Source organism: Scomber japonicus, chromosome 19, assembly GCF_027409825.1.
Source record: "Scomber japonicus isolate fScoJap1 chromosome 19, fScoJap1.pri, whole genome shotgun sequence".
In the NCBI taxonomy this organism is placed as follows: domain Eukaryota; kingdom Metazoa; phylum Chordata; class Actinopteri; order Scombriformes; family Scombridae; genus Scomber; species Scomber japonicus.
The window spans coordinates 11,903,503-12,030,913 of NC_070596.1; the positions used below are offsets into that span (position 1 = coordinate 11,903,503).

General features: G+C 39.5%; 4 protein-coding genes across 4 annotated transcripts; 2 read left to right on the forward strand and 2 right to left on the reverse strand.

The window, feature by feature from the left end:
* Positions 1 to 4,107: 4,107 nt before the first annotated feature.
* Positions 4,108 to 5,777, forward strand: LOC128379814 (nodal homolog 2-A-like). The gene is made up of 3 exons (XM_053339457.1): positions 4,108 to 4,408; positions 4,716 to 5,494; positions 5,625 to 5,777. Exons 1-3 carry the CDS (start codon positions 4,108 to 4,110, stop codon positions 5,775 to 5,777), a joined length of 1,233 nt encoding a protein of 410 aa, XP_053195432.1.
* Positions 5,778 to 7,382: 1,605 nt separating this feature from the next.
* LOC128380209 (eukaryotic translation initiation factor 4E-binding protein 1-like) lies at positions 7,383 to 10,836 on the reverse strand. Its single transcript, XM_053339936.1, has 3 exons — positions 10,579 to 10,836; positions 7,591 to 7,788; positions 7,383 to 7,497 (listed from the first exon to the last, which is right to left on the reverse strand). The coding sequence occupies exons 1-3, from the start codon at positions 10,712 to 10,714 to the stop codon at positions 7,466 to 7,468; spliced, it is 366 nt and encodes a 121-aa protein (XP_053195911.1). The 5' UTR covers positions 10,715 to 10,836; the 3' UTR covers positions 7,383 to 7,465.
* Positions 10,837 to 16,391: 5,555 nt separating this feature from the next.
* On the reverse strand, positions 16,392 to 83,889 carry ank1b (ankyrin 1, erythrocytic b). The gene is made up of 42 exons (XM_053339917.1): positions 83,764 to 83,889; positions 49,735 to 49,836; positions 46,741 to 46,839; positions 46,146 to 46,244; positions 45,686 to 45,784; positions 45,255 to 45,440; positions 44,863 to 44,961; positions 44,544 to 44,642; positions 44,189 to 44,287; positions 43,472 to 43,669; positions 43,224 to 43,322; positions 42,732 to 42,830; positions 42,048 to 42,146; positions 41,699 to 41,896; positions 41,403 to 41,501; positions 41,051 to 41,149; positions 40,573 to 40,770; positions 40,354 to 40,452; positions 39,900 to 39,998; positions 39,549 to 39,647; positions 38,640 to 38,732; positions 38,348 to 38,420; positions 38,134 to 38,154; positions 35,344 to 35,467; positions 35,075 to 35,138; positions 34,593 to 34,705; positions 33,438 to 33,662; positions 32,741 to 32,895; positions 32,200 to 32,411; positions 30,481 to 30,685; positions 30,214 to 30,310; positions 29,858 to 30,086; positions 29,208 to 29,336; positions 27,667 to 27,786; positions 26,426 to 26,510; positions 25,186 to 25,260; positions 24,965 to 25,096; positions 24,546 to 24,704; positions 17,770 to 18,421; positions 17,391 to 17,661; positions 16,970 to 17,041; positions 16,392 to 16,460 (listed from the first exon to the last, which is right to left on the reverse strand). Exons 1-42 carry the CDS (start codon positions 83,887 to 83,889, stop codon positions 16,392 to 16,394), a joined length of 5,769 nt encoding a protein of 1,922 aa, XP_053195892.1.
* A 34,872-nt stretch (positions 83,890 to 118,761) lies between these two features.
* Positions 118,762 to 123,040, forward strand: nefma (neurofilament medium chain a). Its single transcript, XM_053339925.1, has 6 exons — positions 118,762 to 119,820; positions 120,720 to 120,844; positions 120,962 to 121,355; positions 121,389 to 121,805; positions 121,842 to 121,888; positions 122,309 to 123,040. Exons 1-6 carry the CDS (start codon positions 118,762 to 118,764, stop codon positions 122,922 to 122,924), a joined length of 2,658 nt encoding a protein of 885 aa, XP_053195900.1. The 3' UTR covers positions 122,925 to 123,040.
* Positions 123,041 to 127,411: the final 4,371 nt, after the last annotated feature.

Below are 127,411 nucleotides of genomic sequence, written 5' to 3' on the forward strand. Positions count from 1 at the left end.
ATGTATATATGTATGTAAGGCCTTATGCTTCTGTGGTGAGGTGTCACAGTTTGCGCCCACGTTTTCCATCATTGGAACTCAATTAATGTGTCCCAAGCTTACCGCAGGTTATGGGCTCATCGCTGCCATCTGAGCAATGAATTTCACTGTCACACTTCTGTTCAGCTGACAGACATGTCCCCTCAGGACACCGCATGCCGTCCTCACCACATTGGCCTGTAAAGAAAAGGGGAGATAAAAGGAGGAGAGAACCAGTATTTTACCTTTTTATTTCACATATTCCATCTCATTTCTCATATCTGTTCAAAGTGATATATTATGTTTTGTACCTTATAACAAATGATACATGGGTACTTGCACGTACACAAAGTTGCATATTCATATTGGGTTTATACATTAAAATATAGTTATTAGTTTTAACACCGTTATATCATCATGCAGTCAACATTAAAGTGTATATTCAGCCTAATGAGACACAGCATTAAGCCAGCCCATCTTTCTCACCACAGTCCTCTTCATCAGAGTTGTCCATGCAGTCGTTCTGTCCGTTGCAGCGCAGCTCTTTTGGGATACAGATGCGGTTTTGACAGGTCCAGTCAGAGTCCAAGCAGCCCTCTGTGGCTGGGCAGCCTTCCTCATCAGAGCCGGTGGGACACTGGTTTCGTCCATCACAGCGGGCCGATGTGTCGACGCAGCCGACGGAGTCCACACATGGAAACTGACCTGGCGGACATTGAGGAGAGCCTGGGGATCCTGGAGGGAATAAAACAAGACACCATGAAAGGAAATGCTCAAATGTGAAGACTGACTTACATCAAATGCAAACTGTTCTATGTATTGTAAAGCAAATAAAATGTTTAATACAATAATAAACTGTGATAACTTCTGCTGACTATTTGATAAGATTTGTATTAATGTCAAACATTTTTCTTTGTGAAGAACAGGAAGTAACCAACCACTGCAGTCCATCTCATCAGATCCATCTAAGCAGTCTCCATCTCCATCACATCTCCAGATATCAGGGATGCAGTTTCCATCATCACACTGCCATTGGCTTTGATGGCATCCTAAAATCTGGCCTAAAACATACAGAGACAGAGACAGAGAGAGACAGAGAGAAAGACAGACAGACAGACAGACAGAGACAGAGAGACACTGTAGGAGCACAAACTGGAATAGTCTGACTCACCAACTGGATGCACTGTTGTATTTGTCTAAAATGAGATATCTCCTTTTAAATCGAAGAAGTTGATTTCTTCATCCAAGCTGAATTGTACTGACATTTTACCCGCTGGCAGTTTGAATGATTTATGAACCTTTCAACAATTCAGAGACACCGGTAGAAGAATAAGATAGGAAATGCAACAGAGCAAAAAAAGGATACCAACACATCACATATTTTGGGTGCATTCACCATTTTCTTAGTGATTTTTTGCACTGTGTGCTGTAAGCTAGGGCCACATAGTATAGAAGCAATATTTCACAACAGTAAACGGACAAGTGATTGAATAAAGTTACCACAAGTCTGAGTCAGATGTTTCAACAAGTGTGGTAAGACCAGATTTCTTGATCATGGCTAGGTGAACCAGGTTCAAGATTTTCAGAAACCTACAGCTCTTACTGCATTCAATTAATCTCATTAGAAAAGATCACATTAAACCTCAAAGCAAGCAACAGAAACTGTGGTGCCTATGTTTTAAATGTTTCCCATGTATAATAATCTAGTACAAATAATCTACAAAACTGAATCATTAGAACAGAACATAGGCATATTCATAAACAGGTTTAATTTAGGTTGTTGAAACTCCATGGAAGGCTATTTTTTTAAATCGGCATTGGCTGACTGGCTTGCATTAAATTTTCAATAAAGTTTATACACCTGCAGCCACAAAATCCAAGAGGAAACGCCATATTACCTAATCATCGTTAGTTCTAAACAAACCATAGTCTGTAAACCACCCTGGATGGTATTTAAGTGAATATGTTTAAACATGAACACACAACTAGACTTTGGATGAAGTCCCACAAATGACTTAAAATGTGGTTACCTCTGGAACTTTTTAGACTTGCCAAAAATATCAACCAAATGAATTGGTATAAGTCCATGTCGGCCCGCGCGGCTTACTGGGACAAACAGACACAGCTGGGAGGAAACGCTTTATCAGCCTCCACTGCTGCACGTGCGATTATAGACGGCTTCCGGTCAAGTCAGAAAATACAAGAATCATAAAGATAATTAAGAAATGATAATGACAATGCCTATTATGATTTCTGATCATTTAAAAATTTCACAATTGTCTTTTGTTTACTCTGATTACGTTTATTTAGGCTTTCAATCACCTTTGAGTCATGCTCACTCTGCGTTTGTCTGAGGTGCAGCTCGTGCAGGGACGTTGTGCGCTTTTACGCACTAGACGTATTGGTTATCCTTGCAGAATTGATGTCGTTCCTAAAATAACCATGTCCAAAAGTTATAAAAACAAACAAACAAACAACAAAGTACACGACTAAGTAGTTCCTTCCAGGGACATGTGAAGGAACTTAACTCACCTCATATGTTAGCTCTTCTTCCTTTTTGTTTTACAGTTATGCGACTGTGGTCACATGATGACTTATTTTCAATACGTAGGCCTACATTATGCTACCGTTTAAAATATACGCTTATACGCTTATATAATGCTTATCATTATGTTTTATCATTTCACTATAAAGTGTTAAAATATATTTAAAAATCTGACCTGTGAATCCTGTCTGTTTGGTTGAAGTTGTTTCTTTTAAACTTTGGTTCATTTCACGACAAAGTCCCAAAGTTTGGACCAAATTATAGTTCAAAACCAAACGTTTATTTGATGTAGTCACAACAAAGAACTTTCAAAGAACCTAGACCAATTAAAAATCAATTGCACATTAAAAAAAGGAAAGTCATCAGAAAGGAATCAAAGCTTTGTAGTTTGCAATCAGCTGGTTCTGCCTTCTTTTGAGGTCAAGTGTGCAGTTTGTCTTATGAATGGGCATCGATTAGTCAGCGTTTCTACCCCCATGAATGTCCCTTTAATGCTGCTGCCAATTATCGTGACAGTGTTTAGACTTTGGTTGTCTTATTGTTTTAAGAACTCTTTTCATTCCAGGGTGTCCTAAATTATGAATTCATACAACTCACATCGATATTTAATTGTAGAGTTAACTATAGCTACATACGAATAAACCATGACTACATTACTGTCATTCAAAAATCATCATCATCAATTTAATCAAGAAATGTATGTCCAGTCTATCAAATGATTAAAATGTTGATTTTTTAAAGTTACATATCTTAAGTGGTCATTATTTACTTACGTATTCATTGAAGCTATTCTCTATTTATAATTGATAATTTACTTTATTTTCTTACAGGATTATTTTAAAGTTATTATTTTGAATCAGACAACTCCTATTAGCTATGATAACTATATTGTTACATGTTCACTACTTATAATAACTATTACTATTAACTATTGTGTTCATTAAATTAGCATTATCTATTTAACTAAGGATGCTTGATTAGACTGTCATCGTGTCACTATTGCAGCATCTATAACAACAACAACAACAAAACAAGAAATACGATATGGAGTCAATAATTAAACATGAAGTCAAATATTGACCTTAACTTGCCCTCATCGTATTATCTTTCCTCGTTATGTGTCCTAACAGACTCCACACAGGTCACAACCGGCGCTACAGAAAGTGATTTTCTGATTAACTCCTGTGTTTCTTTCCAATTAATCACTGCGCCGTTGTGCAGCTCGTAATCTCCTTAACTAATATTATTGTCATGCCTTATCAAAGCCATCTCTAATATACAAAACAACAACAATCAGAGTAGTGGGCTTTTACAGTTTTCACACCTCATCCACTACAAACACCAATTGGTTTCGATACATAATGACCTTATCACATTTGAGTCTTTGAGCGCCTCCCGTGGATCACACACGCCCTTCAGCCATCTGAAGATTGACAGATCTCTTCAAAGGACGTCAGAAGAGAGGGGTGTGACTATAAATGCCAGCCTCAGCATCTCACCAGCATCATTTGGAATCTACACCAGCAACAACACACTTGGGAATAATGAAGGGACACGCTATGGATTTGTCTTTTGCGCTTCTTCTCCTGGTGGATTTGCTTGTGGCTCTCGCCGCACAGCCCTTCCCTGGCATGCGTCCTGACGCACTGCTCAGTAGGATGAACGGCGGCTCCAGACGCACCGTGCAACGGCACAAGAGCAGCAGGCTGCCCCTTTACATGATGCAGCTGTACCGGACCATGCTGTCTGAGGATGGGCCCCGGATTCCTGCTGCCACCGTGAGCCAGTCCGAGGACAACCCCGGCCTGCATGACTCCGACTCCGTAATCAGCCTTGTCGCTAAAAGTAAGTATTCAACATTCAATTTAAAAACAAAAAGAAAAATGCAATTTGGTGGTGATGCTGTACATATGTTATTCTATTAATGACATAGCATTTCCCTTTAACAACCTGCAAAGCCTTATGTTCCTCAACCAAAATGTGGATGTGTGTTGATTTATTTCACCTTAATTTAATCATTTGTTTAATTAGGGGTTGCTTGATTAATGTATTTTAGCAGTTGTGCAACTCCTTAGTGTGTCTAGACAGTTCAGCTTCTCTAACACAAGCAGTGACAATGCTAACTGGTTTTTTGTATTCTCATTTTTTTCAGACTGCCAGCAGATTGGCAAGAGGTGGTCGGTCACCTTTGACATGTCTTCCATGTCTGCAAGTGACAATGTCCAACTGGCTGAACTTCGTATCCGCCTGCCTGCATTCACTGAGTCTTCTCAAGCTTCAGTGGACATCTACCACTCCCAGAGGAACCAGTGCTCAGGCATACACTGCCCAGACAGCAGGTTGTTCCTGGGCCGCCTGAGAGCTCATCCCAGTTCCATGGTCTCACCCTCTTCTTGGAAGGTGTTCAACATGACGGAGATGCTCAGTCGCTGGCTGCAGCAGGAACACTCCACACACAGGTCTGAGAAGGTTGAGCCTGAGGTGAGAGAGGAGGATGAGGAGGAGCAGCAGGAGGGAATCCAACATCCTACACCTAACCAGGTTATGATGGTGGTGTTCTCCAGGCAGAACCCCAACAGCCAGAGAATGCCGACACTCATCCGCACAGCAGAGCACTCCAAGTACGTCAGCCTGGATAGGGAGCGAGTGATGGGTGGTTCTGCCTCCAGGTCTAGGAGCCGCAGAGCCAAAAGACACCACCACAACCAGCAGCACAGCCAGCGGGTGGCAGGTACTGCTCCAGCCAGTATGTCCACAGAGGAGGAGAAGGGTCCTCTGTGTAGAAAGGTGGACATGTGGGTTGACTTTGAGAAGATCGGCTGGAGCGAGTGGATTGTCTATCCCAAAAGGTACAATGCCTATCGCTGTGAGGGGAGATGTCCTACACCAGTAGATGAGACCTTCACCCCGACCAACCATGCATACATGCAGGTAAGACTGAATTTAATCACCAAGACTTTTCTTGTACATGATTTTCTGCAAGAATATATACCTTTTAATACCTTCATGTCCTTTTTGAGCAAGTTTGTTCTAATCAATCATTTTCTCCTTCTCTCTCCAGAGCCTTCTGAAACTTCACCACCCACACAAGGTGCCATGTCTGTCCTGTGTGCCCACACGCCTAGCACCACTTTCCATGTTGTACTTTGAGAATGGGAAGATGGTCATGAGGCATCACCAGAACATGGTGGTGGAGGAGTGCGGCTGCCACTGAGCAAAACACCTAAAAATCATCTGGTTAAAAGTTCAAAAACTATTGCAAATTGGCGCAGAAGAATCTTACAACCACAAAATTGAGCTACTCAGAGGCACAAAGTGGATGCATGTCCACAGGCACTTTACAGAGACGTCCAGTTTGACACTGGGACAGAGGCTGTTGCTGTGATGCAGGACCAGAAAGAAGGGAACTACTATATATCCTGGACATCTCTCTCTAAACTATGGATTTTAAAAATTAAGTTATAAATTGTTGGTACTTTCTGCAGGAGATTAGGTGACCTAAATTGTGCCTTAGACAAATACTTTGCAAGGACTGAATAGATGAAAACAAACAACATCTAGATAAAAGCACAAGGTCACAGACTGAAGCACTATATCAGATTTAAAAAGGAACAGTTGTACATGAAAGGTAATAATGTGCAAACTTTTTTTTTCATGCTTGAAGGGTAAAATTTTGAATGCCATTGAAATGACAAATACAAATGTTAGAATGGTGTAAGCGCTTTGACATTATTGAAATGTTTGGGTCACATTGACCCATTTATATGTTTCCTATGTACAGTAAAACAATAAATTATGTTTTAATCTTGAACAAAGTCTCCAGTTGTATTTATTACAGTGCTCATGCATGTGTTTACATCAGTGGTCTCCAACCCTGCTCCTGGAGAGCTACTGTCCTGCATGTTTTAGGTATTGCCCCACTCTAATACATCTGATTCTGATTATTAACTCCTTATCAATCCCTTTGACAAGCTTCAGCTGCTTGATAACGAGTTAATTGGTAGAATCAGGTGGGTTTATATGCTTGGCCATTAAAACTGATTAAAAACAGAGTTGTAGCAATGACAGTAGACAGTACTTCAGATATGGATGTTGCTGCAAAGAAGCTACAAACACGAAAATGCTTCACACACGTCTTCAACCCAGCAGAACAGAAAATCTGTACAACCACCATAGTTTCAAGATGATGGTAAAGATTAGTGTCATCATTTCAATATCCGACTAAGTCACAATCTCTCCTTTTGTTCCTGAGTTACGGTGTTGAAGAATGGCCTGAAAAGATTTCTTTTTGCAGAACTTGTTAATATGAAGTTGACCTTTGACCTTTTGGGCATAAAGTATCATCACTTCATCAGTTTATGAAGCTGGACATTTGTGTAAAACTTTGGACAGACAACCCAAAAACAGAATTTAAAAAATCCAATATGTCACGGCGGTGATGACAGTCAGGAGTAGGAGAATATAAATAGAATATAAATAGAAACAAAGACATCTTATTTATTTGAATTTATGTATTGAACTGTACATCATACAATGTAGATTCACTATTTCAATATTTCATTTGAATAGTTTAAAAGCATGTTTTCAAACTCATTAAACATGTCAAAATCACATAAAATATTAATGTATTAACTTCAATAATGCTTTGACCTGCTTGTCAAATATGTTACAGATGATACAAAGTCAAGCGGCCATTAAGGCGAAGCAACAATTGCATTATTTTATAAGAGTACAACATTTTCACATAGTAATCATTACAAAAAATACAATTTTGTTTTCAGAACTGTAAGACATCTCATTGTAACTGAAATTTTTTTCATTTAATTTTTTTTAGCATTTTCTCAACAGTAAACAAAAACAATGAACATGTTGGAAATTATTTTCATCCTTATGACCGACTCTTCAAATGTCCATTTCAAACTGGGACTCATCTCCTAGACAAAAAAAAGAACAATGCAGTTGAAGGAGGTGAAATACACTGTTATAAAAACACACGATGGGCTGCAGCTCATCTCTGCTTTCCATACCTGTGCTCTCCTGTTTATGCAGGCTGTGCTTGGCGTTACTGCTGGCTGTCTTTTGTGGCTGGTTTGTGTCGGACGAGGACGAGTCAGGTTTGAGCGGCCTTGTGACTCCGGGGATGTCAGGCAAGCTGGGAGGCGTACGAGCTAGAGGAGACGTCCGACACTGCAGGAGGAACTTCCTGTCATAGATTATTCTTGTGCCTGTGGGTGATAACGGAAACTTGAATTCAGCAGGATTCAGATGTCAAATAAACATGTAAACAAAAAACAAACATTTGTCAAACTTTGAGAGCCTTGGTAGTTGAGTGGTAACCACACATGCCACATAATGGCAGCATCCCTGCTTCCATTCTGGCAAGGGACCTTTGCTGCAGGTCATTACCCTCTTCCTCTCCCTGTTTCTCTCTATGCCAAGTACTTTCAAATAAAGGCAAAAATAAAATATTTCATTTTTTATATTCTTATGTGACAGAGCAACATTATGGTCAAATTATCCAAACCAAACAAAAGCAAAAAAAAACTTGTTCAATGTGTACATAAAATAAAGTTTAAAAAGGGGTGAGACACAACATTCAACCCCACAAGATGTGACATTGGCCTCCAACTGACAGCTCACGAGGCTCAGTACAAACTGTCACACTAGTCATTACAACACACTCAGAGGGAGAGTGACTTCATTCTCTGCTCAGGACACCATACAGTAACTACATGCTGCCATCCAGTAGGGATGAATATCATATACAGCCCCTTTAAAAATGAGCATGTATACACCTGCCAGGCAACCAGAAGCCTCCACAAAGTTAGAGCCTATGTTCAAAATGATGAACGTGTTCATTCATGAACTTTTAGAGGTGCTGGTGGGCTGATTTTGTTACCCTTGTATAGAGCCAGAATAGCTGTTTCATTCATTCATTATGCTAAGCTAAGCTAACCCTCTGCTGTCTGGAGCTTTATATTTAGCAGACCAAAGAGCAATACCAATCTTCTCACCTAACTCTCTCTGCATAAGCTTATTTCCCAAATCATCAAATTATTCTTTTAAATTATCCACCTTTTACCTTCATCTTTTCACCTCAACATTTTTTTTTTTTATTTGAGAAAAAAATAAAACTCTAAGCTAACCTTGTAATTAAACACTTATAAACAGTTGAATTGAAAAAGCTAAATTAACAATATTAAATTAAATAACACAATAAAATAAATATACAGTATATACCACCTCAACAGTATAGAGACCTACTTTTTCTATAATGGGTACTCTGAGTGTGACTCGTATCTTAGCGTATGCCCATACATGTCTGAATGACCTATTTTCTGGCATTCATATCACTGACGCTGACACACTTCTTGTTGATCCAGCTCTGCTTTATCAGTGTAAGTCTGTCCCACCTGTTCATGTTGCAGAACTCTGTATCGGTTTAACGTACATGTGCTCTCTGCACCAACTTTCTCACAACTGTGGAGAGAAAACATTTTCTTTTTCACCTTTATCACCATGCTGGACATTATCCAAGGTCTCAAACTCTGCGATGTTTGAGTAAAAGGTTGAATAAGTGGGTCAAACTACTCGATGTGTTGTTGATGAGAGAGTGAGGCTGGCTTTCTAGAAACCTGTGGCTGTTCTGAGTGTTGATTCAATTTCCTGATTTCAAATTTCATGTTTTGTTTGTTTCATCAAAATAAATCTTTTGTCATATTTCTTGCAGAAAGCTTAAATGGTAATGAGTGTCATTTTTTTTTTTTTTTTAACTATTCGCATCCATCTACAGAAAACTGTGCTGAAGCTGTAATATGAGGTAACTATTAGCTCTCTTTCTCCATATTAAATATAACCAGTGTAACCAAGCGACAACCACACCTAGTAAACATGTTGCTGCAGCTCCACAGCAGCTAGCTGTCACTACTAGAACAAGTACACCTATAAATAGGATATGACTGGCTTGGGGCCTATATTTGACCATACATACATAGTCGTTGATTGTGAGGTTAATCTACTACATCTACACTTCTCTGGTTACTACATGCTGAATTTGTACATCTGATATTCATAACTGATGTATTGCAAAACAATTAAATGTCAATTCACACGGAATCTGCTGCAACAAAGTCAGAGTTCTGTAATGAACAGAAGGAAGTAAACACATCATTTGATACAGATAACATTATAGTAAAATAAAAATGAGTGATTTTGCACTAATTTAACTTTCTACCACATTTGTACAATAAAACTTCACTAGAACACATTAGAGATTAAATACTGAACTTAAATACTTGTATGAAACTGCAAACATTCCACTTAACCATCAGTCAGATAGTCAGACAGTGACATGCTTCAGTGTGTTTGTTAAAGGAAATAACATGCAAGCAAAACAGTCATTTTCTAAGAACCTACTGTGAAATGTGGGAAAACAAACTTATGTAAAGTAAAAGCACTGTGCAATGTACACACTGCATGGTTTTGGGTGTTGCAATAACTTTCTTTAACATTGTTAACTGGTAGCCTTCATGGAACACTAATGCTGTCAATCATTAACAGGACTGCAGGCAGGACTTATAGCTTTGCTCTCTAAAGAAGTTCATTTCAGGCTTCCACAACACACAACAACTGTTCATTATTGTGTTAGTTTTTATGAACAAAACCCAAAATCAAGATATAATCTTTAATTTTCCAATGCATCCATCTACATTTATAACCTTACAGATAGGAGAGAAACATTGTGCAATGAGGGGTCCTGCAGGGTGTGATATCAGTGATATAATAAGCTATTTCATGGCTTTCTAGGTGAGAATGACTTATCTTAACTACACAGCCTCTCTCCATGTCTCCAATCTAAAAAATCCGAGTTTTTTAATTTCCCCTTTAAGTGTCCCTTTAAATCTTCTTATTCTCATATTAAGGACGTTTATCTTGTTCTCATGCTGTCAACTCCAGATGAGATTAAAGTTTTTTTAAAATTATTATTATACTTTTCTTCCCACTGACATCATTACCTCCTGGCGTGGTGCTGAACAGTGTCCCCCCGGGAGTGCTGGAGTAATCCTGGGGCATGTGGGCAGCATCGTGAATGGCGACCCTTCTCACTGCGGGGATATCCCGGCTGCCGGTGGTCTGACCTCCCGCTGACATCTCTCACTGTCGGTTGTTTTTCGTACTTTCTGTGTCACCTGTAATGTAGAGGACTCTGTCTGTCTGCAGGAAAGTTAACCTGTGCCTCCACGTGCTCTACACCACTCCAAAACAACACGAGGACTTCCTCCCAAACAACACGTGGGAAGGAGAGTTGTGATTGGCTGAAAACAGGGGGCGTCACAAACAGCGGAAGTTGTAGTTTTTCCTGAGCTGCAGGTTGCTGTCTATAGGAGGCTATAACATAACATCGAAAAATAACTCAAATAAGACATACCTGAAGGAAACATATAATTGTGTAATCAGTTAAATAATTAAAATTATTATAATTATTGCAATATTGTACTAGCTACTTAAAAGGGAGAGAACTGCTACTGTAAGCCTGAGACCCTTACTCAGTACACATCACACAACCATATAATTCAAAATGAAGAATAATTTCTAATAATAATAATCCTAAAATGAATATTCGCTTGATGAGTCCATCATTTACAGCTCCATGCATTTTTAAATCCTTCTCAGTGTAAACATACTTATCACAGTATCATCCACTGTGGTCAATAACATTATAGTGTAGGCCTACCAGGAAAAGACATGAAAGCTGCAGAATGGGCCCTCGGCACTCCATGCAAGTCAGGCTGTGGCAGTCGGAGGGCTTGCGCAGTGGTTAGTACAAGATGTGTAGATTTGTTGGTGTGTGATCTAAAAAGTTTTATCTTAAGAATTACAAATGCCTGGCAATGTTTTGCACAATAAGTTGTAAACACAATAGTAATTTCTGATCATTTTCAGTTGCACATAATCAACATCTAATGTGTTAAAATAACACATTTGTGCTAAATTTACCTGACACAATTTGTGTGTTAAAATGGCTCACACATTGATTGTGTTACATTTAAAACATGTAGTCCCTGAGAACACTCGCCAAGTTACATTTCTACACGTGTCATTTGTCACATCTTTTTGTCATTGTCTAGTCATTCATTATCTGTTAATGCTCCAGACTCAACCAGTTGTTGAGAAACACAAGAATAAAGACTTACATCTGCTTACAACTACATCATTGTGTGTTATAAATGCTAAATAGGGGGACTTAAAGTACTAAAAGTAAATGTTCCCTTATTTTTGACACTGTACAGACCAAATTGTTTTCTAATCAATTAATTAAGGAAGTGCCTGGCAGGTTAGTTTAATACAAATAAAGTCTAAAACAATAATCAATGCATATTTAAGTTTACATGGAATCATTCTTTCCAGGTAATTCCTCTACAAATCAACACATGCTTGATAAAATAAATAGTCCATGTAGGAATATTATAGCAAACATAGAAACATGGCTGCACTCATTTCACTTTATGAAAACAAGACGCATTGTTTATGTCACATCTTTGTTTATTAATTCTTGTAAATGGTTTGAGCTGGTGTACAGGGTAAGATGATCTATACATATCTTCTTGTCAGAATGATTCTGACTGAAAGGCTTGTATACATATTCACGTTTGTTTATCCTCTCTCCAGGACAATACAAAAGAAAAGAAAACAAGTGGTCATAGCTACAAAGCCTCTACATTCCCCATGATGTGGGCATTGGCCTAGTCTAGATAATGCTTAAAGAACATCCATAACAACTCTATGAGGGTGCATAGCATTCTAATTAAATATATTTTGTCATATATTTATACATATATTTTCATAAAAACATCTCTTTTTTTGTGCATGTGCGCAGTTGCATTCCTTAGGATAGAGTAATATGATATTGCGTTTACATTGTCATGTATCCATTCTAAAGGAGTATAGGTGATCTCTATTCTTCGCGACAATTAAAATTTTACAATACTCTTTAAAATACATTGTTGTAGGTTACACGTCCTCTCAAGTCACATGCCTGGTAAAAACTTTCTCTCTTCTTCTTCTCCTCTAATCCAACTAGGTTTGGAACCAAGCATCATCACACATGCACACACACACACACACACACACAATTGGTGGAGTCAAGTTTCTCAAGTCAGACTGATGGCAAATTCAAATACTCATGGTTTAAAATATCAGTTTAACTGTAAGTTACACAAGGGTTAGGATAATTAAAACTTCTGTCTTACTTGATTTTAATTCATTTCAAAGCCTTCTGCTTCTACATTTTTAGTAGTAGCTATGCCCTGTCAGATACTCAATGAGACAGAAGAAGAGCTTCTTGTGTATCTGTTTTAAGCAAATCTAAACAAATTGTAGACTCAATATTCATTGTGAGGACTAAAGAAGACACAGAGTCATCTGACTCAATAAAACTGATCAAATGGTGTCTTCAGCATTATGTGAAATGAACAGATACACCAGCTTTTGTCTTCTGCGTCATGTCTATTACATACCTCTATCATTTTCTTCAAATCTATTCTGTTGTTTGTACAATTTAAATTTAGTGCTGAGAAGACACCAGTAACAACAAATATATATGACCATTACAGAATTATATTGAATGGTGTCTCTTGACTCAAAATGCCAAACAATATTAAGACTGGTGTTTGATGTACTTAAAATCCTAATTATAACTTTAACACAGGATTGAGTACATTTACGTTCTTTTAAATGATAAACATGACCAGCTGAGGTTCTCCACAAAGAGTTGCATATACAGGGCAAAGAGGTGCATGGTTATTGACCACACACTAAATATCCTGTATCTTTTTTGGTCTTATTTTAATCAAAGATCTCCCCAACACACCCACACACCCACACACACTCACACACACACTCACAGCACCCTGCTTCATACGTCCCTCCAAACACCCAGAGCATCCCGATCCCACCCCAAACTGCCCCAAACACCAAAGTCAAGTTCTGATGCACTCACTTTGTGTCCTGCATTCATCTTTAAGAGTAGGACTCTAAATAACAAAAAAACAAAAAAAAGAACATTTTGTTTCTGACAGAGCAGAACTGAAAACCTGAGTGGAGTAAACAGTGGAAAACATGTGATATGTAATAAACATGTGCTATATCCGATGATGCTCTCATTTGCACGGACCGGGAATGGAAAATATGTGCATTTGTGTGATGTGCAACTAATGTTCATTCATTTGTTCATTCATTCATTCAGTGTCTCACTCATTCAGGCTACAGTAGCATTTACAGTACTTATGGGATTAATATTGTGTTTTGATTTCCAGGAAATGTGTGCTACTATGATATGACCTCTTCATAGTGCTGCCGTCGGGTTTCTGCATAAAAATGTGTTTCAGAGATGAAGAGAACAACAAGAGGTTTACAGTGATGTCAGTGTGTTTCTGAAACGTGTGATACACTAAAACCATTAAAGATGTACATTATACTTAAATTACTCCGAAAAAAAGATCAAAAAAAGAAAATGGAGATGGTGTCCACCTTATGGCAGCAGCAGACTCCATATTAGGTATCAGTGTATTGACATATCCTGGTTTATATTTTGCTACGTTAAGTGCTGAGAAACAAACAGTCCCTCCCAGGCCTCCGCAGTCCCACATGGCTACAGCTGAGTCATCTGATGTTGCACCAGCGTGTCCTCTCTGACTCATTCTCTTCAAGGTCGCTGGAAGCAGTCAGAAAAAGCACAGCTGTTCATCCAGATGGAGTTCCTGTCTTCACTGAGGAGTTCAGTCTTTTACACCTTTCTGTATCAAATCCTTCCATCTTCTGCATTCTTGATGTTAGGTATTATTGCTGTGGCAAACTTAAAACCTATCTGACACTCTGACCAGGCGATAATTATTTAATCATGTGATGTATATGTTTTCTGGATATGTGTGTGTGTGTGTGTGTGTACTGTATAGGAGTGTGCGTGGGTGTGCTTTTGTCTGTTATATGTGTGTGTCTTCACAGTTCACGGGTCTGGGGTCAGTGAGAATAAGACAATCACAGTGCTACCTGTCTGTCCTTGCTGCACAGTTCCTTTCACAATCACATGTCGTAGTAGCGTAACGCTAATTTTCACATGCTAGATTAGAAATCTTCTAAATCGCTATATTCTCACATGAATCAGATCCTCCATTTTGTCCCCACTTAATTCACTTTGTTTCAAATGAATGAACCAAAATGCGACAGTGAGGCGCTACAGCCGTTGCAAACAGATTGAGGGAGCACACAAAGTTTTTTTTTTAACACTGGATGGAGGAGCTATAAATGCAGATGGAGAGGCCTGTGATTTTACTGCATATCGACTGAGGCTACTGAGAAAAACTGTGGGTTGAGATGATGCGCTACAGGGAGAAATGACGGAAGAAGGTTAGAAAAGGTGACGAGAAAGGGGACGGGGGGCGGAGTCAGTTCTTGTGTTGTAGAGCTGCTGCACAATGCGATCAAGCAACCGACCCATTTTTCCGAAGAAAACATTCCCAATGTCTGAAAAACATGTTTCCCCTGAAAACACGAGGGGGTAAAGATACTGAGTTCCCTACTGAAGTCAGAACGATGCTTAAAAACCAAGGTGGACACGTCCCAAAGAAACACACACAAGAAGCGAGCTTCATCCACAAAGGAAGAGACATCAGCGCACGCAGACAGGACACTCACGAGCGGGAGAACACAGCGAATTTCTCATTCCGGCACTGAGCGCGCCGTGACATCACAGGGGCTATTAGCCAATCATGGGGCAGGGCTCAGCACCAAGCCAGAAGCAAAGAACACATGCGGTAGCAGAATACACGCACACATACGCACACATACACACACACCGACACATGTCCACATAGCATAGAGTGCATATATCACATTGAGAGTAACAGGGCAAAGGGTCTGGTGAAAGAAGCGTCGGTGGGCTCAGCAGTACACAGAACCATCCATTGAGGGAAAAAGACTTTTTTTTTTTTTTTTGGCTGAAGTGTTATTGGACTCAACTCGCTGACATGAACCACTCCAGTTTGGGGGAATAAGGTCCTTGAAATGGCCTCTGACCCAAGCGTGGGCCAGCAACCCCCCACCCCCATCCCCCTCCCACCCTGTACCTTGTACCCCTTCAGTTTGTAGATAATGACAGTTCAAAAGGTCAAAGGGCATGCACCAGCAGTCATCATGCGATTACAGTTCACAGGAAGCACTTTTTGTTTGTTTTTTTTTTCTTGGTAGTTTTACTGACATATATGTTTGTTTTTGTTTTGTTTTTTGTAAAAAAAAAAAAAAAAAAAAAAGGGGGATCATCATGCCTTGGTTTAGTTGATATTTTTCTTTACAAATGTTATAAAACTACAAGTTGAGCTCTTTTTTTTTCTCATTCTCTTTTCTTCTGTGGATTGCTCCATGGTCACACGTTGAGGATGATTCTGTGTTTGTTACGTTGTAGTTTACACTTTGTAGTTTTTGTCTTCCTCTCCTCCCTTGCTCACTTTCCTCTGCGGTCTGGTTGTGTTTTTGTGGAGGATGATTTGGCAGTGGCTTTCCTGTCCTACAAAACAGAGAGAGATAATATTAACGTTCAAAACACAGCTAAATTACTTTGTCCCTCCAAAGAGAACAAAAACATCAAATTATTATCGTCGTGTACTGGATACCAAACCTAAGGGCTCTAATTTTGAACATAAATGGAACAGAACAGCATGTGAGGGATTATTAGGCTCTAACAGTATGTTGCCATAGCTGCATCTATCCAAGCACTGGGATGCACAAGTGCTTGTTGTGAGCCGTACCTTGAGCACTGGGTAGTATGTGTATTTCAGTGTTTTACTCTCCGCAGACTGGTGCGCTGCACTGACTGAGCGCCCCTTCTCACATCCACCCCCACCTGGAGCAAGGAGGGAGGGAGGAGGGAAGGAAACAACACTCTGACCAGTTAACTGCTGAAGCTTCTACATGTAACCAGAGCAGGAAACTAACTTGTCTCTCCACCAGCTGCAGCCCCAAAAAATCACCAGCTGTCACTGTGTTACCATGAGTGAGCCGTCAGCCAATCAGATCTCCCAAACACTTCACTACCTGAAGCACATTGTTCAACATATCACTTTATTAAGTGCAATCATTTTTCCATGGATGATAATGATGATGAAAGATGTTAATGGTAATGAAGTTTTTAATATTTGGGTGAATTCATTCATAACTAGAGTCAGAATTATCTCTGTATCATGGTTGGTTGCTGATGGGGACAATATGCTTCTAACCAACATTTGGCTGGTGGCTGCTGTTAATTTCCCACCCTTTGTGCCTGATTCACAGTAAAATGCTGTCGGCTTGTGCTGACAGTGTTTTGTGTGTGAATATGACTCAGTGGAAATTGTGAAAACACAACTGACTTACTTTTCTGGCCAGCACCTTTCCGTGATCATCGGCAAACTGCACCTCAGCAGCATAGTCCTCTCTCTCATCTCTCTGTATAAAGATAAGGCATTTAAATATAAATATCAATTCATGACATTTACTTTTGTAGAATAATAAATCATTTGCCTGTTAGAAATGTAAAAAATAAATAAAGTATCTGACATGGCAGATTTTTCCCATGTGTTGCACCACACAACACATTTTTCTGGTCAAACTCTGTGACATCATCAAAATGATCAATTTTGATGTTTATTGTTAAGTTGTTAAGTGAGACTTAACAAAAAATAAAACTGAATGACTGTTTTCCCATTGGATAATTCAAAAAAGATAAAAAGGCATGGACAAGATGTTTCCCCTCCAGGCGCAGGAAGCGTCGGGTGGTCGGCGTTAGCAACCTGACCTGGCCCCGCCTCTGCTCCTGTTCCCAAGCATGTGGCCCCGCCTCCTGGTGGGAGAAGCCCAGCCCCTTGTCAAAGGGCTGCGTGCCTTGCAGGAGGCACCCACGCAGCACATGAGAGTAACCCGTGTCACACACCGGAGTCAGCAGAGCTTCCTGGGCCACGCGCAGGCCTGGCACGCTGCCGTCCCGGCCTGATGATACTGAGCCCACCCAGCCATGCAGGGAATCCTTGTCAGGTAAGTAAGGTTGAAATGCTCCACCTCCCACCAACCTGGAAACCCAAATGCAAAAAGAGGAGAGAGAAATGGAAGTGGAAACCAGTGAAAACCAGAAAAAAACACACAATACAGTCAGATTGACTTAAGTAAAGCAGGTGTACCGGTTGTCTCCGTTGTGCTCCGCAGCTCGACTCAGTCCCGACATCTCACACCGCTGGGCGTACACCTGCTGGCCTGCAACAACAGAAATCCCTTCCACTGAACCCAGCCCTACACCTCCACCTCCTCCTTTTGCTCCTCCTGTTGCACCAGTCTCCCCTCTCCTGCCGTCCGACCTCTGACCTCCCAGCTGGCCGTTTAGGTTGACCTTGGGGACAGCGCCACTGGCTCTCACCCTGTCCCTTTCTGCCAGCACACTCGCTGGCTCCTGTGGCGCCTCCTCATCCTCAACCTCCCCTTCCTCCTCCTCCTCCTCCTCCTCCTCCAGCTCCATAATGGAGCCACTGGCCCCACTGGCACAGCTGCTGGGGCGACCCAAGCTGCAGGGAAGGGAGAGCGTGGCGCCCTCTGAATCATCAGCCCGACTGCTGCCCTCAAGTGATGAGTCCTCCACCGTTACCAGCGAGGGGCTTACCCCTGCTGGCCACACCTGAACGTCCGACATCTCCATTAATGTGTCTTCCTCGGTGGTAGCGATGGGGGCGCACTCGAGGCTTGAGACTTCCTGCCAGTAAGGCTCCGCCCCCAATGGAGAGGGCAAGCTGTACTGCATGGAGGCCGGGGACAGCAGCTCCTCCTGCACCAGCCCATAACCTGGAGGGAAGACAGGGCGACAAGAGAAAGACTAACACCACGCAGGCACAGCCAGGGGGAGAATGGGGAGGTGGTGGGTCAACTGTTTCTCCCACCTATAAGTGAAACAGTGGGGCTCAGCCCTGTCCCAATATACCAGGAAAGACTCTTTATCAAGGACTTAGAGTTTAGACCACTCATTTAGGATTCAAATATCCTTCAATTCATTTCATTCGTAATAAGAAAGACATGTTGATCCTGAACCAGCAATCTGACTCCAAGACCCAATAAATTCCAGTCAACATGTTTTACACTACTTTCAGTTTAAAAGGCAAAACACAAGAGCAGCACTGGAAGCAGTAAAACATTGTCTTTCTCTCTAAATTCAGCTTCCTTTATCAATCTTCTGTTGATTCGTCTAATTCACATATAAACATTTGGACTAATTTTCTGCCAGATTTGATCCAAAGGAAGCACTTCAGGTTACTGTCATTGGGACACAGCATCTTCAAGTGAGGTGAGGGATTAAGGGAGTTTGGTGTATCATCTGTTTTGTTTGAGGTGAGTGGTGCAAGGCTCTTAGCTAGCATGTAAGAAAGTGAATCTGCAGAACAGACAGTGTTACTTGCTAAGAGAGAAAAAGTCTAGAGTTAGATGTTTATTGTGGGGTTGGCACGATATTCACTCATCATAGAAGTGGTGCTGGGAGTTTTTGATATCTTTTCTTCTAATATCATCTCAGCAACAACATCTATGAGAAGAATTCCAGTTGGATTTTAGAGCCCTGATTGCAGGAGGAGATCTTGAAGAAATTTAAAGATTTAAAAAATGCCCATGATAGACAACCATTCCCCAAAAGACAGATTTGTTTAACATATACTTTGCTTTTTTTATGATTGATAATGTGATATTTAAAGGCCATACTGTAAATTTGTAACCAATTGGTCTACGTGCATGCCTGATGAGTGACAAGGCAGCAGTTGGGTGCTTTACAATGCATTTACATAAACTTTTTCTATGATGTCTCAGCAGCTATCAAACAATTTTTTTTGTCTTATTATCGTTCCAACCCTTGTAACATGTCCTGTGGTGGGAGTCAGCAGCATCTTGCACATTCTGCAGGGGAAAATGCAAGTTACTGTTGCTCTTGCATTCTCCTGTAGTTGCACCGTCATGCATTTATATGTCTGCATCCCAAGCATCCAAATACAGGTCAGTGTACACACGCACTCACACATATACATATGCGCACACACACACACACACACACACACACACACACACACACACATCAGACAAAACTATTATATTTTAAGATGATCTTATAATTGATTTATGCCTGTTAATGAAGGCAATTTACAGTACTACACATTGATTTTTATGTTAACTGACAGACTTTTAAAATTAAACATATAATGTATCACCTAATTGCAGCGTGGATTATTTTGTGCAATTCTGTTAAATGTCTTAACAAGATTCAGGATGCCGTAGTTGATAAATAGAATATAAATTCATAGATTATATTCTTGGAATTTCAAACATTATTGAATTTTTTTTTTTTAAACTGCTTTAATGCAGACTAACTCTTGAATTTAATAATGTATACACAAAACAGATTTTAGACATTGTTTGGTTCTATTACCAAGACATCATTCACTGCGACAACACTAGTAAAATACACAAGACACACAGACACTCATTACATTCACTGATCACTTTTTAAAAATTATTTGTTATATAATATTAATTTAAGGGTAAAACTAATTTTATTAATGATGTATTTTACATTCATATTATAACTATGTTTATATTATCTCATTGTCTATCTCTTTACACTGGCATTAAAAAGTGGCATTTTGAACAATTAAAAAACGATTTATTAATTTAATTTATTGGATATGAACATCACTTTCAACGTCCTATAAGAAATACAAATACATATTCCACATTTAAAATAATATACTTTGGAAATGTTATGTGACTTATAGTTTAAAGTGTATCTTAATGTTGTCTTTGATGATACTTCAAGACTGCAATACTGATAAATTGTTGCATCAATGAGGTCAGATGAATGGAATAAAGTGAAATTGAACAGTAAAGGAGTACTTCACCCAAAATCAAACTTAGCATCTGCTTTACACTGCTATGCTTCAGAGCTTCCACTTCGGGTACACTGCGGCCCTAAAAACTAATTCAGTATCAAGCTGACAGGTTACAACAACACAAATGTTTACAGAGCAGAGACTTTATAGTGACGTGGCTGGGATGAAGCTTTGAGAGAGCAACTCAAGATACAGTGTGAGCACAACTTTAAGCTTTTTATGAACTGATCGTGTCATAATCTTTCTCATAATATTGACAGTTTCCCTTTGCAATAAGCTATGCTAATTATAACATGTTTAGTATTTCCTGTCCTTATCCCTTTCAGATCCCTCTACTAGCATCTAACTTTACTGACTTTCAATGACTAATTTGTCTCTTTGAGGCAGTGCATCAACAACTATACTTGACAATCACATTCTTTTCAAAAATATTTTAAAAAACGTGATAATGAGCTTTAACACTCAATACATATTTAGGGTCCTCTAATAAGATACTGTCCATGATTAACATAAAAGTATTGCACAGATAACTAATTTCACTAAGTGTAGTTGGTGCAACGTTGTTTAAAAAAAAATAGCAAAGCTGACCCTTTTTCCAACTGTATTTTTTCCTTTACTATCTATTACATAAATATTCAGTAAGTGTTTACATAGGAAAGTGGCTATAATATAGCAAAGTCCACTTTGCTTGAGTGTAAAATATCTTAAATCTTAAAAACCTCCAGGTTAGAATATTCAGTGCAGATAATTTGAATTTTACCAAAAATACAATCACACTGCAACTTAGATTGAGTACTAAAAACTAAAACTTCTTCTGACTGAATCCATGGCGACTCTACAGCAGTAAAACATACTATGTATTATGGATGAAATACCTCTTGACTGTATAAGTAATTGTCTTTAAAAGTTTTAGTGCTAATGGACCATAGTGTAGCGTGAGTGAGTGAGTGAGTGAGTGTGTGTGTGTGTGTGTGTGTGTGTGTGTATTTCTGGGATGGTACAGGGCCGGGATGATGAGAGGTGGCTTCAGAATGAGGTGAACAGGGAGGAATGAGTCAGAATGAGAGTTAGAATGAGTTAGATGAATCTGGGTTAGCCTTTCCCTTCACTCCTGCTATTTAAACACAAACACACGCACACACAGGTGTCGAAGGCACAGGATGTGGTGAAGCACAAATTAACTCCACAAAGATTGTCATGGCACAAAAAAAAAACAACAAAAAACTACACAACACACTGCACTGCACAGCACACCACTCACTGACTTTACCACTGTATACACATACTGTACATACATACACACATTGAAACACACAGACACAAACACACAATACAAAAACAGATGAGGACACACTTCTGGCTCACAGGTGAGGCTTGAATATACAGAAGTCACACACACTAAAACCAATATACACCCAGCACTCACACTAATATCCCTGCTGGCAGATAACGTTCAGACAATGTTCACAGTGACTCTGTCATCAGACTTGGGCAAAACATAGTTTATTAAATATATATCCATATTATGTATGTTCATAATATGTAATATATATCTGTAGGTTGATGTTAAATTTGGTACTAATTTAACATTAACATTACTTTTATTAATTACAACAAATTTATGCAATAAAATGTTTTCTTCAAATTCCTTTAAAAGTTATGCATACTTGTGCTGATCATTTTTTAAACATACCGAGTCACACACACTCTTAACAGTAAGTATTTTTGCCCATGAATGAAAGACGTCATGTCAACACAACGATGCTGAACATTATGTGTTCCACAGCTGATCACTTCTTAAAGTGTAGAATTTAAAAGACACACCATTTATTTTACAGAAAAAGAAAAGAAAAACATTTGTTTGTTAATATAGCATTAAAAATAAGACTGAAATACATCCATTGAACAGATAAAACATTTTACACTGTGAAGAAAACTTCATACATTGAAAGCATGCCATGCATATAAAGACCAAATACAGCAAACTTTATTTCGATTAAGAAACTGCTCATTCAAACATCCCTATTACTGTACACATGGGCAAAAAAATGATTTTAAAATATTTTTTTATGTATCATAGGTATTAAACTGAGCATAGTTTATTTTGCAAAGCATTGCAATAAAAATATAACCTCCATCAAACAAATATTCATATTCACAAACAGAATTTCTTGAAAGCTGACCTAAATCAAGTCATTTTTTTACTTTTTTTAAATAAGAAATTCAGCTGTCATTCACTGAAGCTCAGGTCTGAAAACCACACTCACTCACACACACACACACACACACATACAAACACATACTGTAACAGCAAAGCATGCAGCATGCACATGCACAAACTGTAGTACACACACAGAGCTGGATTGAGAGAGGAGGAGAGGGTCCCCGCTCGACTGAACGAGGGAGGAGCGCGGGAAAATAAGATGACAAGAGAAGAGGAGGCCCAGAGGTCAACATGAGGTCATATGAGGTCAGAGGTCGGACAGGAAGAGCTGTGAGGAAGAAGAGCAGGAGAGGAGGGGAGGAGGAGGAAGGGGAGGAGGAGCGGGGCGGCTGGGCAGCAGATATGACATGTTTAGAGAAAAAGACTGAAAGCTGGACGGAGAGAAATCGTCCTGAGCAAAAGACGGGAATTTCATAACCTGTTAGAACGTCTGCTGTCAATCCAGCATAAAAGCACAGGTGAAATTCTGTCTTGTTCTCAGGGAGAAAGAAAGAAAGAAAGACAGACAGAAAGAAAGAGGGAGGAATAGAAACAAGGTATGACGGCCCAGAGCACACTATCTGTGTACTAGCGCCACTATTGACTAGTGTATTCATCCCAGACGCACACACACATGCATGAATGTATGCACACACATGTGTATGTGTGCACACACTCACACAGCCACATTCACACACATGTAATCTAAAGAAATCTCAAACATTCATATTTAAAAATCCGGAGTTAAAAATGTGTTAAGCTGGTTCGGGTTTAAAATTGTTTTAGCTACTCCCAAAATCCTGTCAGTAAAAGTGAGAGAGTTATCCTCGTTTCTCATATTAAGTAAGAAGAGGACGAACCATCATGTTCAGGGCTCAAGTATGAGGTGTGAAAAAACTGTAACTGAAAAAAAAATGATTTGTGCCCCAGTGAGGAATGCACAGAGACGGAGTTAGTGCATGCTGCAAAAGGCTGGGTTCATGGTGGGAGAATGACACCATTCCTCAGACCTCAAAAATGTCATTTGAGATTCATCATCATCATCATCATCATCATCATCATCATCATCATCATCATGTTCATGAGCAGCAAACCACCATGCAGCCCGTGTTCCCTTCAACTTACCCCTTCTGAAAAACGGGGGTCTAATAACTCGTGGCTTGTGCACTAGGCGCGATAGCCTTGTCTCCGTGACCTCTTGTGGAGCAACAAAGACAAGGTAAAACGGCTGTTACCCAGACTCAAGGGAGGCAGGTCAGAGGAGGAAGGTAAATAAGATCAGTAGCACGCCTTATTGTGCTGAAGAAATGTTTTAGTAGTGCTGACTACACTGGCTTTCTGAACAATACATTTATACATGAATCGAGGATTAATAGTGTTGCAATATGCATAGAATCATGGTGATTTTTACTAAAAACGTCATACTTTCATGTACAAATATTATACCTAGTATGTACCAGCATGTCCTGTAAATTATGTTCTGAATGTATATGCAAATGCTTGAGCAGAGTAAACTTTCTATATCTGATGTACAGATCATCAAACAAGGAGCTTCCACATGTATTGTAGTAGAGTATTCATTCCATTGTGTGTAGTCATCTGGTATTCACACTCAAAAACTTAATTAGTAATCAAAACTTTTGGGCTTTTTGCATCACATCTCTTAAATTTGGTAAAAACTCTTTACATATTGGCTGAAATAATTTTAAACAAATTTAAAAAAAAATCACAGCTTAGATCCAATCATTTATTAAAGAGATCATATTTTTGCTGTAATTCACATTGATTTAAATACGGCGTGTCTTTTGTGCGTGGTGTTTAATATGTTTGTGTGTCTTACCATTGATGACACTGGGGGACAATAGGGTTGAGTCGCGGTTGCTGAGTCGACAGGCCCCCTCTTCTAAAAAGCCGGGCACTGGCTGTGGAGCCTGACCCTCTAGAGAGCTCACAATGTCTGCACGGTCAATGTTCCTCAGAGCGATATACAGGCTTTCCACTGAGAGACACACAGATGGAGAGAGGGAGACCAACGGAGGAAGAATTGTATACAATGACACAAAAGAGGGATAAAGGAAAGGAAAAACATTTGGATAGTCAGGAAACGTGAGAAGTCAGAGTACACAGAGTAGATAAATCATTTTATTATGTGCACCGGATTCTACTTTTGTGCTTTGTTTGCAAGTGTAGCCACAATATGTTGTGCTATTTTTTGATATCAAGTAATATGTAAGAGGTATACAGTAGTAGTGGACGTACTCTTAGCCCGTTTGCCCTCTCTGCCAGCCCACAGGTTGAGCAGCGCAGAGCTCTGGTCCAGCAGAGAGTTGGGATTCTCCACACGAATCCTGTTGATGTCGTCCACACCAAACTGGAGCTCTCGTGCTAACTCTGAAAGGAGGACAGTCAAGTTAGATAAACATATGTACCAAAGAAGATACAGTAGAAAAAGAGATCTTAAGATATTTTAAATGACTGACCTGCCCAGCTCAAGCCCAGCTGCTCAGATATGATGTTGATCTTGATCTCTGTCCTCTCCATGGCGTTCACTGTGGCTGAAGAGAAGATAAAAACAGCCAGTTTAGAAACAAAAAAGACAATACAAAGGCAAATGGTGTATTCATGTTTGTTGAACTTTAGACCAATTTTTCCAAATATTTCTTTAAAATTGTAGAGGGAACTTCATTTGGACAGTCCAGCTGATATTCAAGTGACTATAATTTGCCAGTAAAATGTCAGATCAATGTTGGGAGGTAGATGATATCAGCTTTGGACTATCCAAATGTGTGTAACTGACTGTAAATACTACAGACAGTTACTATTTATTGTTTCCCCGTTTGGTTTATTTGATTAATCTTTCGTGTCCTAAGAGACGTGACGTTGGCTTGAGTTGCTATTAAAATTGTTAATAGCAATACTTACCTTGATAAAGCCATTACTCTGTTGAAGGAAATAAGCAAAACCCACAACATTGTTTTTGTCCAAATAATCCTCAGAGTTAGAACACCATATGGGCGGGAGAGGTTAGATTTTGGGGTTCATTCAGGTGCTAGTCCCACCAATCATAGTAGCATTCAGTAACCATTACAGAGGGACCAAAGTGCAACGTAGCAGCGCTGTGTACTTGATAGACAGAAAAGACCTTGCCCCTTCACCCTCTCCCCTCCTCCGACTCGTTTTAGCCAATAAGAACGGCCATCTTGTTCATTTACAACAGGCCAGTATAAGGGCTCCTCTGTCTAGCTCCACTGCGAGGTCCTGCCCATTCCCAGTGCTAAGCTACAGTGCTGATGCTAACATCATCTGCTGCCATGCCATTGGAAATCGCAGTGGAGACATCAGCGCCATGCAAACCAATCACAGAAGTCATTCCTCTGTTGTAATAGCTTCCAGGACACTCAGGAAAGAAATGGCTAATTTGCCCGGTGCCATGGAGCCATTGAGGGTCATATTGGGGACTGCTATTCATCTTTTGGCGCACATTCAATATAATTTCCTCTAACTGCACTGCAAAGAACCCTGGGGCATACTTTAGAGCAGTACATTGCATCCAAGGCTCGGTCTTTGTGCCATGCGTGCACGCGAGACAGATACAGGTAAATAGAGAGGGCGGAGTGGGAAGCAAAGGGTTGTGGGTAAAGGGGCAGTGCAACATTCAGTGCCCATCTCCACTATGAATATACCAGGAGAGGGCTGAAGGTCAGGCAGTGAAGGACTCACCCAAACCGGGCTCATTCAGAGCACTGTAGCGTTCTCTCAGGGCGAGAGGGGTTAATGTTCGCCTGCGCTCTTCGCTCCCAACAACCTAAAAACACATCAAAAGAGCAAAATCACATTATGATTACTGACTGAAATGTCCTGAATGTAACACTTTTTTTTTTACTTTTCAAGGCCCGCTGTTTTGCCCATGGACACTATGCATTATGTAGAGCTTTAAGATGTAATGGTGCTTTTAAAAAATAATGTCCAAGCAAAATTGTGCAGCTGAGTATACAAGTGAAGCCTTAAAAATATGGAGTCACCCTGCTTTTAAAGCAGCAGTTGAAGTCTGCTCCTCCCCATCCCTCTGCATTGCTCTCTGTATCCAGCCCATGCTCACTTCTTCCCAGGCTGTGTACTTTCATCCAACTCTCCAGACATGCCATCCTCAAGCTGTCCACCAGATGCCCTCGGACCTTTCCTCCTTTCCTCATATCTTCCATGTTCCCTCTTCTCATCCCCTGCAGTTAACTGCTCTCTACTATGCCCATTCTTTACCTGCAACTCATTCCCTCATCAGACACTCATGACATACAATGATCAATTTCCTTTGATTTTTAAATTGCAATGCCTCTTTTGGACATTTGATTTTTTCTCATTGTTGGTTTTTCTTTTTGCCTGTTTGGACTGCCTTCTCTGCTTTTGGCCCTCGCCTGCCTCACCATCTTGTAAGCCTTTGTTCCTCCATTTTGTACATTAAATCACTGAACTGAATCAGACTGCATTTGAGCCCTCCCCTGTATCCCTGTTACACTTCTTGCACAAAAAGAGTCAATATATTTTCACTTAGGTTGACCAAAGGCAAAAGAATGATGGGTGTTAAAGGACTTAAAAAGGTTTACTGATTTTTTACTATTGTGCCAGCAGAATTTGATTTACGTGCACCTGACTGTTTAACAGAAAATATATCTATGCAGAACGGGGGAAAAAGAGATGAATAGGTACCAGACTAATTTTCAGGCTGTGACAAATATTCCCTATTTCAAATATTGGAGCCACATTGTTAAATGAGGTTCTCCATAAAAAATGAGCGGAATATATAATCATTTCTGACAAAGTAATGAAAAACTAAATCCCACCTCACATATCAAACTCAGTCAATATTATACTTTGTAGAAAAACTGATTTCTTCTTCTTCCTATAAATGACAGAAAACAGAAAACAATGTGTGCTTGTGGGGGTGCTTGGAAGCAAGTCCTTACCTTGACACAGGGTGGCATGGTTATGTTGAGGTTACACAGTACATGCTGTGTGTCCTCATACTTGGTACATTTCCGCAGAAAGGACAAAAACCCAGTGGCATCCTTGTTACTATCTCTGACCTAACATACAGATAAGATAGACGGAAAACAAGAGGAGAAGAAATAGAATATGGAGAGAGAGAAAAAATAGTGGAAAAAGGAGATTCCAGACAAAGGATAGAAAGAGAAGAGTGAGTAATAGGAGTAAGTAAAGACAGAAAGCGGAAACAGAACGCGCAAGAAAAAAGAATGAGCAAGAGAGGAGGAGTAGGAGGAGGAAGGAAAAACAGATTGAAACTAGTATTAAATCCCTCCATAATGTCACAAGCATGTGGCGCAGTAACATGGGACGAGAAGCAGGGGGAAACAGGGATGAAAGCAGTCCACAGGCAGGCGAGAGGGAGAGATTTACCTTCACATTTTACCTGGACGTCTGTCAGACCAGACAGTTACAGAGTGACCGTGAGAGAGAGAAAGAGAGACAGTGAGACAGACACATACAGACAGGCAAGGCGGCAAGATAGGAAGGCAGGCAAAGAAAGTGTGGGAGTCACAGGACATGCAAACAATTACCCAGAAGAGTCGAAAGGTAAATAGGTAAGTTGTTTGTTGCTTGGCTACATCGTAATGAAAAGATATTTATCAAAGTTTTCATCTGGCTGATGGTTGTACAATAGCGTGTCATGCTGAGAGACACATATGAACTCAGACAGACGAATAGATTATAAAAATTAAATGAAATAAAAAATATAAAAGGACAAATATGATCACAAGATAGGCATGTACAGATAGTTGCGTAGAGTATGAAAACAGGTAAAAACAGCGACAGAGACATGTCATCTGTGTAAGAGAAGGACTTCTAACAACAAAAAATGCAAAAGGAAAAAAAAAAAGGACAAACAACTGACAATTATTGGCACAAGTTTACAGTGACGCATCTATACACAAAAATACCATTACATATTAGAGAGGTGTCTATTAATAAACATTCATATAAATACATTTGAGAGTAAAATAGAACAGTAAAAAAACAGTTTAGAAATAAGAATGATTTGACAACCATGAAGAAGAATGGACTGCAGAGATAAAGTAATGTATCAATATTTACTGACTTGGATTAATATTACGGTTTGAATGTAATAATGTTATCATTCTACAATTCAAATTGCACTATTTCTCAGCTGCAGGTTTAACTTTCTTGGTTTGCTGTTGCTGCGGTGCTGAATGAAGGAAACATGGTGCTGCACTACTATCTGAATTTTTACATGCTAATGGTGAACAAATTGACAGATATGACACTGAAAACCAAACAGACACACACACACACACACAAAAACACCATATGAACAGGTTGTTATGGTAGTCAGCTGGTGTACAGGACGGAGACTGACTAACTGGCGAGTGAACATACTGAACACCTGAACAAAAGAAACTCCGATACTGTATGAATATGTAGCTGGTGATAAAAAAGCAGGCATATAAACAGCTAGGTAGAGACACACCTTGACAGAGACAGGCAGTCTGTTATCTCTGAAGGCCTGGAAGCTGAAGCTACGAGGCTGCTGGGTGGCCTTCCTGATGGGCACCAGGTTCCCAGAACACTCCAGGTGCAGCGGCATGCCCTCCATCAGCTGTGGAAAATGCCATAAAATTTTAAAGGGCGACAAGATAAATCAGCGCACCAAGAGAATGTGAGAAGGATTTGACCCTTGTAAAAACAGCCAGAGTGCAGATCGATATCATAACATCTTTGACACAGTCTCCTACTCATCTGTGCTGCAGAAAACGCTGCACTCGCTCGACGCCTCCAGGATAAGGAGGCATTGGGAGCAATACCAACAATGCCAGCAGCGATGTTAGCCTTCTTACTTTTCATTACGAAGAGAAAAACGACAGGAATCGCATCTTTTCATGATGAAAAGAAAGACAACTAGCATTGCTACTATCAGCATTTAATATTTATTGTTATATAAATCATTCCCTACAAACAAGAGCCAATTGCATAAAATAGGCACTTTAAAATAATATCAGATGTTATGAAAATGATTTCCATTGTCTGGGAGTTACGTATGAGTGTCTCCCTATGTCTCCCCATAACAGCTTTACTTTTTGGTGACCTTGGCAACCATTTCCCTTTGCCCCCTGTGCTGACCTCAATGTCTCGACTCCGAGCCACTTCAGTGAAGTTTTCATGCAGCTCCAAAGTTTTGTCCATCTTGTCATCTGTCATGCAATAACAACGTAAGCGTCCCTCGCGCGCTTCATTCATCTTTGCAAATATAACAAACTTGGCCATATATGGAACGGCCATTAGCTCCCGGTACAGCAAATTGGCAAAAGTCACTGCCTCTGCTGTGCGTGGACAGTCCGCCAGCCAGAACCTTGATGAGGTAAAAGAACAACAAGGGCAAGGACAAAAGGGACAAAGAGACACTTAATTGCAGCTGTAGATTCTGGATGCATCACTGACAGGAAATACATTTAACTTCGTTATTGAAAGGAGCTCACCTTGCAGAAACATTGGTGGTAAAGTTGGCACAGTTGTGGGCGTACATCAGCTTAGTGGTTCCTGTTATGTCCTCCCACTGAGCTGGTGCTGTCCCGCCTGAGACACAACAACCCCCACTGTGTCATTCATGCCCCAATAAACAAGGTAACAGATGTCCATATTCTCACTTTTACAGAACATTTTATGTGATTTTTACATCCAAAAAATTCAAGTCAGTTGAAAAAGACCCAAACAATGCAATGTCACAAATTCCAACAGGATCCTACCAATGACACTGCAGAGCAGGCGTAAACTGGTGGTATCACCCTCCCCAGCATCCCGGGGACTCTCCCTCCAGGATGGTGGCAATGGGATGCGCAGTCCAATTGGACGGTGAAATTTGCGTCTGCGTGGTTCGATGGTAATCACTGGGCTGAAGGTCGCCTGGTTACCAAGCTGCCGAGTCAGTAGTTCATCAGGAATTGGCTGAGCCTGAGGTAGAAGTGGTAAGGGAAAATGTTATAGAGATACAACATGTTGAGAATAAAGGATATGGTGTTCAACAGAAGGGTGGGTGTATAGATACATGAAAGATAAAAAACTGTTAAAACGATGACATAAGTGAAAGTGATAATAGGGCAAAATAGGAAAGATATAGCGATAATACAAAACGGGGAGCAGAACAACACGTGCAATAGACTGAAAGGTCAAACTCACAGCCATACTCACGCATGCAATCAATTCATATTTCACACCTGACCCAACTCAGATCAGTGCATCAGCTCGGTCAGTGTGGCTCACAACTTAAATCAGGGAACTGAGGAGTGATGAATGGCTGGATAAAAGGAAAACATAAACAGAGCAGCATAAGGCAAAGCAAAACTCAGACCCATGCAGCTTCCGCAAACATCAGTGCTGTGACAGACAATGTAAATAATGTACAGTGAAGTGACCGAAACACAACAGAAATGTAGAACCCGTAATCTTCCTGTCATGGAAAAACAAGGCCAAGCGGAGGTGTTAGGCGAAAAGAGTGTCAGCACAAGTGTTTGCCAAAATCCCATATGTGTGTCTGTGGAGGTCTGGATGAGTGACAGTCAGCCACACACTTGCCAAAAGCTCATGTTTGGTAGGGCGGACACAAAATGCTAATTTTGAAACAGCAGAATGGCTGAGATGGTTTTCCTGTGTTAAGCCACCTAGTTGGCAACAGCATATGCAAGGTATACCATATAGTATTTTAATGAATGAGAAGCAAGAAATAATCAGTATGTTATAGGCAGAGGTTACAGTTTCATATTGTAAATGACCACATCAGAGTTTTTTCAAGCCTTTACTGCTGTCACAAATAAATATGAGCAAAATTATATCGCAATTAAATAAATGCAAATCAATGACTATTAGAAATGTAAGGCAGGAAAAAGATATATATGTAAAGTGTAAATAAAAGAGTACAGGTGTAAAAATAACGTACATAAAAGACAGTCAACTGAAAAAAACATGCATGAACTTTCTATAGTTCTCTAAAATACAGACTTATGCTGGATAGAAAATACTGAATCAAAAACGGATTTGCTTTTCATAAATGTCACAGGACAATTCATGAACTTCCTTAAATTAATCATCTGTCTACAGTCAACAGTGAAGTATACACATTCAGTCTGCCTGACTGATAGCATTAACAACGTTTACATATAGAGCCTTGTCAAATGGACAGAACATTTGTCAAATTTCATCTAAAAGACACTGAATGCAGCATAATTACTTATTCCACAGGTAACACGCTGGTATAGACAGTTGAGTCACAAACTGACGGTCAGCTGTGTCATAATTAAAAAATCTGCCTTTAGTCATTTATGATCACCAGATTGTATCAGTTGTACAAGGGAAATATTAAACACCCCGAGCAATTATGAAAGGTATGGATATGCTTAGAATCTATCTCATGTTTTATAAATATGTTCCCTTTGCTATATTTCTTCTCTAATTCCAAATCCTCATCTTACCTGTAGTCCCAGTCTCACTCTCTTGGTTACAGCTGTCTCAGGGAAGATGGCCTCAACGTGGGGTACAAGCTTACTGGTCAGCCGCCCACCCTCCGGGCCAATCAGATCGCTCTCCTGCTGAATGCGGGAGACCACAGCAAAGTAGAGGGGGAAGTCAGTGGAGATGATCCGACGGATTCTCTTCTTTTCCAGCTCCTCTTGACTCTCCAGCTCTGCAGACATGAAGATGTGAAGAGGGAGGAAAAGGAAAGAGAGGGCATGAGTGGTAACAAGAGACACAGAGAGAACTAGAACACAAGTGTAGTTAAATTAAACACAGTAACAATTTACAATTCACAAACCCCACTTTACAATTAAATGTGAAGTGAGAGAAAATGCGCTTGTGTGATGCTGCTGAAACAACTTTCCCATTAAAAAAACACTATCCCCTCCCTGTGCTCTTGTTCTCTAACTCCAGGGTCATACATCAAGATTAAGACAGGCTTATCTGCAACCGTGCAGGGTCTCATGGACGGTTACATCCACTACCTATCACACTGACCTTCATCCATGCCATTCAGGATAGTTTCCAGCACTTCGTCGCCATAACGATTGCGATGCTCCTTCCAGACCGAGCCATTTTCACTGCGGAGGACCACAAGTTCTCTGTCCCCTCGGCCCAGTGAGGCAAAGTGTGGGATTTCCACTATTACTGGCCTGTGAAAGAAACAAAAAGCTGCATAAAAATGTGGGTTGGGATCATTTTTTAGATTGAATTACTTTTTACAGAGGATCATGAATTCGTTATAAGTGAGAAATAATATGGATTGGGTACAAAAGATTGATTTTGCTGCCTTAAATTCAAACTGGCTCTGTTCTACTGCCAGTGCAGCTGAGATTACTCCAGAAATAACGTCCCTGAGCTGTCCAGACCTGCAGTATCAATAACCACTAGATGGCAGAATAATCAATTGTTTGTGATTTATTTGCACATTACACTAGATGCTGCAAACAAAACCAATCCAAAGTCAATTTTTTTCTCATTTTTGTTTGAAATTGGAAGACAGTTGAAAATGTGACCATTTTGTATTTGACAATAATATATTTGAATATGTTTCTTATTTTTATGCATGCACGCACACACACAGCATACACAGAAACCCTATAATCTGGGGCTTATTTCTTTAAATTACATGCTATATGTACTTAGAACGTATTACATTTATTGCTGGACAAATAAATTGATCTAACTGGCTCACCCAAGGAACTGCATACTGGAAGGCCCCAGTGAAATGATGCGGCTAGCAAGCCCCTCCCCCTCCACCAGTGGAGGAGGTGTGGTTAGTTTCTGAGGTTTGACCAGGCGGCAGGTGATGCGTGTTGGTGCGGCGCAGGTACGAGGAGGGATGATCACTCGTAGGCCGTGGTGTCTGCTCCCTCGCATGGAGCCTCCTCGAGCATCCACCATAAAACTAACCAGGAAGCTGAAAGTCAAACCAATATATGGATTAAATGGAGACATTCAGATCACTGCATTTCACTCATTTTCAACTATATCACTGTAATCAGTAATGACAAAGACCAGCAAATAGGTCAGAAACTCCACAACCTATTGGTGAGGGAAAAACTACCAATTTAATATAACAAAGATGGATGATTCTGTAGTGGGAACTGTCTGTTTATGTTTCATACTTTTCATTTCATTGTCCCAATATTGCAGGGTAGGACAGGCCATCTGGAGTGCAGCGAGAATAACACAGAAAATATTCAGAAAGAACCTCCTGCTGTTTGATGCTGAAATTAGACATGCAGCTCAGACAGGTGTGTGTGTGTGTGTCAGACAGGGTGACTCTTCTGATCTCAGGAGTTAATCTTTTCCTCCTACCACCCCCTCTTAGTACTCGGCTCTTCAAATCCTGACTCATTGTTCTGTGCATAAATTATGACTAGGCAGACTTCATAAATTAATATTATGCTGCATTAACTTTATGGAGCTTTGTTGGAAATAAATGCATTACATTATTTATGAATGAGCAATATGAACAAAGTGTAAACATAGAAACAGTCAAAGTAGTTTATGATCCTTAAGTAACAAACATGTATAATTTAATATATTATAACATCAGTGGTCATAAAAAATGAAGGAAGAGTCTGCAGCATTAACTGTGCAGCCATATTTTTGAATTACGGACATTATGAGTATGACTTCCTCGCTTATACATCTATAATTTTTTTACTAAATTACCATTTATGGAAATTGATAGTTGTGATACCCTTGTATGTGTACTTTTCAAACACCTTTGTAAATACTCCCATAAACTGGTAATCTCACTATATCTTCTTTATAATAAGACTGATAAGGAACATCACTGAAAATGAGAATTAACATGCAGCAAAATGTTTCATTATCTCACCCAGTGTGAATAGGACTCGCCACAGGGCTGACATTGTCTGAGGTTTCTGTAGCCGGACTGCTTGGGATAAGAGAGTCTTCATCATATTCCTTTGGCAGGGGGATGGGAGTGTGCTGAGGTCATACAGGGAGAAAAATGAAAGGCAGTGAATAACTGAGCGGCAGTAAAATAACCATGACAGAAGCGATTAAGACAGAGCATAGTAGGAGGGAAAGACAGACAATAGATAGCGAAAAAGGTGAAAAAGGAGAAGGCGATAAAACAAAAACAGCCCAATGAAAGGAATGAGAGTAAAAAGAGCAAATGACAGGTGGAAACAGGCAGAGAGTCAACCAGAAAACGCTAAGAAAATGTAAAAGAAAGGAAGAAATAAATGTCACATTAAGCATTACTAGTGTAGGTAAGCTCTGTCTTCAAATGGATAAAGAAACAAATGCTTGCAAATTGTAATGCATCCTCTAAACATTATCAGTTAAGCCTACCTGATCCAGCAGAATAGTCTCTGGGGACACACAAGGGATCCTGGGAATAGCAGGAGAATATGGCCTGTGGGAGAGGAGGTGAGAATAATGTCAGACAAGAGAAAATGGTAATGACATCCTAATAATAACCATTTAATCTCATGCTGTTGCTTCTCATAATTTAAGACAAAGATCTATAACGGTAACTCACCACATTTATTATGTGAGGTATTGAAAATAAATCCAAACCAGACAACACAAATGCAAAACATGAGAATACAATGACTTACGTGGTACCCATGCCACCCTCAAATTCTCTGAGGGTCTTCTTTGGGGAGAGGAAGTCATCGTCCTGATCCTTGAAGTCATCAAGCTTCAAATAGCGTGCCCCATCCATCCCGAGCAACTCGTCTCCTATTGGCAAAAACGGAGAAGTCAGGAATATGGAAAAGGAGCAAAGAGGACAAACATGAACACTGGCAAAGAACATGTTACAAAGAGCACATAAAGAATTAAGAGAGAAATGGACAAGAACAGGAGAGTACAGGGCAAAATGATGCTGATGTCTTCTTTTGAGTTCTTCCACTCAGTCTTAAGTTAAGCTTTCTTTAATCAAGGCAAAAATTTGGACTTGTTTTTATGATTTTTATGAGTGACAGTATCTTGAGCTGTGGTTGACCTATCCACTTGACTCTATATACTTATCACTTGATTCAATTGTTTGTGAGTAGTAATCGTTACACCACCATCCTTCCCGTCCCTTCACCTTCATGAAACCACAGAAAGAAATGTCCACAAAACAATCAGATATTTTAGTCCAAGCAATGGAAACCGACAACCAGAGCCAATGGAAACCAAAGGAGTAAAAGAAGAAGACTGGTAAGACAGTGAATATTAACACAGTTTAGGACACTGCATGGACGGCAGACTGCAAGGCACCTTGTGACTGCTTTTTTTAGTGAGCATGCCCATTAAAGATGAAATCACATGTGTGATGGTTGTTTCTGTGTAGGAGAAAATACCTCAATTATTAAGGAGGAATGATATTGAAATAATAATCAGAACAACAACAGTAAACAATGAACCACTTCAAAATTTAAAGACAATTAACCTGATCCTACCAACTAGGGTACCTGCAGACCCCAGAGGTATATCTTTTGTCATATCTCACAGAGCTTTATTCTATTATTCCAATTTTTCATGCCAGTCAATGCTCCTAATGACTTGATATAATTGTTTTCTGTTTTAATTAGTGCTTTTTTTTAAATATCAAAGTAATAATTTAAAGTATCACACACTTTTGGGAGAGTGGGGGAACTCTGTCAGCACTGTATTTAGAAAAAAGCTATGCTTTGTATTAACCTCTTCCACTCCCGCCCTTGTACCAATACTGTACACCCATTTTTTGGAGGTGCAGCTCAGGGCTGTGTGTCATGTTTTTGTAGTCATAAATCTGTAATAAACAATGTGTTTTGGTCCGGCACCTATTCATGGGTTTAAAATGTATAAGGGCTTAGAACATTATTATGGAAGTATTATAATGGCCATTCCCATGTTTAATTATGTCTCTTAACTTAATTTTTGGGTTGATACTATATGCTTGGTGCAACATTTAACCAATTCTGACCACTCAACATTTAATAAAAATTGTCTAAATCCATTCAAAATACCACATAAAGACACTACGACCTTGAGAAACACCATCGAAAGAGATCATGCTGTGATTTCAAACACTTTTGACATTTAGAAATTTCTGAAAGAATTGCATTTTTTGGCAATTGAATGGCAAGCATTTCTGTTTTGGAAATTGGTCAGACACACCCATATCGTCAACACACATAGGAACGCCATACATCCTCTGAATACCACAGATTTCTAGTTGGTGAATGTAAAGTTTCATGAGGTTGTGATTATCCTGGAGGTCACAATATGTCATTTAATAGAGTGGAGTCATGTTTCAAGAAATGGTCTCTACAATTAACTACAATTAAATAGGTTATACTGAATGCATCCATAGAACCCATTCCCATCCAGATGGTGAGAGATCATATGATCCCATGGCAGTTTTTCCCCTCACCAAAATTTAGTAGTAGTTTTAGAGTGTTATTTAACCCTCTTACTGACAAGCTAGGCTAACAATGAATGCCTTAAGTCTTCTAGTTTCATATGATATCAGTATATTTACTGTAGCTTTAAAAGTGAGGGAGTGGAAGAGGTTAAAGAGAGGTATAAACTTGTATTTTATAAATATATAAATAGTAATTAACTGTTTGTTATAATTGTTATAATAATATGTTGGGAAGAAATAAGTTAAAATTTTGCTATGTGGTTGTTAAAGTAGTTTGTTCTTGGGCCTCCCAGGGACCCCAGTTGGTGGTCCTAGTATATTAAATATGTTGGTAGGATGAGGGTTAAACACTCATTATTACAAGCTGTTCAGAAAAAAGAAAATTAAAGAAGAAAAAAGTAACACAATTACACACGTACAACATCAACACAATAGATTAAAAATGAAGCATGTGTGCAAACATGCACAAAATTTGTTGTAAAAAATTATTCTGAGATTATTCAAATCAAAGAGATGACTGCATAAACAGCAACTAAGTGTGTTGTCTGCAGGAGAGTGTCACAGCTGTGGAGCAGCGTGTGTCTAATGAGCATATTGATCAATTAGGCTGTAAAAGGCACGAGCACTCATCTTTAAAATGGTTGGAGTAACAGCAATGCTGAATTGGAGGGAGCTGTCTATTAAATGTAGAAATACTGTAGTTCTGTCAGTAGTGAGTCAACGGACAGATGTGCATTGAAGGCTGGTAAAAGGAAAAATGCTGTGACCACATGCTGATGAATACAGACACATTTTTTTCGAATAAATCTCTGTAGAAGAGATAAAGGAGGAGAGAATAAGGACAGATACGATAGAGATGGAGACTAACAAACAGGGCTGGAGTTGAGAGCAGAGTCACAGGAACTGATTAGAAAGACAATTAGTGATGCACATAGAAAATGAGACAATTGCAATGAAGGCACATGTTCACTAGTTACTGGGCCGGACAAGGCAGATATAGACACAATCCTACCTAACGTTAGCTGGGCAACCCCTACAAAACAAATGGAAAAGTGTGTTATAAACAGTCAAAAACAGTTTATATAAATCATGGTGGCAGCCTACTTCGATACGTCAGTGTACCTCCCATATAGTCTTCTTATACCAAAATAGCGCATCAGACCTGAAAATTAATAATCATAACTGTACAGTTGGTGCTTTTTCTATAATTATCACAGATGGCCTACCTTCATCCTCTGAGACATCCAAAATCTCATCCACTGTCTCAGGAAAACTCATCCGATGTTTCTCTGTAGTGATCTGTGAGGAGCAGAAAGAGATTATAAGAGCGAGATGTGGCAGAGATAGAGGAAGGAGCCAAATGGAAAGGAAAGAGGGGAAAATCGATTCATTATTTTGCAAGCAGATGAGGGAGCTGAATTTATCCAAGGCAATTATTTTATTGAACACCTGAGCCATGGTGTGTCAAGGCTACTTCTTTGATGTAACCATGTGAGCCATGTGTGATGTGTTGCTCACCGCAGAGACAGACTCCTCGGTGACCAGTTTCAGCACATCAATGACAGAGATGTAACCCAGCCGCTTAGCAATGCCCAGGGGAGATGTCCCATTCTATACAGAAAAATCGCAATCATGCACAACATGTCCAGATTTTTCATTTTGTATAAAAGTATACAATTAAAACATTTCATTGGTCTATAGAAAATAATCAATTTAAAATTATTTTCCCAGATAATTGTCAAGACATGCAATCATGACTGATAGCTTTCAATTTTCCTATGATCCAGCCCCCCCCACCCCCCCATGGACTAATAGACAAAGTAATTAAAGACCTAAATATTGCAATACAACAACAAAATTTAGTACATATTATTTTGTGTTCAGTGTAAAGTTATGGAAAGGTGATTCCTTTCCATGTGGAATTAGCAATATGTTGCTTTAATCAGAAAATAAATCTGTTACCAACAGGTCAACATGATTGTGAATGTATAATACGGTATCATCAGCATATGGGGGTGAATGGTGAATGGAGGCAAGGGGATGTTCTTAGCTGTTAGTTATCTTTACTATCACCACAGCTGGATGAATCTTAGTTCTCCAAGACCTTCCAAAGGGGATGATAATACAGTATTACAGTAATATTACAATGGAAAGTAGATTAACCGCCTTTAAAATTATGTCATAGAAAACATTTAAATGAACTGAAAACAACTTAAATTAAATGAATAAACTGAAATAGCACTCTATGCATCTGATATAATTGACAGTTAACCAGTAACTTTAATTGTGAATTCTGTCTTTTACTGATTTTAAAAAAAATATGCCCCTTAAACTATTTGAATAATTTCCTCAAACAGATGGAAAGCCAGAGAGTAGGAATCATCTAAAAGGTGATATCAGGATCAGATATTCTTCAGAGTGTCTCACCGATGTAATTTCATTGGGCTGGGCTCCGTGTTTCAACAACAGGGTGACAATATCAGTATGGCCCTGCTGAGCGGCCTGGTGCAGAGGGGTGTAGCCCATCTATATAAAACACAAAAGAGAGAGAATGGCTGAGACAGATGAATGGATAAACATAGAAAGCAGTGATTCCATCCAAGATTTTGGCAGCTCCAGCCAATCTGCACATACTGGTTAGCTAATTGCTGATGGTTAAAGTGTTTTGACAAAGCTTCATAATACTTAAAGCAAGCATCAAACAAGTAAACAAAAACAAGAAGTTAATCAAATCCATATGCAGTACATGTAATCTAAAGCCATATTGAGATAATTTACCCTCGTCTTGCTATTCACATGAGCCTGTTGCTGCAGAAGGAACTTCACCATCTTGATGTTGCCATAGTGACAGGCCACATGAAGGGGTGTGTAGCCCATCTGAGACATGGGGAGAGAGAGACAGATGGTTGTTGTTTAGTAGCTTCATGAATCCCACTTTACAGGCTGGGATCTTGTCTAAACATTCAAACTCTTACAAATATAAACATGCAAAATTGTAAAAAAGAAGCAAAAATAAGCATGCTATCAACTTCTTAATTCACTGTTTGACTCCTCTATCAAAGTGATTATGAAGACCACAAACTATGACAACATACTGTAGAACCCAAAGACTCATTTTTGACTGACCTGCAGTCAAAGCTTAAGATGTATATCTGCAATCAGTGTCATCTTTTAAACTCACCCAATAATACCTACTTTAACATTCTTGTACCAATGGAGGCAGAGGTCTTACCCGTGAAGCAGCATAAACAGAGGCTCCCTGTTTAACCAATGTGTCAGCAATGCCAACATGACCCTCCTGAGCCACAAGATGCAGAGGGGTCAATCCATTCTAAAAGACAAAAAGAATGTCAAACAATATATATATATTTTTAAAGTAGTTAACAAATAGTTTCATGTTAATTTAAATCAAATTTCACTCTGGAAATGATACAGTTTGATGTAATAATACCTTGTTTCCCAGATTTACATTGGCCTGTTTAGAGATGAGCAGAGCCACAATGTCAGGCCGTCCCTCCTGTGAAGCCAGGTGCAGGGGCGTGATGCCTTGGAGGGACTCAGAATTCGGAGATGCCCCACTCTGCAGCAGACAACTGGCCACCTCCATCTGGTTCTGCTTTGCCGCTATGTGCAGGGGAGTGTAACCATTCTGTGGAGGGAAACGAGAAAATACAGTACAGAAAGAGACATAGAGTGGGCTCAGATTTTCTTAACGCTGTTCAGGACTAATTTTAGATCAAAACTTAAATGCTTTTATGAGAGTTCTTCAGAAGACAAAGACTGTCATTTGAGTTACTGCGTGTGTAAGCATCACACACTCATTTGACATGTTTCGGTTTGTGTGTCATCAACGGGTTGGCATGCTGTGTTGGCCCTGTCTGTGTGAGTATGAGCACACACACATACACACACACACACGAGCATCTTACTCGAGCAGTGCTGTGTGCAGATCCTCCCTTGCTGACCAAGAGTCTAACAACATCCAGGTTGTTGTGATGGACGGCCACATGAAGGGGTGTCAGACCGTTCTGTTAAACACACACATACACATGTACACATATATAAACCCACAGAGAAATACATACACAAAAACACATAGAAACATGTATATATGAAACACATACCATGATAATCTGTTATATCTATATATCAATCTATCAATCAAGGTCAAGCTTTCAGGCTACTTTGCAGTTGCTTTGTTCTTCACAGCCTTGCAAAGAGTGCTTCACTGTTTTTGTATACTTCAAGGACCTAAACTACAGAGAGCACAGATTGTCTCACCTTCCCAGCTGCGTTAGGGTTTGCTCCTCGCTCCAGAAGGAGCTCAGCTACGTCCACCTTTCCATATTTAGAGGCCACATGGAGGGGAGTAAAGCCTTTCTGCTCAAAATAAACAAAATGAGCAGAACGCACACCAATTTAAGACAAAGTCAAAGTCAAAATGTGTGAAGGAACAAGGAGAAGGAGGAAAATGACCAAGTTAGGTCACAAACATAATATAACCCAAGTTTTCCTTTGCTAACATATCTGGAGTCTAATAATACATTTTTTTCCCTTTGCAATGGCTTCTACTCTACCTTTGTCATCTTGACTTGTTGTGCTCCAGCATCCAACAAGATTCTAATGGTGTGGATGTGTCCTTCCCGTGCAGCAATGTGTAAGGGTGTGTGGCCTGCAGTTGTAGATGAGTCGGGGTTAGCCTTGTGCTCAAGGAGCAGCTTGACAAGCTCCTTGTGGCCCATACGGGCCGCACAGTGTAGGGGTGTCTGGTCATCCTGAACAGAGAGAACAAGGAAAAAAAGGTTTAATTCGTGTCTTAAACACAGAATCAGTTACCATGAAGTAGTGAGAACTAAACTGACAGTACCTCCTTAACTATTACTGTTTAGGGTCCTGATGACTAAAGCAAGACTGCACAGCTCATACCTTCGCCTTGGCGTCCACTTGTGCTGCGTTCTGCAGCAGGAACTGAGCAACTTCACAGTGTCCTGCTCTGGAGGCCATGTGGAGGGGAGTCTCCACTTTCTGGTGTGGGTAAATACAGACAACCAGTCACTCAAATTACATAATAGTACACCACTTGTATCTATGTTTGTAAATTAGGTTTTCAAACCATTAATCAATTACGAAACATGTTATATTGGTAAAATAAGTATAACCAGGCATATTAGCTATAAAGAAACATGATTTGATATTTAAAAAAAAAAAGATTCACCTTGTATATGTCAGGGCCTATGATTCAGACCAGTCTTGTAATTTAGTAACACAATTCATTCTTATTTTGAAATATCACCCTTGACAGCACTGATTGTTTGCTGGTGGAATAGAAACCTAATTAGTGTATGGCAAATTACTGACTATGAATCTTGAAAAATGAAACTATTCAAGTAATGACTCTTATTATTGACCTCAGTGTGGAGCTAATACTTTCCAAAAAAAATAGAAAAGCACAGGTTTTTGTATCTAAACATCTATACATCTACACTCTGGTGACTTAAAACACTAACAATGTGTCATGTCACTCATCTAGTAATGCTGGAAAGTGATTTAAGATAATTAAATTAAGAATGGACTTGATTTGGTTTGAAGTGTAGAAAAATGAGTTCTCACCACATTGGAAGCATTAGGTGAAGCTCCTCTCTGGAGCAGATTCTTCACTATGTTCAGATGGCCCATGAATGATGCTACGTGAAGAGGAGTGAGACCAGACTGTATACACAAGCACAGATAAAGAAGGTCATCAGGGCTCAATGTCAGACATATGTGAATTAGTGTCAATGGCTCTAGTTGTTTGGACAGTGGTTATTCCCTAATGAAAGTTTTTTGAATTTTTAAGACAAATGCCACTGACATCAGACAGAATATAAATTAATTCAAAATTGTAGCACCTTTTTCATCATTTTAAAACTATAAATTCTACTCATTCTGCCATTACTTGACCTTAAATGTGGATGTAAATGAAGATTCAAAATGCAAACATATGCTTGTCACTAAAGCTAAAGAACACTTTATGAATGCCTCTTGTGTGAGAACTCTGCTTACACCGGAAAAGTGGAAAATGTGTTAACTTTTAGACTTTCCCTCGTGGTCACATTGTCTCACCTCTGTGACAGCTTCTAAGGAAGCAGAGTGCTTAAGCAGCAGGTCCATGGACCGCATGTGGTTCTTCTTGCAAGCAATATGGAGAGGTGTGAAGCCATTCTGGAGACAAAGTTCAGGATGAAAAGTTCAGGATGAGACAAAATGTGTGGTCCTGCCATTTGTAAGTAAGGTTGTAAAGTTGGCCAGCGTTTAAGTCCTGAAATCAATGATCTTAAACCCCATCAAAAAAATGTTAAAAAGTTACTCACCAAAGCACGTGCATTGGCTTTGGCCCCCTTGTCCAGTAGGACTTTGGCCATGCGATGGTGACCACAGTGGGCTGCTACATGAAGTGGGGTTAAATGGTCCAGCGTGATATCATCAATCTCGGCATTGTATTGCAGTAGCTGCCTGACACAGTCCATGTGATCCCCCTGGGCTGACATGTGGATGGGGGAGAGACCATTCTGCAAGAGACGTGAAGAAGGGGACATAGACAGATGAAGGAAACGAGGAGACAGAGGAGAGATGATGTTGCCAAAATGAAGTCATGTGTATGTATAATGCTATACGTAGCAGTCAGTCAATAAGATTCAGTTTCGGATGTTCGGGAAAGCAGAGTTCACAGAGGAGACATAACACGTTGTGGTTAAATTACTTGCAGATAATATAACTGGCAAGGAATCTTGTGGCTATAATATCCGCTAAGTATGCACTTGTATGAAGCTCAGATCTCAGATGCTCAATTAACAGAGCCATGAATCAGGTTTTGATTTTAGAGTAACTCATTTGCACAAGTTAGATGCAAGTGCCAACGTTTCAATGAAGCTGGACTAAATGCTGATTTTATGATGTCCTCGGGAGCATCATTAGTTATAGAGTCACAAAGTCTAAATTGATAGTTAATCTGATGATCAGCGATGATTACAGGTCATAATGGCTAAAAACAATCAATGTGACTGCAGTGTTTCATTAAATTCATCTACCTTGGTTTTAGCCTGGATGGGAGCACCGTGTTCCAGCAGGATCTCAATGATGCGGACATGACCATTCCTGGCCGCACAGTGGAGAGGAGTCAGCTCATCCTACAAAGACATGGGTGACGTAAGAGAAATCAGGAGAGTCATTAGAAATGTTTTGAACAGCATAACAGACAGAAATGAACGAATCAGCAGGGAAGAGAACAGATGGGCGAAGCAAATATTGGGATGGCACTAAGCATATATAAGTGACAAAACGCCAGGATGTCTTTGAGTGTAGACAGAACAATGCTCAGTACAAAACATACAAGAACACAGCAGCAAATAGCACACGTCAGAGCGGAGAAGAACAGTAGAGTACCTTAGTTTTGGCATCAATTTGTGCCCCTCTGTCCAGCAGTAGTCTGACCATCATCACATTGCCTCTCCTGGAGGCTATATGAAGAGGCGTGATGCCATTCTAGTGAAGGAGAGGCAAACTATAAGTCAGTTTTATCACACACAGTTTTTCTAATTGTTGCATGAAGTCTCCATGTTACTTATATGTGATAAGACAAAAGTATAATGTAAGCTGTTCTGTCCAAGACTTTTCAACATTCTTCCTCAGCACACAATGTTTGAACCACAATCATTATTCCTTGCAGGTACCATTTGTGACCTTGCAGCTGAGATACACTGACCTTGGGGGTGAAGTTTACATTGGCTCCTCTATTAAGCAGCAGCTGTGCAACACTCATGTTCTCATAGTGTGCTGCAATATGGAGGGGTGTGAAACCAGTCTGCAGAGAAAGTGTGAGAATAGAGTAAAAATTATGATAATAACTATCTATTTGTATAAAAATGGACAAGGTGCATGAAACAGATTAATCAACAGTTTGAGATATAGAGTTAAAAGACAAATGAGTAGCACAAAAGATTGTATTGTAGAGTGCTTTGAAGATTATTTTGTAATAAACAGCCTTTTTACTTTACTAATAGAGAATAGTGAAGTTGATTTTTCTTACATTTTAGTTGCTTGTATTGTTTTAGTACACTAACTAAACCATTACACACAATCTCAGTGAGTGTATACCTTGCTGAGAACATCAGCGTTTGGGTCATTCTGTAAAAGCACTGCGGCGGTGCGCGTGTCATCGTTTCGTGCAGCAATGTGCAGCGCAGGAAGGCGGACCTTTCCCTTGGTGCCATAGTTGATGAGCAGTGCCACAACGTTTTCATGGCCCTGCTGGAGGGCCACTGCCAGAGGAGTGAAGCCATCCTGAGGGGGAGGACAGTGAGTTAAAGAGATAGAGAGATGAAGGAGAGGAGGTAGAGAGTTCAGGGAGGGATTGAGCAGTGGTTAAAAATATGGTAAAGAAGGAGCAAAGGGCAAGAATGAGAAATGAATGGAAAAGAAGGAAGGAAAGGGGGGGGGGTGAATTTTAACATGAAACCTAGTTTCTCACAGTATCTTTCATGTAATTTGTGGTATATAGAGCATATAATGGATATATAGACACATACCTCAGTTGGGAGACTCTGATTGGCACCGTTCTCAAGTAGGAACTTGACCACTTCTAAATGATTCTCCTGTGCTGCCATGTAGAGAGGACTGAACCCTTTCTGTTTGGGTACAGATCATATACAGTTACATACATACAACACACAAACACACCCACCTGGGCCTCAAGCCGTTCTACAAGATGTGACATCATCAATTATCTGGATATATAAAAGACTTTAAGACTCTGCTAATCATGAATAATTACAATTATTACTGTAAATAATTAGCAGGTGTTGTTTTTTTTTACAAAGACACATATGTACACATAAATGTAAAGATGCTGTGGCTAAATAAAATAGGGGCCAGCAGGTGTGTCACATGTACATTACAAACAGACAAACACACAAATAAATACATACAAACAGAATTCGCACACTCACTCATACACTCTTCCCTTTTTCACAGCTAGTAGTGACTCACATGTGACTGGGCATTAACGTTGGCACCATAGTTGGCGAGCTCAGCCACCACTTTCTCCTGCCCCGCCAGCGCTGCAATATGGAGAGCAGTGTTCCCTTTCTGGAGGTCACACACACAAACAAACACACACACGAAAGCACACAGAAGGATAGAGATGCAAATGAGAGAAAAAAAATACATTTAATAAAATACATTCCTAAAGATTAAGCTTTATCATCAAGCTTGATTGAAAAGTCAGACCATCAAGGTCTGGTTCCCTAACTTCCTTTTGCAGAAAACTTGCAGATAGTTAAAGTTACTGTAAAGGCATGGATGCTTCTAATATTACATTATTATATTTAAAAGATTGTGCTATTGTTGCTGAGAGGTTTATTGGTAATCTTAGTTACCTGTTGAGGTTTCTGTGGATACAGCAATATCAATTTAACTTACAGCTGCTAGTTGCTGTAGTCTCTACAGCTGCAGTTCATCTGAACTACAACTAGCTTAGCCAAAGCTAGCAAAGGTATTAGGAAGGTATGACAGTTCAAGTGCTTTATTGATTTCATTATGAAATGATACTTGAGACAGCATGCATATAGAGAGAAGTACATACTTTAGTGGTAGCTTCCAGCTCAATGCCAGAGTGTAGTAGCTCCAGGACCATTTTGACGTGACCTTCTTTAGAGGCCAGGTGTAACCCGTTGAGACCATTCTTAGCGAGAAAACACAGGAATTTAGTCACACACTAGACACACATGAATACACATAAAGGAGTTGTCACCAACCCACATTAGAGATTTATTGTAAGAAACTGTTGAACCTTTGATTAAATGTAGGATTATCTGTATCTTAAAGCTACAGTAATTCTAGTATAATGATTAGGATTATTATAATCACAGTCCAAATTAACTGGAAAATAATACCACATCTCTCAGGGAAACTTAATGAATTAGACTGTCCTCTGACAAGTTAGTATAATAATACACACCCATGTAGAGCAATACATCATCCTAAAAGAATTTCCTGGATAGAATCGAGATTTATTTAATACATCTTAATACATTCATGCCAAGGCCATTATTGACCACCTTCGGCCTTGTCCTGTCCTTGGGCTTGACTCTTATGATCTTGGCTGTAACCGTTGACAAAATATCTCATGACCTTTCAGAACTGACAAACTTTACTATTGGTGCTGAGGTCTGAGGAACCAGAGTGTGTATGACCTCTTCTTTTGACCATCATCAAACTCCCAAATTCATACTCCATCTGTTTTAAATACACCCTCTTTACTGATGAAAATGGAGAAATGAAGAGCAAAGGAAACACACTTTGTGCTTCACTCTCGTGCCTTTCATGAGCTCTGCGACATATGCCCAATTTTCTCCAGCTGTGCAGGATATCACTCGTCTAGTTACTGTATCTCTAAAAATAACAGAAGAACCCACAGCGACAGCAGGGGGACTCAGTTCTGACGAAAAACAGCTGATTAGCTGATGAGTAAGCAGCATTGTGTTTCTGAGGTGTGGATGGCTGGCTATGCATTGTCTCTGAAAAGTCTGAGCTCAAAACCGGCCTGCTGTAACCAACATGGCCACTAGGAGTCTCAGTGATCCACACTGTTCTCGGGCGTGCTACCATACTGCAGTGTCACTCAATTCAAATGGGTAACACGCGCTATGTGAGCATGCGCACAGTGACGGGACACAGTGTATCAGTGGTAAATGCACTTGCTGTCATATGTAAAATGTAGTATGTGAAAATTAACTGTGGAACCAAAGCTGATACACAATGAGATTTAGTTTTTGTTTTAACACAAAATGATACATTTAATGCCAATTTACACTCATTCCACAAACAAAGTATGCACATTTATGCACAGAGAGTCACATGGATTATTGCAGGACTATAGTTGGTAGTTAGATACATTTAGATAAAGAGAAAGAGAGGGTGGTAGTGGTAGAGAGAGAGAGCATGAGAGCCTGCTGAGTTGCAGCTATAGCAAGGACGGTTATTGCTGCAGAATCACATAAATCACCTATAAAAATACCATCTCTGCCCTTGCCTCAGTCCTCAGTAAAAAGCCATCGATATCATGGTAAACAGAGCGGAGGATGAAAAAATGTAATCGTATAAAAACACAAAATTTAGTGTTCAGGGCATGTAATTAATGTAGATTTTATCAATGGTAATTATTTATTGATCACAATCTTAAAGTGTAGATATTAAAGACCCATGAAAATGTACATGTTCATGTTTTCTTCTTTCAATAGTCTATCTTCCCCTTTTCTTGCCCCATCTCTCTCTCTGGTTGGTGTGTGTGTGTATATGTGTGTGTGTGTGTGTGTGTGTGTATTCACTGAATGTGTCCAAACCCAACACATTCACATATGCACATCTAATGATATTGCCTGTATTTGCTATGTTATAATCATGATGCAACAAGGTGTAAGAGAGCAGGCAGCGGGACTTAAGATTGAGGGGACTATAATCTAATGTAGTTAATTATTGATGTACACCACTTTACACAAAGATAGAGAATCATAAGGTCTAGGAGTCATGCATTTTTAATTTTCTTTTTGGTTATTTTATTTTATAGCCTCTGCTGATACTGCAGAAAGGCAGTCCAATGATGATATGGTGAGGTTATGTGGTGCATTCAAATACTCCTCTTAGCATTTTAGCCAATACTTTGTGCTTATCATGGTCTTACAAAAGGTGTGGCTCACTAGTCTACCAAGATGTAGTCTCCACATGTACTATATTATCTCAAAGACTGTGGTTACTGCTAATGTTGTGATATTTTATGCTGTGAGCAAATGATAGCCAGAAGGCACTGAGCTAGGGGACTAGTGCAAACAGACAAAACTCTACTACTTTTTCCAATATGCTACTCCTGGCCATGTAATGACTGCATTTGAGGGTGGTTTCGAGGAAAAGTGGTGTCTAATGAATTTCATTCTCCTATAGTACATGAAAAATATGATCCAATGGAAATTTCTCCTGCGAAACATTAACTCAGGCAATAAAGTTCTCTAGCTTCGGTCTGCTGCCATTGTGTAAAAAATGCTTAGCTCTTTCATGATTCCCCACACACTGACGAGTCATTGCTTTGATGGATAACTTCATCTCAGACCTTGTATGATGTATAGTTATTAGACTAGCCCTATCTCATTACTATTAATGCAGAGTGATATTTATCTCTGTTAATATTCAAGACTATTACATCTACATTTCACTTTTTATTTCATTTTCACTTTTTTTGCTAAATTGATTTTTCCGTTTATCTAGTCTGATCTGTGTTTCCATGCAAGTTAAAATGCCAACACAAATATAGCAATGCAGCAACAAAAACTTTAATTTAGTTAAATTCTTAGAGAAGGTACTCCTTTGCATGCTACTATTGTTGTTAAGCACCGTGAACACTAACTGAATGTTGTAATTGATTTTCATATGGGCCATGATTTAATTTACTGTTTTGCTAATTGGAATCTGTGGGTGGTGGTTTTTCCCACTGACACACAATACATGCATACACACGCATACACACACACACACACACACAGCTTTTTAGACAGCTGTTCTCATAACTTCAGTGACACTGTCTTACTTGATTAGATGTGTTGATGTCAATTCCATTCTTCATGTGGTCCAGAGCTTTGTCCAGGTTCCCTGAACGAGCTGCACGCAGGAAGCTGGTGGCTGCATCGGCCTGCAACGAATAAAGAGGAGGACTGTTAAAAAAAGAGAAGAAGAAGAGATGAGAAGAGGAAAGGGGGAGAGCATGTAGGTAAATACAGATCAACACAAGTAATCCACCACCAAAAGTTACAAGCTAAAGAAAACAACACACACATCAGCGTACACAGGTAAGACATACACACAGATGCTATAAATACACACAGATAAATTGTCAGCATCAACTGTTCCTCCAGCGTCATCCACTAGTCCTTGATATCAGGATGCAGTTACACTAAAAGCCCCAGTCTGCTACATATCTGAATTCATTATAATAAGAAAACCATCACTTTAAGGCATGACACAAGGTTATATGAGGGAAAAGTGATACTACACTCATCAGCTCTCCTGCCCTTTATATGAGGCTAAAATGTCAGACTTCTTACTGTCGAGCTTCGCCCACACTGCGAGTTTGGCAGGCGTTCATAGCCCAGCACATGCAATCCGCCACGAGCTCTACCGACTGCCTGTCTGATCTTAGAGGAAGACTCCTGTGGTTTGTGTCTCGGAGCGTGCCAGTGTTTGTACGCCCACCTCTGAATTCATTCATCAGCCAATAGTGTAATACGGCTGACCTGGACAATGAGATGTTTCCAACACCCCGAAGAGGAAATACTGCCCAACGTGTCGCACTCTTGACCCTCCTCTCCACTCCTGTCAACGGCAAAATGATATATCTGTTTGAGCCGTTGTTCTCAAGTGGTTTAATTATACTGGACTGCTCTCTCTCTCTCGCTCTCTCTACTTGTATCTCTTATCTATGTCGACGCATCAGGAGCCAATGTTCTTTGTTTCTACGAACCATGCACTCCATTAGATTTTATCACCCAAACAAATACTATTATTTGCTCTTTTGACAGCCTCCCTCACCACTTTCCAGTCCAATTTCCCCTTTCCTTTGATTTTTGCTAAATCCACACCCTATTTAACCTCTCTGTTTATTCCCATTATATGCATAATTAAATGTCAATATTAGAATCTATTAAGTAATCATTTCCCTTACTTTTTATTTGATATATCAAATTGACCCTCTGCTTTCTTCTTTTTTGAAAAGAAATTAGGGTCAAGCATGTGATGAAGCACTTTTACACCAATTATCTTACTTTGAATATACTTTACAGTGAGCCATGTATACTAAGATATAATTTTTTAGTAGAAACTAAAGTAAGTCTATCTACTCTGAGTTTTTGTACTGTAGTCACTTAATACTCAACTATCACAAATAGCTGTCCTTCCACTAGTTTAGCCAGTTTAGATGTACATCTGTTGGAGTGAAACATAAAGCTTTGTGGCTGATATTTAAATTAAGTGATATTTGTAATAAACTGAACTACATTTAAATATATTGTAACCGCCATGCAGTGTGTGTAATAGTTTAGTGTGTTGGATGCAAGAGAGAGATGCTTTTTTTTTCTTTGTCTTGTATCTGAACACTAAGTGTCTGAACAACAATATGATCCATTCTCCATCTCTTCCTTTCAACCACATGAAAGTTAGCTAGCAGTTCGACATCACTCAGCCTGACTTCAAGGAGTAAATGTAACTGACAGGAGCTGGTGTGTTGCTACTCTGCTACTCTGTTTATTTTAGTTGTTTGTTGTATGCAGAGCTCCTTATGAATATTCTCTCATATAAAAACTGGCATATGAAAAGAAGAGTCAACCTGCAGTGGCTTGTTAGTTGTTTAAGTTTTTATACTGTACATTTAAGAACTTTGCTGAGATACTGATAGCTTTAGAAGATACCAGTCACTTGTTTTTTCCAGTACTTGGTGAACAACAGTTTTTTTCCAACTTCATATATAGCTGCTTTTGAAGCTGGTGTGACACTTCATTCGCCGAGTGTTCAGCTGCAAGTAGTTACGTTACGACTTTGGCACCCTGAAGCCATTTCAAAACTTCAAAAGAAGTTTACTCCTTTTATGTGTCTCGTCTCTTACGACATGTACTGTATTACTCATTACACCCTCCACCTGCATCCACCCTCCTCCTTGTGACTCTATGACTCTACCTCTTCATGAACCAGTGTGTTTTTAATGTTTGCTGGTCATTTTTGGTGTGTTTCTGTGTGTGTGCATGAAGCTGCATTACCCATGAACTAATCACGTTTTTGCAGAAAATGAACAATCTTGCAACACCTTCAAAAAAAAACCTCCTACGCCTGGTTTGTGCTCATGTTGCTGTCAGGCAGGAATCCATTTTCTTCCTCACTCCGCTACCATCTCTGTGGTTTCTTCTCTCCCTTTTTTGCCGTTCTCCTGGCAGTTCACCTCCACTTTATTTGTAATCGCTCTTCCATTTACACCTAATAATCAGATTACTGAAACCTCTCACTATGTATCACGCTGCTATACAAATGCTCTCTACCCAGCCTGAAAATAAATCAGATTATTTTCCTTCTTTCTACTTTATCACCGCAAATGCTTTATTCCATTAATATTAAGCTTTTTTCAGTTATTTCAATTGGTTAATGAACTAAGATGTTTGGTAGTATCTGTTATTAGTCACAAAAAAAATATTTTATTACTGTATGGTATTTCCTCTTTTTTTAAAGATTCTTTCCACTTAATTTGTTGATTGTTTCTTTACTGCTTTTCACAGCTTTTCCATATCAATTGTATCTTATTAATCTATGTAAAAAATAAAAGAAAGGATTGTGAAAAGTTTAGTTACATATCACTCTAATTCAGAAATATCAGTAATAATAACCCTATTTAGAGACTGCACACAGTTGAATCTTGATTTGCTCTTTCTAGCTATACTCAAACAGATCAATACTAAATCAATAACATAATTCAATAACACAAGATGTGTCTAGAGGGAATGCTTTGAACATTACATAAGTGGTATTGTGTGTATGTGGGTTCTTAGATGGACATGAAGGGTCCGGCACATTGTATTTCATGTAATGTAGCGCCTCAGGTGACAGTTAAGAATAATGTTTAGTTTGGTCCGACAGCAGATACACTGATTGATCATCATCATGCTCACAGCCATTGATCCAATATGAGCTGATAATGTGCTGATTTTACATTCTTATAAAGGACATATATGTGTCTTGAGGGACATTTTAATCTCAGCTTCAGACTTCATGTTTTTATTCAAGATGGACTTGACAGTTTTTCTAAAAGTTTGAGAATACAGGGGGTTGTACATCTTTTATTGCTTGGCTTTTCCATTTTTAAACAAAGCAGTCAAGCCTATCAACCAGAAGCAACAATTTATGGTTCTTCCATATGCAGTATTTTTAATGATCCTCTCATATGAAAAGTGGTCACGAAGAAAAACTAAGGTCAGACAAAGCCTAATCGTGACTCACAGCCGACAGCACATCCCACCAGTCTGAACTACAGGACAACACACAGACAAGAGGAAGTAGAAAGGAGACACACAACAGCACTGGAAAAGCACGAATGAGCGTGACTAGAAACTTGACACGACAACGACACAGCACTTTCCCCCAACAGGGTGACCACAGTTACAAGAAAAGAAGCAAAAGCAACACACAACTACCACCACCACCACAGTGCAAAAAAGGCATATTTAGTTCTATATTAAGTTTTTAAGTCAGACCTTTATCCAAAAAGGAGAAAATCTGCCAGTGGGGTCATTTTATTTTATCATTATCATGTGATTATTATTATTTAATTTGATCCTATCAAAATGAATTTTGAATGATTCATGAATGTATTTTTCACTTGTAGGAACATGGAATGATGAAATTGTGATTGTAGTTATTAAAATCCCACACAGCTAGCTAGTCAAAGCTGGATGTTAGATGTTGTAGCTGGAAGGTTTCCTAGCAAAGAGGGGTTGGATGTTGTTTGCAGCTAGGAAACCCCACTGCAGCTCGTGAAGGGGAGGAAATAAATGCAGTGTTCACAAGGAAACATCATATTTACTCTTTTATTTAAGAGCCATGTTTCTGAGGCTTCCACCAACCTCTCAGAAGCCACAATACTGACCTGATGGACAAGGCCGCGCTGAACCACATGAGCCTAGAAGACAACACACACCAGCCGAGACAACACCAAGACAAGACCAGACAGTTAATGGCAAACAAACAGAAATAAAACAAGAGCAACGCTGGTTAAAATGAACCAACATGCTGTCATTGTTGAAATTATTCACAGATTGTTCACAGATTTAACACTGAAATCAGAATTCATCCTGATTTTGATTCACAGGTCAGTACTCAAAGCTTATTCAGTACTGGAGCAACATTTTTTAAAGAAAAGCACGCACACACACACACACACACACACACACACTCTCTCTCTATCTCTCTCACACACACACACACAAACAGATTTACTAAAACATTAAAAGCTGCTATGTTATCAGTGATTACTTATCGCTTGTAGGTCATATTTTCAGTTGGTAAAAGTATATTTCCTTTTGACTCTGTTCCTTACTTCCATCTCTAATTCCATATTTTCTTTCTTTCCCCTTATTTCCTTATTTACTTACTTTCTTCATTCTTTCATTACCTACTTCCTGCTTAAATTCATTTTTTACTTCTTTCATTCCTTCTTTCCCTCCTCCCTTCTTTTATTCCCTGCTTTTCTTCCTTCCTTCCTTACTTAATGTTTCCTTACTTCCTTATTTTGTTACTTCCTGCTTTACTTCCGTGATTACTTCTTTACTTCCTTCTTTTGTTTCCTGATTTTCTTCCTTCCTTCCTTGTTCTTTACCTGTCCTTACTTTCTTCCTTATTTCATTACTTCCTTACTCCCTGCTTTACTTCCTTCTATAATTTCCTGCTTTTCTCCCTTACTTCCTCACTTCCTTCCTTCTTTACTTCCTTGCATGGCCAATTTGTGAATATGATAAATGTAATGAAAAAAAGACTCACTACATATTCCAGTCTGCATATGGCAGCTGTATTCACATCTGTAAGCCCACTCGCTGTCACATGAAGGGACTATATTGAATGTAGATGACATACCACAAGGTTGTGTACATCTATCACACTTAGAAGACCATCATTTGTATCATTTGTGTGTCTTAGACACACAAATGATACAAATGATCTGATTAAATATTCTCACAGTGAAACAAAGACTCATACTTTATGTTTTAAGCCTAAAATAGAATCCCTTTTGAACCTGTAGCTATGGCAAAAGAAAGAAGAGGCAGATATTGCAGATGATAATACTGCAGCAAAATTGTTTTAACCCCATACACATGCAGAAAAAAAAGATTTTCAATCCCTGAACACCACAAACTCTTTGTCCTGCAAGCATTTGGTGGTTTTCTGTACTCTTCTCTGACAGAAGTCATTGGCAGTACATTGGACACGTGTACTTATTGTAGTGACAGCCCCTGTCACTTCACATTTGGAAATGAGTCCTTGTGTCACTAAGTTGAGACTTTTGAGTTCAGCACGCATCTCATCTCCTCTGCACTCTTCCTCGGTAGGTGCTGGTAGAATACCTTCTACTAATATACTACACGTGCAGCATTACTACTAATGTTCACTAACATTTGCTTCTATTACACCTGAATAACTCCAGACAATGAGGATAATACACATTTAACATGATTTGTATCCCAAACCTGGAGTAAAAAAAACCCTTTTATTTACCTCATAATTAGTGCTGCATGATTGATCTAATCGCAATGGTGATATCAGCCTGTGCAATTTTATAATCACAAAAGACACATTTACATTTAATTCAATTTAAATGTGCATATGAAAACATTTGGTTGTCTATGCACCATGAGCGGAGATACTACACAGACTGCACTTGGCGTCTGTGAAGTGTGCAGTGCATGGTCACATGACTTGCCTATGTGCAGACCACAGACCAGGTGCTAATGGATGCTAACGAGCAGGACAACACTAAACTGGTGGCCAATAAAAAAAAAAAACAAAAAAAAAAAAGCACGTTTTGGATTCAAGCTCAGAGACATCGAGCAGAAAAAATGTACTCTGTAAAACATCTCAAATGAAAGTCTCTACATCACACGACAATACAACACATTTATATCAGCAGCTTAAACAGCACAAAGTAAAATATGAATGCATCGCAGTGAAACGCTAATAAACACACAACTTATGACCAACCTGTAAACTAAACAAAACACAAACCTACTCCTTAACGTACAGCTTGGCAAAAGACATGATGCCCCTGTACTCAGTTAGCAGTAGCAGATAGGGATTTAAGAAAATGATGCGGACCTGAGGATCACACCGGTGACAACGTAGCTTTGGGCTTGAAAGAGGCATTGGCTGCATGTGTGAGGAGTGTCAGGTCACTATCATAACAGATAACTGTATTAACATTGTGAAAGCGGTGGAGCTTAATCGAAGGACATAAAACTGCTTTCACTGTTTGACAGCATTAGGACAAACAGAAACAGAGGCAAGAAAAACAAATAAATTATATAGACATCTTGACATCTTTTTGTCAGGCACTAATCCTTTCCTTAAAACAGATGCAGCTAGTAGTTTAGATATTAATGAATAGAGAGCCCCGCAAAAGATTCAAACAGTGAAGACTGTCTCATGAAGAGTATGAAATCACACAGCATATTTTAAGTGTATGATCAATACTGGTGGACAAGCACAGATACATACAAGATGCCAAAATCATGGCAATTTGTCATTGTAAGCATAAACAGAGAAAAAAAACGTATTCATATAATAATAAAAAATGTATATGAAGACAAATTACCTATAAAACATACACATACACACACACACACACACACGGATGCATGCATGCAAAACCAGCACTATAAATAGCTGCATAGACGCCACAGTATGTTAGTACTGGCACCAACAGGGAGGGAGATGGATCACAGTAATGAACCCTCATGGGTTTAAACAAAGACCCATTTCTACCACAAAGGACGGCTATATTACCAAGTACACTAACACACACACACACACACACACACACACACACACACACACAAACAAATATAGGGGCAGACAGAAAATCTAACAATGCTGAGATCCACATAGGGCAGATTTACACACAAAGCTATGACACACATATTTTGCAGACTTTGACAGCAGGAGATAGAGTAGTGTCAAAATTCTCTCAATCAGAATTAAGTAGGCATAAAGAAATACAATGATGTGGGTTTTTTACAAAGCATCTTTCAGTACCAGGAGAGCTCATATTTTTATGGTAGGATGTTCTAGCCAAGCATCAACCCACAAACTCAAAATACACAGAGAACTTCAACACCTGGCACAGTCAGTCCCGAGAGCAGCACAATAAAACACCCTAATCGCCCAATTCATCACTTCTACTATTACTGCCACTGTTTCTCCTTTTTCACTTCCACTTTTTCAAGCCCATTCCCCAATTCTCTCAACTTGGCAGAAAGACCTGCCAGAGTTAATGAAAAACGCTATTGATCAGTGTAATCACAATGAAGTATGTGGACTAGACTAAAAGTGACATTCTGGAGTTTATTTCTCAGTTGCTTTGATATCACAACACATGACAGCATCTATCCTGAGACCCTCAATTCTGATGAGAACTGGAAGGGTGTTGTCCTCCACAAAATCAAACCCACTGCAGTCATTATGATAGAAGTCTGACCTGTGATTGCTAAACACTTGTATGACAAATCACTTTCATCAGAAGCACAGTAACATCTGGGAGATGAAATATGGTCAAATAAACAACATGCAGTAGTTTAAGTAGTTAAGTAGTACCCCGACCCTAAAAACTCAATCGTGTGATTTTCCATAGTTTCATTCAAATCTGATAATTGGTATGTAAAATGAAACACGTGACAGACATAATGATAAATAAATTAAAGCAGGAAGTATTTGACAGCTGAATCCAGTTAATAAATGATCTTGTTTGTTATGTATTGTTGTAACAACGTTTTCAATAATTGATGAAGGTTTGAGCTGTCATTTTAAGTGCCGGGCAAATTGTCATTGCTGCTATTGCATTAAATTTCCAGACTTATAACACTTTGAAGTGTCTAAACCAAGTGTTAAAGAGATGTGACACGCAAATTACATTAGCAGCATCAGTTCATGAATGAGGTGCCAAAATTGTACATTTCTACACAGCAAAGTGGTGATCAAGTCAAGAGCACGTCAGTGCCCGGCAAGATGAAGTCATAGCACTGGGAATGAAAAATCAATAGACTCCTGCAGGCTCTACAGAGTGGGAGTTGATCCAATATTGATGGATGGACGGCAGGAGTGTGTGAGAGTAAGATGATGTTCCAGTCCTACAAAAACAGTGAGTACACACTGTACACACTCATACAATAGACACGCATTCAACTGATGTGGAAATGCACTGAAATGCAGACACACACCCAAACATGCAGTGACAGCATCAAAAAGCAACACTGCATAAACCCGAGACAGCCATTTAAAAATCTTTAAAATGAACTGCTCAACTGTTTCTGTATTTAAGCCAACTGTCTTGGTGTCAAGGCTCTCCAGATGGCACAAATAAAGACTGTTTGTCTGTGACTTAGGTTTGACACATAATGAGATGTCAGATGAACTTGTATGCAAATTAATAAACTGCACACATCATTCTATTGATCTAGAGAGGACTAAAGCTGCAAAACCCTCATCATACAGAGACATACCTAGTATTCACAGGTATGAGTCAATCGTGCTAATTAAAAAACAAAATAATCCAGACTGTGGTGAGTGCACAGCAGCAATGACAGTGGATGCATATAGATCACAGGCTACACAGCTACTGCTAACAGCTAATGTTCAAGTTATTTTGATTGATGCTATCTGCTCTAGCTGAGTTCAGTGCTGCTATCTGTATGACATATAGGCTAATTGTGATGACAAACATGCTGGGAGCAGAGTAATGTAAGAGCACATATAACTGGGTCCACTCCCAGCACACTGCTTGTGCGACCAGCTGCATGTCTTCAAAAGGCTGCTTCTCTGAAACTCTGCTGCACTTTATCTTATAATAAAAGAAGAGTTGAAGACTGACTGAATAAAAGATTAAATGATTTGTTGAGATGAACATATTTCACTGTGCACCAAATTCCTTTTTCCTTGTGAAACAATGATGAGACACATCAAAAAGAGGATATTCCTGTTGTCTTCTCTATGCCTGTGCTAAAACAGAGCATCTGAAATATTTATAGCCCATGTCAGGCCACTGCTTCTGCAACCCATTACAATCAAAGCATGCTTTTCCTTATTTTCTTTATATATATATATCTTCATGTCTAACCGCATGCACATCCCACACACACACACACACACACACACACACACACACACACACACACACACACACATATGTACACTCATATTTGGGCATTTTCTACTGTGTGTAATATGTCGGTTCAGATTCTGCTGGGACAATGCAACCTACACACACACATAATGCATAACACACAAGAACACACAAAGAAATAGCGAGAGAGAAGGTGGCAACAGAGGCACTTACACACACACACACACACACAGTGCATGTGCTTGGATTAATATTGCACCACTTGCCTTCTGCACAGTGAAGGCATTCAGGGTTACATATAAAATTGTGACACCTACTGGCACCGATATTGATTCCACAAGCTAAAGACATTTGAAATTGTCCTACTTTTCACACAACACAGTAACACACACACTCTGACAGATCATTGTGAGGTGTGTTTTCATACTGATAGGAAATGTGTTACAAAACTTACTAAATTAGGACAACTAAAAAGGAAATTGAAGTCTGTACTTTTAGACAATCCTCACCTCTGCTGGTTAGCTGTGAAGCAGCCTAAAATAAGCACTGTTACATCCTCCTAAGCTACTTAATGTATTATTCTCCCTTTTAACTTTCTCAGTCTAAACCCTATCTCTTGAATATAATCCCACAGCACACACGCACAAAGAAAGAAAGACATTTCTACCAAACATTTTCATTGCCTTTACAAGGTCTGACCAGGTGAGTTTGACTTGGACATTTTTCCTTTTAACTTTCTGCTTGGTGCTGCTGCTTCTTCTTTACAACGCAATTTCTCCTTTAAGCATTTCAGCCTACAACACAGAAACGAAGGGAGACATGAGAGAGAGAGAGAGGGAGAGAGAGAGAGAGAGAGAGAGAGAGAGAGAGAGAGAGAGAGAGAGAGAGAGAGAGAGAGAGAGAGAGAGAGAGAGAGAGAGAGAGAGAGAGAGAGAGAGAGAGAGAGAACTGCCAACGAGGGACAATAAAGAAATGTGACACAGGGTGAAGCTGCCCTGAACTCCTGAATTCACAAGCACTTTGTCATTTGCTCAGCTCCACATCATATCCACTCATTGCTTGTCATTACTCCTGCACCCCCCCCCTCTCTCTCCTACTTCTTCATCCTCTCATCTCTAGCAGCTTTGTGCAACCTCTCTGTCTCTCTCTCTCTTCTCATAACCTTTCAATATTTATGAGTACTGCAGAAATGCTACTAGCAAAGCATGTTGGGAAGAGCTAAAGCTCAGAGTCTGGTCCTGACGTCATCACTCTGTGCTGACATTCTGCCTCATTATCACCAACAAAAGTCAAGTTCCCCACCAACACAACTGACATCTGAAAAATCTTTTTAATAACACAGAAAGTGCCACTTAAGAATTTAATGATTATTTCAGTGACTACAGTAGAAAATGTGAGCTTTGATGCACAAAATGACTCAATTCAAATCATTCAATTTTATTGTTAAGAGTTTGGTAGATGAGTGTAATGTGTTGGTCATTGTATCCCAAGCTCCTAAAATAACACTGCTTTCAATATTGACAATGGTCACCAGGGAGATTGGACATAATCTAGATCTTCTACTGTGAAAATGACATGCAAGGAGAAGAAGAGTTGTATTATTTGTCAAAGTCCACTGTTCGACTGTTAGAGACTGGGTTTCATTAAAGGTCTTAAAGGTAGAGTCAGATTTTCTAATCCAATATACTTTCTGTTTTCAATTGAGAGAATACCTCCTGACGGTCCCGCTATCTTCCTTCTGTATGTGTGTTAAAACAAACCAGTATCCATACATACTGTAGCACTGGCTCTGTAAAAGCGCATGTGAACACAATGCATCAGCTCGGAGACCCCCTTTGTTTTTTATGCTCTATAATTAATAACTTTAACAATGTCTCACCTGAATTGCATTATTGGAATATAATTATTATTACAGTCAAAGATTACATCTGTGCTTATACGACATGCCAAGATGTCTGCTATGACAACTGAAATGCAAAAACATGCTTTTGTGGTGGGAGACTGATGATTTTGTTTTTTAAAGCACACAGAAGACTTGCTCTTCTATGCCAAATCAATTCACAGCATCGCTGAATCAATCTTTGTTGAAGAAGCATATTTAAATGAACCACAGCATGTAATCTAGAACATTTTTAGATGGAGGATTATTTTTCAGATGCTTGTGAAGTCCTTCTTGTAATTTTGCTGTGAAGTAAGTGAGAGGCTTGAGGCTGATTGGCCAAAGCAACAATAAAATGTGCTTGGAGCAAATCCGTTTGTGATTGCTCAATCAGCTTTGAGGGAAAGGCACTATAAAACAAGTACCACATGATGTAGAAGCTGATTTTAGATGCATCTGATCACCTGGCACTGATGCGACTGGCCCCAAAATACTTGCTGGCACAAAGAAGCAGGCGCCAGGATTTGGAAATCTTCTTCACAGATATCTTCTGTTGTTTTCACTGATTGTTTTTTTTGTGGGTTTTTTTCTAAAAACAGATTTGCTGGTGACAATTACATCACTACCCTAACACCTAAATCTCTTATACAGGTAGAACATCAGCTAAAATAAAGATTAGAGTGGGAATAAATGTTGCACAGACACTGGTTTTCAAATATAAAAATTAAGCCCCCTTTTATTAAAGGAGCAGGCTGTGGCAAACCAAGCAACTCATAAATGAAAAGCCACACAAAAAACTGCAAAGAGAGAAAAACTGCAGGGGTAAAAATGGAAGAAGGGGAGACACATTGAAGCTCGGAGCCACTGTGTCTGAAATCCAGGTGTGCATAACTAATGAAAGGCACTCAACTGCACATGGTCAATAGCTGCACTACCTCCCATAAGGCCAATATACAATCACCATGACAGGAGGGAGCAGTCAGCCGAGGGAGGAGCGTGGGTGATGGATAGGAATAAAAGGAAGAAGACGGGAAGGACATACAGAAGAGAAGGTGGGGTGGGGTCTGATAGTGTGAAACTAAAAAAGGAAGAGATAAAGGACATAAAAGGGTAATGAGAGGATGAATGAGATGGAAAAAAGCAATATGGTGAAAGTGATGAGGAGCTGAGAGGAGAACAGAAGAAGAGGGAAGGGAAAATGTTTTTACATGCCAACAGCTTTCTGTCCAAATTAGCATTTTCATGTGTTTTCCCAAGTTTCTCCTTCTTTACAACTTTAAAAATAGAGAGTAATCCTACATGGCATTTTACATAAGTTCTATTTCATAGCCTCATAGGGTTTTCCAACCTCTCAACTTCTAAAACCAAAGATCTGTGGTTGGAGGATGAAGGTGGCTGGAGGGCCAGGGCAGGAATGAAAGCATTAGTGCAGAAATGACTTTTACAGTGATATAGAGAAGTAGAGGTCAGGTGCAAGTGAGGAAGATGGGAAAGAGGAGGGGTGAAAGTGAGCTGTGAGGGAAGAAGTCACGTTTCAAACAACCTATATGTATGTGTGCAATGGGAGAAATAGATATATTAGAGAAAGGAATCCCCACTGGGAGATTTTCTTTTTACTTATGCTCCTTCCACAGAGAGAGGGCAGAGGGGATACAGAGTCTTGCTCAAAGGCACTGGAATGAGGTTAGACCTTTCCACTACAACAGTTTAAAGTATATAAATCATTACATTAACATCTTATAAATATTTTAGAGCATGGCTGTGTTTCCATTCATTAATCGATCCATCAGTGTGTATCCCACTTGGCTGTTGAGATGGGAATTTAGAAACAAGGCCATCAATAAAATCAAAATTAAAAGCTCACCTTAACAACTTCTTCTCTCACAACACACACACACACACACACACACACACACAAACACACACGTACACATCAATGGGAAACAAAAGCTGCGTTGCTGTCCCAGTAGATGACAAACTGTTGTAACACTTCTCCTTTCAGCGCTGTCAGTTTATCACTCCATCCTCCCCCACCCATCTGTCATCTGTTCATTCTGAGGTGATCTCAGGCCAAGTCTGAGGTCGCTGCCATCACCCCGGGGCTTTGCTGCATACAGTCTGACGATATTTTACTGTAGGTCTGCAAAACCTTCAGCACGCATTTTCACAGACATATATTGGCTGAATCTAAATGGATTTGGTCATTTTATGCATATAAAAACTTGCACTACAGACTTACTGCATTTAATTTTTGGTATTTAAATAGATTCAAGGCAAAAATGAATGTAACACAGTAACACAGATATGCATGTAACCTCTCAGCATGACTTTTATAAAGAGTTCAGTGTTTAATTTTTCATATAGTGTTTATTATTTATGTTCTTGTGTTACTGTGTGAACAATCTCAGAACCCGTCAGCTATCGTCTGATGACGTTTTAACCTCTTGGGGTAGTGATCAGTGTTTTGGGGTTTCCGGTGTAGCAGCTGGCTACACCAGACATCCGGGCCAAGACTTCCGCTTAAGTGTGCCGGTCATTGTTTACAGTCCAATTAGCAACTTCAGATGCTAACTCCTGTCATTCTGTGTAATTTATCAGCAATTATTTTCTTTTATTACAAGAATCTAATGTTTTTTCACAACATGCAAAGATGCTGATGCGTTCCACCTCTTTCACTCTTCACACAGACTGCTTACCTGCATGCAACCAAAGCATGTTCCTGCAGAAATTGCCACCTACATTTCTAATGTCATTTCTGTTCAAACGCAATTGGCCAATACTACTTGGACAACAAATAGAAACTAGGACACTTCAAATACCAAAATCCTGTCCAAAATGTTCCTGTGTCAATTGAGTAGGGCTGTGGTCAAAAAATCGATCCGCGATCCGATATCGATTCACGCTGAAAAAGCACGATATCGATCCAAAAATGTCTGGATCGATCTTTTCCAGGTGACTAAAGGCACGATTTTCTTTGACGCGCGAGGCGCACTATAAAAAGCGAGTGCCGGCTAAACGAAACCGAAACTTAAGATAGCGAGATGGCTGAAGCGGCACCACTAAAATCACCTTCTGGAATGAAGGCTGATGTTTGGCAACACTAGCCTGTCTATGCATACTGTATCTTTACCTATTAAATACATAAAAACATTAAAAGCGGAGAAAACGGTTCCCTTTCCCTCCGTCCAAAATGCTGCCATTACGATCAGCTGATAGTCAGCTGACATGACCGACTGGCCTCTCTCTCTCTCTCTCTCTCTCTCTCTCTCTCTCTCTCTCTCTCACGGCACCACTAAAATCACCTTCTGGAATGAAGGCTGGTGTTTGGCAACACTAGCCTGTCTATGCATACTGTATCTTTACCTATTAAATACATAAAAACATGAAACGGAGAAAACGGTTCCCTTTTCCCACCGTCCAAAATGCTGCCATTAGATCAGCTGATAGTCAGCTGATCGTAATGGCAGCATTTTGGGGTTTTATTTTTTTTCAATCAAGCCATCTGTTACATGAACAACCTGTAAATGGCATTTCACAAGTATCTGGTTGTCAAAGACTGGGTACAGGGGGTTCTTGTAGTTTTCCAATATAGAGGGCCACTTAATTTTAATTTATTTATATTTTATTTGGTCATTGTTGTTTAGTTCTGGTCATTGCTTTAATGCCATGGATATGTTACTGAAATTTCAAATAATACTTGGATTTTTGTCTAAAATAAATACTTGATTCTTGACTCTTCTCTCTCTGTGTCCCTCTTACACGTACACAATCAGACACATGGAGCACATGGGACAGTATTTATTTGCATTATGCCTGTAAATAGATCGATATCGAATCGAATCGGATCGAATCGTGGATCGAATCGGATCGTGACCTTACGAATCGGAATCGGATCGATCCAGGAAATTCGGATCGATTCCCAGCCCTACAATTGAGTGAAGGCGTTTAAACCTAAAAAAAATACAGCAAAAACTTTCCTTTTAGAATCATGGTAGTTAAAACATACTTCTGCAAACATTGCTATGTGAATGTAGAAAGAGAAGAAATAAAACTGAACATGATGCTCTCTGATTCACAATTATCTGGGTATGTGGCTTGTTTCTGATTAGTTAATGATATTTAAACAAATTATTTACTGATAAAATACAGTCTGGCAAATTAAAGAGATCAAAAATTAGACTTTGAGACATTTTTAGGATTTGATTGATGCTCTTGCATTTTAACCTATATGCTAATAAATCCTGAGTAATAATAAAAAGGTTATACAATAAAATAGAGAATTTTATAACGAAAACAAAAAACAGATAATGTGTGCATGGGATTTTATAAAAAGAAAGATATTTAATATATATGCAAATGAAGCATCAATATGACAAACAAAACCAGAAGTGGGTTGGACACCAGCTTGTAAATGAACCACACAACTGTACATGGAAATATCTATATGGTTACTGCAGTATGACTCAGTAGTTGAAAGCAGAGTTGGATGTTAGATGTCAGAGTATCTGTGCTCGTGGCCTGGGAAGGAGAGATAGATGGGCTGGGAGGCGTAGGGGGCTCGGTGTGGGGGGCAGGAGCTGCTGCTCTATCCTGACGTTGACTGACTGGCTATCAAATCAGCCGTGTCATGAATCAGGACTGTGGAGAGCTCTGGTAATGACACATACTAACTCACACGAGCACGCTGACACACACAGGACAAATACGCACTGTGAATGTGCACGCACCCAAAAAAATCCAGATGTACAGATTTAAACATTGAATAAATGCACTTTTATGCACATATGAACATGTATCTGTGGGCTCAGTTCATGTGCAGACATGTCGGCATGGACAAATGCTGTAACGTGTTGCATCATCTTCAGCCCTGCTGCCAACAGGCGGTCACAGAAGACGACATATGCTCCTCATTGCAGGATGTAAACACTCCAACGCACCCGAGAATGCACGTGTCAGCTCGCAGCTCACAGTGTGAGGCGAACACAACACACACAATCACGTCATTAAGCCTCCGAATGATGGTTAAAAGGAGTTCAGTTTATAAGCAATGACTTCTTCCTTACTACTCAAACGCCAGTGTTTATGTAAACTAATACTCACACATACACTGCATCAAGCCCTAATATCTAATCTCCTGGAAGCCTTTGCAACAATGCTGAGGATGAGAAATCCCTTCAATATTATTCACTGCGCCTCTCTGACAATTTGAAGGACAAATACACAATGAGAGAGTAATGGGCTGCAAACCAGAGCAGGATGCCACAAAAGACAGAGAGAACGAGTCTATCAAATATACATGACTTGTGAAAATATATCACTCATATATCACAAACCATTTGAATAACACATAAAAGTGTATTTGTCAGGTAAAATTCAGAAAACTGAATTTAAATTCTTTAAATTAAAAAACACATGGAAATGGAGAGAGAAAAACAAACTAGAGCTGCAACACTTAGATAAAAAATATTCTGCACCTATTTGGACTATTTGATTAATCATTTCAGTTATTTTTCAAGGAAAAATGTCAAATTTCAGTTTTAGACTGTTGGTAGGACAAAACTAGCATTATGAAGGCTCAGAGATATAGTTCACTGCATTTTTATTGATTACTTTTACATCTTATAGGCTAAAACTTTAATCGATCAGCTGATTAGTCTACAATGAAAGTCACTGTTAATTGCAGCTCTGTAAAGACCCCAAAATCCGAAAATCTTGTAGGCCTCGCAAGACTGGATAACATACTGTATGAAAGAAAAGGTTAAAGAGAGGTGTGAAACTTTGTCCTCTATTATATTACCACTCATTAAGGTGATTGCTATATGATTTTTAATCACAGATAACAGGAACTATTAATATCTCTAGAAATATGAAATGTGTTTGCAGGTGTGTGTGTGTGTGCGTGTGTGTATGTGTGCGCGCCTGTACATATACTAGGCAGCTGTGTGTGCTGACATGTGCGCAGTGAGCCCGCCCTAGTGTGCGTGTCTGTGTTGGTGACAGCGGGTCATCACTAATCACACAGTGGGTGTTGAGTCATACCACTAAGCGACATGTTGAGAGAGGGATGGGGCACAGAGGGGCTGATGGAGGAAGAAGGAGGGAAAAGTCACTGAGGACAAAGGCAAGATGAACTAGAAGACAAGATTGCAAGAGGGCACGGCTAGATCCAGCTGTTACTCTGAGTTCACACCTAACAGTATCAGAAGCAATGCCGCTTCTAAGCATAACAATGAAACAGCGATAGCAAGAACAATGACGGTGTCAAGCTCTGTCTTGCTCTGCTTAATGCAGTGAGCCTGAGCCATTTCATTATGTTTTAAAACAAGCTATTAAATCTGGCATTCATGTATTAAGAAACATAATCACCACTTATAAAACCAGAGCTACAAAAATAGCAAAGCCCCCTCACGTGCCACCATTAGAGAATAATGGTACTGTATTATCCTCTGCCACAAATTGCCATCGCTGGTCTGATGGATTTCTTGGGGATGGTGACCACTCCCTGAGGCTCGGTTGATAGAGCCGGCTCCTTATGATTCAGCACTCTGCTCAGGTTCACAAGGGGCGTTTCGGCCCACAAGGAGCTATTCATCAGCGGGACATGCTCCTCATACCGGGGTCAGGCCTGAGCTCTAGTAGGGGTTAACACACAGCCCGTCAATTTGCAGCTGCAGCAAGTGGCCTGCCTAATACATTTTCCCATGAAGTCAAGATTAGAGAAATGAGTCACAGAGCGAGAGAGAGAGAGAGAGAGAGGGGGAATGAGGAAAAAATGAAATACTACATGAAAAATGATTTAAACTCATTAACATATTGGGAAAAGGCTGTGGGCCAAAGCAGGCATTATGATGATCACAGTGACACAAACAGAGTCGCTCAAAAGAGGCGAGGGTATTGAATCATACCGAAATGCCTGCATTAATCCATCTCTCAACACAAGTCAACAAGACAGGCATCCATTCTCCAACCATAAACCACACTGCTGCTTGTCAAGTAGAAAAATGTGTAAAAATCAGACTGATTGTGACGCACATGGTCACTAAAATACATTATCGAGTCGAAAACAGATGAGCTGGTGAACGATGACTATGACACATGTCACATGATGTCACAGCGAGAAGTCACTGAGCCCTTTCTAAAGCTCATGCTATAATAAACCTTATGCATCAGGGAGAGCTAAAAATATGGGCCAGACAAGCTGACACGCCGCATTTTGCAGAAATCTGCACTTGGTTCGGAGCGCCATCAATCATCCTCGTCGTTCACCAGTTGCTGATGCTTCTTGTCTGTCCTCTGTATCAAGCATGTGATGTTCGTACACACACAGCTATACACTTGCAGGCTAAGAAATGTCCGCATACACCTTAACCGGAAAGGAAATAGAACATTAATTAAACACAAAAAGTTCTGACAGCCTCATCCATAATAGTGTTAATTGTTTTTTTTTCTGCAAGACTGAACAGTATAACACCTTTAAAAAAGATCGACCTTTCATTTCATACACTTTTCATATCACACCACCACCTGGCAATGAGGACAATCTATGCATTAAGTATTCATCTTCTGATTAATATTATATGTCTGAGTGAAAAGGCCCCTGAAACCATGTTAGAACTGTGAGGGGAAACGCCTCATTAGCACACTGTTACTGTATTAATCAGCTGTGCCAAATATTTAATCTAGGATATAGTTTTGAAATGCATACTGTATACGGTAAAAATATCAGATAGAGGTAATATCTGTAGCAAGAGAGAGAAAAGACTTCCCATCTTACTGGGTCATTACTAGCTCCAATGCCTGCACCTGACCTCATTTATTATTTCAGTAGTTAAACTGGCATGAGAGAGACTTCAGATCTTCTATGACAGAGGCTGTGTGTCTATCTAGTGCCAGATTCAAACATACAGCAAACCGAGACTGATTAGTAAACTGAGATAAAGATGCCGTGTTCACAATGGCAAGAGCTGCTCTCTCTATCTCTATTTCTAGTGGGTGCTGCAAATTATAGTGTAATCAATCACTTTTTTGCAGGTTCAGTGAGCTCGGCCTCTTGAATTGTGATGAAGGAGGAGAAGCCTCAGTGTGTTAAGCTATAGGATTAAAGGATGGGAGGGGTTTAATATGTATGCTGTGTGCATATTTGAGAGGCCGTGTGTCTGGGTGTTTTTCCTCTCACCTTGGCCTTCCCCGTGGGACCGCTGGTGCAGAGCCAGCAGCTCACATCCTGTCACCCTGTCAGTCGGTCACACCGCCTTAAAAACAGCTGAGTCAGTCACTCTGGTTTATTACAACCAGGCCACACTCTGGAAATATTTTAGTTTCTGTGTGTTCCTGTGAGTCATAGATGTGCGACAGTGAGAGAACAACAGTGTAAAAACTCAAAGAGTGTGTGTGTGTGTGTGTGTTGGGGGGGTAGGAATTCTCGAGACATATGTGCGATCGATTAATAAACCAATCAATCAATCAGGCCATCAGGCATTTAAGTGATACATGTGTGTCCTTCAAGCAAAACTGAAGCGTGATTGCTGGTGATGTAATCAGTCAGTAACCCTGCCTTCACACTGTCAGCATCTGCATCATCATGTTCCTGCTCTACAGCTGGATAAACTAGTGTTTTTGTTAATCCAGCAGAGCTCCTGTTAAACAATCTGCTGTGAATGACTGTGCTGATGAGAGAATTTCTAGCTCTGCTTTGTGCTCTTGTGACTTGTGACGAACAGGAAGTGACTAAAACAGAGCAGAGGATGCCAAGCCCAAGACATTTCCCTAAGGAGGATACTAAACTCTGCATTATCCTTTTTTTGTTGTTTTGTTCTTCTGTTAGGCACTTATTCCAGAAAACAGCTTAAGGGTTGAAATCATGATAACATTCTCCACTCTGCCTTCAGAGCACTATTACATCCCCATCTGTTCCTGCTAACTCTGCATCATCTAAATGCTAGAAAAATCACATTTTATGACTCACCAGTTGTCCTGATAAAAAAAAACTGGTACATTTATTATTGTACTCAGCCTCCAACTGTGTTTAGGCTGGTAATGGATACTTGTCCTATGGATGATTTGATTGCTGGAGTTGCTATAATAGACAAGACATATTAAAGCTTGCACATGGCTTACAGCTGATAGAGCACATCGCTGTCAAACAGGGAGAGAGAAATAAATAGACTGACTATTCACCTGCATGTTGTGTAATGTTTTAATGTGTTTAACCTATTCCCTATCTACTGTCGCTCGCTTTTAGTTTGTCAAATAACAGGTATCAATGTTGGATCAATGGGCACCGGTCGATATTATCATGGCATTAGGGAAAGGGCTCAGTTGTGGATAGAGGAATGGATGGAGGAAGGGAAGTGGAAAGAGAGGGGAAAAGGGCAAACAGTGCGCAACAGTGTTTTCCGGTGAGAGAAAATCTCCATGTCAGTTAATGAGGCCGAATGTGCACACCGTGCAGTAAATTAACATTTGCCATGGTGTGGTGCACAGGCAACACATCCCGACCGGTCAATAACAGCACAGACAGCAGCCACATGCACAGACACATGCACACACTTGCATGCAAAGACACACACACTTGATTATTTTAGGGCGGACATGCTCAGATGCTGCCCATATTTGAAAATAAATGGAGTTAAATATAGATTTGGAAACTTTTTAAGTGTCATATGTTTGATGACATGTGATGTTTAGAGTTTAGAATGAGGGCAAACATCTGCGTGTATTTATTTCCCAGCTTTTGATTTAACAGTGGTTCTCTGTTGGGGAATTGGCTGTTAGCTCTGGTACTTCAACTACATTGTCTGAATGATGTGGACAGTGGCGCTGACATGACGTGAGTCAGTTTGGCCGACAGCATCATGTAGAGGACTCCACACAGAAAGCCTTTTAATCATTTCTGAATCCTGAGTATATAGACATTTGACAGGCTTGCGGGAGGAGGACTATAGAGAGTGGACAGACATAGGGTTCTTGAAAATGGTGCTCTGCACCTACTGAAAAACTTATATAGTATGTAGTCATTTATATATTATGTCATGTATATTTACTGACTTATCTGGGCTTGATCTTTGTAGAAAAATCTTTACATGAGGTCAGCTTCCTGGAAATTTTGTGGGGCTGTCAGCTGAATCTCATGTCCTTTATCAGCAGAGTTAAATGAGTAAAATAGTAGATAATAAGCCTGACTTAGTCCTTCAAATTGGATATAAGGATGAACTATGGACAGTACAACATCAATAACAATACTATCATTTTCTACAGTGACCTCTACAGTCTAAGTAGTCGAGAGTTAAGAGACACTTCCATTTTTTCATGTAGCATTGGAGATATCATAAACATGTCAACAAAAACTACACAACAAGCATTTGCTTTTACCAATGAACACATAGGCAGGATGAAGAGCAATGAACCCAAATAAACAGTTAATAGGACAGGCTGGTAGAAGGAGAGAGAGAGGGGCACAGAGAAGGGAAGAGAAGAGGAAGATGGAAGGATGCAGAGAGACTGAGCAGCTTGGTTAAGCAGAGAAACACAGACAGATAGCTGATGGAGAAAAGCACTAAGGGCACAGTAGAAGAAGAAACAGTTTCACTCCTGCCCCCTGCTTCCATCCAGTTTAAAAATTGAATTAGCAATGAAGTATTTATACAAGTGCAGTGTGGATCTTCCAGCTCGATGCCTCTGTACAGTAGACAACAGGGGAGGATAGTGCAGGGAAATATTTATCGATGTCGATTGGTGTCTTTTTGCTACATACATATCATGAATGCAACGAGACTCACACGGGAGGGGGGTAGAAATGCAAAATAAAAAAAAGTAGCTGGGGGAGGACGACAATTGAGAGTTGACTGAGGAGAAACACTCAGTTTCAGTTTGCTTTGGCCATCTCCTCTTGCTGTCGTGTCTCCAGCCCTGGGTGCCATCAATGAGTGCTGATGCAAGCTGAGAGTGCAAAGTGATATCAGTGAATGAATGGCAGCTGGTACCGGCAGTATTGTTTGGAAAGTGCTGATATTTTATTTTATCATTTTCAGTAGTTTCACACCCAGAAAGCCAATACTGTTTACAATAAAAAGATAAAAATGCTCCTTTTTAACCTGACTCTCTTCTATTTGGATGTGTTTGTTCTTGTGTGTGTACGTACGTGTGTGTGTCTGCGTGATGAGAAGGGGTGTGATGTGTTAACAGGGATTGCTGCTTGACTGCAGATGGAACGACTCCTCTCGCTTCCAGCTCATCACTCAATAACTAATCTATGTTCGTGGACAGCGCACACACACACACACACAGACATACAGACACACACACACACAACCAATCAAACCCCACACCTGTGCATGCCTCAATGGATGAAGTAAAGGTCATACAGCAGAAGACATTTTCAGTCCATCAAGAATTTATCATTTTTCAATCATACCTCACTTTTCAATTAAAACAAACAACCAAAAAAGAAAACTATACTTGCTGCTAGGCTGGTGATTTCACAAACAGTCTAACCCCACGATCAATAATATATGTTTTGGGCATTCCTTCAAACAGTTCTGCCTTGCAAAGTACTCATTGCCCTCTACAGAAAGCTTACAATGTCATCTACAGGCAAAGAATTTTAAGGTTACTGTAGGTTTGGGTTGAAGCCTGCTGTTTTAATAATATGTATGATTAAAATTTGATAAGTTAAAGTCAGTGGAAAAATGTTGTTTCAAAAAGGAATATAGTAAGTGAACTGAATGAATACCTCTCTGAGTCATTCTTTCAGTAAAAATGCCAACATTTGCTGGTTCCAGCTTCTCAAATGTGAATCTGTTTTTGAGTGTTTTTAAATGACTGACCATTTGATATGTTGGGGTTTTGGACTGTTAGTCAGACAAAACAAGACAACTGAACATGTCATCTTGTTGGGCTATGGAAAATTCTATTAGCCATTTTCCATTATGATCTGACATTTTGTGACTAAATGATTAATTGATTAATCGAGAAAATAACTAGCAGATTAATCAGTTGTAGGAATAAAACTAACTTAGGGACCAAGGCTCTAATTACAGTCAATAAATATCTAACTTTAATTGGGCATCAACTCTGAGGTTGAAGCATGGTAGATGCTTACAATTGTTGTGGTGATGAAGGACAGATGAAGGGCTGATAAACAGCCAATGATGAGCAAATTTCTCGAAAGTGCAGAGCAAGGCAAAGCAGATTCAGTGATCCTCAGGTCGCCAGAGTGACAGCCAGAATGAGATGGGAGCAGCAGGTTCAGTGAAACGCTTTGGTTCACTGCTTTACGGGAGGGTGAATCCAGTCTCAGACTTAGTTGAGGCTGCTGTAGTGGACACACAGCAGAGAGGAGTCCCATTCTCTAGACCCAGAGCTCTAGACTAATCAGAAGTCTTAAAAACCAGTCATTAAAAACACAAATAAACAAACAAACAAATAAACAGAAAACAATGTCCGAAATGCCAGGCCATCTGAACCAGTGAGAAACACTTACAATTGTAATATTGATTAACTAAATAAAATATAGAATTAAATCAATAAAGCTCAGTTTCCCAGCATTCTCCTGGTTAGTATCAAATAAATCATAAGCAATGTCACAACAATTGAAGCAGAGATTGTACTTCCATATTACTAATGTTCTAAAATACAGTGAAGTGAACATGGTTAGAAAGTCAAGAGTCAGACACTTATTGCACATTAATATGGATTAATCATAATGATTTTGAAAGAGTTAAAAACTTTTCTTCTGTTCCTGGGTTCATTATCCAACACAATAACGAAAATATTGTAAGCAGCAGATCTTAACTCAAACTAAACTATATAGATTCAAAGAAAATAATCCATGTATATTTTACTATCAGATTCAAAATCAATCTTTGTCCACGCTGCAAAATTAAATTCAAGTCCGTTTGGATGTGACACATTATTTAGTTTGTAATTCAATATGTCTAGAATCATAACTATAATGGAAATATCTCACAGCACCACCAGTAGCTACATAAAATCCTTGATTTTTGATCACACACTGCATCCATTAGCCGGCACACATACTGTAAAATCTGTTTAGGCCAGCAGAGGAAAGTGATGGAGTCAGGGTGTGCCTCGGAGCGGCTGCTTCAGTGCATTAGCGGGCTCCTGCAGGCCACACGATCCATGTAGACCTTGAGGAGCACTAATTCCATTACATAATGGCAAAATCCAGCTCTAAGTGTGTGTGTGGGTGTGCACTTTGCGTGCCTATGAGTGTGTGTGGCATGATGCCAGTCTCTATCACTTTCACTCCCCCTCTAATGATTCTTTGGAATTAACAGCGCTCACTCATACTGACTTTGCTAATGACCTGTGATGAGTCAAATGAATCATTACTATTAGCTAGGTATATACTGTATGTAGGTCAACTGTGGAAATGATATATGTGTTTTTTTAAGTGTTGTGTATTTCAGACATCCCTTTTGATGTGAAATTGTTCTGGTTTGGGATGCAATACAAATCTCAGAAAAAAATGGAATACAATTTATGTCCAACTCATGTTCTCTTACTGATGTAAAGCAGGTTGAGTTGAAATGAAAGTCAGCAGCACAAAGCAATTTGAGAGGGTCGCTCAGGTAACAAGCAATTTTTCCTGCAGCATTTTGTGTCTAGCTCTAGATCTGTGCGGCGACTTAGACACTATCGCCGACCATGGCATGTCCTCGTCCATCTCCTCATCCCTCCATCACCCTGATGCGCGAGGTGACACTTTTATCACCATGGTAACATCAGTCACGTCAGACCACCTGCCACCTGACCCCAGGGTCACAATGAACTTTTCCTAAAAAGATTTACAGTTATTTTCCCCTCCCTCTACACACTGGGGATTTACACTGGTCGGCCTTGCTAACGATGATGATGGATGCTCTGATTAGCAAGTGCAGGCTGGCAGAGGAGCTGCGACTCTTGAAGATCTTGAGGACTGCATGTTTATCTAATGGGTCATTGGTAAGTGACTCTCTGATCCTACCATCATTCAACAACTGTTGCTAGTGTTACAAAACAATGCAAAAACTAAAACTGTATATGTAATATGTAATCAGTGCTAAAGTTACAATATAATACATTTACAATTTTTTTTTGCTTCACAGCTGGCTCATGGTTTGAGTTCAAAAGGTAGTAATTTGGAAACTCTAAAAAGAACACATATAACTATGTAGGATAATGAAACAAAAATATTAAACTCAAGCACTCTCCAAAACCATAATTATTTTAAAGACCAACACTAAATTATTAAATCAAACCATTTAAGATGTGGAATTTAATACAGTATTTGGCGGGGGGGGGGGGGGGGGGGCTTTTTGCCTTTATCACAGATAGTAGAGAGATGACAGAAAGGGAGAGAAAAAGTCCCCAGCCGGAATACGACAGGGGATGTTGCAGTTCATCATCTTAAACTAAGAGGGTGCTCCCAAAATGTAGTTATTTTTACCCAGTTAATTAATCTTCCACTTTTCTAGGGAAAAGGTGTAAGATCACGGAGTGGGGCTAAATAAAGAGATTCGTGTCTTTTCAGAGTTTCTAGAATACCTTGATACAGTCTTGTTAGAACTAAAGTATAAGATTAATAGATTTGGTTTTATATTATTGTATAAAATTGTATGACTGACTTTGAGTTTAAGTGACTTATAGGCATGGCTCTGAAAAGTATCCACCAACACTTTATCTGTACATAAGATGACACACCTAATATGAAAAGCACTGACCAATTTCTACACAGTATATTTAAGGAACTGTTGTATCGATATTGCTCTGAAAAGTACCAACACTTTACTTTTTATAAAATATGAAAATAATTAATACATTTCAACACATTTTAAATTCACACACTAAACATCATTCAGCCCCACTAGTTCCACACTAGAGCACCAGAGGCTTGTTGTTTAGACAATAAAGTTGAGGAAAAAAAGAAAGTGGCATCTGAGCCATAGGTGTATTATAAGAGCTGGATAGTCGCCACTCAGCCATCAGCCAATTTGTCCCAGTGGCCACTTGCAGTATTGCAGCCCAAAAAGCTTATCCCCAATAGAGCATCACTGTGAAAGATACATCTGTAAAACATTTGACAGGACATCTCGAAGAGCAGACAAGGTCATTATGACTCTTTCTATTATGAATTTTAGATCTATGAAGGTATTATGTTTATAAAACTTTTGTTGAGCCGACATTGAATTTGAAACAAACACAATGTAAAGTCTATGGGCCTAGTAGGAACTTGCAGGTGGGGCTGGGGGGAAACACACTGTGTATGACAACCCGGAAACTAAGAACTTATTTTTGGTTGTCTGTGCCATAGGCTAATAGACTGAATGGGTGAAATTTTTGGTCCAGTATCCAGCACTTATAATACATCCGAGATCTGAACACACTGCTCACAAACTCAGATTAAACTAGGCAGTGCTAATCAAATATACTGTAGGTCAATATTCTGTTACCACATTGCCTGTTTCTTAGCTAAAATGTTTAGCTCTAATGTGAGAAAGTTTGTGACCCAACCGCCATTTTGAAAACAGACGCAAGGAGCACAGAAAGGAACTCACACGTACTAACATACATGAGAGGCTGGACCAGCTATCAAAACAAAAAAGAGTGAAGTTCGGATTATAACAAACACAATTGGAGTGTGACTTCATTGTCTGCTCAGGAGGCCATTACATAACTATAGTTGTTTGCTGACGTCTAGTGGGGCTGAATGTTGTATTGCACCTTTAATGTACCAGAATTCCAATAACACCGCTGCAATGAGTACCAAAATTTTGCATTAATAGAGCATAATGACTTTGCTGATATTTATCAATGGTGTCTGACAAAGCATGTTAAAATCACTGTGATCTCCACATCAAAATATGTGACAGTTAAGATAAGCTGTGAAAGAGGCCTGATAAATATCGGCCATCATACTTCTATTCTGGAATCTTGCTGTGTTGTCGGGAGCAGGTATAGATCCGGGGCAACATCAGATACAGTATCGGAGCAGGTGCTCAGCTAGTACACAGTAGTGGTGTGTAGATAGATGGGTAGCTCTGGTCTCAGATGCAGTGTAATCCTAGGCTTGCAGGTAAATATAGCCTGTGGCTGCTTCGGCCTCGGCTGAGTGCTGCTTTGCTCTGCTCGACCTTGGCTCATCCGACTCTCCCTTCAGTCAAAGTGCTTGAATAGGCACCGGCCTACTCTATTACGCTTATTACTCTTGCCTTACAAAAATAATGCATACCATGTGTCTTTGTATCAAGATTTTCAAGAACTGATCCATTGTTAAAGGGTTTCACTGTAACCTGTATACCACCTGAAATCGGATTCAATAGTACATTTTAAAATAACAAACATAAAGGTATGCTGAGATATACTGTATACATTGCCCAAGCCCTTTATTAGGAGCACTTGTGCAAACTAAACTGAAATTGTACAAGCTTCATAAAAGTATGGCAGAGCTGTTAGCTATTAGATTACACAGATGTTCCTAATAAAGTGCTCTGTGTGCTTTTATTTTATAGCAGCAATACAGACAGCAATGCAAATCTAATTTTAATTAATTTTTTATTTTAATATTGAATCAACTAAGTGTGTTGAAAGGGTTGCTTATGGAAATTACACTTCTCGTATAGCCATAAATAAATATTTTATACGTTATATCATGACAGAAGCAGAAATAGGGAAGAAACAGGAGACAATGCATCTAAACCACTTTTACACTAACAAGCAATACAAGCTTTCGAACTGTCAACCAAATGGCAGCTAGCCTCACCAAACTCCACTGTCCACAGAAATAGCATTCATATGCTAACAGGCTAACAGGCACTGAGCCTGCTGTCTGATTCTGGTACATGATTGAATGAATCTGACAAGCCCTGAAGCCCCCAAGCCATATCTTCGGTGTACATCGCTGGTAGTTAGTTTGGTAGCATATAAAAGCAGAGTTGGCAGAAGAGGGCCAGAGCTTTTGTAATGTCATACGGCAATTTCCTGGAAGCAGTGTATACCAGAGCAAACCCACTACAAAACAAACTCGAAAAAGTATCAGTAAAAGAAGAATCAAGTTTTTGCCAGCACTAATACAGTGAAAAAGTTTCTTTTCTTTTCAAGCCACCTATTTAGTCAAAATCTGGAGCACACAATGCTGTATTTAAAGTATAAGACTCGCTGAGTGCAACGAGAACGGCAATTGTTTGACAGCTAGTTTAAAAAGAGGCAGCAGCTAAATAAAAAGTGATACATGCCTTTAATCAGTGCTGCCCTGTGTATCCTAAAGAGCGTGCCAAATACATAGAGATTTGTCATGTGACTCAGGCGGTACAATACTCTCATAACTGAGGTCAATCAGTTCAAATGTTTGTGGAGTTCATAATGATCAGAGAAGCACTTTATGATGAGATGTTATTCTAAAAGCATAGTTGAGAGTTTTTCAGCTGAATTACCTAAATGATCCATTAGTTTGCATCCAATGCTCAAATAGTCAAATGGGGATTAATTTCCCTCCTGTCTAAAAATATTTGTAATTATTCATTCATGGAGATGATAAAACTTTTAATTACCAAAGTTAGAAAAGTGTTTCTGATGCCGTCGTCCTGTGAGCTGTTTTGTTGAGGACAAAATTGGACACAGAGGAACAGAAAGAGGCAGAGAAACAGAGGAGAGTTTTGGCTAATGAGGGGTGGGTATCCATAAGGTTACATAAAAGTGGAATGAGATACCCTGAAGCCTTGCTATTTCACACACACACACACACACAGACAGACAGACACACAGAGCTCATAGCGAGTAGAGCACACACTATCCATTAGTAGATCTTTGGATCCATTGTATAAAGTGCACGTCTGGAGGAAACAGAAAAATGTACAAAGCCCGAGGACTCGCAGGCTGAGCTACTACAATAAAAAAAAGGTCCCAGATTACTTGATCCCATTGGCTACAAGGAACTGAGAAGGCACCCAAACAATCACTAGCACAACATGACCATGACCAAGCATGTACTTCCTCATTTGCATTATTCAAGGTTTAGCACATGTCGTGACCATTTTTATTTGATCACAGCCTTATAATTATGTGTAAAACTGTTCTGGAATTCAAACTTGCACACTTGTTGCTGCAATTCAAAGGTCCAAATCTATGTCTGAGTCTTTGGAAATGTATTCTACTTCAATTGACGTTTTAGTAATTGTAGCACAAATCAATGGTAGTCATAAGGTTGTTGTGACTAGTGACCAGTAAACAGAGAGCAGTGATCAATGATATGAGACATACTGACCACAGTATGGTCAGATAGATCATGATCCTTGGTATAGTATGGGGCTATAGGCAGAAACACAGTAATATGATATCCTGCTAAGCCTTGAATTGCAGTTGTTGGGCAGTCTGCATTTTTCTGAGTCGCCACTGTTGCCAACATGAGTCTGATTAGATTTAGCTTCATTTAAGACCGCTTGCTGACTTTATTTCTCGATGAGCAACTAATGTAACTATTTTCTGTAGGCTAAGAAGAAAAATATTAAAGTTGATTCATAATGCAATTGCAAACAAGACATCAGGTCTGATCACAGTGACTCCTTTACACAACATGGCACCACTCACCCCTATGCATAAAACTAAAAACCTACCACATGAAAGTAAATCCGTATTTAATATTCTGGTTCACTTCTGTGACATTTCTGCTCTTGTTCTCCTGTCAAAGATGTTTTCTCAATTTCAGCTATGTGAAGAAAGACAGGACAAATAAGGAGAGACAGCGTGTTTGACAAAGGTCATATCTATTCTAAACCTGGGATTTTGTAGCTGTATGGCAGCCACCTCATCCCGCAGAGGTAGCCGAATGCCCCCGCACTTTCTTAGCAGATTTCCTAACTACATTACTGTCCAGTCTATCCAGAGTTATGATAGGATCTCTGCGGGCACTGTAGTGGATGACCTTTGTGCAAGGGGAGGCGCAGGGAAGAGAGATGCCATGCTGCCGAGTTTGATTTACATCGAATGGAACTAATTAACATCTCCAGAACATTAAGACCTGCCTCTGCCTCCTCTTTCCCTCTCTGTCTCTTTGACTTGCTTCCTTACCACAATCTACTGGAGGAAGAAAGACACATTCAGAGAGAGAGATACACAGTGGACAGATAGATAAAGTGCCAAGGTTGAAGATTGAGGTGAAAAAGTGGGACAAAGACCACTTAAACAGAAGTAGTGAACCAGAGATTCAAAATTCTTCTCCATAGTTAATAGTATTATGAGAAAGCTTTTAATATCAATATTATTGTAAATGTAATGCTTATACATTGTAATGAGACACAAAACTTGTTTTAACAACAAAAATAACTCACACATAACATTCACAGTTAGCAAGGATCATCAACCTCTCCTCCTCAAAACAAACCCTGTGCCAAAAACAGGAAGTGACAAGATTTATGGGAAGTGCGGATTTATCATGAGAATTAAACTACCGATCGTCGCCCTTCCCTGCATCCGTCTAATCAAAACCATAGATCAAAATAACCAAAATGACAAGTCAGCATTTCCATATCACACTTCAGGTGAAAAACATTATAAAGAAAGCGAACCGCTTCTCATTTGCTGACAAAAATAACTGTAAAAGACCAAGCAAAACAATTTCCAAATGTTTTACATGAAAGTGGAGGACTGACTATTGCTTGAAATGAGCCTTAAACTGAAATCTTAGCCTGACGCATCAAATGGTTTGTTTAAGAGAATCATCTGATAAGTTGTCCTTGGAAACTCTTTGGAGAAAGGCAGACACTTTCAATAATACTTGACAGCTGATTGGATGAACCATCTATCAATCACTCTCTACCACCATCTTACCTTACAGGACAGCTGGATTTACCTGGATTTACGAGATCATGTGAGAATCCTCATAGGACCACGTTTGGTCTAAACGGCATAATTTGAAGCCTGACAATATGGATTCTCGTATGGTCTCATGATGTCGTGATCTCAAGATTTCATGATCTTGCATATCCAGCTGTCTTGCAAGGTCAGTGAAATCCTGCAAATGATGACTATAAAACATTGTTTTTCAGTGATTTCTTATTATAATTAACAAGAATAATTATTTATTTTTACGTTAAAAATAATAATACATAGAAATATTTTGTCAATAAAATTAAACTATCCATAGCAACAGCAAATCCTTTGGACCAAGTACTCTGCCTTACAGGCTCAAACACACTAAGAGAAACTGTTAAATACTTATTTTTCGATGAGCTGATAAATTGTACTTGGGCTTGCATATTTTTTTGAGTGGCAGTAACATACTGTACTGAGCCAACTGACATCGAAAGTGGTTTTGACCACAAAGGACCATTAATGTAATCTTAAACATAACAACTGGCAGTAAAATAAACGCAGGCTAAGTAGTGAATGTTATCAGCACAAAGATCTGTGGATGGAAGTGCTGTAGCATGGAGTAAACACTAATAATGCCATAATATATCTTGATTTTGTTTGCATTGCAGTGATTATAAGCTCACTAAGCTCACTTTTTTATATTTTGATCAGTGAAAATTACAAACTCTTCCACTTAGACATTTATGTGTACCATTTTATTAGTAGCTTGTCAGAAAGGATTTTAGTACTTATAGACTACCTAAAACCACCAAATGATGTAATTGATTTGGGTAGCTAATATACAATTTTATGTATAAGATTTAAATGTATTCGTACCATTAAGTGAGATCTTTCATTCAATATACAGCATCTTATGTGATATTATAACATGATAAATGTATATACTACGTCAATATGCATGATGAATACATGATTATTCTTCAGTAAGTTCCATACCTGACAGATCAAGGTACTTCAAAAACCAAGATTACATACAATAATGCAAACATCTTGTAAATACTATTTCACCATTAAGTAGTCCTGCTCTTTACAACATTGGCCACAATAGTGTAATGCAGTCAGTTAAAAGTTATTAGCTAGTCTCACTATAACCAGTTCAGCAAAATGTATACAGCTTAAAACTAATCTCTGTAGCCTCACAATATCCAATTTCATCTTTATGTCTACCTGTCCATATTTTATGTTAGTTTTTTTAGTGTGGTAGATCATCAATTATGAAGGCCATATCACATAAATTGATAATGTATTTTGAAAACTAAAAGCTAAGTAAAATTGATTATTTTACATTAATGATAAAAAATAAATAATACTGGAGAAAAAATACTTGAAGAAATACTACTGCAGACTGCATGAAGGGATAACAGTCTACAACTCACTGCCATTATACAGCTAGGTTCACTTTTTTACATTTTTAGTTTGTAACCAGCAAAACAGGCTGAATATACTCCTGAAACCAAACTGTGTGGCAAACAGCTTTGCAAAAAGGAGAAAAAAATCTGCTCTACGCCGAAGGAATGATAAATAAATTAGAGGAGAAAAGAGATTACGCTCCATGAGCATCCCAGCTCTCTCTGCAGATGCAATTTTTTTGGACTGGCTTTCTTCCTTTGTTTCTTTCTTTCTATCTGACACATTCTCATTCTTTCACACACACTCATTCTCTCTCGCTCTCCCTCTCTCTCTCACACACACACACACACACACACACACACACACATCTCCCAGAGTTAATATAAAAAGACCCGTCTATCCTCTGTTGCTACTCCACATCAATATGTGCCCACAGAAATATTGCAGGAGGAACAGAGAACAATTGGGAGCTGACGTTGCAATGAGCACTAAATCTCTGCAGAAGGCATAATACTCTTAAATTTTAAAAGATACAATCCATAATAGTTTCTTTAATCCATTCAACAAGCATCATTCATAATATAATCTATTCTCATAAATCATTTCAGTGCTGGCAAGTCTGAGTGCAAGGGTAGTACAACCCTAATAAAATCTGCACCTAAAGGCACAGCCAGAGCTGGAGAGTGCAGGGAAGAAGTGAGAAGAGGGGTGAAGGAGAGCTCTCGTGCCCACAGGATGTTTTGTCTGCTTAGTTTAGTTTAAATGTGAATTTTCTACAATCATGAACATATTTTTCTGGATTGAACAACAAAGGCACCACAAGCATGTCACAAAAAAGGGTATACAGATGGGTTAAAATTGCATCTATTATTAGAGTGTAGCTACCTCCATCTTCCCCTCCATTTTATAGCTCCCCCAATGAAAAGAAAAAATCAGTAATATGGGGGAAGACAACAGATGTAAGACCAACAACAGCTTTATGGGAAAGACCAAAGAATGGAGTTAATTCACCTTAATGCTGATGTGATTAACAGCATAAAAATGCGTAGGCTAAATGTATGGGCTGCACACTGTGTATTAATATGAATGAGCTGTGCCAACAAAAGCCTGAGATCCCCAAAAAAAGCTTGACATGAAAAAGAAAAAAAAATGACATCGCCTGCTAGGCTGTTTAGTCAACAGCCTGTCATGATCACACATCCACTGGCATAACAATCATCATCAGCCTGCTTTTCCACCCGTCCCCCCCACCCTACCCCACACACACACACACACACACACACACACACACACACACACACACTAGCCACATATCTGACCGGGCAAACACAACCTGTACCAGAGCGTATGTGCTTGACTGGTTAGCCTGCACACACACACACACACACACACACACACGCACGCACACACCAGCTGAGGCCGTGAGACCAACTGTGTAATTATACATGTGTAACTGAATCCTCACCAATCTTGCACAATAGATGCTGAGAAAGAGAGACTGCTCGAGAGATGAAGACAGAGAGGTGGAAGGGAAGGGGGTGTTAAGAATGGGTGTGAGAAACACCGTCACCTCCCCTGTCTCCTGAGACAGCCGGCCATACCTTGCGCCTGCGGTCCCTGGATCGATTCCTCTTTTTTATCTTTTCCTCCTCCTTCTCCCGCTGCTCCTGGGCGGCGGCCTCAGCGAGGTCCTTGGTTTTGCGGAGCTGCTTGGCGGCTTGCGCCATGGTGCCGCTGCTACTGCTGCTGCTGCTACTCCTATCACCGTTGCTCCAGCCCTCCTCTCCTTTGCACTACCACCAGTCGTCCCCGTTTCCTCTTCCTGTGTCCCTCTGTCCCCCAAGCCCCGTCACTTACTACGTCTTCTCTGGTGGCCACCACGGCATGTGTGTGCTTAAGGCAAGCAATGGGAAGGTCTGTGTCCAGATATTTGGGTGTGTGTGTGTGTATGATGTAGATGCTACTGCAGCCACAAGACAGCCTCCAGCAGCCAGGGAGAAAGATGCTACAGCTAGTGGTGCTGATGCTGCTGCTGCCTGTGCCGCGACTGCTACTCATCCAGTCAGCTTGCACTGCGCTGAATTGCCTCCCCTCCCCCTTCTTTCTCTCCTACCTTCCTCTCTCTCTCTGCTTGCACAGACCAGTCACGCAGTCGTGTGTTCAGCACGGTGGGGATCCTGCTGCGGATCTTTTTTATCTGTCAAATGTCCTCCTCTTCCTGCCATTCTGCCTCTTTCTCCACAGTTTCCATGTGCTTTTCTTTCACAATAGCTGCTGTTGCATCTTGCAAGGGTGAGGTACAAAAGATGCAGAATGCCTTCCAAAAAAAAAAATTATTGCATCTTCCCTCCTTCTGACCATGGCTTTTCAATGGCACCTCCCTCCTAGAGACAGATGGAGAGAAAGAACAGTGAGATGAAAGCTTGTAAAACAGAAAAGGATCATCATCATATTTTATCTAACATACAATATCTGAGTGCTCATTCTTCTGTGGTGTTATTCTTTGCAAAGCTTGGTCATTTCTTGACTACCGAAGGCTGATGTGAAGACAGCATGGAAACATGGTGCATTACATTAACATATACACCAGCCTACTTTCATCATGCTTTAGTGTCAGGAGCAGACAGGGCGAAAAACATCAACAACATGAATGCTTCATAAAAACTGCATGTTCACTTCCTCCCATTCCATTTCACCACTTTCCCTCTTTCCATCATCAGGAGGACATGCATGGATGTTTGATGCAGCAACTCAGTGTCAGATGAGTGAGCAGACAGTAGGATTGAAACACAGTGATTGGTTTCTGTTTCGATGTCTGAATCAAGTTTTGTAAAACCAAAAACTCTTAATAATGTGTACTGTAATGCAAAAGACCATTGTGAAACCAAATCTATTGATATAGTTTTACTACAAGTTACTTAGTGCAACTATAACGTGAGAAAAAATGTCAATATTGTCAGAGGGAACTGTAATGAGTCACGCCCTTCAGGCGATGAGTAAGAAAAATAATATCAGTTTCATCTCTTTGTTGACATCTCAACAGGTTACTTACCATTGTACACACACTGTATCTTTATTCATGGGCTACAGAGAGCAATACATCATATGTGCTCTCTGTCGCCCACTGTTCAACATCAGAGAGAAGAAGCGCTGACATCAAACTGTCTTTCTCTCTATCTAATTCATTGCCCCCACCCCACATTCCTCCTCTGCAACATCATCCTTCTGCAGGATAATGTTGCAATGTAACGTGCAGCAAAGCCTACAACAAAGAGACCATATGACAAGACTAAGGATGCATATTCTTGGATGCCCGCTTCAAACAGCTTAACAGCAGATCCATCCCACCCTGTCAAGCAAAAAGGCATGACATAAAAATCAATACTGTGGCCTATGTGGATACAAAATTAGGTAGTATTTCTAATGATACGTTTGAGTATGTGTTTGCTTTGCTGATTATTAAACTCCAACTTACAGTCTCTCTCCCTGTGTGTGTGTGTGTGTGTGTGTGTGTGTGTGTGTGTGTGTGTGTGTGTGTGTGTGTGTGTGTTAAATGTTTCCTTTGGCATTCACTTGAGTGTCAGCTTTGTATTTTCCTTGAGCATGATGCTAATCTGTCTATCTATTAAGTGGGAGGTTGACAAAACAAAATAATGCCATAGCATCCAATACACTCTATTTGGCAGAGGAGCTGGATGGCCCTGTTGAATAGCTGCCAATACTGTACAACCAAAGTCAGCCTACTTATTCCAAATACCACATAGAAATTACCCTCAAGGAGATGCATGTGTATATTCAATAGCCTGTAAAAAAAAAATTAAAATAAATAAATAAATAATGAACGTGCCCGTGACGTGACCTATAAGTTTGTGGGCTCCCGTTTTGAACCTTTAAGTTTGCATTTTGACTGTCGCCACCTTGGAATTTTGTCGCCATATTTTGGACGACAGGATGAAACTGACCCTAACCATAACTGCTAACCTGGTTAGCATGGAAAATTTAGATTCTAAGGTTAACTGTGATATTGCTAATGTAAAGTCCGAGGTGTAGGGGCTTTTAAAGTCACTCTTCTGTTGTCAAAAACTCAGGAACATATACTCTTTTGGAGAGGACCACCACACTCCATTTATTTAACTTCTTCACACGTTTTTAACCAACCTAACAATAACGTCGCCCCTTGATGACGTCAGCCCTGCGTCCAACTCTCCAGGCATGACCAGTCGACATATGCTACATCCAACTCTTACATGCGTCCCCCCTTACAGTAAGAAATGATGACCTACCAGCCCGGGAGATCTTATTATTATATTAGGAGGGGCAAGGGCCCTTGCAGGGGAATCATCAGAACTAGAACCTGGTTCAAGAACACAGTCATTGTCTTCGCCAGAGGGGAACACGCCTGCAGGGCTGCTGTGTGTTTGGAAGTAAGGTGTGAACCCTGTGCTGGAGTGTACACTGGTACTGTAAGCAAAAGCAACCTGCAACAAGAAAGAGTCCCACTCCCCATCACATGACAAGAGCGTTTTAGCCAACTGTTTGATAAGTGTCCTATTAAATCTCTCCACCAATATGGGTTTTCTTCACACCCAACATCCTGGATAAATCCACCTCAGATTCGAACAGTCTCCCCATATCTGTGTGCAGTGTTACCATTAGGGATGCAACGGTACTCAGTAAAATATTGAACCGTTTTGCACGGAACAATACAAAACCTTATGGATCGCGGGTTTTCGGTTTTGCAATTCATTTTGCATTGATGCTTTACAGGCCACTGTGTGTGTGTGTGTGTGTGTGTGCCTGTCCAGGCAGGTGAAAAGCCCTCCCCGTGAGTTAATGTCCAATCACTCACCCCCTCTCACACTGTTGTAACTAGAGCCGGGTTCAAAGTGCAGCTCACACAGAAGCGGAAAAAAGAAAATAAAGAGGCATGGCCAGCACTAGTGGAGGAGTTGAGAGAGAAAAGTTTTAAGAAGCACTAGCTTCATTCAAATCTCCGGTGTGGGTTAATTTCAGTTTCGCCGTTGAATACATGCAGGAGTCTCCCACATCTTGATAGCGGCTCCCTGACGCCCGCAAATGAGCTACAATCTCCCACAATCTGGATCGAGCAAGCACTAGTGAGTGACTGCGCACGCGTATGTCTGTGTGTGTGACTATCAATGCAGCGCGTATGAGAGCACAACGTTCTTATAGCGGTGTGTTGCAGCTTATTAGACCAATCGCACCCCCCGCCCACCGGACCAACACCGATCGCGCACTCCCTTCCCCAACCCAGTGTATTAATTTTTTATTATATATCATATTTCATGCTACTGTATAGTGTATACAAGTAGTCAAGGAATAAGAGGCAGTTTACCATTTGAAAGTGTTGTGTTTGGTAACTGTTAACTTGAAAGGAAAGTGTTTTTGCTGACAAGCAAAATAAAGAGATCATTTTGAGAGAAACACGTACCGAAACTGTGGCCCAAAAACTGAGGTACGGACCGTACCGTGGGTTACCTGTACCGTTGCACCCCTAGTTTCCATCACATCATGTTCCAAAATATAACTCTGAAAGAGACACTCAACAACTGTGGTGGCCTTCTGATCAGAGATGGCATACAGGTTAACAAACTTAGTGAAATAGTACTCAACAACTAAAACATACCAGTTGCCTTTAGATGTGACCGGCAATTCGAGTATGTCGGCTGCGACACGTTGGGAAGGCCTCTCCGCCTGTGAAGGCATGATGTCGGGGTACTGGGGACTTCCTCCTTTGACAGGCATAACACTGCTCGCACCAAGTCTTAATGTCATTGTACATAGTGGGCCAGTAACGTATGCGTCTGGCACATCCCAAGACCAGTCAAAGGTGTGCCATGCAGGTGTCCCAGACTCTCGAGGACCAGGACAGCAAGGACCACCATTTGTGTTGTCAGACAGCCGCACAACTCTGCACAACAGTCCATCAATGAAAGTCAGCTAGGGAAACTCGTGCCACGGCCTCTTTAAACCTCGACTAGCATCTTTCAACCTCCACCTAAGGGGTCTCTGACCAACCTCTAGCCAGGCCAAAACCTGTCCGATGTCAGCATCACTCTATTGGAGCTCACTGACATAGGAGCCGTTGTGTGACAGAGTGTAGATTAAGGCCTGGTCTGCACGAGCCTGGGGTTCAGAAGGCGAACAGAAGCTGGGGCTGGAGCTGGGGCCCGCTGTAAGGGCCGTGGTGAGGGCGGGAGTCTCTACGGTGCACACAATGCTGGGGTCATTGTCCATAACTGTCTGGGTACCTGTGTGCAGAGCTGGACAGTAACGGAGTACATTTACTTGAGTACAGTACTTAAGTACAGTTTTGAGGGATCTGTACTTTACTCGAGTATCATCTTTGGGGAGTACTCATGACTTTACTCAAGTACATTTGAGAGGCAAATATTGTACTCTTTACTCCACTACATTTCTATCCATAACCGTGAGTACCCGTTACTTAACGTGATTGGATTGTGCAGGCACCACTGATTGGGACAGCCTATCAGCAATCACCAATCATGGTCAGGTTAGATGAGAGACACGAAACCATGGAGGAAAGGAAGGGAGGGAGGGGGGGAGAGAGAGAGAGAGAGAATTTTACATTCTCCAAGTTATGAACATTAACATTTGTCATAACTCCATCTAGGACATTTCTATACATAAATGGAAGCACTGTGGCAGTAGTAATGCAATATTTAGAAAATGTACTCTTGTACTCTTGATACTCAAGTACTTTTAAAAACAAGTACTTCAGTACTTTTACTTAAGTAGACATCTGACCGTAGTACTTTTACTTACCGCCTCTGCCTGTGTGCACAAGGGTGTGGATAGCATAAGAGATATCACCGTCCACTAGCTCTGCACTGAGGTCGGGTCTGCGAGAAAGAGTATCCGCGTTAGTGTGTTGAGCCCCACTTTTGTGCACAATTACTCAGTCATATGGGTCCAGTTCCAGGGCCAGCGGCTGCGACACCCCGCTCTGTCATTATCAATGGGGAGCCATCGTAGGCCCAACAAACGTCCTACTGGTGCATGGGCGAAGACCCAAGTAGTGTCTGAAATGACGAACAGCCCACACTATCGCCCACAACTCCCTGTCATATGTGGACCACCGTTGGCTCGCTGAGCGAAACCCCTCACAAATCTCCTATAGTAAGAACAGAGCCCCAGAAAGGCACGCACCTGTGTAGCGGACCGTGGCACAGGCCATGATTCCACCTTGTCTGTGTTTTTCGCATCAGCAATGGTAGGGTTGTCAAAAATATCGATACTCCGAAAAGTATCGATACTCAAACGGTGTATCCGGATACGATACTAATTTGCCAAGGTATCCATACAACAGTGCGTGCACACTAGACAGGTAGTGCAGCAGGTAAGCCAGCATCCGGCACATTGCTGCTGCTACAGTATGGCCAGTGCGGCTGCAGGCCAGACCAGAGAGTCTTGGTCACAACTAACTTGGCATCTGAAGGACCCACATCGGGATCATCCCTGTGTTCCCCGGGTCCTATGTTCCCCGCTTTGTATGTGACCGGGGAACAGAGATGATCCTGTCTACAGTTAGCCAGTTAGCAGATGAGTTAGCCGCCGAGCTAGCAGCAGAGTTAGCCGCGATCGGGGAACATAGGACCCGGGGAACATATGTACGCTCCCCCGACACCCTGGGCTTCATGATGAATTCGGACAGGTTAGTAAAGCTCCCGTGATGTTAGCGTGGCCGGTAGCCTGCATTAATGTTAATTGTTTTGTGATTAGCTATGGCTAGCACGCTACTAGGGAGCGCTAGCCGCGTTTAGCTTGATGCTCAATTAATGTTGGTTGTTTTTTATTAGCCATTAGCCGCGGCTAGCAGCCTTTTGATAGCTAACGTTACTCAAACGTGTTGTTTTCTCTTACATTTGCAGAGTGAAGAAGAGAAAACTCAACTTGCAACTAAACTGAAGAAGCAAGCACAGCCAACTCTACCACTTCTGTTTGACAAGCAACGAAAATACGACCCCCAAACAGTCATTCATAGAGTAAGTGCAATTTCTGAACTCTTAACTCTCTCTAACTGGTTGTTGTTACTGTTAAAATATTGTTCTAATTGTTGTTTTGTGTGTTGTGTTACCTCAGACAACCAAAAACGTTGTCATTGTTGCTATTTTTCTTATGCTAATGCTAATTTCCGCTAGCAAAAAAACTTAAAACATTGCATAAATTTAAAAGAAAAGAAAATGTACTCACCAGCAAACTGATTGTGTTACCTGATGAAGGTTGCAGCTGTGTTAGAGATTTAGGCAACCACACCGTTAATTATGCATAAGCCTAATACAATTTAAACAGGAGTTATATAAAAAGTTACACCTGTACAGTTGTAAAGTTGGGTATTATTACATGCTGGTCTAAAGGCATTGATAGCTTCCCATAGAAATGTATTCAGTAGTGTGTCAAATGGTTTTGGGTAGGCACAAACCTTTTAGGCAGTCCACAATGGGAACATTAGTCATATGATTAAACTTAATTTAACAGCCTACTATTAGTGATGAATGCACCCTCGTGCTTCACTTTACCTACATTAGCAATAAAATGAAGTGAAATTTTTTGTTGTTTCTGCTATAGTTAGTTGCTAAAGCAACCTATTGTAACTACATCATTGTATAGCAATGTCATTGCAAAAACCGAGGGGACATGTTCGTTATACAATGATGCAGGTCAAAACACTAGGGAATTAAGCTCATCACAAATTCATATCATTTTAACATGGAGGAGGTTTAATGGTTCACATAAGGCAGAAGAGGAGAAAAACAGGAAACAATCAAGAACACAAAGAAAAACAAAAATAGGCTATATGAATCAATATTCTGTCACAATCAAAATGAATCCATTACAGAGAACTTTTGCTGACAGTCGTGATGAAGAAGACATCTGTGGTGATGTCACATGCAGAATAAACAGGATATAGTTTGAGCAGATGGTGCTAGGATCTGTCACAGATAAAACAATCAGACTACTAGTGCTGGGTCAGATCTGATTCCATTAGCTCCTCAGCCAAAGGTGGTGTGCTAAATATGAAAAATGGTGAAGCAGCAAACAAATAAAAATTTCTGTGTTATCTCAAAAAGTCTGACATCATCAACAACACTTTGAGGGGTCTGGGTGGTGAATGAACCCAATGACTTCAGAGAAGTTGTAAGAACAAATTACAACAGATTTTTTGTTAGTTTGAATTGCCTAATGAGTCGATCATGTGAAATTGACAGAAAAAGAGAGCATGTGGTTTATGTGTCACTTAAAGGTTTTATTAGTTATAATGAAACATACCTTTTAAAAATGTCACTTACACAACATTCGATAAAATTCATGGAAATAATATAGCAGTTTTGTTCTTCTGTTTTAGAAAACAAGATCATCATATAGCCTAGTGTGATTGTGAATGTGTAATGTATGTAAATGAATAATGTCAAATCTAAAGTTAACACGCTCTGCTCTCTGAAATATAAATAAAGGCTTAATCACCCACTTATTAATGATTTATAAGATGAATACGGATGTAAAATACATTTGTGGCTCAAAATTTGGTATAGGGAATAATTATAAAGTAATACTTGAACCCACTCCAGACTATGAGTTGACAGAATATGAACAGTATTTAAGGGTTAATGTGTTCCATCCTGGTCTTTGAATTTGTAAATGGCTGCGGCTGCCTTCATGGTTTGTTACTGCCTGTCTTGGTCTAAAATAGGACTTCACTATGCATAGACTCATCTCAGAATTGACCAGGATGTGATGAAGTGTCACAGTATATAACCTCATGCACTCCGTGGCAATCACCAAACAATAATAAAGAAACAAAAAGCAATACACTGACTCCTAGGAACTGGAAGAGTTGTTAAAGGGTAATTTTTTCAGCATTTAAAATGTCTGCTGTGTCCGCCCCTCTTATATGTTTGGGCAGGGCGTTACATATTTTATAAGCAAAATAAAGCCACTTCAATTTTCTCCCGAGTGCTTTTGGGAATATTTAGCTTATTGGGGAGGATTCCCAAGGACAATGCATGACCATGACTAAACAGTTCAACACTTTTTTTAATCAGTGAGAGGGTTGTAAACATGGTATGTAAAATAAACTGGGAAGTAGTGCAGTGTGGCTGGAACAGGAGTGAATTATGGGTAATCTCTTCAGTTTTAGCTGCAACAGTAAAGTCATGGTTAATCAGTCGACACAGGGTGTTGTATGAAAGTGAAATATTTATTGCCGGCATGTCACGCTCTACATCCCTGAGTAGATTAAACTGTTTCCTGTGGATGGTGATTCATGATTCTACAGTGCTTAGATTTACAAGCACATCACTGCTATTTAAAGCCTCAACTGCACTGCAACATCTCTGACCATCTCATGCTCACTGTGTCTGAGCGCCATCAGGTGGCAGCTGCCTCTTATTGCTACTATGAGCGTATTGGTCTCACTAAAGGAATTAATTAATGGAAATGTGGAAATTGGCATGAAGGAAAACAATCTTTTCGCCTTTGCAACAATTTTTGACCTCTCATGTTGTCTTTATTGTCTTTATTTCCAAATGTAAATGATCATTTATGAAATTGCTGTCAGTCCACCAATTGAATTCATTTGCTAATCACCAGATATATGTATAATAGCTATCAAATGTTAGAATATATAATATTTTTAAGTCAATATACATTAATGTTGCAATATACCATTAGTTTAAATGCTTCTTATGCAATGTTAAAAAACAGACCTAAATGTATGTGCTTGTGTATATGTAACTGTTCCTGGCACATTTTTAATTTCAGAGCGACTAATTATCATCGTTATTGTTATTATAAATTATCTGCATGAACAAAAGTTTTCTGTATGTTTTTCTATCTAAACAGAAAATTCTCACAATGTAATACATTTTTAAATATAAACTCTAAAGTGGTTGTTTTTCCTTAAATAGTCAGATCCAGTGTGTTGGCCTGTAATATTTATCTTCATTTATGTTTTGGTTTTTAATATTTATTTTAATATTTATCTATTTATACAGTTAGCTTTTGTTCTTTGTTTATGCGCAAAAGTACACATTTATTATTATTATTATTGTTATTGTTATTGTTGTTGTTGTTATTGTGCACCTATTAATATATGTTATGGGTATGTCTGTGAGTTTAATGTCCGTGAAATGCCCTGTACTGTTTCACAGTGCCTTTCCAGTTGTGTCACATGCCATCTGGCCTAACTCCAAAAACAGACTCTGTATCCACTGGTCTTTGACCTTGACGATGACTTGCACTTCCCTCAGCAAAAAAAGAAATGTTCTGGGACTCAGCCAATGCTGCTGCGTCCAATCTAAAGTCTATGACCATCTCTGAAACAAGAATAGAGGTTGTTAGTGCTGTAACAGAGGACATTGCTTTCACTTCACCTTGATGTGACCTACATTTTCCAGCACATCAAATGATGCATCTCATATTTATAAAAGGTTTAATGATGGGGTCACCTCAGAGAATAAAAATGTTTATTACAGTTTATCTGCAGTTTGTGTTTTGGAGAGATGGGTGTACAGTATGTTATAGACATATCTAATCCCACTGTGCTTGTTTTTGGACCTAAATCTAACTATAGAAAAAAGGAAATAATCTATTAAGGACTTCAATTTTAACAATATATAGTAATGAGATGAGATTATACACTCTGTACAGTAAATTAAAGTACATCATATACAGTAGAGATTCAAAGAACAGTGCACCCTCTAGTGGTTCAATATCACTTGACATTAATCTGTATTAATGTTTCCCAACAGGAAGTTTTTCTCTTTATTTGCTGCTTCTGTTTTTATCAAAATTATTAATAGCATCACTACTGGTTCTGCTACTACTACTACAGTACAATAACCTCTACTATCACTACTAGTGGTTCAATTGTTGTAGTCCCAGTACTCACACATAATTGAACACACTTACACACTTAAGGCTGTAGGTGTCAGTAAAGTTTTAAGATATGAATCTGCCTTACAGTGCCTGGAGGAAAAGAGCATTTAGATGCAGGTACACAATCTGACACTGTCACACTTAAGTCACCACCAGAATGTCAGAAAAATATAAATGAGCCTTTATCATGATAAATATCTCTTCTTTCTTCCCCCATCTCAATTATGTTTCTGTCTTCCCCTGTTTTGTGTTGTGGGGATGTTATGCTGTGTCAGCCATGCAGACATATGTGTGTGTGCGAGCGCGCGCATGTGTGTGTGTGTGTGTGTGTGTGTACGTACAAAGGTTGTGCTTTGTGTACAAATGTTTACTTTGTGGCCACATCATTAAAACTAAATTTACTTATAAATGATGAGAAGAAAAGGTTGGTGCACAGTGGTGCAATTTCCTTATGAAAATTACCAAATGTCAAACCTAAGAACTAATCGAGCAGTTCCAGCATAACAATAAGCCACAATATAACCCTTTAAAAAATTGTACTGCCAACTCTTTTAAGCAGTGCTCAGTGGGGTAGAAATAACATACGGCTATGTAAATGCACCAATGCAGATCAACTTTGAGTTTACTCAGCAGTTCAGCTACTGCACCAAAGGCTGATGGGAAGGCGAGTTTTCCATTCTGGTGTACTTAAACTACAATTGTTAATCATGGCAACTTTAAATCAATTGATTAGCTTTGTGATGATGTTGATGTTAAAAATGGAGGGATGATCTGAATCTTGTGTGTTAAATGAACAATTTTCTTGAAACATCAGATACTGCTGCAAGTTCAAGTCCTTGATTCATTTTAGTTGTTGACGTGAACAAAAACTGTCATTGTCAATGAGATCAATTCAGTTAAAGTTGTCCATGATAACATATTCTCAGTATGACTTCTGCACATTTAAATGGATTATAAAAATTTGATTTGAAGAATTGATTTATCCTGCTACGAACACAATGTCTTCAGAATTCCCACAGAATCTCAGTGCTCTTTTTAGAACTCATGCTGTGCATGACAGATTCTCCATTAGTGAACAATTGATCACTAGATGTGGGCATGCTATCCCACTCTATAAGAATCAAAGTGCTTAGGGGTAAACAGGATTTGGCAGACACCCAGAATTTATCTCAGAGTCACCCCTGTGGAAGCCAAGACGCTACAATACTGCAGACCAGCTTCCTGTCAAGGAGAAGAATAATGCAAACTTTCTGTCTTTCCATCTGAAATGCTGATGAGGAGACTAGCGCACATGGCAATTCTGCATTGCTTTATAATACAGTCTCCTTTTTCATTGTCAAAGCCCTTTCAGCAAGCAGCTGATGGTGGTGCTGCTTGCATATTTATCAGTTTTTAAACAGGGTTATTGGATCTCTCCCTCTGCTTTAAATCCAACCTCCGAGCAGCATCCAAGTTTCTGTCGTTAGTTTGTGGGGAAAATTATTAGATACCTTTAGAGGTGTTGATTAACTTGAAATTCACCACTCTCGTTGAATTGAGCCACAGATCACTTTATCCCTTTTTCTCCATGTAGCTGCAGCCTCGCCTCCCTCTCTGTTCCAGGAAATTTGCTGACCTCTGAGGCTTGGATTACCTGGCAGGGCCTGAGAGAGCAGCTCAGAGGCACTTGAGGACAAGACTAACCCTGCTCTCGATCAATGCTCATCGACTGTGCCTTCTTCTTCTTATTTTTTTAAATACAAGAGTTACATTACAGTAAATGTGTTTTCTTTGCAGTGGTTCTGCAAACTGCAACAGTAAATACCTTGTTCCATAGATTAGGAGGTACAGCTGAGGTATTGATGTCTGATCCTGTTCAAATGACGAAGCAGGTGCCTTTTTGTTTTTTGTAAGTGTTAACATCAGTTTCATGTCATATACTGTATCATAAAACTATATGACATGACATTATGTGATGTGAAGGGACAGGGCAAGGGACAGGGAATGTGATGGGATGTAATGTGACATGTCGGATATGAAACCAGTCAGAGTTATATACAGTATGACTACTGACTTTGTATTGAAATAAATAATAAGGAAGTTGCCATAAAACCAGTTTAAAGACATTTTCAGTTAGTTTTATAAATTATGTAAAATTATAAAATTATGCTTTTAGTCAGGTAAGGTTTTGTTTCTTAAATTATCTTAAATTGTGAAACATAGTTATTGACTATTTTGTCTTTTGCTTCTTGTTTTAATTCAAAAGTAGTGAGTGATTTAACTTAAATATAAACATGTCATACAGTTTATCTGGAAAAAATTGACAACTTAAACATTTTGAGGAATTTATTGTCAATCTAGTCTTTTTTTAGTCTTTGTGTGCAAAAAAAACACAAAAAAAACATAAAACTATTAACTATTAACTAAAAATGATTTTCTTGATGCCACATGCATTCAACTATACACGTGAATCCTTGAGAACGCACATAATAGTGACTAAATTACCAAGATAGAGCCACTAAAGTGAACCTTTAGATATGTAACAACTTTTAGACTGTTTTGTCAAAGTTAAATAGACAATATGGTCTAATACTGTAGAGAACTGCCTTTCCCCTCTTTCTACCATCAGGTGTGTGTGCCAGGGAAACACTAATGCTATCTGGGCTACCTCTCTCTCTCTGTGAGACAATTAAAGCCCTTGGTCTTTTCACTTCTCACAAACTATTTTATACTCTTTTATGGCCTCATGCTTCTTAGAAGATGCAATCTAAAATGTGTGTTTCCTCACTTTCAAATGACTCTGAAATGCCGTATACTCACTTATATAACATTGCTTTCATGAGATTGACACTTCTGGGACAATAAATACAAAGTGCTTGAACAGAGGACCATTAAAGTTATTAAAGTCATTAACGTCCCAGAGAAATCCGAAACTATTCTTTCAACTGATCACATTGACTGATCACTGACAATAAATTGTAGATACACACCTTTTCTGTTTATAGGGCAGTGCAGTTTAGACTTGGTGAGTGGCACGAGAACTCACTCCATTCTCCTTTTGCCCCCTTGCTGCCTCACTGCAGAGACATGGAGGTAAAGAGGCAGAGAGAGACAGAGAGGCAAGGGTGTTGAGATCAGGAGAGGGAGGGGGCAGTGATTTTGGAAACAGGGAAGCAAGCTGCACTGCAGCAACTGGGCGTTGGCTCGGCAAGGAGGCAGAAAAAGGCAGAGGAGAGAAGGAAACAGAATGAGAGGGGCAAGTGAAGTGCATTTAGATGTGCTGTGAGGAGAATTGGACAAAAAAATCTCTATTGGTCAAAATATCCTCCTATTTGAGCACTGTAGAATTAATTCAGGATTATAGGTTTAGCACTAAGGTTTAAAGCTTCAGTTACATTTATAGCTATAAAATGATAGTATGCTGAAGGTTTAGGTGAAGAGTTAAGGCTCATCTTGAGTAAATATCTTGGTTCAAATCTGTTGAAAACCTACAGCAAACTTGTATTAAATGATGTGCAAGATATTCAGATTTCATATTCAGACAAAAGATATAAAATATATAAACTGGGGGGAACAGAAAACACCAGGAATATTTCTATTTAAATCTTTTGGTCACAAAAAAGACAAGAAATGCAATGTTTGCATCATAGTTGCACAAACAATGCTTTTTTCTGACTTTAAAGCCTTAAGGGAAATTGTCAGAGGAGCATCATGGTTAAAACTAACGCTATTGTAGGAGCTATTTATTAGTTTGGTTGTTGTTTTATCACAAATTATTAGTATTATTTAATTATTCTGGATATTTGCTTTATTTTGATTAGATCGTGGTTGATCATTATTTTAGTTTCTATTATATGCTTGTTCAGCATATTTAGTTTTTCCTTATTTGTTTTGTTTTTATGTTGTTTCGTAAATTAGGTAACACTATGGGCACCTGAAGTTATATAGGTAGGTAGGTGTAGGACCAGCATGCACCTGGATGGGCCTGTTGACTTTTTAACAGAGCAAGAGAGGCCACAGGAATCATGTTCTCTTTGTTCTTCTGTTTGTATGCTTCTGAGGAATACATCTTAAAGTCTCTGCATGTATAATGAACTTAAGTTGCCCATGATAACCACATGCATCAGCGGCACTTTGATTCTAAGTTTGGATTTCCATTCTTGACAAATGACTACTTAAGTTTTGGTTAGATAATAAAAAATCATTGTCATTCCTTAGTAATTAAAGAACAAATTGATATGTATAGTATGGGATTTATTCATTCTGGTTTTAAATTCCTTTAAACTATGCTGAAAGGCATCACTCTGATGATGGAAGTGTCAATCTGTATGTGGGGTCTGTCACTGTTCCACCTCTTTGGTGCAGACTAATAGGCCTACTATCTGATGAATTGTCATGAAATGTAGCGCTTTCATTTTCAGCTCATGAAAAATTATTTTTGTGCCTCCCTGATTTTCATCTGGTGTCATTTCAATTTGTCAGGTATATTGTATTATTACTGTATAGTTGCAAAATGAATGACATTCCTATCAGCCTCAGTTGTACTTTTACACAGTACCATGGCAATGTTATACCTGCTTAACATCATCATGGTATCGTTGTCATTGTGAGTATGTTAGCATGCTGACTGCTCAAGGCACTGCCTTAGGGTAAGACAGTTGTTGGCAACTTTTTCCTTCTATTTTCCTTGTGGGGCCATTCAGTTCAGTTTTATATCTGCATGATGTCAGCTTTATTTGACAGTGTTTACATTTTGGTTTCTATGTCCATACCATTCTGTTTCACTTCAGTATGGACACTACCAATATTTACAATAGTAAATAAGCTGGTCTTGCATGTACTGTATGTACTGCTCAGTCCCAGCAGTGCTGTTATCCATTTTCACCTGTTGCCATAGCTCACATTGTGTTTATTGCCCCATTTTTATTTCTGTGTTCAATAAAGTAGCGATCCCTCAACATCAGATAATAGACATGACTTCATCATATTCTCATAGTCATTCCATTAATGATCATTTCTAATGTATCCTTAATTCTTGTTACTTCATAGGCTACTGTGTGTACTGTATGTGTATTAGGTGAGTCAAATGATGACACATCACATCAGCACGCACGCACACGGCAGGAAATTTCTTTCCAGCTGTCATATTGTAATATATGAAGGCGTAATTAGCAAGTGCCTCCCTTATCAACCAACCCACCTTAAAGAAGGCAGTATAATGTTTAATGCTGTAAGCACTTTTTTTTTTTTTTTTACCTCTGCACTATATTGGACTTTCCCTCCATCCTCTGCCATCCTGCTCCTTCTGCCTCTCTCTCTCTCTCTCTCTCTCTGTCTCTCTCTCTCTCTCTCTCTCTTCCATCTTTCTTTCTTTCTATATACATTCCTTCCACTTTTCTTTCTCCCTCCTTCTTTCTTTCTGCGCCAGGAAAATGTGCTGTGTCTGCAGCGAGGTCATTTGGTGCAGGAGACTTGGAGTAATTGATAATGGTGCTGCTTTTGCTATCAGGAGAGCTGTGTTTGCTTTTAAAGGAAATGAGACAGAAACAAGGGATTGCAAGTGAGAAAGGGATCAAAAGTGTAAAAAAACTCAGAGAGACATAATAAGGAAGCTGTTCACTGAAAAAAACTGAAGAGGGAGACAGTTAAGAGGATAAAGCCATATCACACCTATGGCATTATTTAGCCGCTATGCCTGATCTGGCTCAAAGGATGGCAATGTCAGTTTGCCATCTTTGGTTCAGACTGAAAAATCAAAAATTAATGGATGAATTATTACAATTTTTTTTTTTACAAACGTTCATGGTTGCTAGATGATTAATTCCACAGATGTTATTGATCCTCTGACTTTTCCTCTAGCGCCGCTATGACATTGACATTGTAGTTCTGAGTGAAATAATTATTAACGTTTGTGATCCCCTTATTTTCCCTCTTGCACCATTATCATATTAAAATTTGCATATGTCTATTAGCTATTTTGGTTCATGACCAAATTAATGACAGTCCCATTAGCCTCAGCTTTTACTTTGTGTATTCTTTCTTTCTAATTATAAAGAGCTGTGTGGCAATCACAAATCATTTAGCTGATTTGTATCACTCCACTCAGTTTGGTAAAAGCAATGCATCCAATTTTATAACAGATGTCAGATTGTGACTACTTGAGGATGCATATGTGCTGAACATATGTAGTGTAGTGCTAATTGGCAAATGTTAGCAGGCTAACACATTGAACTAAGATAGTGAACATTGTCAATATTATACCTAGCATATCAATATTGTCATTATGAGCATATTAGCATTCTGATGTTAGCATGTAGATGATTTCTTTTCAAAAAATAGGGTTTTAGCATCTATTTTGCATTTGAGAGCAGTTTTTTTGTCATATTGGCTGTTGTGACCAGCCTCCATTGTAGGTGATGCTTGTATCATTTTAGACATTTTTAATGATTCCATGTGTGAGACACTCCTCTCTGGACTCTGGCATTTGATCTCATGCCTTCTTTAGTGGATTGCCCCACTCAAGTATCTTCTTACAATTAAGTAAACATTTGCTAAAGTTAATTTTCATCCACTTTAGAAGTTAAATTTGACAGTTGTTTATGTGAAAAAGTATAAGCATTTTCACTTGAGTTGCTTTTGATGGCTGACAATGTGGTGATTCAAAGTCCTATAATGAATATCACTGTCATGCAAAGTAGCACTAAATAAGTGTAGATTATATTCTTGTACCTTTAGTGATGCAGAACTGCAACAATAGTCAGTGATGCCAAACAAAGAGAAAAGACGAAAGTTACTCTAATCTTGGATAAAAACAACCTTTTTATTTGTCAGACAACTTAACTTATTCTCACAACATGCTCCTATAAAATATGATTTTTAACAAAAAGAGTTAAATTTTTTCTGTGTTGGTGATGCAGTCATATACAATTCAGTGTCTCCAGCACTGGTGCCTGACTGCGTCAGACCTGCTTCATTTCTGAATGTGCCTCTCAAATATTGATGAGATCTCCCAGCTAAACCCAGGCTCACTGTGGCTTCAGGTTAGAATTATAATGTAACGTCAGACCCACTAAGCTATACAGGCGACTGCTATAATATGCTTACAGAGAGCATTAACATAGGTACAGAGTTATATACAGTGGGTATGAACATCCACAGATACACATAAACAAATGCATATGACTGCACTCATACACTCATATGCACTGACCCACATTCATGATAAGGTACATTTTCAAATATTTAAAATTTTTATGTTCAAGCTGAGTTCACATGAAGACCTCAAAGACATTGTAGTTAAACTTCTGTTGCTTGACTTAGTTAATTTTTGTGAAAATATGTAGGAGAAACAATAGAAAAACAAGAAGAAAGAAGAAAGGCTTTTGGGATGCTGTAGAGAAGAAACTTCATGCTCATCATACACAGGGGAACATTTGCCACACCCAAAATGCAAAACACTCCTGCACACTCACCCCACCTCCTTGTTCTCCCCCTTTTCTTTTCAGGGGAAATGAGATATGCTGATGAGGCTGACTGGTCTCTCATGGCTGAAGACGCAGCATTTTGGCACTGCTCTTTCAGAGACATCAGAGTGAGTCAGGCTACCCGGGGGGAAGCCTGTGATATTTCATCTTTGTCAGTCTTTGTTGTTTTCCTGAGTTTGCTTCTCTTCCTTCATACTGTCAAGTATGTTCTCAAAAAAAGTGTGATGTGTCCAAATCTTTTGTTTTTTTCTGATACTTTATCCGTTATTTTCTAAGATTTTAGATTTCCAACTTTTGTATTTGTGTGAGAACTTGTGCCCCTTGGTTTGAGAGGTGTTGAGTATTTTTGATTTAATTAGTAGAACTTTAATTAATCACCCCTCAAAACTTTGCAAGCAATGTACTCTGCTGCTGCTTTCAGTCGAAGTATTTCTGGACTTCAGACATGAATGATATCCAATTATTTCTAAGCACTCACTGCTCTACTACAAGCCAAAAAATGACAAAAAGTCAATAAATGGATAGTAGGAAATAAATATACAAATGGATCTGAAGTGGCTCAAACAACGTGTAAGCGATACGATCAATAATAAAAATGTTACTGAAGAGAAATTTAAGACTGTACTAAATATTGGATTCAAAGGTCTTGGTCTTCAAAGCACTTTATACTGTATGTTTATTGTCAAATGACTTTGTTAATATAACCTTACAAACATTTTATTTGCTCAGTTTTTATTGAAAATGTGATTTCTTTTCATTTTATCAGAAGATATTTCTGGCCCTTTTAGGTGCAATCGTCTCATAAACAGGACAGGGCTCTGTAACGCTTGTTTTACACACTTGCACTTTGCCAGTGTGCAGCAGTTTTCTTCTGCAGCCATGTGTCTGTCTCATGAAATATGCAGAATTAAGCTCAATCAGGCAGGTTTGCGTGACTTTGTGTTTTGCCTGACCCAAACCAAAGAGACAGTCTACTCAACTGTGATACTACTCTCACTCTGTTCAGCGTGACCGACTTACACGAACGTTTGAATGGAAATGGAGGATAGTGGATTATAGAGAAAAAACGGAAATATAAGTGTCATTCCTTGCATTTTTTTTTTCATTTTATGTTGATATTCCAGTTTATGTCTTTATTTAATTTTTAGAACACCTAATTCTTTCCAGTTTATATGGAAATTTGCAAAGTTAATGCTGGATTGTACAATTAGGGATACAAAAAAAACTCCAAAACAAATCATGGAATCTTTATGTTTAGCAACATTTCAAAGACTCATCACAGTCTTTTAGCGATGGGAACCTAATTTTGTTTGGAAAGCTCTTCCCAACACTGTTGCAGAGGTTCCTGCAAATGTGTTGCACTTTACTTTAAGCCCGAACCAGCTCCATGACTGTGCTGGCAATTCCATGATTTCAAGCCTATTGTTGTGTCTTGGTTCTTCAAAGTAGTTCTAACATAGCCTGGAGGTATGTTTTATGTCATTATCTTTCTGTAAGACGAACCCCTGACCAGCTTATCATAGACCAAAGGGCATTGCATGGCTCTGCAAAATGCTGTGGTAGCCCTTTTGGTCCAGTGTCTCCTGTGCAAGTCACCAATGCTGGATCAAGCAAAGGAGCCTCAGACCTTCATGTCTCCTGCTCCATTATTTGAAAGTAATCAACTAATGTTGGGACATCTAACAAAATTGTTTGCATCACCTTTCAATACTTACTTTATCTCCATTGCTGCAGAAGAACTGTAAGTTGTTAACCCACAACTCTGAAAACATTACATAATTGTGTGAGTAGGAATGTGTTTGTAGGAATCATCTCATGTTGATGGTGCCAAATGGTGCCAATTTCTCTATGTTACAACAATTAACATTTTGGACAGGTTTTTATTATAAGGTATAGATATTAAGTATATTAAGTATATAATGGCATGTACTTTCCTCTTTTTTACCTGCCAAAGACTTAGGGAACAACTTTCTGTACCTAATAAGTCATTAAAGTAAAAAGTCTAAATCTGTTTGTTTTGTGAAAGCAAGTGACAACAATCTGCCTTTCAGGTGAGATTAGTGCAAACAAACTCATCCCTATTATTTCTCACAAATCAAGTGGTGCTAATCAGCCCTGTTCTAAATGTTCACTCATTATAAGTCAGGGTGCTGGTGCGGTAAGAAGCTTGGATTATACAAGAGTACAGTGTTCATAATGATATTTAGAGCCTGAAGGGAACAACAACGCACAGAGATGTATAAATTATATTCAAATCTGTAGTTTATATAAGCCATTTATGGAGAAAGTATAGACAATGTTCAAGTAACACAGTATAAAGAGGAATGCATGTTTGTGTCATCAGGAAAAAGTGGGCAACTGCAGAATTTGTTCAAATAAAAAAATATGAAGCACTAACTTGAAGGGTTTTCATGTGTGAGCAAAGCTGAAGCACAAAGCTGATGTAAGGCTCCAACAACTATGAGTCATCTCCATTAGGAAAGCACCCTCCCTTGATCCCCTCCATCTTCTATCCATCCTCCACCCCTCCTTTCCCTTAATGCATCTCCACTCTGCATCTTATGATAGCTTTTCCACCGGGCCTGCTGGACAGCGATATGTATGCATTAACAGTCAAACATATATTAATTCATAATATCTTACCATATATAATATAAAGAGCAGACTCAAGAAAGTTGTTCCGCAGAGCTGCAGGTTTAAAGAATAAGTGTAAAAAAAAAAAATCCAACAGAAAACTGATAGAGCAGCTCTTTGAAGACGCATTATTTACTTATTTTTCAAAACACATTTTAATACAAAATTCCCAACATTTTAGCTCTGTATTTATAGTACAGATGCAGCTCTTACAAGTAGGGTTGCGACTAAATTCATTTATACTGTATGCAATATGAAGCGAGAAGCCCCTTGAGAGAGGCATAAAAGGAAGAGGTAAAAAAAAAATAGAAGTTTGGGGAGGAGAGAGTAGGAAAGAATGAATAAAGAGAGAGACAGAGACAGGGAGACAAAGGAAGACAGACTGAGAGATGCTTTTTCCACTTCAACCTTCATCTCCGTCTTTTAGCACAGTCACCATGGGAATAGCTGTCAGTCACCGGCATTAAAAAAAACACTTGAACTGAAACACATGCACACATCTTCTTGTTCATCTGTACTTGTGAGGATGCTGAGTGTCATAATGCAGTCCCAAGCACTTGACCCCAATGTTAACCTTCACAACCCCAAAATCTAACCTCTAACTCTCACTGTAATTTAAACCTAACCCCTAACCACTGAAGCCAGGTCTTAGCCCTGAAACAGCTCTCTGAGGAGGCAAGGAATACTTAAAATGTCCTCACCCTCAAATCTAACACTCAAAGCAATCGGTGCAAAGCAACTTACAAGGTACCAAGAATTTAGACATATGTATATTTTTGTAATGTTGTAAGGTTTGTGCGGACATTAGGCATTGTTATGCATTTACTATAACCATTACAACTACATGTCTAACCCCTAAACAAAAATATGACTAGGCAGAAAAACTGAAATCAAATGATTCTTTTGATCTTGCACCGGCATTGTGATGTTAATGCACTTCTGGTGTCTGTCCACTGACTCACAGTGCAAGGGAACATAGCTTTTTAGTGAATGTATTTGCCTGTAGCAGCACAAGAACACACACTTGATTCACGAACAGTTTGCAATGGTATAACTGACACACATGCACACACACACACACACACATACATACACACATCTTCCTGCAGGCAGTCACACTGACTTGAGGGATTACATACTGTCTCAGAATACTAAGTGGTACTTAGTAGGATTGGCTACAGGCATTCTGTGTTACTGAACCTATTACTGTCTGTAAATAAACCTACCCTGATTCAACCCCAGCTATTCTCAGAATCACAATCACTTCAAAATACACAAAATGCAGTTGAAATTGTCATGATGGTTACACCGCAGCGACATGCTGCCAACTCAAAGCGTGTCTTGAATATTATGAGAGCCTCTTACACAGAGAAAACACTCTGCTTTTATACTATGAAAATAAACTATAACTACCTATGTACATATACACACAGAGTATATGGATTATCTTCTTTTGTAACTTTTTTTTTTACATTATTTCATTATCAGAATTTGCAAAACTACAGTTACACTTCAATATTGTCATATCAGCAGTATGTCAAATGACAACGTGTAATGTAAAAGGTGCGTTCTTTAGGATGATTTAAGCAAATACCCTCTAAAAACCATCTACACGCGACCTGCTTACCACCAAAATTAGGAACCAGCTGGTAGTCAAACAGGAGCATTTAGTGGTTGGAGAGGCAGATATTAAATGCAGGGATTGGTGGAAAGTCATACAGAGCTAAAAAGGAGCATTAATATTGGACTTACATTTGTTCGATGGCTACAAACATGAGAAATTATATACTACTTATTTGCAACAGTAAAGATGATATTTTCCATCAACACAATGAAACACTGTTAATGAATAAATCTCTAATTGCAAAATAATGAATCTATTAGCTTTTTTCATTTTTTCCCTTTTCATTATCTTCTCTTACAATATCCACACATTGAAACTAATGCATGGTAAAAGTATTTTATGGCTATGTTAAGACACCAACAATGCTTGGCTGAAGCACAGATCATGGTCTTAGTTAAATATTGATGAAGTCTGCAGTGACATGAGGTTTTCAAGTCACTGTTCAATCTAACCAGACATTAACCAAGGCAGTGGCAGAGAGAATGCTACTACACTATGAGTCATATTTGTAATGGTCTCTTTGGGGGGCGCTGTAGTGGTCTAAGGACTTGTTGATTTCAACGGTGAGGACAGAGACCACCCCCTTCACTGCAACAATATTTTATTCATGCTGCAGCAACAGATACAGTTACGTAAAGAGTTTCGAATGGTCGGTTATTTCTCCACAGCACACACACACACACACACACACACATACAAACACAGTCACTTTTCTGAACTACAATGTTTCTGTTCTTGATCCCTTTCTCTTGTTCTCTCTCTTTCTCTTTCTCTCCCTCTCTCTCTGTCTCTTTTTTCCACGCTCCCCCCCTCCCCTCCCCTCCCCTCCTTTATTCAGCTGTATCATGATTCTGCAGCTCAGCCTCTGCAGCATGACTCCACTTTCCTCTGCGCCCCAGCCTCTCCCGTAGCTCACTTACATGTCCAAGAGAAATACTGGAATGGCTTAAAATAACTGTAGGTAGACATATAGCACACACACACACACACACACACACACGTTCTCTTTTTCTCTTTCACTCATACACACAAGGACTCTTATATCATAAGGTTTATTTTACCTCAGAATCCTCTCTAGGCACATGCATAGACAACACACCGTACACTATACCTTTTAATAGCACTGACAGAGTTGAATTTTATTTGATGAAGTCATTAGCTGTTAACTACGTAGCTTAAACAAAACAACATATTGCTGTTTAACATGATTTCTTTTCAGGAAATAAGACACTAAATATCCCGCAGCACTGCATCAATGAGGGGCAACGTCTGCATTAAACAGGGACAATGTCTGTGTAATGCAGACATTGTCCCTGTGTAATCCTTCAGGCTCTTCTCGGAAAAGTCTTTATTCTTCACATAGAGCTGCACAAGTCACGATTCAGAGAAAACAAAGTAAAAACTGTGTTCCACTGATTTATGAGCATGCAGTATGTTAGCCAAAAAGAAATACAGTAAATCTGTAGTGAAGACCAACCCCTGGACATCTATGCTTTACTGAACGATAATTATATACTGATCATTTTGTTCAGATACAGTATCCCCTTCACATGCTTTATACATTTAGTTACCTATGGAGGTTAGTCTTTATTTTTTGAAGACATTTCCTGCTTAAATGCCATCCTCTGGAACCCAACTTTTTCTGTGTTTTAGAAAGCCAAAACAATATACAGTCAAGCCCGAAATTATTCATACCCCTGGCAAATTTTGACTTAAACTTACTTTTATTCAACCAGCAAGTTGTTTTTTGACCGGAAGTGACACAGGCGTCTCCAAGAAGATAAAAAGACGATGTACAAAAGGCATCATTGTGGTAAAAAAAATATTTCAGTCAGCTTTAATTTACATTTGAACAAAAAGTGGCATGTCCAAAAGGGGTATGAATAATTTCGGGCTTGACTGTAACAAATAAGAATATGCTATGAAAAGTGAAGACAATATGGAATTTCCTTAAACCTGCATTCTCTCTAATGGCCAGCAAGGGGTGACTCCACTGACTCCAAAAATAAGTCCAATTGTATAGAAGCCTATGACAAAATTGCCCTACTTCTCACTTGATGTATTACCTCAGTAAACCACAGTGTTGAGCAAGTTAGCAATTAGTTACATTTATCAGTAACTTCTTTCAAAAAGTAATGGCTCCAATGGCAAGGATCTGAGACATGGTAAGACAAGGTGAGACAAACTAAAGCAAACATCACGTAAGCAGTGATTCATAGTATATACATAGCCACAGTGTTGTGGTTTCTGTGTTTTCCCAGTTCATGAAAGTTAATTGTAACATGTTGATTTCACCATTAGTAGTGTGTTATCATGCCATGGTTGCTGCAGCTGAGGCTGATGGTACTGTCATTGGTTTTGCATCATAAATTTTGGGCAAATCAAAATTTTGACAATTTAAACAGTTGTTGAAACATTAAACTCAAAATCACAAATGTCGTCATGCTAGCACTAGAGAAAAAGTAATGAAATCAACAAAGTCAGGGGCCTTCATACTCTGGAGAGCCATGGAAAATGTCATGCCAATCCAATAGTCGCTGAGATATTTTAGTCTGGTGTTTAGACAAAAGCACCAGGGTACTTCTATATGGGAGTACTACAAGGTTCGATCCTTGTTCCTATATTCTTTGCTCATTATGGTCCCAATCAATTAAGTAAACTGCAGACACAATGCTGATGATATCAGGCCATAAAATCTGTTTGTACTGACATCTCTGATACTTATTCAGTTCAACAATGGCATGCGTCATCCATCAAAGCTCAGCATTCTCGGAAGTAATATTACAAGGATTTATTTATGATTTAGTGTTACATTTTTCATAAACAAGAACACTTTTTTCACAAGTTGTTCCAGCAAGAAGAAACATCAAAAGGAAACATCAAGCAAGTATTTCCTTTTTTTTACATTCAACTTTTTCAAAAATGATTTTAATTAATCTCCAACTTTGGTTTAAGATGAATAACTCAGTTTCCTTTACATATATCTCCCATTTATCATTTGATGTACAGTTGATTGGTCACACTGTTCTGATGTGTTATTCTTATATTCTGCAAAGCACTAGGTAATTAAATTTCAAAACTTGCAACACAAATAATATTCTCTTCAGAGTTGGCTGATTGCATTTCTTCTTTTCTTTTATTTTTAATTTCTCCTCATTCTTTTAATGTAATTCATGTGTTACAATTGTAATGTAACACATACACAAAGGTAATGTACAGCAACCGATGACTCATATCAGTTGAGATGAGTCACCCAAGTCCAACAGAGACAACCTGAATTGTTTCAACAGTACCACTTTCTCTCACACAGTGATATTAACCCAGTAGTATTCTGTTCAATTCACATTTATCCTAACAGCATTCTCAAAAAACACTTCAATTGCATTTCATTCATGACAACTGGGCCTCTTTATAGTACTTTACGCATAAGCAGGCCCCACTGACTTGTACTGTATCCCAAGTCATGTGATTACTCGGACATGTGGCTCCACAGCTGTCAGTGAGACATATTTTAAAGCATTTTTTTTGCGGATGTGATTTAAGTTATTCTAATTGTTAGTCTGATGTCTTCACACATTCTCTGGTGCAACAGAAAATACGCAATGAGGTAATTTCCTGAAGCACAGCCGCTGAGTACCAAATACGATCCACAGAGGGCATAGCAATAAAGTGTCTAAAAAATGATGGAGGATGGAGACATAAAAAGAGGGACAGTCAATCTGCTTCTGTGTAGGTGGAGACAGCAGAGGAGGGAGGAGGGTTGCAGAAAAGGAGGGTGACGAGTGACTCTGCAGATTAAAAACATGATGCCAGAGTGCTATGATATTCCAGGATATTGGATATAGAGAGATACTGTGGAAGCCCGGAAAATGAACACAGGTGCTTTTTGATTCAAATGCACAATATGTTTTAATAAAATGTTATATGTTTGCTTTGCTAAGTGCCTTGAAGAGTAAAGAAGGAAAAGGTGAATTATTGGATAGATTAATAGGCCGGCAAACACACAATAATTGTCCGTTTGTCAGTTTATTATAGGTTGAAAAGAGCGGCATAAACAAAAACAGATTCACTGCCATACTTAAGCATCTTTGCACACAGAAGCATATCTCAGAGTGAACAATTGACTTTTGAAGTAGGTTGGTTTCATATATAGTCGCATCTCAGGATTATATACATAACTCAGGTAGTTGGCACTCTCTAGGGCACCAGAACTTTAAGGAATGAAGGGCTGACCCACATGATTACTGGCTCTATTATGAAAATGCTGAAAATAAAAAGTCAGGTCAGTGAATTTAGTTTTTATTGACTTTCAATTTCAAAAAGTAACCCTCCTATTGTACACTGTGAACAGCCTGGTTTTATGAAAGGAGATGAAGATTACTGGGAGGACACCATTGAAACAATTAAATAGGGGTCCCACAGTGGTCACCCTCAGTGGGGTAATTCAGTTAAATCTGCCAGGGTTATGCTGATCATTCACTTCATCCTCCAGACAAGAAAAGAAAAGCTGCTGACTTCAGCTTTAAAATACTTTAAGACTAATGGTGAGGCAAGACCTTCTCAGCATGTGAGAGAGACACAAAGACAGAAAAAGACACTGCTTGGATATTCTGCTCTGTTTATGTTGTGTGTACATGTACAGTATGACACAGAGACATGCTACAGTATGAAACATTTTGCATGTTCAATACACTACAGGATCATTTTGTTCTGAGTGACCCTCAAGAACAGCAGCAACAGCAGGATCTTCCCCCACAGACAAACATCAGGTCACTTTATTTGCAAAGTACAACATGTGTAAATGAATTTGTCTCGATGACATTGGCGTGGGGACATATGGAAAACTTACACCACCACAAAATACATGCTGACACGCGTGCTTCAGGGACAACAAGGGCTTACATTGTGAGGAACAAAACACTGCAAACATGCTGAAGGCAGTAGAAAAAAGCTTTCTATACAGTACAGACTGAATATTTAAGCTTTGTTGTCATTGTTAAAACATTACTATCTTGCCTAGGTAACTCTTGGTAGCAAGGTAACTCAAGGTAGATATTGAAATGACATTATACTGTAGGTGCCTTGAATGAGTATTTTAGCAGGTTTTAAGTGCTTGGATTGCAAGGCAGATGTTCCACATTGTGCAAAGTTCCTAAATTAATAACCATAAAGAGGACATATAATGCTTTTTGCTTAGTTGTTTTTTTTGTGTTATTTTTGCATACTTGTTGTCGGATGTCTATGTTAAATATAATAAATGGTCCAAAACATGAGGTAAATGTTGAATGTATGTAAAAATGGTGCCTGAAAGTTAAACATGGACTCCTTGCTTTCTATGAGGACCGTTGCTTTGTAATTGATGCAGGTGTGAGCCCAGCCTGTTTTAAAAACTCTCATATAAGGTTTGCTCAAGCACCTGGAACTTAGGTGATGACCATATTCAAGTAACTTTTCCCTACAGTGTTCATTTTCTTGTGGAGATGTTTTTCAGATACTGTAGTTCATCAGTGTTTCCTGACTGCTAAGTCTCAGTTCTTAAAAACTAAAATGGTAGCAAAAGAATAAGTAGATGACATTAACATTTTATTCATTATAACTAACTTATTAAAGGATAAGAATATTGCAGCTTGGTAGGCAACTGTAATAATAAAGACAACAAATATTTATAGAGGCACTCAAAGGTTAAAAACAATGTCATACTAACTGTACAGCTAGCTGCTATGTGATCAGGTGTAGAAGGTGGAGTATCTGGAATGCATGTATTGTAGTTTGAAGCTCTCAGGATAACTGATGATGTTGTGACTGGAGGTCAGAGGATATTATCCTAATGTATATTATGCATAAGTAGTGTGATTATAAGGCTAGACTCTGTATCATTTATCTGTGGTTGAAAATGCTGCATTAAATACAAACAACATTATCAATCACTGGTTAATCAACACAAAATGAGTATCTATCTACCTTTCGTCACTGGGACACCATGAAACAAGTTTAGTGGAGTATAAATGTGTGCATGCGCTTGTGTGTGTGATTGAAATTGTCATTGCGTTCACACAGTGATTTATATCAACCCCCCCACTTTTTAAAAATCATATATTTGGATGCATAACCTCATTAAAAGGTACAGACTGAAAGGAAAATAGATGTTTTATTGAAAGCTTGACGACTTCCTTGCTGTGAAAGATAGAACATTATTTTTCAAGTGGCTTCTCAAAACATAATAGATGAGCAAGGGTGTGTTTCTGTCTTCACTCAAGTTCTTATTTATTTTAATTCTGCCATGACTCACAAGCGTGAATGGATTATACGTGAGTGTACACATTTTTAACTCTAAAGACAAATGATACAAGTCAGAGCTACTGGTAGTCGATTTTTGTAGTCTATCATAGGCTACTTTCAGGGACAAATTTCAGAGTTAAGTTTAATTAGGGATGAGTATTCCAAATGGGACCAAAAGCTATGTTGTGAAAAAGCTGATTTTTGGGTCAGTGGTTAACGCTCAGGCAAGTAGCGGTTTGGGTTAGGGTCTCCAGGAAATTAATGTAAGTCTGTGTAAAATCCCAAAGTGACCATGGTGTGATATATGTGTGTGTGTATGTTTGTGAATGTGTGTGTGGTGACACAACACTTTCTTGGATTTTTCCCAGGCGTTTTTCCTGTCTGAGGAGAATGTGGAACAGTTTTATTTCTGTGTCTACTTAGCTGTCCACAGAGGATCACCTTTGAGAAAAGACGCTGCATCTGCCCGATCTACATGCAATGCTAGAAAGAGAGAGAGAGAGAGAGAGAGAGAGAGGGAGAGAGAGAGAGAGAGAGAGAGAGAGAGAGAGAGAGAGAGCTACTGATGCATTGCAGATAAACTGCAGATCCTAGTGTAACTCCTCCCTTTCTCCACTCCTTTGCATCCCCCCCACCCCCAACTCTTGTTGCTCATTTTTACCCTACCACCATACAGTACATGACATCATCACTGCCTCTAGACCTCCCACTTACATCACCTCATACAGCGATCTACAGCCTGTCACACCCTGCTTAGCTCACCATCTGATGCTCTTAACCTTACACCTCTCACCCATCCATCTCAAGAATGAATAGGGTTTTGACCTTTGCAGAACATTGCAATTGGAAGTCTTAAGCTCTGTTACAAATGTAGGATCATTTAGCAAATTGCTCATTTCTGCTGACAATTTCAGTAACGCTGGTCTTTTCCTTTTAAATGTGAATTGTTTGCACTTTCTTGCATTATTTTTTAGTAGTATTTTAGATGTCCCAAACATAACTCTATACACATTTTCCATGATTCAGCCTTACATATTTGGAATCTTCACAAACTCCAAACTCCACTAGAATTTAGAATAAATATCTGCAATTTTTATGCAATATTTGCTGAACAGCATAAGTTTGTCATGACTGACCCACCAACAGGCCACTGAAGTTTCAGCTGAAGTTTCAGGATGAATTATAACAATCACACTGAAACTCTATAGATGCAGTGCTGCAAGTTACAATATATTTTTCTCTCAATCCTAAACAGAACCCACATATAGACTTTTCCTGGCCAATATGTGCTTCGGTGCAGCTCTGAAAACCTCTTGGGGGGAAACAAGTTAGTCAATATACAACAAACCTTAAATGGGAGCTGAATATGCAATAATCCCAAATCCTGCAGAGTTAAACCTTTGAAGTGCACACACCTGCTCAAACGCATGTGCACACTGAGGCGAAGTATTTGATGTATGAAATTATTTGATGTTATTTTCATGACATGGAATATGTTTTAACTTTCTTTACAATAAAAACATGTTAATAAATGCTATGAAAATCCCTGTTAAAGGTGGGATGGTGAAAACTGTTATTAAGTAAAAGCATGGTGTACTGCAGAGAAGTTGTGCAATGTGTTTTAATTGTAATGACAATGCCTAAACCAAAAGGAAGAGAGAAAAAGAGCATTTAGAATAGTGTCACTCATTATATGAGACTGAATGAATAAATCAAATGAATTAAAGACATAAAATGCTTAAATTGGAAACTATGCCTTTAATATTTGATGAGCAATGGGACCTTATGCTGCCTCAGGTCTACTGCTGCATTGGGGCATTAGTTCCCACCTTGGTACCCAACATGTTTATGTACTGTATCCAGTGAAGGACACCTCAGTGACAAGTGCTTTGTGGTTAACTGAAGTTAAATGATGCTACATGTAGCAGATGGATGTTGTCACAGAGCATAAAAGCAATACTGTTATCACAGTGAACAAGAGAAGACAACTGTTATGGCGACTGGGAGGGTGCAAGCCAGACAGGGTGATGGAGGGAGAGACAGGCAGGAGGAGGTGGGTAGTTGAGGGGGAGGGAAGAAAGAGGTCAGTGGGGAGCTGAGAGCAGATGGAGGGGGAAGTAGTGTTTGATTGTGACATAGTAAATTGGATGATAGGGAGAAAGACAACAGCAGAGGTGTTCTGAACAGCTCAGTATTCATGGCCATGTGTGTGTGTGTGTGTCGAGTCACTCTATCGGACCACCTGCACTAGCGCAAAACTGTCCTCTATGTCTTCTTCAGCCTACACTGTCAGTATTAAATCTGATAATATTTGTGCAATTGTGGAATCTTGTAACTATACTGAAGTGTGTTATATGGAGTCAGTCTCATAAAATACACTCTGCTGTATTGCCAGAAAATATATAGACATTTCTGTCTTTATGATTATATGTTTTTATTTTGGGTTCGTTTTTCATATTTTTTAGATCAAACTAGGGGAGATGTTAATGCTACAGCATATACTCACATTTTGAGGCAACAGTTTAAGAAAAGCCCTCTGCTGCTTCAACCCCAAACAGTCCAAATAAATGGTTTCCCAAGTTTGGTATGGAGGAACTTGACTGGTCTGGACAGACTTCAACCCCATCCAACACCTTTGGGATGAATTGGAATGCAGACTGCAAGCCAGACCTTATTGCCCAACGTCAGTAACAAACCTCACTAATGCTTTTATGTCTGAATGGGAGCAAACTCCTGCAGCCAGACTCAAAAATCAGAAAACCTTCCCAGAAGATTGTAAGCTGTTGGTAACAGCATATTAATGCCTATATGTTTTGGAATGAGATGTCCAACAATCATGGGTGTCTGCATATTTTTGGACATGTGGTTTATTATAGGTTTATTATTAGAGGTGCAAAAACAGGTTTGTATCAGACTATGTTATCTCCTACAGTTCATGTGCCCTTCGTGAGTAATCTGATTTGTGGAAAATTCAAATATTTGTGTACATTCTGTAATGGAGCTACATTGAAAACAACATTATTTTCATTTCAGCTAACATCACCATAACATGGATCATTAATCTTCTGGCCTTACACACCTGCACATGCTCCCATACAGAAGTTGTGGTTCAGTGAGGTCCTGCTGCAGAGGTGGGCCCAAGCATTCTCAATGTGAATCTTAATTAGTGTCCCAGCATTGGCTTCTCTCTCTATCTTAATGTCCTTCTTCCTCTCCACTGGCTCATGACCTTTTTCCATTTATCCCCATGAACGAATTAGAAATGACCTGCAACCTTATTTGCATGACACATCACATCAGTGGTGACAGAAGTATTCAGGTCTTTTACTTGAATTGCAACGTCACAATGTATAAATACTTACACGTAAAAAACAAGCAAAACCTTACTTATGTCATTAATTAACAATTAGCAACAAAATGTATGCACCATAAGTTTTGTTATCATGTAAATTGTTTTAATAAAATTTTCTTTTAATTACTTATCATAATACTAATAATACAATAAAATAATTAATACAATAATACAACCAAGTTTTATCAACATGGCAGGAGTTTACATTTTACAAATAGAGATTATATATAATGGGTACTTATTAGACTTATTCCAGTTTGGACTACTGAATTACATTTGAATTAGACTGTTATCAAGCCAACAAAATAAATAACTTATTTAACTCAGAATGCAATGAAAACCTCAAACAAAAACCTCTGTATTTCTGAAATCCAGGCTATGGCCTTGATCATTTTGGCTGTCTGCCTTTGCGTCTGTCAGTCGATTGATAATCAAAAAATTATTTTGGAATGCAAGCTTCATTTGTCATAATAATGCTTTTTATCAAACATTGGAACGCTGCTTATCTGTGCAACTCAGCTGTATATCAGCCGAATTAAAGGTCACACTGTCTTTGTATTCTCTGTATCAGCGTACACTAACAACATGCCTCTGCACTCTGTCACCTAAAGATGCTTGTGTGTTGACCTCATTCAAAGGTGAATGTACTCTTTATACATTCTAACGGTGTGGACTGGTCTCTGCAGGCTGTAGGCTGGGACAGACTGGGGCTGCTTGGGATGGGCTTGTCTGCCTGCTAGAGCCTGCTTCTGCTGCAGTGCCATTTGAAAACACTCCAACTCTTCTGCAGTGCGCTGGAGCCCAGAACTTATGTTGACTGACTCCCCTGTTTTTTCCAGGCCCACACACCCTCAGTCCAGCATGCACATCATACCACCGCCGCCCTTGTAGGACATCTAAAATCACGTCAAGGTTCCGACTGAACGGGCCAACAATTAAATATATGTGTCTGATATCCGGCCGGTAGCAGGAGGGCCTGAACAGAGAGTCACATGGAGCAGCGGTCAAGGACACTGTAACGTCAGCATGCAAGGAGATTGTGGGTGCGGCTCATGAAGTATTATCATTTGCAGCACATATTAGTGCTTAAAATAGGCAGACGTGCACACAAAGTAGGAGAAAGTCATTGTGACTGTCTCTCTCTTCCTCCCTCTTGGTCTAGCTCTCACTCTATTTCTCTCTCTGTCTGCCTTTCTGTCTCAGGAGCAATCTAAAATTGGCTGTGCTTGATGCATTAGTTCTGCTTGACTAAAGCTTGCAGCTTGCAGCCAATGAGGGGGGCAACAAAAAGGTAGACAGGTGATTAATGGCAAGTGCCTAATTTAGTATTGCAAAAAGAAAATGTTTTCTACTTACATACTAGACACACAACAAGCTAAATTTCAAAGGTGTCACCTTGGAATCATTTTTTATATATTCAAAACTATGTTATGGATTTTATATTAGCCATAAAATAGCCATAATCAATACATATGCAATTGTGTCTTGATCAGTTACTGTGTGTATTCAGGCAGTTGGACCTATAGTGTGGCGGCACTTGCAGAGGAGCATGATCATACTTTTGACATAATTAAATACATTCAATAATGGAGCCTCAAGACAAAACTCTGATGCAGCTGTTTTTGCTGCATTACCTCCAACAAATAGTAACCGATCTGCATTGACCGGAGTGACCTGAGCTTAGAGTGAAGCATCAAGATTGATAGCAGATCAATAGCCTGTCCATGAGGTCCAGACACCAGACCTGCAGCCCAACCTGAAGCTTTGCTGTTCGGGGCAAATGCCTTAGCAAATGGATGGATAACCCAAAAATCCCATGTGGCTTAGCATCTAGTGAGGATCCTACACATAGACATAGGGATACATCTCCCAGAAAGAAAGTGTCTGTGTGGTGTACACCATACACCATGTATACACTGTCATATATAATGGGCAAGTGTTTTTAAAAATGTATGTATTGAACTGCTTATGTGTTCCCACAAACAACAGGATAGAACAGAAAATATCCAAATATTATAACAATATTGGTGACATCTACATGTATACTATACAAATGATTTAAAAAATAGTTTGGTTATAAGCTAGACCTGTTGATGGCTGTTGGAAAATATTTTACCCTTTTTGTTGCGCTGACATGATCTAAAATCAATAAACACTACAATCACATGAATTTCTAAGACATGATATTATTGTAGCACACTGTGCAATGAGGTTGAAAATCACAGTCACAAGTTATTCCTATCAGCATATTCTTGTTTAAAAGCTTCAAAATCAATGAATGAGATCCAATTAACAGCATTACATTACACTTTAAATTTGTATTCAAGTTTTGTGTGGAATGTATTATGCTAATCAGTTACATTCAAAAACTTCTCTGAATTCTTTAGTGCTGTATGATCCTGTCCCAATGTGATATACAGAATCACAGTAAAACTAATTTGAGATAATGCAAACTCTAATTTAAGATAAATATAAATACTTTTCTTGATGTTCTGTCACGTGTACTGCCACAACACAATAGACAAAATAATAGTATTAATAACACTGATAAATATAGTTATTATTTATAAAATGCTATGCTGGTTCCTGGCTCCACTACCACTCACACAGTCAAGCAGGTTTGAAAAGTTGAAGACAAAGCAAGCAGGCAAAGTCGTTGCATTTGCCTGGAAGACTTTAAGCAGAGACACTGTCATTGTTTGGTCTCTCCTCAAATTTTTGCATTCATAGTTAATGTCAATAAACTGTAATAAAAAATAACTGCTGTCATTGCATCACATTGGAAAGAAGACTGATTGTGTTTTGCTGGTCGCTGTCCGTGGTGCTGAAATGAAAGCACTATTGCAGCACTAATTTCTACATAAAACCACTAAATTCACATTATCTTGATTGTATGATTCATTAAGGTGAATTAAAACTATGATTTCAGAGTCTTACTTTAAAGTCAGAAGTATTTATATGTATATAAGAGTGCATTAAGTTCAACATAAACTTAAGGATCTATCTATCCATCTATCCACATTGCATGCAGCTTCTCCAGCCCACGTGGTTCAGACTGAACGGGACTCCGGACCATTAGCAGACGGCCTGAGGGTGATGCGCCCTCCCCTCCCTTCCATCAATGGATGAAAAAAACTGCTTGGACTTGGCTTGTTAAACAGAGCCTCGGATATAAAAGGAGCAGACCGATCAGTTGTTTGACGCTGTGCGAGCCATACACTCCTCACCTGCACACACACACACATAACACACATACACCCCCATACACACTCCTACACCTCCTGCACCGTCCCACTTCATTCCTGCGCACATCCCCCGGTCTAACCGGATGAGTTACCCGGTGGAAACGATAGGGAGTCCCTTCAGGAGAGTTATGGATTCTAGGACGACCAACTACGGCTACAGCCGCTCCGTCGGCACCCCCTCCAGCGGCTTTCGCTCCCAGTCTTGGTCCCGGGCAAGCCCTGGCTCCACCATGACCACATCTTACAAGAGGAGCGTGAATGTGCCTGCAACCCGAGCATACAGCTCTACGGTGCTCAGCTCCGCCGACAGCGTTGATTATAGTCAAAACTCCATCCTGAACGGAGACTACAAGCGATCTAATGAGAAAGAGCAACTTCAAGGGCTCAATGACCGGTTTGTTGTTTACATTGACAAGGTGCACTACCTGGAGCAGCAAAACAAGCAGATCGAGGCGGAGATCCAGGCACTGCGGCAGAAGCAGGTGTCTCGTTCCCAGCTGGGCGACCTCTATGACCAGGAGCTGCAGGAGCTGCGCTCTATGCTGGAGCAAATCCACCATGAAAAGACGCAAATTCAGCTCGACACCGACCACATCGATGAGGACATCCAGCGGCTGAGGGACCGCTTTGACGAAGAAGCCCGCATCCGAGAGGAGACAGAGGCCATAATCCGTGTCCTGAAGAAGAACTCAGGCGACTCGGAGTTGGTGAAGTCTGAGTTGGAGAAGAAAGTTCAGTCACTGCAGGATGAGATTGCCTTCATCCGCAACAACCACGAGGAAGAGGTGAGCGACCTCATCGCCCAGATTCAAGCGTCTCAGGTAACCGTCGAGAGGAAAGACCTCCAGAAGACAGACATCACCGAGGCACTCCGGGAGATCCGCTGCGAGTTGGAGGGCCATTCCAACCAAAACCTGCAGCAGGTGGAGAGCTGGTTCATGTGCCGCTACGCCAAGCTCACAGAGGCCGCAGAGCAGAACAAAGACGCCATAAAGTCCGCCCGTGATGAGATATCCGACTACCGTCGCCAGCTGCAGTCCAAGACGGTGGAGTTGGAGTCCGTCCGCGGGACAAGAGATTCACTGGAGAGGCAGCTCAATGACATCGAGGATCGCCACAACAGCGACCTGTCCAGCCTGCAGGTAAGAAAACAGCTCCAGACAGACACAGTCATGCGTAAAAAACTGCTAAGTCTAAGTCAAACTACTTATTTTGTGTTTTAAATTTAAAACAAATGTTTAATAGTGTTCAAAATCTGATATCTGGGGTTTATGTTGCTATAACAATGATACATATATTAAATTCATTTATTTTTGCCTCTATGTTATCCATATTTCATATTTTAATATCATAGTGACGCAGTTTTTATTTGAAGGACATAATAAAGCCAAAATTCTTCAACAACAGTAAAGGGGATTATGTTTCCTCGTCTACGTCATGGCTTGTGTTAAAACATTTTCTGCTGCGTAATGCGTGATCATTGCACTTTCAAATACTCAGCAATGACTTTCTTTACGAGCTCGAGAGATTTACAGGTGTCAGGAAACAGTTAAAGGGAAACACTGCAGCAGACTCTCTCTCTCTCCATCTCTTGCTGAGTCAGAGGCATGGGTCGATGCCTTCATTGGCGCTGTCCTTGCATTACACCATAGTGATATTGGGGGGAGGGGGAGGGGTGGGTGGGGGTGTATTGAACAAATGTGGAGGCTGCCCTTGAAGAAGAGGCATTCAACATCTCTAGAATACTGTATTGCGTCAGAATATATTACAGCAGCAGCCTTTGGTGCGCAGAGTCTACACAGTTTACCATATGTGCACAGACAATAAAAGAGGGACAAATTAACAAGCTTTCTTTTTCACCCCTGTGTGGGCAGCTAAAAAACGGGTTTGAAAGTGAGTAATCCAACAGAAACAGTAAAAGTAGCTCTCACAGGGCTTCACAGGGATTTTGAAAACTGCATAACAGAGAATATATCTTTGCTTTGTACAGTTTTGTTGTTCCTTATCAGCCCTGCGTTGTGTCTGCTCTGTGTTTCCCCAGGAGACGATTCACCAGCTGGATAATGAGCTCAAGAGCACCAAGTGGGAAATGGCACGTCACCTGCGCGAGTACCAGGACCTGCTCAATGTCAAGATGGCCTTGGACATCGAGATTGCTGCATACAGGTATAAAACTAATGATTTAGAATGATCATTTACATTCATTTTACAATATTTATATATAGAAACTTTCCATATGGTTACTTTTTCAATGTGCAATATACACATTTGTTGTCCCACCAGGAAACTCCTAGAGGGTGAAGAGACCCACTTCAGCACTTACCCTTATCGCCAGCCAGTCCCCTCCTCCAAAATGTCTAAGCCTAAATCAGAAGGTACCAAGTTGAAGGTGCAACACAAGTTTGTGGAAGAGATCATCGAGGAGACAAGGGTGGAGGATGAGAAGACCGACATTGATGAGGCCCTGGCAGAAATAGCACAAGAGCTATCTGCCAAACTTGAACAGGGAGGAGAGGAAGATGAGGGAGAAGAGGGAGGAGAGGGAGAGGAAGCAGCAGAAGGCGAGGGAGATGAGGGAGAAGGCGAGGGTGAGGCTGAAGAGGAGGAGGAAGAGGTGGAGGAGGAGGTTGTAGTCGCCGCTGATGCCAAAGTTAGCGCTAGCGCACCCACTGAGGAGGCAGAGGAAGAGGATGGAAAAGAGGGCGAAGAGGAGGAAGAAGGAGAGGGAGAGGCAGGTGAGGAGGGAGAAAAGGAAGAAGAAGAAGGTGAGGGAGAGGATGAGGGAGAAAAGGGGGATGATGCAGAGGGTGGTGATGAAGGAGAAGGAGAAGAGGGAGGAGAGGAGGAGGAAGTTGAGGAAACTGTATTGTGCTCCAAGGCTCCAGAATCTACAGCCTCTCCTGACAAAGAGAAGGCCGGAGACAAAGAGGGCAGCGGAGACGAGGAAGCTGCTGCTGAAGAGGAGGGTGGTGATCAGGATGACGATGCAGGAAGTGACAAAGCATCCAAAAGTGGAGATGAGAAAGAAGACAAAGAGGACGCAGACCAAGGCAAGAAGGAAGATGAGAAGACTGTAAAAGATGAGAAGGCTGACGACAAATCAGAAAAAGCTGTGGCTAAGACAGAGGCTGTGAAAACAGAAGCTGCAAAGCCAGAGGACAAGAAGGAAGAGGCTGCCAAGACAGAGGCATCAAAACCTGAATCTCCCAAGTCTGAATCACCAAAGCCTAGCTCCCCCAAGTCTGAATCTCCTAAACCTCTGTCTCCCAGGCCTGCATCTCCCAAGTCTGAATCCCCTAAACCTGAGTCTCCCAGGCCTGCATCTCCCAAGTCTGAATCCCCCAAACCAGAGTCTCCCAGGCCTGCATCACCCAAGTCTGAATCTCCTAAACCCGAGTCTCCCAGGCCTGCATCACCCAAGTCTGAATCTCCTAAACCTCAGTCTCCCAGGCCTGCATCTCCCAAGTCTGAATCCCCCAAACCAGAGTCTCCCAGGCCCGCATCACCCAAGTCTGAATCCCCCAAACCAGAGTCTCCCAGGCCTGCATCACCCAAGTCTGAATCTCCTAAACCAGAGTCTCCCAGGCCCGCATCACCCAAGTCTGAAACTCCTAAACCTGATTCTCTCAGGCCTTTATCTCCCAAATCTGAAACACCTAAACCTGAGTCTCCTAAATCTGAATCTCCCAAGGCCACATCTCCCAAGTCTGAGTCCCCCAAGGTAGGCTCACCAAAGGCTGGATCCCCAAAACCTAGCTCCCCAAAAGCCGAGTCCCCTAAGTCAGAATCCCCAAAACCCCAATCTCCAAGAGCTGAATCCCCAAAGACTGAGACTGCCAAGCCTGAGACCGCCAAGCCTGAGGCTCCTAAAGCTGCTGAGGAGAAAACAGAGAAAAAGAGCGAGCCAACAGAAGACAAGAAGGTCGAGAAGGTCGATGCTGCCATGAATGGCGACATAGACAAGAGCAGCCCAGAGGAGAAAGGCAAGGATGAGGAGAAAGACGTGATCGCCAACGGTGTAGATGAGAGCCCCGTTAAGGAAGATGGCAGCCAGAAAGTGGTGATCACCAAAACCGTGGAGACAATCACCACCGGAGAAGATGGATCCCAGCATGTCACCAAGTCTGTCACTGTGACCGAGACAGTGCAGGAGGTAGAGGAGACGGTGCAGGAGAAGATGGTCTCCACCAAGAAGTTGGAGAAGCACTCCACCCAGTCCGTCAAGGAGGTGACAGAGGGTGACTGAGCAGGATCTAGGAGAAAGGAGAGGACTAGAGAAGAGGATATGAAGACAAGCAATCAACCCAGAACTAAAATAACAAAGATATCATACAGCTAGAGCGATGTAAAAAAAAAAAAAAGATAACCACTCTCAAACATACACGACACATCATAGAGCGAAGCCAAAACTTAAATGCTAAAACCTTCAAAAATGCATGTTGAGTGAAAGCTTTAAATGGGCTTCGCTGCAGACGCGGTCAGGAGCAAGCGATCGAGACATTTGATCCTCTTTTACTTTCTTTCTGCAGTTCATGAGTGGGAGGGAGGGAGGGGGGCGGGGGTCTCTGCATGCTAGCTCAGGAGAGAGGTGTACTTTCCTCTCTTATCTGTAAAGTAGGAATTCACTATAAAAGAGCAGGTAGAGCAGATTATTTAAGTTTAAGTAAGCGGGGTGGGAGGATGGGGGGGATGGGGACTAGCAGGTCAGGTAGGAGGGTCCTCTACACAGATGCCTGCTCTACTGAAGTAGCCTTACTTGATATGTGAAGATACGACTGAGCCAAAAAGAATCTCACAACGAATACACGATATACAGGAAGATAGAGACGGGGCAGTGATATGATGAACACATGAACATATACATCCAGTATCTGAAGCAGATAAAGCTTAATGAACCTGAAGAAACACTTAGCCTTAAACATGCTTTTTATCAGTGTCTGTTATGTTTACCTGAGTGCAAATAATAAAAAAACTGTAAATGCGCACACATACATGCATTCTTGTATGCATAGGATGGACTTGAATTTAAATACAGAAATAAATGAGGTGCTACTGTTTGCAATCCCATGACTTTAATCATCATGAATTTCCCAGCAGTATTTGCTCAATAAATGTCATAATGAAGTTAAAAAAGAAATATTGTCTCTTGTCTTTTGTTTTATTCTATTCTATGACGGTGTGTGCTTTGCAGTTACATTTATAGTTATTAAAAAAAGTAGTTGCAGTTAAGTTTATATGCAGCCTCCAATATACTTTAATTAAAGATCCTTTTCAGATCTGTACTAAGACAGACTCTGCTTGGTACAATACCATTTGTCTAATACGGTTTTTCAATAAAAAACAAACAACGATAACAAAAACACATTATTACCAATAAAATGGCATCTACTAATTTTCCATAAATAAACCTTCTAGAATCTAAATATACTACATATAAGCAATATCTCCTGACTGGGTATCAGGGTTATTATAGTTAACGAAAAGTAAGACTAAAACTAAAACTAGCAATGAAAAAATGATTTAGTAAACTGAAATTAAAATAAAAACTACAATAAAAAAAGAAAACTAAATAAAAACTACAATGAACAATGAAAACCTAACTAAAACTAAACTGAATATACTTGGAGTATGACCTACTGATATATGAGAGTAAATGTATACTGATGAGGACTGTGGGATGCAACTAAAAACTAGACTGAGACTAGTCAATTCCTCAAAATAAAACTAAACTAAAACTACTAAATCACTTCTTAACTAACTAAAAGAAACTGAAATAAAAAAGCAAACTGAAAAACTAAATAAAAATAAAAACTAAAGAAAATTTCAAAACTATAATAACCTTGCTGGGTATACAGGGACAGTATAAGGGACTTGGCAGATTGTGCCAACAACACCCCCTGTGATATAATCACCATATACCGAAGCCAGTCATGACATATTGCTTATATGAAATGATTATCAAATTTTACAATATAGGAATTGTATAATTTTTTAAATAACAATTACAAGAGTCATTTAAAGAGTTCCTATGCAGCATTAGTAAACTGTTAAATTAATGTTCAAGTTAGTCAGCGATCTAAACAGAGTGTCTTTTTTCACATTAATTTGAATGTTCCCATTAAGCACACCCATGGAAAAAAATATCCAATGTCATTTGAGTCACATTGCAATAACCTAAGGCTTACTAATGTTGTTAGGAGATGCATTTCTGGACATGGCAAGAATGCTGCTCCATCTTCTCTGGACACTGAGCTCTGGTAACCCAAAGTTCTGGAGAAAGCTTTCACATATGTGTCCCCTCACGGACATTATCTGTCTTGCTTCAAGGTCTGCATCTGAAAGCTATTGCACCATAGTGCTGCAAAGACATTGGTCAGTGTAGTTCAGCGTCATCCCTTCTTCCTTATAGATTGCAGGCCACATTTTAATGATAGCTATGTAAGTAATCATTAAGAATAGAACAAAAGTTAAAAGTCTGTTAAACTTCATAACTGTAGTATATGGTCATTATAACATGGCTATTATACAGTCAGATTGCAAGATTTGAACTATAATTTATCTTATGTGGTTATAATTATTCAAAAGTTTAACTGCTGCACACAATATATCTCCTACTTCACTGTAAAGTCCATTCTCAGTGTATGTACACTGGAGGCTTCAACTTTCCACATCACACTTTGTAAATTGAATATTGGACCAAGATTGACTTCTAGACTAGTTGTGAGGTCACAAATCATAGGTGAGCTCATAAGTGCCTGATAGGCCCAAAGAAAAATATGTATCAGACTTTAAGTGATGACAGAATAACTTCCAGGCACATACACATACAACTCTGCACATACATCATTCTGCACAGTGAAGCTCAAACATCCAACTGAATGAACAAGAAAGAAAACATAGTTTTTGAGTGAATTGCCTTTAATGGTTTATGTGGTCAACTATCATATACTCATCAAATAAATTACTGACACCAGTGTGTGATGACTCTCCCTGATAATCTCCTTTGAAAACTCATGAATTTTACAGTCGTGCCAATAAAGTTATTTATAAAGAGGAAGTTATCCACTGTGGATGTAAATTGGATGAGACATAGATTTAATTTAATTTAGAAACCTCTAGAATTTCCTTTAATTTGATGCCATCAATCATTTTTATTGGAAATGTAATGTTGGGCAAACCATTGTGATAAGGTTTGATGGTGAAAATGATAGAGTGATGATTATGACATGTTAATGAAATGCATAGATACATTAAATATGTGGCATGCTTTTGTTTGCTATCAACAGCAGAGTGATAGCAGATGTTATCGTAGAGAGTCTGGGTGCAGCAATCAAACTAAAATCAAAAGAACATTTTCCCTCACCATGAGGGCTGTATGTTTTACCTGATGAACAAAATCTAACGCTGCAGACTGTTCAAAGATACTAGTCTACTCATGAGAGTCAAATAATAGAGCAGCTGCTGGGTGATGCCAGGTGTCAGAGGATAATGTGCATCTGTGCGATTACAGAGATTACAGTTTGGGAAACAGAATGCAAACCTTTGCTACTGGTTACTTTGTCAAAGTAGTAATTTATTTTTCTTCCTCTAAAAATGAAGGCTGTTAGCAAAGTCACTATGTCAAAGATCAGCCAGTATCAAGATATAGCCCAGTTAGTGTCAAACAGTGGTAGTTTTAATGTTTCATATAGAATGGTGTAAAACAGGAGACACTTTCACATTGGAGTGATCATCATCATTTCTATTACAGGTGCATGCAAGCAACTATAGTTCCTAATGGCATCATAGTAGCTACTGTGTGTAAGTATGTGTGCCTTTATGTCATTTTGTTTGGGCAAATTAAAACCTGGACCAAAACCACTTTTTATTTGCTTGGCCTCCTGATACCCAGAAGGTGACTAGTTTGAATTCCTATATTTGGTTTATGGTAATAACAAAGCACACATAGAGGATTGTGGAAACTTCTTGGAATGTCCTGTATTCCACCTTTCCTCCATCCTTCAGTTACCCATGTTACTCAAAGTAAGACTTTAACTGTTGACAGAATAAAACCCCATTCTTCCTCTTAGATTCATAAACATAATATGTCATAATGTTAGCCAGCTTTACATACATTTTATCATGTATCTGACGTTACTGAGTCATTTCACTGACTTCTTACGTTTAATAAATTTAATTTATCCTGCAATTATCACCTGTGTCCACATTGGCAACTATTTAACTAATTCCACACATGCAAACTTTAATATATGGTAAATAATAGTTTGAAGCAGGGCCAAACATTTGCTGAACAACAGCCACTGTGGCCATTAGTGGAGAGTACATTGTAGCACATTTGATTTCCCTTCATTCTCCAATTATTATTAAGCTGTCACCTGAGAGCTCATCTGATAGGGTTCATTGTGTTTAATGAGTTTATCAGTTTTGTGATGAAACCATTGTGACATGCTAAAACATAATGTTGATTAGTTTACTCATATTAGCCACATGAATCAGACCAATTAATTACCAGTTAAAACCAAACAAATTAAGGACAACCAGCCTATTAAACGTGTAAATAACCCTTTATTCAGTTTTAATTTATTTTTTCCAAGCCCTAAATAGCCTCACTTTAAATGCTCTAAAATAAATCTTGAAATGATAGGCTGCACAATGAATACTGAGCTGGCAGGATGTTAATGATTTGAGATGGATTGTTAATTGTAATTATTTAATTAATCAGACATGCAAGTC

Bases quoted from the DNA above. Each gene is read 5' to 3' on its own strand.
- LOC128379814 (XM_053339457.1), top strand. From the start codon at position 4,108: ATGAAGGGACACGCTATGGATTTGTCTTTTGCGCTTCTTCTCCTGGTG. The intron at 4,409-4,715 runs GTAAGTATTCAA...CATTTTTTTCAG, and splicing joins AATCAGCCTTGTCGCTAAAA to ACTGCCAGCAGATTGGCAAG. The intron at 5,495-5,624 runs GTAAGACTGAAT...TTCTCTCTCCAG, and splicing joins CCAACCATGCATACATGCAG to AGCCTTCTGAAACTTCACCA.
- LOC128380209 (XM_053339936.1), bottom strand. From the start codon at position 10,714: ATGTCAGCGGGAGGTCAGACCACCGGCAGCCGGGATATCCCCGCAGTG. The intron at 7,789-10,578 runs GTAATGATGTCA...TATCACCCACAG, and splicing joins GTTCAGCACCACGCCAGGAG to GCACAAGAATAATCTATGAC. The intron at 7,498-7,590 runs GTATGGAAAGCA...TTTTTTGTCTAG, and splicing joins GCATAAACAGGAGAGCACAG to GAGATGAGTCCCAGTTTGAA.
- ank1b (XM_053339917.1), bottom strand. From the start codon at position 83,889: ATGGCGCAAGCCGCCAAGCAGCTCCGCAAAACCAAGGACCTCGCTGAG. The intron at 49,837-83,763 runs GTATGGCCGGCT...TATTCGTTGCAG, and splicing joins CCAGGGACCGCAGGCGCAAG to GCCGATGCAGCCACCAGCTT. The intron at 30,311-30,480 runs GTAGGATCCTGT...GTTGTGTCTCAG, and splicing joins CCTGCTCTGCAGTGTCATTG to GCGGGACAGCACCAGCTCAG.
- nefma (XM_053339925.1), top strand. From the start codon at position 118,762: ATGAGTTACCCGGTGGAAACGATAGGGAGTCCCTTCAGGAGAGTTATG. The intron at 119,821-120,719 runs GTAAGAAAACAG...GTGTTTCCCCAG, and splicing joins GCGACCTGTCCAGCCTGCAG to GAGACGATTCACCAGCTGGA. The intron at 120,845-120,961 runs GTATAAAACTAA...TTGTCCCACCAG, and splicing joins ATCGAGATTGCTGCATACAG to GAAACTCCTAGAGGGTGAAG.